Source organism: Scomber scombrus, chromosome 16, assembly GCF_963691925.1.
Source record: "Scomber scombrus chromosome 16, fScoSco1.1, whole genome shotgun sequence".
Taxonomy (NCBI): Eukaryota; Metazoa; Chordata; class Actinopteri; order Scombriformes; family Scombridae; genus Scomber; species Scomber scombrus.
In genome coordinates, this window is record NC_084985.1 from 12356977 (window position 1) to 12475471 (window position 118495).

A 118495-nucleotide genomic window follows, 5' to 3' on the forward strand; every position below is an offset into this window, starting at 1 on the left:
CAGCCTACTCATTTTAAAACATGCTAAGCAGTTATTATTGATGATATTGATGCTGATAATAATTTAAAAATCTAGTTAATGGCATAAGTAACCTAGCACATAATACAGCAAATGTCCATTGCCTGTTAGCAAATCTAAATCTTAGCTTTTCAATCAAAAGTCTCTTTCAGAAACAGTGGCAGAAAGTGGATCAGCTACTCCATTCTCCTCTACTGCAGACTTGAGTGGAGGTCATAATGACTATGAGTCATGTTTTGTTTTTGGATGTAGAATTTTTTTGCTGTTTATTGTTTATTAAGGATTCAGAGTTTAACATCATCACATCACAGCAATGTTAAGCCATGTGTGGCATTATGGAAACCTGTTTACATTTCTTTTGAAAGTAAAATCTGACTGACTGGTGAGTCTTGTGTGGTTGTATATTATTGTACAGTAGCCTTAGCAATTTTTTGAAGTAACCTAGGAAGTAAATTATAACAGGTGTGTTATAGTCTACTTTGTGATCTCCAATACTGTGAGCTCAAACTGAAAACAACACAATTCACAAACCACAGTAAAACAACTTAAGGCGGCGGGGGTGGGTCTAGGGTGGGGTGGGGGGCCCTTCAGGAGGCTTATGTATGGGGGCCCAGAATTTGGTGCTACACACCTGCCCATTAAGCACCAAAATCTAAGTTCAGGTGTCTTTCATGGATACTGACATGATTTATAAGGGAGATCATTTCTTATAAAGCAAGATTTATTTCTCATTTGAAAATGTATTTATTACTTCATGCAGATTTTGGAATATAAAATAAATATATTTTATGAAAAAATTCAAAAGTCTGACATGGCCTTAATTGGTACTGTGATACCATTTAAACCCATGTCATGATTTAATTACAAAATATATTTTTTTTAAAAATTGATTTAAAAAAGAGTTAAAAACAGTAATATATGTATTCAGTAACATGTTGAATATTAAAAAAGGAGGAAAAAACTCTCCTCTGAGCACAATCTTAAAGGTCTGATTCAGATGTAAGCCTCTTTGTAATCATTATCATTTTCATATTGTAACTGTATTTTAATTACACATTTTTCTCAGTAACAGTAACAGATTACAGTTACATTTATTTTGTAATTAAATTACTTAACACCATTACATGTAACCAGTTACTCCCCAACACTGGTTATCTCCAACATAAACTCACATAGGCAGAACTTATTTTTCCAGTTATTCTAGTAAAAACAACAGATCTATAAGAGCTCTGTTCCAATGAGATATTACTACATTTACCATATGTGATCACATATTGGATACATTTGTGGATGACATGGTGTGGAAGAAGGCCTGGCATCTACCAAATCCATACTAATCACCAATAAAGTTCAATCAATCAATTTCTTTAAACTCATTCATAAAGTATTATTATAATTAATTTACCTTTACTTAAATATGTCAATACCTCTCCCTCTGATCAGGTGATTCACCCAGTTATATTAAACTAATTTGCTGGCACATAGTAATAGTATCTGAGCCATACAATATCAGCAGTCTGTTATTACTGAAGCAATTAGCTCATGTCTTCTATGGAGAGGTGGTAAGAGTTAAATATAGAGGTGAGAGAGGCAGCCAGAGGAGGTGCATCTTTGTCAGCAGTGTTGGGATGAGCTTCTGCAGTTCAGGATGTCAGTCAGAGGACTATGGTATAGGTAAGAGTTGGGCTGGTTAACATGTGAGGAGAATTTACTGAAATACACTTCGTTTCTATGCATGTATCATAAATTAACATGTAGCAGTATTTGAGCCAACCTCACTCATGAGTTTGTTTTTAATACATACATTTTAATATTTAACAGTGCAGCAAAAGTAGTCATTCCAGGCTTATATTTATTTACTTATTTGCAACAATCACCTTTCTTTCATGAATTTGAGCCCCTCTGCGCGCCCCTGCAGGTGAATGACAACTTGCTTCATATTTTGCTCACTTTAACCGGACATTGTACTGCTTCAGTTGCAACTCAGCGTTAAGACGCGTGTGTTAAACCGGCAGTAGGTCGTCCTTACAACTGATTCACTTTCCCCGCCCCAATAGGTGGCCTCTGCACACTGACTGAATAATGTATTTTTGTCCCTGCGCCAGCCTCCTGGATACAGCCTAAGTTACAGTACACAAGAAAAGCCAACATTTCACCTGTGAAGAAACTTGAAGCCACAACACAACAACCTGCGTGCAATTGTTTGGAGACCATGAGGCGCAATTACGCACGAGACTAGAGGAATTTGTCGACCAGTCCGTCTTTTCTTTTTTTTCACTCCTTCAGGGATTTCGCTCCCCAAAGTTTTGAGTCCTCTCCATATATAGAGACGATACATATATATGCACGACGTCATCAGTGCAGCTGCAGCCTCTCCTCACCTCTTCACTCTGAAGATAAGCACCCAGTCCACTTTGCGCTCAGGGCAGGATGGGATGCTCCAGCAGTACCCAAACTTCAGCGATAGATACGACTAGACCCAGTGTTAAACCTGAGGAGAGCAACGGAGCCAGCAATACAGGTGAACTTAAAACAAACAAAAAAACTTATAAAACATGATATCACAATATGATTTAATGTTCATGAGATATGTGGAATATACAAATAAGCTGTGTGCTGCATCTGCAGAGAGGTGGCATTACCTCCATGCATTGTATTTTATATATAATTTATTATATATGAATTATTAACTGAAAATAACACAGTTTAAATAATGCTGCTTGTCAAAAGTGCATTGGAAAAACTGCTGCCTTATTCAAAAATTACTTTGACATGCTGTCGATAAATTTGCATGTAAAATACTTTTTTATAGCTTTTGCATAGTGAGTGAGAGCTGTCTGTCTAATCTTTCAAGCTGTAGGTTACTGACCTTTAACAGCTTCACTTTAGGGATGTTAATGTCTGTTAAACACATGTAAGTATCAATTAACTATATTAAAATCCCCTAGACTGTTACTTGATACTATAAATAGCCTCTTAACATGTTGGTGGGAATGGTGTCATCTTGAAGGTTCACTGCAGTCTCCAAACAGAGTTGCATCATCCATTTAAGTTTACATGAGTGAGCAATGTTCTGATAAGGTTGGCACAATCTACACTCAAATTACCATTATTTCTTTTGGTATCTTGTGTCTTTATATTTAGTAAGCCAGAGCTGCAGAGTGCAGCATGGGAAAGTTTATCATCATTATTTAACAGTGGTTCCTGGCTCTGTCATCCCTGAGTGAGACAGTGGCATGAAAGCAGATTTGGTAACAGTCTACGGTTTCAGTAAGAAATGGAGAAGCCACTTTGGACACTCCTTTGTTGTAGTGGGTCAGAGATGCCAGGACTATGGTACAAACTAGCACAAGTTTCGGGGGTAAAACACCAACACTGGATCTTGTGTTTGCATGTTTCGGCGTTGACAGCAGGAACTCTCATTTGTTTAACAGGACACCTCTTGGAGGAAATAACTCTCTCTTCTCTCATCACCTTTTAAATTGGTTTGCAGTACAGTGCTGTCAGTCTTAGTATTTATTTACTTAAAGAAGGTGGAAAAACTGGTGAAAGATTCACTTAGTGGGACCACCTCTGAGCAAGTTTGGTCTAATTCTCTTTTTGCAATCATTAAAGGGATTTACAAACCGAGCGACATCATGAAAAAAAGGGTATATACATGCAGGAAACGCTCACATAGCAACACATAAACAGACAAAGTAAGCTGAAATGTGCCTAATTGTTGTGGTGAAGTGGACTCAGAAAATGTCTTGTGTGTCTTTAAGCTCATTTCTTGTAGCTGACCCTGACCCTGACCTCTGACCTCTGACTTTTCTGTAGAAGGGACGAGCAAAAACATTTGCTTCCCCGATAACTCTCAATTAAGTATCAGATCACTGTTGACAGCTGATGATAGAAGAGCTTCAGACTTGTCTTAAAAGTCTTTATATCAGTTGAGGTTCACTGAGCAGTGAGCTGTTCCTGTTATCATCATCTTAGAGGTCAGATGGAAATTTGGCTTCTTATTTTTGCATGTGGCTTAAGTCCTTCATGTGTCACTCTCAGGAAAGAAAGATAACTTTATATAACCCGAGGGTTGTTCACTTACAGACATGTCAGTTTAATGCATCAGTCTGTAGTCAGCACCCTTTATCTCTTTTTATTGATTACAACACAAAATCACAAGTATTTAACACAGTGCTTTTAAACTTATTGAGAGTCTTAAAAGACAAATTTACCATGAACATTTATAGACTACAATAAAAAATGGTGACAAATTGCATGCAGTTTCCCCTTTTCATAAAAGATCTCAGGTTCCTTAAAGCCATTATCTCTGTTTTAAACATCATTTTATTGTTTATTAGCTGCAGTTCAATGAACTTCAAGAACACAGGTAGGCAATAGTTAAGATTTCTATAGTTCATGCAAATACTTGTGATGCAAATCTTCAGAAATAAAAAAATCTACAAGGAAGTGATACAAAATATCACTAAACAAACCATCCTGATCGTAGAGCAGTGAACTGTTAACGTAACAATCCACATAATCATTAACTTTTTGTGGTTTCAATTATATGTTTACAGCGGTCTCGTTATGTTATATTTCGCTTTCAAACTCCACATGATCTGTATCAATTAGCAGCAGTGTTTTTTATTCCTTTCATAGTTGGAGTAAAAGTGGATCAAATATATTTCTGTTGTCAGGAAGTTGCACATGTTCCTGATGCTTTTCTCCATTTGTCACTGCATGGTCCAGTGATCAGAGAGTGGAGTTTAATCTGTGGGTGTTGGAAGTCATTTTTCCTGTATAAGACTTTCCACACTAACTCCATTCTCAAAAGATGAAACATTTCCTCATTCAAGGGAATGGGAAGGTGTGTCCAAACCTTTAGCTGGTACAAGTATTTGCATTATTTTTCCATTTTTCTGATATGTGGTCGTGTCTTTGCCACATGCACACTGTACTCATCCTCACTGGCTCTAAAGTTATATAGTGTAATAAAGTATGCAGAACTTCAAAAGGTGCCTGAAAAGTGTACAAAAAAATAGTTGTATAATGTCTTCTGTGGCTCTGGAGGATCTGCTATCCAGGTGCATTATGTGAAATGTAGGATCCGGCCTTTTTGGAGCTTCAACCATACAAGAAACTTAATGTCAGGTTATATATTGTCATTTGCTGCATCACTTATTTTTCTCTTTTGAGTCCCCTAACTTTATGAAAGTGCAATAAATAGCTGGACTGCCCCTTTAAATAATGGCCATTTAAACTCAGGGATTATGTATTAAGAAAACTATCACACAGTTGGCAAAAATGAGGCAAACTAAAACACAGGAAACCCAAGAGCACAGAATTGATGCTCCAAACTGTCACACATGTATAGATAGTTAGATAATATCGTCAAAGTATTGCCACGTAACACAGGCGACCCTAGTTATTTGGTATGCAGTTTTAACACTAAACTTGACCCTTGACCCTTGACCTGAGCCTCAACTGCCTCTCTATTATAAACAAGGTAATGTTTGATTAATCTTAGCAGTATAAACAGCATTGCAGTGCTTACTTCATGTGTTTTTTATTCAACTGTTTCAAAATTGTGTACATTTTTGTCATGTGTCCTAGTTTTTAGTGAATTTACCAAATTGTCAAGAACTCTGACTTCATCTGTTCTTGTCAGGGGGGGCCAGTAAAAATGGTAAAGTAGCTGAGGACAGTGAAACTATTCCAGACCAGACACCTGCGCATGACGGCGATGCTAAACCTGCAGATGACTCTGATGTAGCTGCAACATCTGCAGACCAAACCGGTGCAGCTCCAGCAGCCACAGAGCCTGAAGCTCCTGCAGCCACAGAGCCTGAAGCTCCTGCAGCAGGAGAGGAGTCCAAGCCTGCTGCAGATAGTCCGCCTGCAGAGGAAGCTAAAGCAGAAGAGCCTGCAGCTGCAGAGAAAGGTAGGTTCAAGTTAAAAAAAAAAAAACAGGCACAGTGACAGGTCATTGACAAGTGTTTAATATCATTCCCACTATGTAAAATATTTGGACATTAAGAGATATTCATTCACAGTTTAAAACGTTTTTTAGTAGATTGTGAGCTGCAGACAGACATACTCATACTCAGCTTTGGGTTCAGTTTTCCATTATTTCTGCTGAGCATCCATATCTGACCAACTCCAACTTCTCTCTGCAAAATGACCAGCTTCAATCTTTCAGCTGATCCTGTGCAAGGCTCTGAGCAAATATTCACTTTCATAATGTGCTTTATTTTCAATGCAAACTATCCTGCGCACTATCTCCTAACACTGTGACCGGTGTCAGACTTGTGTCTGACTGAGCACTTACCAAAGCTGATGGATCTGCATACCTGTGTGTCTGCATCTGTTTCATCAACCACCAACTTGCATATGGAGGTATTTGAGCCTTCAGGATTAAAACACTGAGCAAGTTAGGGGACTTTTCTCTTCCTTATCCACATCTGTGAAACTGGTCATTTGACACTAGTAGCGCAGTTGGTAGAAAACAATAGTCTTAGTATTTGTGTGCCCCTGCGAGGGACAGGGAACTTATTAACCTTAGACAAAATGTACGATTGTTTCCATTAACCAGCAGTAACCTGAGCAGTGCTCCGCCTCCTGCATAGTGACCCAATGAACAGGGGCTGCTTCAGCGCCCAGGTACTGTACATATTGTCCCTTCCGTCTTTCCCTAGACCATCCCCAGTCCCACTGCAATGTCAGTAACCAGGCCGTATCCAACAACACACAGAAATTGCTTCAGCCTTTAATAAACACACCAGGGTGGCCACAGGAATGTGTTTATAAGTCACAATTCCAATTATTTAGTTAGTATTTAAGGATGTGTTATGACAGTTGAGGTATGGGTTGAGTTGAACTAATCAGGTTAAAATTAATGAATGATTTTATAAATATCAATATATTATAAATAATTTTTAATCTGTATGCTTGTTCAGATGGACAGAGTAGTGTTTTTTTATTGAGAGGGCTTCCACAGCAGTGATTAATTTAGGAAAGTTTGAAAACATATTCTGAATATGTTCTTCTTTCTGGCAGCATTTAAGATAAAGTATGCATGTATGAAGGTGGGGCAGACTCATGCCTGATCAGTCAGTTGATCAACAATTACTGTTTGTTGAGGCTTAAACTATTGTAAAGGATTGACTTGACATCACAGTTTTGCTGATGTAACATGAAACTCAAGCAAACGTGATGTATAATTGTTGAACAGCACACCCATGGTCAGCTCTTGATTTTGAGAAGTCGTGATAAAAACAATGAATTTCTTTTGGTTAACTCTGTGATTGACTCATAATCAACTATTGACTGGAAGCTATTACATTACAGTTTGTTTAGCAGCTCTGTTGTTAGGGAACGGCACAAACACTGAAAGGGTGAATAGAGGCCAAGCCGGGCTCCCATACTGAACATCTAATGTAGTCAGGACACTTATAAGATTAAAACATATGATACATATGAAGTTTTAAGCACTTTTGGCGTCTCTGCAGGAAATTGAACGTAAACCAGAGTAGTAACATCAAGAGACACTTCAGAGCGACTGCAGGTCATAGGTGATAATCTTTCGGCACACTTTACTCTAAATAATTATCTTTACAAGGAGGTTTTCTACTGAGAGCTGTGTGAGTTCAGTATTATATTCACTGCTATCAGTTCACTTATTGCTTTAAGATGCAAATGATTCGCAGCCATGAGGTCAGCTCTTCATTTTCCTCTTTGTCTGATGCAAAGTGTCTGCTACTGTAAATGAAAGGTAAATGGACTTCATTTATACAGCGCCTTTCTCGTCTTCCAACCACTCAAAGAGCTGTATGCTGCTCATCAGGATCTTACCTACTACCCTTTCACACACTGATGGCACAGCAATTTGGGGTTCAGTATCTTGCTTCGACTATCATGCTGTCATCACTGTGACATTTGCACTAGAGGAGCTGGGGTTCAAACCACCTATCTGATTAGGGGGTGACCTGCTCCTCCTCCTGATCCACAGCTGTCTATGTAGTGAAAATCACTAAAGTAAGACGAACAAGGTAGTGAAGCCATGGCACTGTACGTGTATTCAGTGGGAAAATGTCTTCCTCCTCATCCTGACCGTCGTCATGGTCACTTATACCTTACCCATTGATATTAATACCTGGTTGATTCTCCTCCCTTGAATCCTTGAGCTGTCACATTAAAAGGGAATTGTGTATTTGGTGCAGGTGTTACCCTTGCTTCATGATACATACTAAAGCACAGCAAGTTGTTTCTGACTGATAATTAGACACAGAATAATTGTGTTAAATTGATTGTAAATAAATGTGAAGATTTGTAGCTTTTAATAGGAGGAATTCAGAAAAAATATCCTGAAAAATGTACTCACAGCCCCCAAGAAAAGATTATTATGGCCCTAATACAATAATTTGTGCCTTTACAGTGTTCAGTAATCATCTATAGTGTGATGCAGACTCGAAACAGTCAGTAGTCTTCTTGACCTTCGTCTCCACTTGATCTTGACCCCCTTTGGTGTCCAGCTTGACTCACATTCAGTTAAAGCTTGACCACAGTCCTGTTTGGATGCCCTGCATACACTGTGTGTGTGTGTGTTTCCAACACATTGTTGTCACTGAGGTCTCATTAAGGTGCAATCCGAGTCCACAGAGAAACTAGAGCATGCCAACACATATAGGGCTTCCACTGGCGATGAACGATGTCAGGCCCGCTCAGCCTCCCTGCCTCTGTTTCACAGCCAATGGAGAGAAAAAGGATAGAGTGTCACAGTAACAGCGCTTGTCCTGCTGTGGAGCAGTCGGTGGTCAGAGATTGGAAGTGGCTTGGTGAAAATATTCGGCTATCACAAGTCTTTTCTGATAGAAAAGCAGTCATGATAAATGTGATTTAAATGGAAATCTGTGTATTTCCTTGTTCATCAGTGATGTGATTTTACACCTTTGCATTAAAATGTTTTAAATGCTAAATAATGAATGTTTCTGTTTGAGGGAACATTTAGTGCCCTTGATTTTCAGTGCAAGCTGAGTCCAAATCAACAACAACAACAAAAAACACATGTTCTAACTTATATCTTATGGCTGTGGCCATGAAGATATTTCTGCATACATTTAGTGGTTTTGTGGTGCTCACAGCATTGAAAAAAATGTATCTGAAGAAATGTATCTCTGCAGAAAAATGTCTCAGTTGCTCAGGATAATCCATACTGCTCACAGTTTCCATTGCAAATACTTTCCGCGGACCAAGTGGATTATCCATAGTAAGAAGGACACTGTTTCTGGAAAAAGATGTTGCTGTTGATTTTTCAGTACTGTGACCATTTGCCTCCTCTGAACTGAGGCAAAGACAGAACTTTTTCAAAACTTGGACAAATTTAATCAAAACGGTCTTCTAGATAGTCATAAAATACACTTTTCCCCCATAATTTGGATGAACTGACACTTAAAAGATTTTATTTGTTGTTTACATCTATACATCTTTTTTTTCCTTCTGACCAGAAAATGCAGAAGCCGATGCACAGCCCAAAACAGAGTAGGCAACAGGTGAGCAGTGCTGCAGCTTCAACATGATGTCACACGATTCACACTACAATATCTTTGTCATGCTAACAAGCCTTCTCTCTCTCTTTTTTTTTTTTTTTAGCTCCCAGTGAATTAATCCACAGATGAGTTCCCTGGAAGTGTCCAACCTGATTTGTAGGCATGAATGAAAGCATGTGAAGTGTGTGTGTGTGTGTGTGTGTGTGTGTGTGTGTGTGTGTGTGTGTGTGTGTGTGTGTGTGTGTGTGTGTGTGAATGATATCGCCTCGTTGCCAAGATACAGAACCTGTGATGACTACTTTCATTCGAGGTTTGTCAGTCAGTCATCGCTGTGCCTTCTTCCCCTCACAATAGTGTTTGTTTGCAATATCTGCTCACAAACTGTATATGGACAGAGCTCTACAGCACTTAGTGGGTGTGTTTGCTTTTTTTTTCTTCCAGATGTCATCACTAGAGAATAGATTAAATTATCCAGAAAAGTTTCTATTTATTGTCTGTATAGAAAGTTATAGTGGCAGATTTTGTGAAACATCATATATGTTTTAAATCTATTTGAATCCACAAGCCCATTCTCTACTTTTCTACAGAATCATAGTACAAAGAAAACCAAAGCCAAATTATATGATTTATGAAATTATATTCTTTTTGGGTGGCAGGCTTTGACTTTATGAGCATGTCTATTATGAATATGAAGAGCTGCTCCACTGCAGGTGTGTTTCTGTAAGCGTACACATACTGTACGGATTGTCCAACTGATTTAAACATGAATTTATACACGTGAGAGCTTTTTTTTGGTTTCTGTTGTGTCATTATTTCTCTCTGGGCAGAATACCCGAAAGTTCAATCTGTAATGAACTGTCATAAAAATTAAAAAGGCCATGTTAAAACAAAAATCACATTTAATACGGGAACTTTTATTGACATCTTAATAAGGGATGCAGAGTTATGTTTTAAGGTGAATAACCATTCAGGATTTATGGGGTTTAACCACATTTATTTGTTCGTGAAAGCTGCTTTTTTATCAAATTTTTGTTCATTTTCTCAGTAATAAAACAAAAGATGAGTTTCTAAACTAGAAACAGCACTGACAGGAAGTCTGTCTGACACTGAATCTTACCACTGTGGTGGGAAAGTTAGCCTGGTGATCGAGATACAATCTCACATTATCATCATCGTCTATATCATGTACATGTATGTATGTACTGTACATAGGGTGTGAAATTAAGTGCTGCTCTGTTATTTAGGGGTTTAATCTAAAGATCAGTGGTTTTCCAGAGGTTTATGGCTCAGCAGGGCATTCAGAGCAACAAATGTATACTAAAATCCATAACTATATGGAGAAAGAAAGTCTACAAGATCCTAGTTTGGTCTTTCATGTGTTGAAACTATACTATACGTACTATACTATACGGTCACTTGATGGGTTTGACTACAGCTTGTTCGTCATACCGCCGGTTAGTCAGGAGTCTGAGAGAGGGCCGACAACAGCGACTGCCTCAATTTCCACCAGTCCACCCTGAAGAAGGAGACAGAGAGACATTGAGGACATGGTGGATAAAAAAGAATATGGGTAATAAAAACACTACAATGCAATATCACCCAATAACAGACACACACATCATGCAGATTCTTGTGGTTTAGCTGACTGCATCTCAGTATTAACAACAATATTGATTTGTACAATTTACACTCCGCTCACAGTGAGAACAGCCACTCATGGATGATGGAAAACGTCTAATATGCATGAATGAGCACGCACCTCGCTATCATGAAATTCCACCTTAACCCCGTGTATCAAATATATGTATTACTACTGTGCTGCAGCTGTAAGGTAGTCTAAACGTTTTGAGTGCACTTACTCTGGGGAGTGCAGCCACTTGGTAGGCAGCTCTGGCGGGGAAGTTACTGCGGAAAACTGGAGAGAGAACAAATTACATTATATTTAACTTAGAGGAAAAGAAAACTCAAAGACAACCAGGTTATATTCATTTAAAGATGATTTATACATCACTAATTTACTTTGCTGATGCTTTATCTTGTGTTTAACGTCCTTTTTCCTGTTTATTTTGCTCTTTAAAAGGCCTCATTCATGTAATAATAGTCAAATCTGCGGTTGTTAATATTAATAAGTGACTGATAATGGGTAATGAGTTTCTAGTAAGCCATACAATACAAAGTTGTAAATGTTAATAAGTACAAATGCTTACAACTTTTTCCAAAAGTTGTTTTCCTGATTTTTTTTATGAGCTTATTAAAAAAGGGTTAGGGCTAAGGTTTTAGATTTAAAGGGTCATGTGTAAAGCGTCTGCTGGCACAGTGGGAAACATGAAACAAAGATTAGTCTCCTAATGTTTTTGTTTTTTAAAGCTACAAATACAAGTAGCCATATTTATTTAGATATGCTATAATTTCAACTAGTAGCTGACATTTCCTTTCTTTTAAAGGAGTTGTTTTGAGTCCCTTTCTTTGTTGGCTGAAACATGCCAGAAAACAGGAAATATGGGCAGAGAGAGGAGTATGACATGAAACAGAAGTCAAAATTCACATGACTTTCAATCACACTGGACTCGTGTCCTCCCCCTCCTCTCATCAGGGTCAGGGAAAGTTCCCCTCCTGTGGTTTAGGGTTGTGTAAAGTTGGGAGGAGGTTGGGAGTCAATGGCCTGCACAGCTATGCTGGCTGGTAGAGGTTGGGTTACATCTGTGCGCCTACACCCTGGTGTCCATTTACAGCTCAGTGGGCTCCGCAGCTTCCATTACCCCCTCCCCCCCCGTCTGTTATGATCCAAAAGGAAATGCCTCTGAACTTTCATACTGTCTGTGAGGGGACTGCCAAACCATCTTCTGAGTCAGTGAAATATGAGGCACTCATGACCACAAGGGGGCATGTAGAGTAAATACGACCACCAACCAAGACAATAAGAGAATATTTGCGATCAGGTTAATTTCTGGGAAACTGAAATTCAACTCCTCCCATGACAGATTGAAATCTAACTTTCACCCTTAACAAGGCAAGTGGTGAACTACAGATCAGCACTGCTAGAGTCTTTTGCTCAAATACACTTCCGCAGCCTACATACTCGTTCACACGGGGTTGGAATCAAGTTAAACAGTAAGTCTCCCTAATTATAATATACTACTGAAGAGGTAGAAAATTATGAGTGAAGAACATAGGGTACATTAAAGCAATTCCATTTAAGGAAATTGCCAATCTATTGTTTTCCAATGTCTTCTGTTTTCTAGCATCAAGTAAATATTTTTCTTATTGTCAACAAAACGTCAATAATGTATTTCATTTCTTAGTACTTTCTATCTTCCTTTCCCTGTCAGTGGCTCTCAGCCTTCTTTAAATCTTTAAAAACAGCTCCCAAATATGTAGTTTAATATTTTCAAGATGTTCAGTAATTTTCTAAAACAGCTGGGCATTGTAGTTTTTAGCAAACGTTACTCAAACAGGAGAAAATACTGCATTTGTTGAAGGCAATTTTTAACTGCAGATGAATACACAGTGGGTTCCCTAAAGACTATTATCTACAGCACGTCTGTATATTCAAAATGAAATGAAAATTAAGTACAGCACCCAAGTTTATGGAGTTTAAGGTGTGGGGGACAATGATATTTGTCTATGAAAATTGTCTCTCTGTAGACTGAGGTCTGCAGGGATAATTAGCTGTTTGGACAAGGCTTCCTGTGTCCTATGACAGCCGTGGTCAGGTGCAGACATGCTGTACTTTGTGCAGACGGTCAGACTGGTCTCCGCTTAGACCGGATTGCATGTGACCTGTGTGCAGACTACATGACTTCTTTTAATCAGCATTTTGTTTATATAAATAGAGTTAAAAGATGTCTGAAGAAGCTTATTATTATTACCTTATTCTGAGGTAGTAAGGGTGAAGATTTGGTGAACATGTCATCCAGTGTAACTGTGGCTAATCGATGTGTTTTTAATAGGTTTTTGAACGAAGGCAGAGAGGAATAAGCGATTAGATTTTGGCCACAGATGGGAAAAAGTGTGTAATATTACAAAGGAAAGGTTTGTGGAAAACACCCAGCGTTCTGGACCTTGAAAGACCCCACTGCATACTCTAGATTTGGTGTCCTCGCTACATAATCTTAACCTTGAGGGGGAGATGGGCACACAGCTGCACCTGCTTCTTGGGAAAATCAGTGCTGTAGCCTTGGTCTCTTGATGTCTGCCTGTTCACTCTACATGTCTCATATCTACTTCCATTCTGTTTTATCTACTTTTCTGCTGACCAAATGAAGGAAAGTATTTGAATTGTTATCGGTAAGTCAAGGGGAAAAAAACATACTCTATAAACCCCTTCCCATCCTGTGTTCTTTTTGTGATGCTATCTCTGATGCTCATGCTCATTTTCACCAGGCCTGTATTTAATGAATGACTGTTAACCTTTAAGTCTGCTCATTTATCTATGCTTCCTTTATGCCGCAGAAGGAGATCAAATTCAGTTTTTTAATCGATCAATCAGCTACACCGGTTTGTATTGCTATTTTTGGTCCTGTCATGTAATTTGTTGACAATAAGAAAATATCACCAGATATTCTTTAATGCATTAAATCAACAATTATTTTTCAACAATCAATAATTTCTTCTATAACGACATATTTTATATTATTATAACTGTGTTTTACCATACTGTGTCATTCATTATGTTTATATAATAGCATTTGCTTATGGATAAGTACAGCAGGGCGATACAGTAGAGGGTATTGTAGTTTTTAGAAGCTGTTACTAAGAGGCGAAATTAGTGCATTTGTTGGGGGCTATTTTGGTAATTAAAGAACATGTCATCCAGTGCAACAGTGTGGCTAATTGGTGTGTTTTAATAGTTTTTCAACGACAGCAGCACAGAGGAATACGCTATCAGACTTCTGCTACAGAGATAATACTTGTTAGCAGGATTTATTTTTTTTGCTGGTTTTGCTCTTTTTTTGGTTTGTTCACAATGAGAAAAATATAAAATATCAGCAGATCTATTTATAAAGTCATTGAGTTTAGAAATGAAAAAGAAAGTATTGACTCACATGTCTTGTAAACCTCATTGACGCTGTTAAAGTCATTTATATCTGCGAGTAGCACAGTCGTCTTCACCACTGAAACAGAAAAGTTCACTCTGTCAGAGAGTTTCGTTTTGAGCAGTCGAACCAAATAAAAACATGAAAGACGGAGCAGCCCGACTGAAGTGAAGATCTCACCATTAGTGTAGTCACAGCCGGCAGCTTTGAGGATCTCCCCCATGTTGACGAGAGCCTGAGGGACGAGAGAGGAGGCAGGAAAGACATTTGAAACATTTTAAATCTCGCTTTTGATATTTATATATATTTTTAATTTAATAATAACAATAAAAGGTAATAAAATAATTCCCAGATGTTAGAATAAATGTCCTGTCAGCCTTTATCAGCCGTCCCTGTGAGCCTCACCTGTTTGGCCTGAGCTTGCACTCCTCCATCCACCAGCTGTCCAGAGGCCACGTCCAGACCCAGCTGACCTGAGATGTACATGGTCCTGTCCACAACCACCGCCTGGCTGAGGACCAAACACACACACACACACGCACGCACACACACACACACACACACACACACACACACACACACACACACACACACACACACACACACACACACACACACACACACACACACACACACACACACACACACACACACACATTTTGATTCAGGGTTTCAGCAGAGTTCAAATTTAAGACCATTTTATTTTATTATTAACTCTGATAGTATGATGGAAAAGTACAAGATATATGACCAAGAATTATTTATGATTACTAGATCACTTTTTTCAGTACTTCCTAACAGAATATAATAATCCCTATAGATATAATTAATACAAATAATACAACTAGGACCCAGATAAGCAGCAGAAAAAAATGATGGATGGATTAACCAGATAAAAATGATTAATTCCTTTAAGTTTAGGCTAAATTTGGACAAAAAAAGTGTCCATCATGAGTGGACCCTGGTGATTACTTTTTATAAAGAAGTTTGGTAAGATATTTTAAAAAATGAACGCCATAAATCAGGTTAAATCTTAATAGTTGAGGGTTAACCTTCCCTTGAATATGAATGAAGGACATCAGCACACTACAAACTCCTGCTTAAACTCCACCCATTGACGTCCTATTGGTCAGTGCTGAGACACCCTTCAATTTGTGCTGCAGCACCGTTAATAATTGCACAGATTCAATGAAAGAAGATCATTATTTTACAATAGAAACTTAATAATTTAAGGGTAGTTTCTGTTATTTGTGGTCACTGTTTTAATCACCTAATAACACACATTCAACACTATGTTTCCCTTTGGTTTATCCCTATGCCTTCTATTATTGAAATAATGACAGGACATTAGTTCTTACCTGTATACTCCCTGCCTGATAGGAGCTTTTGGTGTGTAAGGGATTTGTCGACGAATAGCTGCCATTTTCAGTCTGCTGCCTGTCTGTCAGAGAGATTTCTGCTCTGCTGCTGCTGGTAATAGTTCAACTTTGGCACTTTTTATGGGTTCAAGTTAGGCAGGTGAGTTCATTGTACACTAAGGCCCGCCCCTGATCAAACAATAGACTGTCCCATTCATTCATTCATGAATGTAGCCTACTGCCTCCTGCACCCTGCCTACCACCTGCAACCACCGCATGTGCTGCTATAAATAGATTCACGCATGTTTCTGTGGTTAAAAAGTCTTCTTACCTGTACGGGCCGATCGCACCAGGAGCTGATGAGGTGCTCACAATCTTTCTGTTTAGTGCAGCCATGATTTCTTGATTATTTCCAACCTTTCTGGACCGCAGAGTGGATGCGAATGAAGTAGTTGTGCAACAACTTTTGGAGAGACAGCTGCTGCCGTAAAGTCTACCGTAATGTATGTTGACAGGAGCACGCTGCATTTTTAGAGGAGCCTTATCCAAAATAACCATGGACGTGTTTTTTTTTGTAAAAAAAAAAAAAAAGAATTGAAACAACACTGGAAAACACATTCAGGCACAACATCACGCATTCAGTCTATATAGTTCAGAAAATAGTTACATATATGAGGAAATAAGGAATATGACGTAATTAACTACATATAAAGATGATAAAAACATAATTGAAATATAAATAAATAACATTTTAAAAAGGTGGGGGGTTCATATACATATCTTAATCAAAGGTTTCAGGGAAGTGTTTCATAATAGTTTAGTGTTTTTAATAAAGGGTTCAATTCTTGGAGGAAAGGTGCACTTTTAGGTTGTTTTTGAACATTTCTGATTACGAATAAAAGGTTTGGCCTAAAAAAGGATAACATTAGAATAGCCATAGACGTATAAATATATACAACATAGCCACCATGATGACACCCAATGGCCTGAAGCCTCTGGAGTACGCATCACTGATGTTTTACAAGAACAGATCCGTGATTATAAATAAGAGCTTTTATCCATGGAGCCAGAAGTGACCATATTTGGTCAACACAAGCAGAAAACAGACTTTAAACCATTAAAACAAAATGTACTTACCAGAAAAAATGGGCTCTTTAGACATTTTAGGCAACCAAAATGTTGCAATTAACTTTCATGAACTGAAAACAGACTGAAATAGTGAAGGCTACACCTGTACTGTGAATCTGGGGTTAAGCCATAACCTACGTTGTCATCATGGTGGCAACTTCTCAATCACAACGTAGCCAAGCCCTGAAGCATACGCTGCTTTATTGTCCATTTCAATCTAAATGGGAGCATCATTTATAAAATGAACATCATGTTGTATTAAAGAAGACTTAAACTAGAGATTAAGTCATTAAACTCATTGGAAAAGCTTTTACTGAGGTAATAAATAAAGTGAGAATTAGTCATTTTCTCATAGACTTTCATACAATCAGACTTCTTTTTGGAGCCAGTGCAGGTTTAAGTCACTTCTACATTGGCTTCACATTTCAGACTTGGACCCAACCGCTTGGAAATGGCATGCAAAGGAAAAATTAATTGCACCCCTAGTTTAACAATTACGGTACAACAGGTGTCTTATCAAGTTAAAGTCTCAAGTTATGAAGTCAAAGATAAGATAAAAAGGCACTGCACTGCAGTTATGGTTAACTAGAAGTAACTTTTATTATTTCTTGCACCTTTTCAAAACTTTATAAAGTATCACAAACAAACAACAGATAATAAATTAAGTGGTTCAAACATAAATGCTTACATTCCACTCTACACCCTCAAGTAGAAGAAACAGTGAAAAGAAATTAAATCATAGAGCTATATATCAAAACGTGATTTTAGATTTCAGATAACTATACATAATATGGCAGATTCTCAACAATGTCACATTGCAAAAACAGAGCAGATAGTTTTGTTTTGTTTTCGTTAAAAGCTGCAATCATAAACATGCATAGTCTAAAACACGCAGAACTGAAGCCACACATATTTTTGACAGACGGCAAAAATATTAACAGCCATGTCAGCTTCTATATTTCAACCAGTGTCACAAAAAAAAGAAACGTTTAATAAATAAAAGTGTGAATGCTTGTATGTAAGTTGCCAATGCACCGCAAGACTTCAGCACAGAGCAAAAAAAAAAAAGAGTGACATTTAAATTCATTATGGTTCAGGAAAAAAACAAAAAAAACATTTGAAAGAACAAACAGACATGATTCATTCAAAAGCTGAGAAGAGTACTTGATTGAAATTTGGATCAAAAGGTTTTTAAAAAGTCAGCTCATTTTGGCCACATTGTCCATCAGATAGTGTAACAGATTTATGTGAGGTTACCATATTATTAAAATGAATATGCAGCGTGTGCGGGCTGATCCACACCACCAAGACTGCATACTAACATTCATATAGAACAGCAACCTGCAGACATACATGTATTTAATGTAAGGACAGTCTGAAATCATTCAAAGGGTCGTTATTAGCACGTGTGAAGAATAAAAAGACGTTATAATCAACAGAAACTATAATTTCCAGCCCTGACAGTTAGTTTCCTTCATGAAATACGTCATTATCTTGTCAGTGTGGATTTTCCAAAACCGTCGCCGCTGTTTAACCTTCAGTACAGCTCCAAAGTCTCACTAACCTTCACCTACATAAGCCAGAACTGATTTCACAACACACAGTTGAACTCGGATCTGGGCAGTTTTACGCAAGCACAGTTATTAACTCACAAATTTCCTCAAAGCCCACATCATCTTCCATCCTTCATTAATAACGTCACACCTCGTAAATCGCAACATTCTCACTCGTATCTGCTGAAGCGTACACGTAAGCTGCATGAACAAAAAAGTTACTAGTTTTTTCAAAAATGGGTCTGAAATTCAGACATTTAGACGTGTGGCTGATGCAGCGGCTATCTGATATCAGTCGGTCACTTGAGTGTGTCGTCTCAACCTGATGCTTTTCTCCTGAAGTGGAAAACAGCCGTACAACGTGACAACTCGTGCCTGATTGCTTTCTTCTCCGAGTCCTGAAGAGCTATCTTCCACATTCATGGTTTTTATGTAACTCTTATCAATCATAGTGTGGGACAATCAGAGAAAACAGGATAATTAGGACGTTTAAACAGACGTACATGGTGTTTAAAGACTCTTGAGAGATAAAAATAAGTCGCACAGGAATGATTTTGCTTGTATGGAAATAAAAGAAGTTTTAAATGTGTTATTACCTCGGAATGATTTGGTTTTTAACTTTGTTTTTTCATTAGAGTGAAAAGTCTGCTTTTAAATGAATTAAGAGCAGTGGATAAGACCGTATTCAGACCAAATCAGGCGGTGCTATGAGAACGCCAGTCCTCCCATTCATTTGAACAGTGGTAGTGCATTTAAGGCTGCAGGGGGTTGTTGTCACAGCTGCTCCAAACTGGCCTGCGGTAAGAAATTTTGTCCAGTCAACTACAGAGAAACACAACCTGACAACCGTTACTAGGAGGAAGGGAGGACATTCATCTCTTTGTTTGATGATGTTAAAAGTAGAGTCAGATTTTGAAGAGAGAGCAGCTGTGATCGAGTGAGATACAAAGTGAATGAAGAGAGAGAACGGTGGTAGTGAGAAAGCTAATAATAAAATGTTATTTTCTGATTATTTTGCAGCGGTTACATTCTCGAGCACAAACACCTTCACTCAACCCTGCTGATATCGTCTGAATATGGCCTGAGTCTGCACTCAGGAAGAGATGCAAAACTGGGACAGATGTGTTATGAGGCACTAAAATGCATGTAGTCTGTCAATAAAGACAGTGTCCTCAATGTACAAAGTAGCCCAGAACATCAGGATTAAAGAAGAAAAGATTAAATAAATGATGATAAAATATGAATAAAATAAGTCCTTTCTGGTCCACAAACAATTGAAAACATGCACAATTCTTTCTTAACCATCTGAATGATTTCCGTCCTTTCTTCTTTCCATCGTCCACTTCCAACTCATCTCCAAGTGAGGCTCTAAAGCTCAGGAAAACTTGGTTGTCTTTTTGACATTGCTTTTTTTCCTCCCCTCTTTTTGAAAACCAGCTTTCAAATATTTTAAGGCATTCTCAACTTCATTAACATCATCTTGATTGTCTTTGGTCATGGACAAACCTCCACAGCTTTTGTTGCAGGCATTTCCAAACTAGGCTCTATATTATTTTATTTACACTGAAAGTAAAAAGTCTGAGGACAAAAAGAAAAAGAAGACCACTGGTTACTGACCGCACTGCTTCTAAACTCACTGCTGACAGAGGATGGGTGACATGTTGGCCTGGATGTTGTAGCGGGGGAACTTGGTTTCCAGAGGCCGATCTGTGTGACGTAACGGGTAACTTCCTTGAAAAAGGGGGAAATTCATTTTGTGACCTCAAGAAAAAAACCCAACTTTACAGGAAGTTTAGAAACAAATGTGAGAAAATGGACGAATAGCATCCAGAAATAGTATCGAACAAGCCGAATAGATGTACGAGAGAGGAATTCAGGGGCCAAAATGGATGTCACCCAGGCGACGAAACCATTCAATTTCACAGACGACAACAAACTTTCCTTCTTTTCCTCCTCTGCTGACCGACTGCTCCTCCAGTCAGCAGCCGGTCAGACCAGCAGTGGGCTTCCAACAAGGTCATCATAGTTCTTCTGTCAACTTGACATAAATTTTGTAGTCATGGTGGCTTTGGGAAACCCAGACCAGAGGGTGAAGGCGACAGGGAAGAGAAGCACTCAGAAGTTCTGTTGCCGTCGCTTCTTGGCGTCCATGGCGTCCAGGATGGGCTGCCTCTTGGCGGTGTAGCGCTGCCTGAGCTCCTCGATCTCCCGCTCCATCATGGGATCCAAGGCACTCAGACGCATCTGCAGCTCTTCAAAGTCCAGGTTTTTCAACTAGATGGCGACACACGAACACAGACACAGACAAACAATGGAAAAGGGATGAGTCATAGTTAGTGTCTTGTGGCGAATCCTGATGGAAACTGTTTCTGTTAAGCAATTTTTAGCACTGAATCACTGCAGCTAGAGTGCAACAATTTCCACTATAAAAAAAACAAACAACATTTAGTACTCAGGTAAGATGTTACTCACAAAGTCAAAGTCTCCGTCCTGAGGCACCTTCCAGTTGTCAGGGAAGACGTTCTTGGACTGGATGTGGTAGCCGGGCTGCTCCTGCGGCTGGTTGTGGTTGTAGTTCTCCTGCTGCTGGGCTGCCTTGTTGGAGTCCTGCTTGTCAAAGTAGTCCATGAAGGACGGACGTATAGGCTGCTGGGGGGTGGCGTGCCCTGTGGATGAGGAAGAAGGTCTTTTAACAATCTTAAGGACATACTGATTACAAAGTTCTATTTCATACATTCATTAGATATTTAGTGATGCTAAACATCCAAAATAAGCTCTTTAAATTATTCAAGTCAATATTTTTTTCATTTTCAATTTAATCTGCCTGTTTTGTTTTTTTTAAGTAAGGGTTGCTAAGTGTGTTGCGTGTCTACAAAATGTCAGAACATAGTAAAAAATGCCTTTTAGACAAGCTTCTTAGAGCCCATGGTGACGTCCTCAAATGTTATATTTTGTCCAAAACCTAAAGATTTTACTATCATATACGGCACATTAAAGCTTTAAATTGTCAAATTTGATAAGCTGCAGCAAAGTTTTTTTTTTGACATTTTTCCTTTAAAAACTTTAACAACCCTTGGAAAATCCCTAAAATGATTATTCAATTATCAAAATAGTTGCAGTTTTTTTTTCTGTCAATAAACAAATCGATAAATTGACTAATCATCGCAGCTCTATGTTTAAGTGAAACTATTTTGGAGACAAACACCTTCTCAAGGATCACCTATGAAAGAAGGACTTTTTAAAATATATATTTAAGAGTCAACATCTTAATTCTGATCTCGTCTCTCCACAGGATTAAATTATCATTGAGTGTGTGCTTACTTCTCATGGATCCCTGATCTTCCTCCTCCTCTTCATCATCACTGTTAATGACCATAGTGCCGAGGTCCGACTCCAACATGGTGCTTCCGTGTTCGATCATCGTCTGTGCTCCATCGCTCATGGTGCTGGTGGCCCTCATGGTCCCTGCGCCCTCCGAGCCCGACTTCACCATAGTGTGAGAGTCCACCTCCGTCTCCTCCTCCTAGAGGACACAAGATTATCATATAGTCATCACATATATATATAAAGCTTTCTGCTGGTTGCTTTTACTTTAATCTCAGCATACTTACAGAGTTGTCCTCCTCCTCCTCCAGCTCTCTCTGCTGCTCCTGCTGCCGCTTGGCTTTCATCTCCATGGCCTCAGTTATTAGGTCTCTCAGGATTGAGACCGGCTTGGCCTGGCTGATGAACGGATGCTAGACAACGACAAGAGGGAAAACAACGTTGTGTGTACAATATCTTACCACCATTAATAAAATTGAATCTCCTCTCTTCTAAATGTGTGTGTGTGTGTGTGTGTGTGTGTGTGTGTGTGTGTGTGTGTGTGTGTGTGTGTGTGTGTGTGTGAGTGTGTCTCTATCTTTCCTCCAACCTGTAGGAGCTGTGTGGCGGTCGCTCTCTGCTCGGGATTCTTGACCAAACACTTCTTGACAAAGTCTGTGAACTCGTCCGTCCAAAGCTCCGGCTTCCTGAATGTTGGAGGAGGGTTGGTGGGGATCATGAAGATGGCCTGTAGGACGAAAGAAAGGATGGAAGAAAGGGGGGGAAAAAACGTGAGTGGTGGGTTCCTCAAATCCAAACTTGTCAAAAGTTATTAAATAAACTTTACACTCACTCTCATAGGATGGATGTCAGCGTAGGGAGGCTTTCCCTCGGCCATCTCTATGGACGTGATGCCTAGAGACCAGATGTCAGCCACACAGTTGTAGCCGATCTCTTGGATCACCTCTGGGGCCATCCAGAACGGAGTACCGATCACAGTGTTTCTCTTTGCCATAGTGTCCTGTAGAGAAAATAGATTATGTTAAATTGGTTCAAATGGATTCGCAAAATCAATGAATGATTATACAGTATTATTCCAAGTGTGAGTTTGATGACATTCACAAACATCTGCTGTCGATCCTCCTCAAATCCTTTAGTGCATGATAGAAACCTCTAATCTAAATATATTTAGAAGTAAAAGTAAACATATGATCAAGTAAATTACTTCCACTGGCTTTGTTGTGATAAACATCAGCAATTATGTTACCGTTAGTTGTCCGGCGACTCCAAAGTCAGCAAGTTTGGCGTGCCCCTCTGTGTTGAGGAGGATGTTTCCTGCCTTGATGTCCCGATGGATCTTCCTCATGAAGTGAAGATATTCAAGACCCTTCAGTGTTGACTTCAGGATGGTGGCGATCTCATCTTCTGTGAGCTGAGACGAGAAGGACAAAGAATAGAAGGGAATGTAGTGAGATTTAAGCATTGATGAAAAAAATTATTGTTATTCTTCATACAATGAGTTCAGGGCTGCAACCAGTGATTATTTTCATTTTTGCTTTATATTCTTCAAATGTCATGATTTTTTCCCTTCAGTCAAAAATCCGAAGAGATTGAGTTTAATGTCATGCATGACATAAAAATCTTAAAATCCTCAAATATGCCAAGCTCCAAAAAGCAAATATTTGGAATTTCTATTTTAAAAAAACACTCAAAATGATTAGTCCATTATCAAGATAGTTGCAGATTAATTTTCTTTTGATTTACTGATTGATTGATTAATTGATTGCCTAATTGTTGCATCTGTAAATGAGTCTTTTGGCCAGTCAAATTAAAAACATAGTCAACCAGGACATTTTCCTCCTCGATCAAAACATATATTTTATGAATTATAACATTTGCTAAGGTATTTATAACTAAGGACTGACTCAGCAATCTTTCTTCCTGTTGTGCATTGCTATGCAAACAACCAATCAGTCAGTGAGATGGTTACATAAAGTAGTTTGGTAAATACTGTGCAGACGCAAAGTGCACTGAGGCTTTATCACTATTTTAGTTACAAAAAACAATGCCTTGTTATCAATATTAAAATACTTCTGCATCTATTGGTATTTATATGTCTTGGTCTTCACATGTCAGAACTTCAGTAAATAAGTGAAACTTTCAAATTAAACTGTGCTATTTTAGTAAGTATTTCTATGTAGAAAATATTTTTAGAAATTGCTTTATCTGGTCACATCAAAGAAAATATGAACTCTGATCACAGAGCTGTTACTCTCTGTAAAACACCCACAGTTTTGTTACGCAGTCTGATGATGTCAGAGACGGAGCCGGCTCCACAGTACTCCATGACGATCCACAGGTCTGTGTTCTTGAAGTAGCTGCCATAGTACTTCACCACATAGGGACTAAGAGGAAATGCAAGACAGAGTGGTTTTTAAAGTTTCGCTTAGTACGTAAATAGCAGAAGTGAGAAAACTCTCGTAGATCAAGACATAGAGCCGTACGGGTAGCTAATTATACCTTTGAAAGCTGAGAATGATCTCAATTATGGAGGCAAATATGATGCTTGTGAGACAACACGGTTTTTATAATCTAATCAAAGCTGTGAACGTGGAGGACAAAGCTGCTCTCTCCTCTAACCTGTCACACTGTTGCATGATGGAGATCTCCTTGATGATCTCCTGCAGATCCGACTCCACGGGAACCTGCTTGATGGCGACAACTTGACCCGACTCCTTATGGATGGCCTTGAACACGCTGCCATAAGAGCTAAACACACACACACACACACAAGTTCAGGCTCAATTTGTCCTGAGTTAATTTAATAACAAACATTAACAAAATGAATGTTTCATGTGTAAAAAAGGAGAAATTTCAGAAGTGCTGACTATTGTTTTTGCTTTTATCTGATTGAAGGATGTTTTGAGTCATCACTACACAAGTAATCTAGTCACTGGTGGAAATAAAGGTTAGTCATAATGTGGAAAAAAACTTTTTAGAGCTGAACAATTTAGAAAAAATGTGATTATTTTGACTGATATTGCAACTGCCCTATGATTTGCAATGTTAGAGAGAATGATCATTTTTACACCATTATTCTCATTTTAATTGAAAGACATTGAAAGACAGAGATTTTTGCAGGAATCTATACCAAACAAAGATGTTTGTAGAAGTTTGTAGAATATGATGTGTAGGCCACGACATCCCTGCAGCATGACAATATTTAATTTAAAATGGTAAATTTTGACACATATTTTGCCTCCTGTGATTTGAAAAATTGCAGGAGGCCATATTAAGGTTTCATTAAAATGTAAATGTATTGTTCAGCCCCGTTTCTTACCCTTCACCAAGTTTCTCTAGGACATCAAACACTTCCTCTGGTTGTTTGGTCAAACTGTCCTCACTCAGCTTTTTCAGCTTGCTGTAAAAAAAAAAAGAAAGAAAAAAGAAACGGAACAAATAATGTGTAACTTCAGTGTGATAGTGTAACTAGAAACAAGTAGTGAAACAAAAAAAAACCATTGTGCCATGGCAGCGTCTGAAAACAAACTTACATTAGTGTCCTGTATGTTACATTGGTTACACACATATAAAGTTAGGAATACTTTACTCAAAGACAAAAAATTCAGTGTTAAAGATATATATAACCTAAATATTTGTGCATGTGTTCATTACAGGAAGTGATTGTATTAAATAATAATCATTTTCATTTATTTATTTAAATGTTCTTAACATTTTAATCATCCGTATTTTCTCTCGAATGTGTTGTTTCGAGTTTTATCTTTTAATTTGTTCTTTGCTTTTATTCTCCCATTGTTTTTATTCCTTTTCTTTATGTTATCACTTGTTCTGTCTTATTATCAGCTTGTATATCAACTGTAAAGCACTTTGAACTACACTAGCCTGTATGAAAGGTACTATATAAATAAAGTTAGACTAATTGACTAATTTTGACTCAATATCTTGTTATTATTCATTATTTTGTGATGATATTTGTGGGTAAATGGTAAGCAGGTAGAAGCATTATTTTGCTCAGACCAGCCTGATAAGTCATTAAATGTAAATCTCATATGGCGCCACGGCAATTAGTCAATAGAAAATTCATTGCCAACCATTTTGATCAGAGATTAATCAATTAAATCACTTAAGGAGCAACGTGTCAAACTTTTTTCTGGTTCCGGTTCCTATAATTTGAGGATTTATCGATGTCCTGAGTTAGATATCATTGCATATTACATAGTAATTCAATGTCTTTGCGTTTGGAACTGTTGGTCTGACAAAATGATGAAATTATGGAGGGTAATTTTCAACATTTTCAAATATTACATTTTTCAAATAACTTTTCTATTAATTGAACAAACAACTAACAACATTAATCTTTACTTACAGCTCTAATCTTATACCCTTTTCACCTAACCTGGCACCTTTATAACCAAAAAAACAACATTTAATTGAAGAATACATCTCTTTAGTGAAACCAGCTGCTGTCGTCTTTAGTTGCTAAGACACCCAGTGTGTCACCATGGCAGCGAGACCAATTAACTAAACAGTCACCAAGGATACCAATTAGTCTAACAGCGGAGGTGAGCGATTGTTTTAATGTACACGTTTATTTTTATATCTCATGTTCAAATCTGGATCATAATATGTGAAAATTAACAAACACAGAGTCATGTCAGGGAGCTGTTAGAAGCATGCATAAAAGCGGTGTTTGTGATTTAGGCTGAAAGTTAGGTTAATTTACTTTAGTTTAAAGAAATAAAAACTTTGAGAGCAAAACCGACAAAGCTAACTAGTGTTAGCAGTTAGCCTACCGCCTACGTTAGCCCGTTTAGCTCACAGCGCGTTTTTTTTTTTTTTTTTTTTTTTTTTACAGCCGCCGGATTTACACCAACCTTTTGGGCGCAGTGGGCTCCATGATTTACAGCGACCACGAATAAAAACTGGAACAGATTAATGGTGGGTAGTGGCAGTTTTCTGGCCAGGAGTCACCATGTGAACATTGTCGATTGAGTCGTTGTTGTCAAAAACTAGTGGAGGGCCAGCTGAGTCTCAGTCAGATGATGGACTGTTTCTGTGGGTTGTAGTTTCACCACAGCGCCTCCCGTCGGCCCGGAGCAGCAACACAGTCAGCTGTTTTTTTTATCAATAACTATTTTCTCATCAATAACCAGGGTTGGGAAGATTACTTTGCAAATGTAAAAGGTTACAGATGACTAGTTACCCTATTTGAAATGCAATTTAATGTGAAATACTCTGCAATTTTGGTATTTCATGTATACGGACAATACTAATAATTTCTATTGTGTGCATTATTCATATAATATACATATAGGCTATATTTATTTCACTTTAATCTGTGAAATAAGAATATCACCTCTGGTATATTACCACTCAATACAAATATTAGGCTACTCTTGTAAATAATGTCACGATTATTTTTATGACATATGTTTACTATTATTGTTCATAATTGTTTTTGTACTGTGTTGTATTGTTTTTGAAATGTATTATTTATTGTTCTTTCTTTTTTTCTTATTGCTGCTCTTATATTCTAATTTGCTGCCCACTACTGTTGTAACAATGCACATTTCCCCATTGTGGGACTCATTTATATATATTGCAGATTTATTTACATAGATATTTTTCCACTGTACTGCTTATCTCAATCCTAATTTCTCTCAAAGTGGATCAATAAAGATACATTTTATATCTTATATCAGGTAGAAAAAGCCTTGAAAGTCTTGGTGTTGGGTTTTAGGATGGATATGTACCCAGTGGCATGGGTGAGGCAATATGTTTCCAAATCTTTGCAATGCAAGAGCTGTAGGAAGTTTGGTCAACGTTTGTTTGTATGTTTTGCCACATGTGGTAAACGTGGGGAGAATGATTGTAAACAAAAAAAGACTTTGAGAAAGATGCAGAGTTTCTCAAAAGGAATAATTCACCATGGGAGGATAACTGTCCAAAGAGAGTAAGGAAGGCTAAAAAAAAAAAAAGTTTTAGATGTACAGTAAGAAGAGACTCAAGCATGAGGAAGTAGGTGAGACATGTTATGATGTGAGGAAGGAAGCTAAGAATGTCATATCAAAGAGGAAGCATACTAAAGTTTTGCTTATGTAGGGTTCAGGTCAAGTTTTGGTAATGGTAATTAACTATACTGCTGGAGTAAGATAAGATAAGATACTCCTTTATTAGTCCCACAGTGGGGAAATTTACATTATTGCAGCATAGTGGAGAGAACTATAAATAATAAATAAGAACGCAAACAATAAAATAAACAAACAATTGTAGTAAAAAATATAATAAAATAAGAATAATACTATGTACAAGAGTAATATTGGTGTCAAATGATAATATACCTGAGTATGTTTGATATTGTTATTGCACCGATGAAGTGAAATTAATAGTATACCTGAAATACTGATATTGCACAGTCATGTACATTGAAAAAGTGCATTTTGTGAAATTGTCCAGTTCTGGGGTGTGTGAGGTTTATTAGGAGCAGTGCTGATTTTACAGTCTGACAGCTGCAGGGAGGAAGGACCTGCGATATCACTCCTTCGCACACTTGAAGGAGTCTGTCGCTCAAGGAGCTCTCCAGTGCAGTCAGTGTCCCTCATGGGTTGGGAGTTGTTGTTTATCAGAGATGACAGCTTGGCAATCATTCTCCTTTCTACCACCACCTCCACCAGGTGGAGGGGGAATCCCAGGAGTATCTGAGAAGATTAACATAATTGATATTAATATATATATATAAATAGATAGATAGATAGATAGATAGATAGATAGATAGATAGATAGATAGATAGATAGATAGATAGATAGATAGATAGATAGATAGATAGATAGATAGATAGATAGACAGATAGATAGATAGATAGATAGATAGAAACTTTATTGATCCCCTAGGGGAAATTTAGGGTCCAGCAGCTCTATACACATAAAGACATCACACATAACATACACATAAAACATAAACAGGAATGTAAAAGGTAAAATCTGTATAAATACAAATTAAATGAGAATAAAAATATGAAGAACAGTATACTAAATACTAAATACTAAATAAAAAACCAAGGTCTGAGGCTGAGGCTGTGTGATACAGTGCAAAGATAAAATTATAGTGCAATAAACGGTTTAAAGTGTATATAGTCCAGGCTGTGGGGGTCCTTTTATTGCAAGATTGTACAGTTGTACGGCCCTGGGGACAAATTAATTACTCAGTCTGTCAGTTAAACTTTATTTTAGTTATAACTAGTTCGTTAAACGTCATTGTAGCAGCAGTAAAGATATTTCTAGTTGTCTGAGAGAAGCTTAAAACACCTGAAAATAGTTACAGTCACAGCAGAGTGGAAAATTGGTAAGGTGTTATTGTTTTATTTAGTCAGTGGAGTGTTTAGTTTATGTCCAGTAGATAGCGCTAATGCCAACCACCACTAAAAAATACGAAGAAGAAGAGGACCAATCAGAAGCCTCGTTGCTGTGTGGTAGAAGAAGACTGTACGCATGTGCGCAGACAGAGTGTGAGATGAAAAGAGAGGTAAACATCTAACTACAAGCGAAATAAAACGGTAAAGTGCCTTATTGTATCATCTTTCTTCCACATGTTTCATATTTACTGTGTTTATTCTGCGTTTTCTGACCGCTTAAAGTGTTTTTAATACAGCTAAGTGTCTGCTGCTCGCTGCTGTGTCTGTTAGCAGGCTGTAACGATGCAGATGGGATGGTGTTAACATGATGTCTTCTTTCATCATTTAGGGTCAAAAATGGATCCACAGAAAGATTTACAGCCACCCAAGCAGCAGCCCATGATCTACATATGTGGAGGTACAACACAAATATTAGTTATCTGTATTAATAACACGGCAACTACAGCTGGGGGTATTCCAGAAAGCGGGTTATGTGAAAACTCAGTAAGTTAACCCTGAGATGAGGGAAACTCCGTGTTATCCGTTCCAGAAAGTGAGGTAACTGAAACTCTGAGTCAGTCACCATGGTAACTGACTCTGTGAACATAAACCTGCTCGCTGGCAGGTTTTCTGTAAGAAACCCGGAGTTTCTACCTGTCTCCTCCCACCTGCCAGACAGCAAGCTGCCAGACATGGGTTGTCCGTTTCTTCGCAATCCGATAGATATAGAGGCAGAATTATTTTCGCAATGCCTTATGTCGGGAGATGTACTCAGGGCTCAATTGGATGTGCTTTCATTCCGAGATGAATATCTGTTAGAACGGTATCACTGTTCATTACACTCAATTCTTTCTTAACATTGTCCGGCCATATCTGCCTTCTTGTTAATCTAATTTTTAGGAAGTATTTTATTTAATATTCATGTAGGGCCTACACATCGTCACATGTTAGTCTTATAATCAATGACTCCAATATGTATTATATGTAAAATTGTGTTAAATAAAAGTGTTAAAATAGTGTAAAATGTTAATCTACTAAGCAGGATATTAGATGAGAGGACATATGTGTTAAGCAGCTTTCTGTTTGAGGTTTAAATTACTACATGTTGAAGTAGCCACTGAATTGATATTTACTTTGTTTAATACCCTACGTCAACTATGAATAAAATCAAAGCGAGGTACAATCATAGCCCAGCAAAATGTGCCTTACTTTTCTGAATTATGTTTTTTTATTTTATTTTTAGCTGCTTCCAAATACATTACACCACTTTTTCACCTGTATGCTACAATTTTAAGTGAGGTAAGTTAAGTCAGTGGAGTGGTGCATTATAACTGAAGCATTGACTCGGGCAGCAATTTTCTCCTTAGCGTCTGCAGCGGTGTTACTTTTTGTGAAATATATGATCATATTCGCCACAGGCCTGCAGGGGGAGCTCCAGTTACAGTGAGGTGACGTAACTCGAGCTTTTTTTCTCAGTAGTTGCCATGGTGAATCAAGGTATCGGGGCTCCATTGATGATGGCTTTGTATAGTGGTCGCGCACGCGCTATACTCAAGGTTAACATACTCAGAGTTGATTTACCTAATTCAGATCAGCTGTTCTGGAACCGGATACTCAGTTTCCCATCTCAGAGTAAGTCAACTCAGAGTTCTGGGTTAGACTCAGAGTTTGTTGAACCTCCTACCTGGAATACCCCCCTGTTAATCTTGGTAACGATACTCTCAGACCTACTTAATGCTCCAACTCTCCCTGCTGACAGATAGATAGATAGATAGAGTACTTTATTATTTATTTTTTATTATATGTTTTGTAGAATTAATTACATTTTTCCCACTGTCTTGAAGACTGTATTTTCTTGGTTATTCGATTAGTTGTGTGGTCGATACAATTATGAAAAATGTAGATCAGTGTTTCCAAGCTGACGTCCTCAAATGTCGTCTGTTGTCCAAAACGTAAAGATATTCTGGTTACTGTCATAGAAACCAAAGATTTTGGGCATTTTTTCTTGAAGAATGACTCCATAAAATTAATTGATTATCAAAATAGTTGGTGGTTAATTTAATGGCAGGCTACCAAACGATTAATTAACTAATTATTGCAGCTCTATATATGATACAGATCACACCGTTTATAGAAGCTATATTTGACCATTTGTGAATCTGCCATTGTACCTTCTAGATAAGCAAAATGTAACATAATGTAATATATGATTTAGGGTGATACTTTATTCATGTTTAATTCATTGATTGTTTCTCCATTGTGCAAATAAAGTAAACAGCAACAACTAACTAATACCAACAACGCATCAGCATGAATTAAATAACTACCAAGTTATGTTGTGCACAGTCTGTAATATTTGTTCTGTCATTATTTGCAGAGTGTCACACTGAAAATGAAATTAAGGCCCGTGATCCGATACGATGCAGAGAGTGCGGATACAGGATCATGTACAAGAAGAGAACAAAGAGATGTATCCTTCAAATGTGTCTGGGTGTGACAGAGAGATTTATGACTGATGGAAAACGTGTGCATAAAACACATCTGTATTTAATGTATAAAGAAAATATGTATTCTTTATCATAGTAGGTCATTTTATTTCATGTAGTGCTAAATGATTACTTAGTAGAAAACTTTGTTGGTTTCAGATTCTACAAATGGATGATTTAATGATTTTGTCTTTTATATATAATTGAAAATGATGTAACATTTTTAAATATCTTTGGGTTTCTTCCCTTTTCCTTGACTCATGGACTCCAGTGGTTGTTTTTGACGCCCGGTGAAGAACAGAAGAGCAGCAGATTTGATTGTTTTTGTTTTGTGCTATTTTTATAGTGTATGACAATGTAAATAAATAACTCAGTAACGTCTGACCACCAGGCCCGGCAGCAGATTCCATAATTCTGGTTAAAACTCACAATTTTCACATTCATTCAAACAGAACTGTGTATTTGCAGAAGAGCGATGGATGAAAGTTTTGGTTTATTAAACATGATTTTTCACTTATCTTGACTGTTTTCAATGGGTTCTCTTTTTCTTCATTCTCTGATTTAATTTACATGAGTTCATATACATATTATCATAAGTCAGTATTCTCTTTAAATGATACATTAATGAATTCAGTAATATACACAATTTAAGACATTTTTAAAAGCCCAATTTCTCAATTCTTGTACCTATTCCTCTATTAATCTGGAGTAAATACTATTATTAGGGCCCGAGCACTGACCAGTCAGTGAGGGACCTATTGCTTTTGCCAGGATTCTTATTATTCCCTATTTTTCACGTTCTTATGCCGCCAAATGAATCGCATTTTTGGCGGCCTGAACATGCATGAAAACTCATGCAATTCTGCACACACGTCGCAGCTGGTGAAAATTTATTTAATTTAACGTGATTTGACGCAAGCGTGGTATGGGGACTCGCTAGCGCCCCCACACGTCGGGTCATGTGACCACAAATCCTCTCAGATCTGCATGAAATTTCTATATGTCATAGGTCTCATCGGATCATTGGGAAATTAATTTTGTGGAATTTTTTTACCAAACAGGAAGTCGTCCACGCGGCGTGGCGTGCACCGATTTTCATTTTTCGAACACCGCTTTGAGGACTTTATGATGTTCACAGAATCATGAAACCTGCCACGTAGGTTTCAAATCATGAGCTCTTTCATCTGATACCACATTTGCCCAATATTTTGCCCCAACAGCTCAGTAGCGCCCCCTAATGCCTTTTCCCACTTAGGATGTACTGACAAACTATAAAACTCACCAAATTGGACACACTCGTCAAGTCTCACAAATATTATTTTTTGGTATAACCGCAACCTTTTAAGTGCCAAAATAACTCTACAGCGCCCCCTAGAACATTAAAAGTTGAAGCCCCGCCTTCTACATACACGTACATGAGTGAAATTTAGGATTCATATATATCATGACCAGACGCACAAAAAAGCCTCTTGGGTCAGGGTTATCATCAGGTCATGTGACCTCAAACTTTGTCTGATCTTAGTGAAATTTACAGGACTCATAGCACTCTTGGGTAAACCCCCAAATTTTTTTTTTTCAAAATTTTCACTCTAACAGGAAGTGAGTTATTGTTCATTTCTTGTGTCAATTTTCCGTTTTTCCCACATACTTTAGACGACTTTCCCGTCTTCACAGAATCACCAAATAGCCCACATAGGTTCACACTCAGGAGCACTTTCATTTGAGACCATAATTGCCCCTGGGCGTGGCACAACAGCTCAATAGCGCACCCTAATGCCTTTATCCATTTTGTACATTTTACCAAACTCCTACACTCACCAAATTGTACACATACTTCAACAGTCACACAGATTGACTACTGAAGTTTGGGATTTTTAAGTGAGAAGATGACTCCACAGCGCCCCCTGGAAGATTTAAAAGTTTAAGCCCCGCCTTCCACATTGACATAGAAAAATGAAATCGACAACGCCTATGTATTATGTCCAGACGCGCAAAAAAGCCTCTTGGACCCATACCATAAGTCCAACAGGAAGTCGGCCATCCAGGCAAAAATGCTCAATCTTGATAATTTTTTGGCCCTTCACTCACATTCCTTTGTGCTGAGAAGTCACCCAGACTCATTTTTGGTCTTAGTTTGCCATCTAGTGGAGACATTAACCGCATCACACAATGTTCAATTAAAGGCACAGGAGCAAAGACATCTACATGCCAGTTTTGACAGCCCTGCCACTGCCGCAAGCACCAACGTGCACGTACGGCGCGCGTTACAGTTGGGGGGAAAACTGGGGGGTGCGAGGGCCCTTCGACACTGCTTGCAGTTTTAATTATTATTATTATCATTTTAAATTGCTATATCATTGTTGAAGGGAAATAAATGAGTACAGTGGTTCCCAAGCTCTGGCTCGTGACCCCTTCGAACAGATGTTGGTGTTTTCAGTGGTTGCGTGTGTCTTGTTTAAAAAACTATACTGAAATATATGTCATTATGATGTCATTTTGTGAAGCAGAAACATGTTTTTCTGCTTTCTGAACCTTAGTCGCCTGGCGAAAGCCCTATTGAAATTGTAATGATTATTATTAGGGCCCGAGCGGCGACTGCAAGTCGCCTGGCGAAAGCCCTATTGAAATTGTAATGTTTATTATTATTAGGGCCCGAGCGGCGACTGCAAGTCGCCTGGCGAAAGCCCTATTGAAATTGTAATGTTTATTATTATTATTATTAGGGCCCGAGCGGCGACTGCAAGTCGCCTGGCGAAAGCCCTATTGAAATTGTAATGTTTATTAGGGCCCGAGCGGCGACTGCAAGTCGCCTGGCGAAAGCCCTATTGAAATTGTAATGTTTATTATTATTATTATTATTCTTCCGACATTTCGTGCCCCAATTTCGCCCCTTTCCCAAATGTGAAAATGCTTATACTTTTGCACGGACGTCCGGCCTCATCCGAAATTCTATATTTTTGGGTGGTCGCACATGGCCGACGCAGAATGGCGGAATAGCGCCCCCTACAAAGTCCAAAAATGCCCATAGGGAATTTTGCTAACTTTGTCCTATGCTCACAAAATTCGGTAAACATATGTATCATACCCACATATGCAAAAAAGCCTCTTGACCTCATGACCTCAACCCAACAGGAAGTCGGCCATTTTGGTTTTGATTTTTCTCGCCTAAAATTAACTCCTCCCTCAGCGTTCGCCCGATCAAGTTCAAATTAGGTACGCAACATCTCCAGACCTAGCTGAGCTTAAGTTGTGCTCTGCGCATCCGTAGGTCAAAGGGCGTGTCTGCCAGGGCTCAATTAACTTTGGCGTGCTCGCCATGTACATACGAGTAGCTCTCACGCCCACATACTTCATCCAATCAGCTTCAAACTTGCTGGACATGATGATGGCTCCACCCTGAACGTCCCGATATATTAACTTCCCACGTAACTCATAGCGCCCCCCGGTGGTAACAGTAAGTGAACTTAAATTCATGAAAAATACATAGTTGACCCCATCAACTTCATTCCACTTCTAAAACATGCAGAACCAGTTGGTGAAGCTACATTATGAACACTGTGAAGCTACGAGTAATGGCGTCCCTGTGGGGGCGTGGCTACCATCAATTCCTCGCCATGAAAATACGTTTGGCTTTTTGATGGCTTTATTGAACACGTATCATCATGAAAATTGATACACAGGTCCAGGGTGGAGACCTCTTCCATCTGATAGGGGTGTCGCTCATGTTGCCCCCTAGTGGAAACAGGAAGTGCCATTTTTTGCATCAACATTGTCCGATTTCCACGAAACTTCACATGTGTGATGAGGGACTGACCCTGAACACACCTGCATGCATCCCATTACTGCCCCCAGGTGGATGAACCATCAACTGCTCATAACTCCCTCATGCTTTGTCCCATTTCCACGAAACTTCACATGTGTGATGAGGGACTGACCCTGAACACACCTGCACGCATTCCATTACTGCCCCCTGGTGGATGAACCATCAAATGCTCATAACTCCCTCTTGCTTTGTCCGATTCACTCCAAACTTCACATGAGTGATGAGGGGCCGCCCCTGAACGCACCACACCACATGTGCTGACTGCCCCCTGGTGGATGAACCATTAACTGCTCATAACTCCCTCATGCTTTGTCCAATTCACTCCAAACTTCACATGAGTGATGAGGGGCCGCCCCTGAACGCACCACACCACATTTGGTGACTGCCCCCTGGTGGATGAACCATTAACTGCTCATAACTCCTTCATGCTTTGTCCAATTCACTCCAAACTTCACATGACTGATGAGTGGCCGCCCTGAACACACCAGACCACACCAGACCATATGTGTAACTACCTGTGACTGCCCCCTACTGGATGAACGAAACATTGCATTTTTGGCCTCCTTCCAGGTTTTTTCTCACTTTCTGCTTCACGCCACAGCCCCGCCATGCCTCAGGCCCCGCGGTGGCATGGGTGAGCGAGGGCCCGCCATCGCCGCTTGCGGCTTTAATTCATATTGTAACCCTTCAGATTCAACTAGCAACCCCTTGTGGCATTTTCAGCTCCTAGTTTGGCAATAACTGGTCTAATCGATTAATAATAATCATAATAATGAAAGTAAATTTTTTTCTCAAACTCAAGTTACCAAATCAAACTAGTGTAGTTGCTTTTAAAGCACAATCTATAGACATACACCTCTAAGTGATAAACAAGACTACATTTAATGATACATTTTATTATTGGGTAATTATTTTTTTACTTTACTCTAAAATGTTTTAAAAAATAATGCAAAATTTCCATCACAAGACTAAGCCTGAATCTATTTATTAACATTGTTCTCTTAATCTGCCTAACAGACATTTCCCCGGCAGTCATAGTGGTAGAAGCACGTGTGTTATAACATAATGATATAAATAAATAATGAACAATGGCTCTGCTCTGTTCAATCCAATAAGATGTAATTCAGCCATCATTCATTGTGTCAGTCACACTAGTGCTTTTATAGTGATATGTAAAAATATCCTCAATATCCCCCAAAAAAGTATGTAATCTTCAATAATTAAATTAAAAGTATTTGGTATTTTAGTTTGCATTCAGCTACTATAAATCTCTATCTGTCCATTTGTTCTCTTATTATTTTTTTTAATATTTCAGTCTGTCGTCCTTTTCCCCCTCAGTTGAGCCACCAAAGCCCTTTGCTCTAAAGTCTAAACTGAGGCTCTCCCATCAGAGCTGTCCTACTGCAGTACTGCATCGCTGTGGCACTTCCCCCCTCTGTGACGTCGTCTCTGACATCCCATCCAGGGGGCGGGTCCAGCAGAAATCCTCAGCCAGGCAGAGATGAAGCTGCATCTCTGAGAGGAGAGGCAGGGGAGGGAGGAAGAGTTCGTTCTCACTGCAGAGGGGAGTGCAGCTATGGGGAACGCACAGGAGAAACCCCCGGGCAGCGGAGGAGGGGGCCCTAGTCCCGATCAGGCCACAGCAGGGATGAGGAGACGGAGTGGAGGAAGCATGAGAAAGCCCCCGACAGAGAAGGGGGTGGCCAATGGTAGTCAGAAGGAAAGGAGTCCTGCTGGTGGACAGGAGGATCAGGACCGCCCTGCAGTGGACACAAGTTATCTGGACGCCCCTGCTGGGGCCCTTCCTCCTCATCTAGCCCGGTTTAAGAACGAGGGCAACCACCTCTTTAAACACGGGCAGTTTGGGGACGCCTTGGAGAAGTATTCACAGGCTATTGATGGCTGTGCTGAAGCAGGTGGGCAAGATTTAAAAAATGTTGTTCATTTTACTGTTGCCATCACATCCTAAACTGTATTTAATCAAAGGGGGGAAACACCTCTGTTGTCAAATTTATGTTGTAAGACACATTTTACACTCAGGCATTTTTCAGTTATGTATTAAAAAAGCAATTCTTCACTGTTAAACTGCTAAACTTGACACACAGTGTGCAGTGTCACCATGAATCCTTAAATAGCCTGGATCAACACTGTCAGTGTCATCAACAGTTGCATGCCACATGAGAGCTGATAAAAGATTACACTAGGGCTGATATTAATTCATTTTGCTCAATTAAAATATGGTTTGCTGTATAAAATGTTGGAGAATAGTGACAAATGTGCCTCAAAAGTGCAAAGTGATTCAGTTTACAATCATAGAAGACAAGGAAAACCATCAAAAAGCCATACTATATAGATATCATTATGTAACACAATTTTTCTTCTTGAGTAGTAAGTGTTATCCTCTCATTGCTTAGGCCTGAAAAGTGTAGAAAATGGCTGTTAATCTACTTCAAACTTTGATTGTGTGACCTGGACATTGATATTTGAAAATGTACCTATTTCCGGTGTGCAAACTGGTGAATTTGCACATTTACATTCAATAAAGTCAGAATACACAACACATGAATCAAAATGAACATGTATTTATACTAAAGTTATACATAATTGAACATAAAATATTTAGAAGTGAGTTGTTTATTGAGATTTACAATTATACTGTAAATCACTTTCATGAATCAGCCCTCAAATATAATCTTGCATCATCATATCCGGTGATTCATATGTTTTTTTTCTGACCACATATGAATGAAAATGTGTACATTTGCTCAGTTTCAACTTGGAAATACGTACATTTCAAAATATCACTGTCTTGAGAAGAAAAAGCAAAGACTGAAGGAAATAATAGACATTTTCTATATTGTTTAGGCATAAGCAATTTGGAAATAACACTGACTAGCCAGAAACAAAAAAGGAGTAGTCTGTGTATTCTGACTAGTTGTCTCAGCTCTAGTAAAGAGTCACACAGTCAAAACTAGCATTGTGATTTGACTTAACACTTAACCTCATACTTTATACATACATGTAGTGTGTGTACCTGTTTTGAAATCATCTTGACAGTCAGACATCATTGCTTGCAATCATGCTTTTTGATGAAGAAAAGTCTTCAGAGATAACATCGGATGGAGAAGGAGACACTAATGTTGATTCAACAACATATGGGAGACATACAGAAAGCCTCTTGCCCTTGTAAGGGTATCAGATACTTAAGAGCGTCATTTGGCTCCATAATCCAGAGTATCCCGTGTCAGTTATGAATGTATTACGCCCATGCTCATTAACAGGTAGCTTATTTTCAAATCCATCACCTGCCTGTGTAAAGAGCTGGTTCTCAAAAGTTTTTCTGGTTAAAAATCTATAAACCTTAGTGAAGACTTCATTGATTTGTGAATGCAGTGGCGTGTTGGCACAAGATAACATCACTGACCGTTCACTGAAGTCATGTGCTGGTGTGTATGAGGCTTTTAGGTAAGATTGAATGTCATGTTCACCTTTAAGAGCCAACTTTTACTCTCATAGCTGGCAGGAGTGATCACTTCTTCTGCTGCAATGGACACAAGACAGGACTAGACTTAATATCTTAGACTGAACTGCTGACTGGCTAACAATGTATGATGATGTATCTTTTTAATATTGTAAAACACCACAGGCACTGAAGCGGCGCATAACGACTGGCTGTGAAACTGCAGTAGAAGCTCAGAGGAGAAACAACAGAGTAGAAAATGACTCTACCAGAGGGACTGTTAGCACCACTCAGCCTGTCAGCACCTCTGGACAGTCTTCAATAAATACTTTAAACTGAACTGCTTATATCATCGGAATTTGTCTCTACGCACAAGCCCAAAAACCCAAAGCCCAAAGAGTCCAAATGGTTCAAAATAAAAAAACAAGCTGTTTTTAACATGTAAAACACCCATAGAATGTAATTAAAGATGACTGGAGTGTCCTGGTTTTTTCCCCCTGCAGGTATTGATAGTCCAGAAGATCTGTGTATTCTCTACTCCAACAGAGCTGCCTGTTACCTGAAGGATGGAAGCAGCGCAGAATGCATACAGGACTGCACCAAGTACGTCAGGAGCCTCATCTCTGTTTGTTTCTGTTTCATTTTTCCGGAAGAAAGTTGTGAGGAATGTATTTCCGTGCTTGTTTCATGTCACATGTTTATGAATGGAGAGCCACAGATCAACCCGGTTACGTCTGAGACACGGTGTGCAGGTGTAAAAAGGCTTGATCCTCTGTCCTTGTGTCTCTCTGATCCTCTTAGGGCTTTGGAGCTGCAGCCATACTCCTTGAAGGCCCTGCTGCGCAGAGCCATGGCCTATGAGTCACTGGAGCGCTACAGGAAGGCCTACGTGGATTATAAGACAGTCCTGCAGTTAGACACCGGGGTTCAGGCAGCACACGACAGCGTCCACAGGTAAGCTGGAAACTGAAACCAAGCTGCTTAATGTGGCTGCTATAACTTCTAGAAAGTGGAAGAGCTAAAAAGAAGTTTCAGTGTCAGAGTTCACTTCTATATCAGCTTATTTAAGCATTTTATTGAATCTAAATATAATTGTAGAAATACTAGGGTAATCAATAATGTTTATCAATCATGTACAATCAAGATCTTAGAGTATTCACATTTTAATCCAGCCAAACACTTGAAGAAGCAGATTTCCGCGATAGGTTCCTCGTGGAGCTGTTCTTGTGTTTGGTTAGGATGACGAGTCACGTTAGAAAACCACAGACAAGAAAAATGACTGATTCTGGTGCTGGGAGAACACAAGAAAGCTAAGCCTGCCCTTGGTTTAGGTAACACATTCAGCACCAAGGAGAGAGCACTAAGAGAGTGTCCCAATTTTTGGTCCATACTAACTGTTTATAGTATGTACTAAACACTAATCATTATGGTATTCTGGTTTTGTTGTTGGTATTTAAGAAGTCAACATACTTAATAATCTTGGGCAGCACAGTGGCTCAGTGGTCCTGTCTCAGGTCTCAGGTCCTGTCTATGTGGAGTATGCACGTTCTCCTTGTGTTTGCGTGGGTTTCTGCCAGTTGCTCTAGTTTCCTCCCACCATCAAAGACATGTATAATGGTGTTAATACTCCAGTCAGTACCCCTGACCAAGGCACCGGCAAAAGAACTGGGATGCAGCATGTGTGTTTATGTGAGTATAGGATGGGTCAAATGCAAAGCATCAATTTTTCCACAGGGATCAATAAAGTACTAAAGTACTCTTTTTCTTTTGAACCAACAGTAAATTATTCAAAACTTGGACGTCAAAATATGACTTCAGAATGATGCTGCTCATTGATCTTAATGAAGAGAGAACTGGATCTGTTTCTCACCATCCTGAAATAGTTTACATTTTTTCTGTACTTTTCCTACTTAAAAATGTCTGCTGTGAAAAAGACTCATTGATATCTGCTTGACTTGACCTGTACCTTTATGATTATTATATCTACATACATGATTTTATACATATACATATACAGCCGAAATTCAACCTGCAAAGAGGACTAACTCCGAATACAAATGTCACAGGGGAAATATTAGATATGTATTTTTGGGGAAATAGAAATATGATTATTTTAAATTGTCTTATCACTATAAATTTGTGACAAGATGGACATACTGCAAAAATTTAACCTGCTGTACACTTGAATTTCCATATAACATTGTTGAGCTTCCTCTCAGCTTTAATCTCCTCCTAGCAACAAGCAAAGTGGAGCCTACAAATCTTGCAGTGATCTCAGCATTGATATAACTAATACAAACACTAAACTTACAAAACCTTTTGTCATTTTCATGTTCCTCTGTTCATCTTTCTACCAGGATCACAAAGATGCTGATTGAGCAAGACGGGCCTGAGTGGAGAGAGAAGCTTCCAGGGATTCCCACGGTGCCACTGTCTGTCCAGCAGCAACACAGAGACAGGCCGGTCAGTGCCGAGGTGGCCCAGGCCCGAGCTGCCAGGGCTGTGCAGGAGGAAGGTCAGTAACATCACTTCCTCTTAGCTGTGTGAGCAGTTAAATAGCTCACATGGACGAGATATTACTGCTCTGACGCAAAGATATGTAGCAAATATATTGCCTTATGAATTGTGGGTAGTAAAATGTGAAATGAAACCCTTGAAGTGTGAAGCTGCAGCAGAAGTCGATCAATGAGAGAATCTGTGTGTGAGTGCTGAGCAGTGGTGAAGTGAAGGTGCTCCTGCTGATAGATAGTGACTGTGTGACTGTGTGTGTGTGTGTGTGTGTGTGTGTGTGTGTGTGTGTGTGTGTGTGTGTGTGTGTGTGTGTGGGAGGACCATCAATAATGCAGAGAGGAAGGCGATCCACAGACTGTAACGCTGCTGTAATGGAACAATTCAGGTCAGGTTTCCTGCTCAGACTAGAAGCCTCTACATGTGTCACATATTCAGATGTATTCAAATGCATCTGGTAAACAGTCATAAAAACACACACACCGTAGAAATAAATTCCTTTATTTGTATGCACCGCATACAATGACTGTACACAGGCTTTAGATCTCTATCAGATGAAGAACACATATATACACTAATGGTTGCAGCACAAAGACAGAACACTAATCTCAGAGTAGTACACGGCTGTTGCTGGGGTAACAGATGGGAAATTATTCAAGTCACTATCAGTGTTTAGCACTATGTGATACATACAAGAGCCAAAGCCTAATTTTTATTATTAAAATCCTATTTTACTACTGGAAATATGTAGCATTTGATGTTTTTATTTTATTTATAAGCATACAGTTGGGTTAAGAAGTGACCAATTTCTACCAGACTGTAAATCAGTGCAGCCACAGTCTGTGTTGTCGTGTTGCTGGTGTTGTTCAGGTGGAAACTCTTGCAGTTACAGTTATAATTAGCATTCTTTCATCACCACTCTCTCCTTTCTTTTTGTACATATAACTGACAGCTCAAATACATTGAGGTCATTTCTGCTCTCTGGGGGGATGCTGAAAGTCACTCTGGAAAACACAAATCATTATAACACAGCTTACTCACAAAATGACGTAAGCCATCAACACCAAGTTCAGGTTCTTCAGTACCACTGTGAAGCCTGTTTTGTTGTGTGGAGCAGAGACCTGGACCAGACATTTACCGATGCCTGCTTCAGAGTAATCTTACAAATTCACTGTTCAGATATTATAAGCAACAAAAAACGGAAGCAGAGAACAGGACAACAGGCTGCAAACGAATAAATCCTCTAAAGATGCTGGAGATGGATTGGTCACAGTCTTTGCAAGCCTGCATCCAGCACATAAGACCTCTTTTGGAATCCACAAGGAAAAAGGAAAAGGGGCAGTCGAAAAAAAAACCCAAACACCTGGTGCGGTGACCTGGAGGCAGACATGAAGAGAGCTGGACATACATGGGGTCAGCTGGAGAAACTGGCCCAGGATCAGGATCCCTGGAGGAGCCTTTGTTGGCAGACTATGCCCAAAGTGGAGCAGTCACAGACTTTAAACTAAACTAAACACAAAATGAATCCTGGAATGTGTTTAACAAAGATTAATGATATTTTCACTTTACTTAACAAACTATAAAACTATTAAATATTATTTCTGTGTATTTGAAAACATATAGATTTAACCCTTTCATGCATACTGGTCACTGCAGTGGACATTCATGAAAGGGTTAAAACAGTTGCAGTCATTTACGATTAAAGGTGCAGTGTGTAAGATTTAGTGGCATCTAATAGTGAGGTCGGATTGCAACTAACTGAATACTCCCCCACCCCTCTTCTGTCAAGAGTGTAGGAGAACCTTTGGTGGCCGAAACACAAGAAAAAATATAACAATTAAAAATGTGATAAAGCACTTATTAAAACATGCTTATGTATATGATATTCCATTTCTGCCAATAGATACCTCCAAATTTTGCACACTCGTCCTTTAAATCACAAAAAAGCCAATGTAGTTTATAAACTACACATTTTTTCTGAGGTTTCGTGAATATTTTTGACATTGAAATTCAAATAATTCAGAAAATGTGCTTGCTGGGCATTTATTATAGCACTTTTAATAACACATTTACAAAGTGCCTTACGATAAAAAACAGCACACAAATAAAAATACAGAGTTTGCAGCCCTGAAGTCCTCAGGCAAAGTCTAATTATTAGCAACAAATTTAAGCTCTTTGTTTTTTCGATTCACTCTGAATTATGCAAGAAACATTAAAAAAAAGAGAAAAGATTAATGGTGGATTAATCTCCTGCGTAAAGCTAACGTGAGAGAGCATTGTGCTTTAAATAGCCACAGGATAAGTTAGGTCAGCGCTGCACTTAGGTTGAGCTGCTGTTAATGTGGAAATAAAACAAATCTCTCCTGACGCTCGCAGCCAATTCTGCCTCCAAATATTTTACATCACACACAAACTAATGTTTTTTATTAATAATGTGTAAGACTTTTATTGTCTATAAACAGACAAACTTTGAAAAGATTAGACAGAGATTGATTTGTTGCTATTGTGCTACGCTGTATTGTGTCAGTTTTCTTTAGACTTTCTTTCAATAATTGGGTTATTCGATAAATGCCAGATCATAATTATCTCTTAAGGTGTTTGTGTGTGTGTTCATGACTCTGATGATGTGTTTAGGTGTGTGTGTGTGTGTGTGTGTGTTCCCCAAGTCATTAGACATAGTGGTTTTCTCAGCAATGCAGGGCGCTCAGTAAGCAGCGGTTGACTCATCCCCCTCTGGCCTGCTCAGACTGCTGCTGACAGGCTGATGGATTTTTATCGATCGCTCCTGGAAAAGTGTGCATGCTGAAGTGATGAGAGAGGCTTCTTCAAAAGACAAACACACTTCATAAAGTCTGCGCCGACGTGTGTCACATATCCATAAATCTCCACGGACACTGATTGAAGAATCATCGAAAGAATATGACATTTTCAGGAAGTCTAGTTAATAATTCAGACACTGATGACGCTGTTTCTTTTTTGTTGTGCTAAATTACGTTTTTCTGTCCACAGCCAGAAGAAAAGAGGCCCGCTTTACTCTACTGAAACAGGAAGGCAACGACCTGGTCAAGAAAAGCCAATTCCAGGCGGCTCTGGAGAAGTACAGTGAATGTCTCACCTTAAAACCTGAAGAATGTGCCGTCTACACCAACAGGTACAACCTCAGCATGAACACACAGAACACCTGTTGGATCATCTTTGATTGAAACAAAAATAACAGTAACAGAAAATTAGTTTTGTGTAGGTTATCTTGAGCTTGAAAACTGTAAGATATGTAACCATTTTTCATGCATTAAATCATAGAAATTATACTAATAACACTAACTTGTCATGCAAATGGCCACAGACATGAACAGTCTCTCTCACAGTTACAAAGCAGCTCCATATATTGCAAAAAGTGAAAAAAGGCAACAATGAATAAGAAGCTTCTGACTTTAGGCACTTTTTGCTCATGATTTCTCATCATCTCAGCCGCTGTGATCTGTACTAATGAAGAATGCTGGATCAGGTGTTTGCATGGGACAGTATCATGGTTTCTGTTGGAGTCTTCCAGGTAGCAAATCCAGGTTTCTGAAACCATGATAAGTTGTACAAAATCGAACCTTTTATTACCTACATATCTGGAACAAACCCCCAGAAAACTGCAAGTCTGCTGCAACCCTCAGTTCTTTAATGCTTTTCTGTGTTTTTTCCTCCTTTTCTAAAATCAAATTACAGGCTTTTATTTATAATCTCACACTGCACTGAAACTTTTACTCTCCTGTTTAATCTGTTTTATTTTATTTGAGCTTCTTTGTATTTCCAATTTAACACTTTTTAATTGTATTTAAATGTCATTTTTTATTGCCTTGTGTTGCTTTTACATTCTGTCTTTATACCTTTTATGTTTTATATGAAGCAGTTTAAGTTGCTTTGTTGTTAAAATGTGCTATTCAAATATACTCGCCTAACCAGGATACTCCTAAAACCAGATCTCAACCAAGATACTAGAGCACATGTAAGCACAGTCACTGTTATTTTTAAAACTGATGATCAGTATTATATGTAAAACGGTAGAGGGCACTATGTGATTATCCAGATGTCAACTCCAGTCTTAAATCTGTCATCACTGTGAGATCAAATATAATCTTGCGTGTCTGCGGCAGAAGTCAGTATCCGTTTTCCATAGATATTATAATCAGCCGACTCCTGAACAGTTGAACCTGATTAAATTTATTTTATGGCTTCGTCTGATTGAAACAGAGATCTAAATGTAGTCACAGATCTAACATTCAAACAGCAGGAAGTGAATCACTGTCCACCCTGTAGTTATTAAAGATCTCATTATATGGCCCCTAACCCAAACAGAGACTAGGCACAGCTTTAATTTGTGGAAAAATGAGAGACTAAATAATTGGTATCATGATCATAAAACCCTTAAGCAAGAATACAGATGTGACGGAAAGGAGAGATGCTCCGAGTGTGGCTGCCTTATACTAATTAATAAATACCAGCCCAAATCAAACCCACCCATCCATATTGTTTTTATTTCTGAGTAACATTAATGAACCATGTGGATAGTTTGGTCTGACAGGAACTGATGTGCTTCCCTCTTTGACTCTCTTCCAGAACTATTTGCCTCCTGAAGCTAAATCGCTTTGAAGAGGCCAAACACGACTGTGACTCTGCGCTGCAGCTGGATCCGGCCAATAAGAAAGCCTTCTACAGACGGGCCCTGGCTCATAAGGGTTTACAGGTGCCTGTCACACACATTCAGTCATTTCTCTGCAAGTAGTTAGGAGATGGTCTGTGAAATTTCTCCTTTCTTTTCATCTCCAGTGTTCACTCTTTGTGTGCATGTCAAATCAGGTCAAACTTTAATATCCCACTAGTGGAAATTTGGTTGCAGCCAAGTGAATAAAAGAACACAGTCACATAATGCAACAATCTAGACAGACCAGAGGGACAAAATGGAGACAAAACAGCAGAGATCACGTGCAAATTCAATTTACTAACTGCTGTGCTGTGTGTGTGAATGACCTCATCCTCAGGATTACCTGTCGGCCAGCAGCGACCTTCAGGAAGTTCTCCAGCTGGACCCAAATGTCCGGGAGGCCGAGCAGGAGCTTGAGGTGGTGACGAGCTTGCTGAGACAGAGCCTGATGGACAGCACTGCACACACACCGAGGGTGAGAGATGGTTTACACACTCACACACACACACACACACATTATTTCTGGCTGATTTTCATGTTGGATGTATTTATGTCATTCGGCTAGTTGCCCTCATCAGGGTCATCATAAAACAAATAAAAACAGCAATTAAACAGGGTAGTTAAAATGGAGAAACAAATTCAAGAAGGTAAAAAAATATATAAAAAATAACCATCCAGACATATATCTACTGAGATGGGCTGGGTATATGGTCATGTGACTTCAGGCCAATCATTATCCCAGACAGACAGGGAGGCAAGAGGAGTATCTAAAACGACATGGGTGACATCATATTTGGTCCATTAACCATTTGGTCTAACAATAAAGTTGTTCTGTATTCTACAAGTGTTGCTGGAGGTTTGACTTTTTAACCTTATTTTTCCCTTCTCCATGCAACTTGGAAGAAAGATTGTGATCAAGTTATGCCAGAAACCTCTACCATGCTTCTACATATTTATGTCATTGTAATTCACTCTAAATAATTCAACAAGAACAAAACAGACACAGGAAGGCTGACTTCTGTTCACTTTCCTTCAGGTTTGATGGTTCTTTGTGGACCAATGTGGAGGCGGAGGAATGACACAGGTGTGGACAAACACTGTATTGCAGCAGTTCTGGAGGAAAAGGACTTCTAAAGCCATCAACTGCAGTAAGTAAGACCAGTACGGCCAAGACCAAGACGCCCTCCTCCTCCTCGGACGAGCAGCTTTTCAGCTCTGCACCATCTGCAAAGAGTGCAAACCGCACCATAACTCCTGAGTACATGACATAACACAAACATAATGGGCAGCTTTATTTTAAAAAGGCTAATGTCAAGGACCTCGTGACTTGCTTGCACTATAAACCATTCACATTATGATGTAATGTACATGTACATACAGTTTCATGTGACAGGCCACACAGCGCTGTTATATAGGAAAGAGAGAGTGTATTATGTGTGCCTTATTGAGATTTCCACCACAGTTACGGTGAAATACGCCAAGAACAAGTTTTATTTAAATTTGTTTTAAACATGTTGTTTGGTTTTCAATATGATGTAAAAGAAATTGATTTAATTTGAATGCAGTATCTGTTTGAGATGCAGGTTATGTGTAAATGGATAAGAAAGGCCCAAAAAAGATCCTTATGTGTCCGTGGTTTGTCATTGTTTACATGTGTCATCACCACAGCTGCTACAAATTCAAAAAGAGAGGCGAACAGCTTACTTTAAACCTGTCATTTAGTGTTGGTTACTGCTTTAGGACAGATCTCTGCAGCTAATTCATGACAATCCTGCTGTTTTAGTCGAGATCCAGGAGCTTGACTTTAGTGAGGTTTTGTATCCTAAGTTAAATTTTAGATTATACGATAGTGATTTACCACAAAACCCTGAGCTCATAGTTAAAGTCGATAATTATAAGATCAAGTAAAATATCCTGCTGCTGAAATTAAGAGTTACAGGTTACGTTATCATGTACTGTAAGACTTGCTGTAAGTCTCAGGTTCAACTACTGAATGTAACCAAGATGACTGTGTGTGTTTTTGTGTGTGTATAAGTGTACAGAATATAAGTTTGATAGGTTTCTGATCAATACTATCACACTTCTCTTAATGCATCCATTATGACTACTGACCACATCTCTGCTCTTTTCCAGCTGCAGTAAGAAACTCATCACAGCTTCTTTTAGGAAATCATATTGAGTATTAAAACACAGCCTGGCAAAGCTAATCTCTCTTTGCCATAACAAAAATGATTTAGGATGCTGAGGTCGAGAACCTTCACTTTAAAAATGTATCTATGGCAATTATGTCCTAAATAAATTTTACACGGTTCGACCTGATTGTTCTCCCACATGTGAAAGGTTTAGCAAACATGTCTTTGAATATGTAGTGGAATATCAGCAAATGAGATTAATAATGTCAAATAAAGTCAATTAAGGTCCATCAATCTATTTTCTTTACTGCTTATCCTCTAGAGAATCCCAGCTGACATTGGATGAGACCCTTGACAGGTTACCAGTCAATCATAAGGCTCACATATGAAGACAGAAAACCATTCACACTCACTTTCACACCTACTGGTACTTTACAGTCACCAGTTAATATAACCTGCATTTTTTTGGCCTGCGGGAGGAAGCCAGTGTGCCCTGATTGAATCCATGCAGTTGTGCAAACTCCACACAGAGAGACCCCAGCCGGTTGTTGGGTTCAAGCCCAGGACCCTATTGCTGTGAGGTGATAGTGCTTAAACCACTGCACCACTGTGCCGCCCTATATGGTCCTATCCATGTCAACTAGCTTTTTTCACAGTCCGCCCACTCTCAGCCTGGATCTCCTTCCTGAACTCAGCAGCAACTTATTTCTAAAGAAAAGGCAAAAATCTGCAAACCTACAAACTAAGATAGATTTATCACAATTATCAGTAACCCAGAGGTTTAACAGAACGTCAGACATTTCAGAAAATTAAGAGCAACTCCCCGACACAGCCCTGGTCCACACACACAAACACAGGTGTTTTCACTTAGTTAACCTGATTAAAGCTCATCGCTGTGACTTTGTACAAACTGTGCTTGAGTGACGTCTCCCTGAATCATTTATGCTTTTTTATACCTGGTTTGTTGGGAAAAAAAGAAAAAGAAAACTTGTATCATTTTTATTAGTACACTTTTTAAGTTTGGTGACCTGTTTTTCCACAGCTCTGCCCAAAGTCAAGATAATTGACCAAAATGACTGAAAACACCCATTTTGGTGTGCATGGCCTTTCAATGTCTTAAAAGCTGATTCCCTTCTTGTTTTCGATGTCCTACTTTACACCTTTGAAGTCTCCCACATCAACACTACGACACACAATGTAAATCTTTGTATAGCACAACGTGCCACAGCTGTTCTTTCACTTGCTCTTTATAATCTTCACTTGGTTTGTTCAACCTTATAAAACACTCAATATGAAGCTTAATCGTTCCAAATTGAGTGTTGCTTTATGGAATGTAAACGCATGTAATGTATGTAAATAATCTGAATGCAAAATGTAAATAATAAACTGCAGTGTGAATGTTTTTATGAGCCTGTCTGTCTGTGATTTGATTATAAAACTAAACTGAATGTGTCGCCAGAGGGGAAAATACAGCCAAAGAAAAGGATGATTAAATTGATGTTTGTTTCTATGATGCTGATTATGATGTTGCATCTTGGCTCATTTTAATGAACTCAACACATATCTGTTGATCTACTCGCGCATCGTACAGTTAATCATCACTTGTATGGAGCAGCATAAGGTGTGAAAATGTCAAAACGCACATGCACACAAGCTTGATTGAGAATTTTATTGTTTAAGGATATGCATTTACATGCACATTACAAAGCAAATAATTAGGAAATATATACTTTTTCAAATAGCATAAGCTTCTTCTGACCAAGTTAGAAAATAGACCTGGTACCAGTCTTCAAATAATAATAATAATATAAAACTCAAAGGAGTTAAATGGGCATTTTTCAACAAAAAGAAACATCAACAGTGTGGGGATTTCCTGCCGCTGGAGGCTTTCCAGGTGCAACCACTGATGAGCGAGGCTGAAAACTCACTAAAGCTGAATTCAGATACTCTTGATGCTTTGGATAAAAAAGGTTTTTATTGCCAACAGGAGCTGACAAACAGCGCTTGGTGAAACTAATCTGAAAAGGTTAAATCAACTCTACTGTCTTCATCAGATTTTGGCTACTTCCGGAAACCATATTCAGAAAGTTTTCCCAAATTACAAACATTTTGGTTATTGTAATTTCAAAATACTGCCTCTAAAATCAGGTTGTCTCACTGTGGCTTTTCTGGTCTGAAAGCAAGATTTGACTTCATAAATTGAACTCTCCTCACTTATTAAAATATTCAGGTACCATCACGACTCCATTAATGTTTCTGTCAAGTGTTTCAGTCTGAACGTCGGCAGCCTGACAGTCTTTGGTAGTCTAAACCAGCTAGAGTCACATTAGCATCAGCTCTGTCTTCTAGCATTCAGGGGAGTATTTAGCATCAGATAAATAGAAATCCTTCTCTTGTGACTTATATATTCATAATCTGAAGACATACAGAATGGAGGGAAAAAAAAAACTTTTACAAAGCATTTTCCCCAAAAAGGCACTGAGGGTCCAACATCAAATATAAAATTATTTGCATTTCAGTCTTAACACATAGGTTAAATACACCAAAAGTGAGTCAAAAAAACTATAATTTGATTTGGATATTACTGAGGGAACATCAAAATGTAACAATAATAGCATCATTATACATTCACTACTGAATATTAAATCACTGAAAAGTGTTTTTCTCATTGCACAAGTTGATCAGAGCTTTTTCTTTTTTCTTTTTCTTGACTGAACAAATTCTTGAAAGCTGAGTTTTCTTATTGCAGATACATTGTTTGGTTGAATTTCTGGTTTTTAGTGACTGAGTATTAAAAGAAGCCCTATAATTTGTAAGAAATGCTGCAGTGTCTGATCTAAAAATCGGGCTTTGATTTTATTTTTGTATTATATTTTGAGGAATAATTTCCTTTCTTAAAAACAACTCTTTCAAAACATTTGCACAGGTGCAACCACGAACAGTTAAATATTTGTTTGCCAGTGCAGACCGGGGCTTGAGAAGTTAATGCACGATAGCATCTGTCTTTTACTCGAGCTCTCAAATCGCATCTGTTAAAATCCACAATGTCTAAAAAGATGCAAGGACTGCAGTTTGAGTCCTCGTCAACACGATTCCCGTCCGATTTATAATAAAAAGTTTGGACCCAACACAGGGCTGCGACATTAAAACCAACTTTCCCAAAATGGAAAATAAAAATAAGCAAACATGTAGCACAAATAGACAGAAGTCATTTGAAACGACAATAATCAATTTTTCTAATAAGGTGATTATGGAAAAATAAAATTTGCTACTGCACGCACGGACTGGTCCCTCTCAGGTTCAAACACTCCGCAGAAGAAGGTTCAACAATCCTGCAGCTGTGCTTTTTTCTTCTTTTTTTTCCTTCTTCTAGCATGCTGTTAAAAAGTCACAGAGAGCGAATCGGTGGCACAGGTGGTGGACCACAGTGATGACGTCTCCGTCCCTGATTCATGGAAACCCCCCGAAAAAAAAGAAAACAGGATTTTGCAGATGTGACAAAAGGAGAAGCGGTTTAGGCTTCATTATAGCAGCTTACTATTGAAAAGAATATCAGCCGTTTGCTCGCTCCGATCCAGCTTCATCTGTTCTGCTTTCTGTGAGCTTGATCGTTCAGCTAGAAATCAGATCATCATAACAGCTGGATGGGGCATTCTGGAGTATCTCCCCCACAATTAAAAAGCCTGCCTGACACCCATGCACGTACATTCAAACTCCACCTACTGAAACTTCTTGTTCGCGTCTGCATTTCCCGTCTCAGAGCAGAAACAACCTTTGACTTAACTGTGCTCCATTTACTTTATTCACCATCTCTCTCCATCTTAGACCCGACCCTCTCTGTAACTGTATAGACATTCACGTAATATTTCTGCGTCCACAGCAGATAAAAAAAAGTATAATTAGACTTCAGAGCCTTAATCCTCATCACCAGCCTCTCAAGATGAGTGAAGATAGCAGGTGATGAAGCTATCTGAGCGAGCAGTGGTCACACAGTTTCTTTTAGATATCTGTTTGTATGCAGCGCTTCCTCGTTGGGCTTACAGGCAGTACGGCAGTGTTGTTGTCGGTGGTTTCTTTTATGTTCTCGTCCTTTTCTGGCTCTGTGTCTGCTGTAACGCCTCTGCTCTCCTCTGTGATGTACAGAAACGTCCCGCTGCTTCCCTCTTTGGGAGAAGCAGGAGGGGACGAGGACAGCAGGCGGTGGGTGAAGGCTGCGAGGCCAGTCTGAGATGGGAAATTCTCGAGGCGGTCGTGCTCCACCTCTGGCATGGGCGTGATGGTGATCTCGTTGAAGGTGGTCGCAGAGTGATGGAGGGGGTCTGCCGGCCCGGAGCAGGGGGGGTGAGCTGGTCTTGAGGTTTCTGGGTCCGAGCAGCTGAGCTCTGATGAGAAGTGGCTACAGTGTGAGTCGGCCACTGAAGGCAGGCTGCCACTCAGGGACGGCGAGTCAAACTCAGAGGAGTTAATGCTGCGCTGCTCCAGCAGCTGAGCGTCCATGTCTCCTCGTGTCTCGTTAATTTTCGTCTCTCCTTTGCTGCTGCCTCTTTTCCACAGCTTTCCTTTGCTCTTCTTGCCCCCTGAAGTGGAGGGTTCTTTTGACCAAGGTGGCGAGGGGCACCGGTGGCCGTCATGCTGTGCACAGCAGCAGGTGGAGGGACATGAGCATGTGCATCCGCTGGCACCTTTGAGACCTGCAGTGCTGCTGCTGCAGCTGGCTTCATCCAAGCTGCTGCTGGCACTGCAGTGTCTCACCTTCTCCTGTTTGGATTCCACATCCGCCTGCACCTCCAGACTATGATCTCTGTAAAATAAAAAATAAAAACCCTCACATTTAACTATCAGTATGACAGTAAATTATTTTAGTGTAACAATTTGTATCTTTACATATTGATGAAGAATTAAAAACTCTAACTGCTGATTACAGAACAAACAATCCCATAAAAGACTAAACAAATCCTTAATTATTAATCCTTTGGTGCTTCCAGCTCTATTCCCTGCTGAGGAGATAAGATGCAGTAGAGTAAACACTTGTTGAACTGCTGACCTTTCCAGAGGCATGTAAGCATTGAGGATGGATCCCGCCATGGCCTTTGTGCTGGCGTTATCACTGATTGTCCCGAGGCTGACGGTAGCAGAGTCTCCGCTCAGACTGCACCGCTCCTTCTGGACGTCAGCCTGAACTTCCATCCTGGGAAGACGACGTAATGATACAAAATATAAATCTCAGGATGAAGTTGCTGAATTTTCAGCACAGATGAAGAAAACTACAAAGAAATGTAACCACAAATGTACTCTCGAAATGATTAATGTTCAAATAATCAACAGTGTGCAAATTCATTAACAATGAATGACATTAATTCTTTTTGCCAGTCAATAGTGACATTTGGGACACACATAATTCATATTCAGGGCTGTTCTCATAATAATCATCATTTTCTGTATAACAATGCAGAAACCAGCCAGGTTCAGTCTCTTACCTGTTATAGCAGCTGCCAGACAGGCTGCCAGTGATGCTGGTGCCAGCGAGGGCGGTGGTGCTGGCGTTGTCGCTCATGTTGTCCCGCTGAGTGGAGCTCATGCCACAGCGCTCCATGTGGCTGCCGCTCACGCTGAGGCTCAGGCCTGTCAGGCCGCCCACGCTCGCTCCGTCGCCAAGGCTGGGATTGTTGAGCCGCGTCTCCGCCACTGAGGTCGTGTCTGAGAGGAAAAGGGGGAATTTTATTAATTTATTAAACAAACAGGTAAAAAGGATAAAGAGACAAACTCAAGATAGATCAATGTCAAGCCCTAAAGTCTTCTTATGACTTTTATCAAGTTGGATCGATGACCTTACTGAATCCTGCAACAAGAGATTGGGTATTTCTTGGGTGTGTGAATAAGTGTCATCATGTCTCACACGTTTTTTTTGTTTCTAGAAAGGTCAAAGTCTCCGCTGTTATTTGGACTCAAAATTATCAGTCACACTGTTGACAGAAGCTGTGAGAAATACAATCCGTCTCCCTCGACACCTCCCCGGGGAAACCAAGCGGAGAGCCCGGGCCTCACGCAGCCGTCAGTCTGACAATGACAAACACACGCTGACAGCAAAAGAACCACTGACACCACGCCAGTGATTTCACACCATAACACACCTCCAACACTTCCACATCTCCCGTGAGCAGTCCTGGCACTTCACAGGCTATAAATAATAAGTATGTATACACAAAGACACAGACTTATGCATGAGGACTTCTGGAGGCCAAACAGAGCTGCATGCAAATTTGTGAGTATAAACACGGAGCGCTTGTGCTGCGGTGACTACAAATGAAGTTTTTTCCAAACACTTGGATCTCGTGATCGATCTTAATCAGAGGACTGCTCACTAAAAAAAAAAAGAAAAAAAAAAAAAGATTTAACTCAGTTAGAGACGCTCACCTGTAGCTGCAGCACCGCTACCTATGTTGTCATTTTCGTCGTCAAACTCAATCCGCACTCCTTTGCCGTTGCCAGCGGACACTCCGCAGCCGCCGCTCCTACACAGGGAGATCGGGACGACTCCATAGACGTAAGCCAGCATGATGGGAACACCGATACCTACACAACACAATGTAAAAAAAAAACATTTTATTACAGTTTCAACATACAAGCTTTTCAGTGAAAGCATCTCAGTGAAACTCCAGATTCACAGACTCGCCTCATAATACTCACCCACCACAGAAACACTTAAATATTTAACATGTTGTCAGGAGACAGATGGTGAAAGAGAGAGACAGACGAGGGAAAAGAGATAAAATGTTTCTTTCTTACCGACAGTGACAGCTGCAACCACGGGCGACACAATCACAGACAGCGTCACGCCACCAGCTATTACCAAGTTCCTCTTGTGTTTGGAGATGTCCTTCCCTTCGTAACGATTATGGATCTGAGGACGAAAAGTTTTATAAATAACCTCAAAAAAAAAAAATCATCAGCTCCGCAGAATTCTAAACAGTATTTTTAGTGCTGTGCAGAAGTCAGAAAGCATACTGGAGAAAACTCTCCATTTTACTCCAACTAAGCTAATATACCTATTTTTTTTTTGTTCTGCATACAGGATGATACATACAATATATTTTGTAGTTACAACAAGGGACTGTGCCTGTCTCATATTAAGAGAAAAGTAGTCTTTATTTTGTTCAGCCTGCCAAGCTATTTAAAGTCCTCCTCCACTCAAAAACACGTTTTTCTTCTTGTTCCTACAGATGAATATTTGAGCTTCACTGTGCAGAATGATGCATGTGCAGAGTTTAACTCCAGAAGTCTGTTTTCACATTAATCTGCTCAAAGTGGAAAGTTTCTGTGTTCACTGAAAATCTAATTTTAAGTAGCGGGCCCAACGAGCAGGATTTGTGAAACACAAATAATCTGGACGCCAATCTTGGTCCAATATGCAGATTACATAAGCGTGATGTGGAAACTTCCAGTGCACAAACACTGAGAATGGACTTTACAGTGAAGGAGGAGACATCTTGTATGCAGCAGTTACACTTTTAAAATTAACAGTATTTGCATATTCACAGGAACAATATCTCATTAGATGTAATTTGAAGGATTCTCACAAGATAACTGAACTTCTCTTGTGGTAAAATCATATAAGACACACTTTATCATTTTAAGTAGAGTACTTTATATACATCTCAAAACATGTCTTGGGGGATATTTAACTTTCAGTGGACTTTAATTAAAATGTGGACTCTGCACAGTTAACTGGATTATTTTGTTGAACAACTCCACAGTTGCTGACTATCTTCTCTTCCTTCTGTCTCTCTCTGAATAAGCTTTTAGTTTGGTACTGTATCATTCTTCGGCTGCCTGGTGGTGCCCTCACCTTTCTGCCCACGTAGACCGGGATGCCGATGATCATTGCGGGGATGGCGATGCCAGCAATGAGGGCGATACCCACAGGCGCACCCACCAATGTGCCTAGCTGCCACAGAATCTTCTTCTTTCTGCTCCAGGGCTTTTTACCCCAGAAGGTGCAGCCTGATGGACTGAAGGGGTGAGAGAGGAATGTCAGAGTAAGTGGAGAGAAATTGTGTGTGTGTGTGTGTGTGTGTGTGTGTAGTATGGTTACTATAACTACTGAATCTATGGATAAAGATATACACTTCATAATGTAAAAAAGTCTAGTTTTAGCTGATCCTTGCTTTTAAAAATTAGGACAAAAATAATGATGAAATTTCAGTTCTTTGACTATTTTCAGATCGTCGCCACACATACGTGACACACAGCTAGTAAAACATGTATAACTAATAAACAATTAAATCTCACAGCATTATAACTACCCAGTTTTTGCTTTTATTAAACAAATGATCACATTGCTCTCTCTGGGTGGATCTCTAAGACACCAAAATATTTATTGGCAACTTCAACAAAAATATTTAGGAATAACAAAATGAAAACTTTCCTAATGAACGCTACAGATAAAGATGAGTGGACTCAGTGTTAAGATAATTTTGTCAAAACTACTATTATATAAGGAATTAACTCTCACTTTAATTAAAAAACTACTCAACAAAACTGAAACTCAGCGCTTGTCCGTAGAAACTCATTGGTGCAGATGAGCATTTGTCGTCTCACCTCAGGTAGTGCAGGTCGGAGATCTCCTTCATGCAGAGCCAGCAGAACTCACAGCCGCAGACAGCACAAGTCATGTGATTACAGCTCCCGTCATTCATCTTGATGATGTAGGCAGCACAGCGAGGACAGGGCTTGATGTCATCACCTGGCAGAGGTTAATTAAGGTTGAATATTTGTTCTACTGCGGATCTGTGCATGAGTGAGCTGCTACAGAGAGGTGTGCGTGCTAAAAGTACAGATGTGTGTGAGATTGCTTTGATATGTGTGTGTGAATACCAAAAAACTGGTCAGGTCAGTCTGAGCACTTGGCATGTATTTGTATGTTACCTGCGGCTCCGCTCTCCTGGCTGTAACTGAGGGAAGAGGACCGGAAACTCCTCAGCCGAAAGTGCTGGGCCCTTTGTTGCCGCGCCGTGTCGCACGTCTGGTTGGGGTGCCACAGCTGTTTGCAGTGGTAGCAGAACTCTGTGCCACAGCCGTCACGCCCACAGGTGATCTTTGGGCAGCTGGCACAGCCAAATGCGATGACTGCATAACTGGGAGAGGAAGAATACAGAAAAATATGCTGTTGTTGAGTATTAAGAGTGGCAGGACAGCAGGGATGTAGTAACTCAGCACAACACTAGGGGGCAGCACGGCTAATCTGCAAAGTGTCAGAGCAATTGAGCAGATTGTAGAAGTGGAGGCAGTCAAACTGTGGATACATTTCTCATGTGTTTAACATACTTTAAATAAATAATCAAAGTATGTTCAGAGTTTGTTATATAAACACAGGAAATCAGCTGGCTGCCCATGATTTTAATCAATGAGCTCTGTTACAACAGTTTGATACTGGCACAATCCCCTCTGCATCAGTCGTTACACTGATCAATGTGGGAGCAGTTATTTAAAAGCACATGAACACGGCAGAAGCAAACTCCAATGACTGATTTTTTAATTAACATGCAAACATGATATGAAAGAGTCACTAATCTGAAAAACTTGATATGACACTAAACCTTCACTGTTGTCATTTACATCTTACTAAAATTACAAAAGTCTCTTCTCTGAAAATAATCAATGTTGCTAAACAGGAGCACATTTTTAGGTTTGCTGATTTATAAACCTACTTGTATTCATGTAGTATGCATGAGATGAGATATTAGTAGTTTTTAAATACTGTAAAAAGGAGTGCAGAGCCCCCCGGCCCTTGAGAAAGTGAATATTTCCCAGCTAAGCGCCGAGATTATTGCTGCCATCCGGCCTCTCATAGTACAGTTATCATGGAAACGTTAGAAACAGACGATAAGGAAGAGCAAACACTGACGTATAAACCGGACAGTGTGTGACAGCTCTACATGGAGATGTCTCTGTGTGAACAGGGATAAAAAAGGGCCCTGCGTGAGTTATCAACGTGAGAGCCTGCAGCTTGCAGGGAGGCCTTCAGCTGATGGACACGAATGTCAGCGACATCGTATCTACATTCATAAACAAAACTCTGTGGAGCAAAGCAGATCAGTCCTGCACAAACTCCCTGTAAATGATTTAAGTAGAAATTATGGCATCAGCTAATATACAGTTAAAATGAGTACATTTGCAAACATCAGCTGATACTAGACAAGCAACAGTGACTACAGATGTGCAGAAAATGCTAGTTATTTAAAAAGGACTCTCACATTTAAGTTTTAAGCAGAAAATGGACCAAAACATTAGAAAAAGTGAACTAGAATCGATTTACTGCTAGAGAGCAATGCTAGTGAAGTAAACTAGTTCCTGTGCTATGCATTATTCTGTGTAAACCGTTTCATCCAATAATGGTTTAAATTACTTCTTGAGAGATCAGCAAATATGAGATGTGAAATGTCTTTCTTTGCATGCTAATAGTAAAAAAAACTTGGACTTCTTTCTTTCCCCTGGGGCAAAGTTAATAGAAATTTCAAAATTAAAAATACATTTAAGCTCATAAAATGATACAATCAAAGATATTGTAAAACGTCTGTCACATTTTGTCATATTTTTCAGAAGTTTTTTTGTGACACAAAAACAAAAGTAGAGCTCAACTGATCAGACTCAACCAATCTCAATTTTACACCACTATTGTTTTTCACTACTAACTGACATACAAACAGACCATTTGTGCAGGTTTGGTGTGTGGACAGCCTATACATAGCTACAAAATATTCAGTCTAGACAGTTTCCAGACTGTCTCCACTAACACCTGAGTGAGGCAAACTGATGGGACACTTTCCAAAAATCCTTTCCATATATTTCTTTGCATAAAATATTAGTATATAAATAGTGTTGCAGTTAAGTCTAAACTCATAATCTGTAAAAATGAAAATACAAAACAGTGTTTATATATAAATAACCTGCAGCTCATGTGCACTGAACTACATACGACAGCACTTAAGAGCCTAAACTCTGCCCTACATCGCATAAAATTTATAAGGAGTTGTTAAATTAAATCTAACTCACTGAGCTGACCAACACGGCCAAAAACATGCAAGTGTGATTATCCAACAATAAGGAGCCAGAGCATTAAGTGGAGAGCATGGCAGCGAGCCAGAACTCAACTGTTTTAGAGGGACGAGAGCTGAAACTCATGAAAGAGCCATTATTCCAGCGGACAGGGTCAGCAGTGTTGACGCAACAAAGCCAAGAGCTCGTGAAGAGAAAAAAAAAAAACATTACTAGACGCAGCGATCACTCAACACTGAACTAATGGCGGTGACGGGGACTGAACACACTTTTGAGTGTGTTTCACTGCGTGCGCTGACGTGGACTAAAAAGGTGCACAGGGCGGCCGTTGAATCAGAGTGACCGAGTTAGCAGTGAAATCGTAACTGTTGAAATCCAACTCCAAACAAGCAAGACTCTGACCTGACCCTAACCTAATATGTCAGCACCATGAGGCGGGGGGCAACCAGGAAAATTAATTTTATTTCTCAGTTATATATTTTTTTGGAGAAGTGGCTATGGGAGGATTGCAAAACTAATAATTTGCTGCTTTCGTATTTATTACTGTCATTTTTTATATTCTCTTATATTTCTCTTTATTTTTCATTGTACGTTGTTTTATGTTTATTGTCTGTTGCCATTTTTATGTGTGTTAGTACAATAAAGGCATTAAATTAAATTACTAATAACTTAAAAACTATCACAATATACATAATAATGGACACACCTGGTAATCATTGAATTCAGGTGTTTCGTTCAGGGGGGGTTCTGAAGTGAAATCTTAATGCTTCAACATACTAAAGATAATTTGGGCAATTTAATGCCTCCAGCTTTGTGGGAACAGTTTTTAGGAGGGCACTTTTCTGGTCCAGCATGACTACTCCATTAAGACCTGGTTGGCTGAGTTTGGTGTGGAAGAACTTGACTGGCTCGACCCCCATCAAACACCTTGGGATGAACTAGAAGGGGGAGATTATGAGTCCAGCCTTGTCGTCCAACATCAGCACCTGAACTCACAAATCCTCTTCTGGATGAATGGACAAAAAAAAAAAAAAGAATCCCACAGACATTCCCCAAAATCTTGTGGAAAGCATCCCAGAAGAGTGAAAGCTGTTATAGCTGCAGAGGGGGGACTGAACCCATATGAATGCCTATAGATTTAGAGCTCATGTAAGTGAAATGGCGAGGTGTCCCAATACTTTAGTCAATGTGGTGAATTTTGAGTTTTCAGAACAGTATGTGATGGTGAATATAAATACATAAAATCTGTTAATGGATTTATGCATAGATGCATACAAATGATCAGATTAATTTAACTCCCTTGCAGCACAGAAACCAACAATCTTTTTGTTTTTATTAAATTCTTACCCACCATGTCTGAGGCCCTTTTCCTGCCCAGCCCTCTGGGTATATGTATTGTACGGCTTATGAACCATTATGTGGTTATATAAACACAGGTGGAGTCAGACGGCAATGGGCATCATAATAATCTTTTTGGGATGACTCATTAGTCTGACAGAAAAGAAAAAAAAAAACGGGTTTATCGCTGCCACGTGTTATTTATTGCTCAGGCATCGATGCAGACACTGCTGTGTTATTTTGGGACAACTTCAAGCACATCTCTGGAAACCGAAATAGATTCCAAAATATTAAAAGTGGTAGTCGGTGTGGAAACAATCCCACAGACCTGAAACTTAAGACAGCAAACTGGTTCACTTTCACTTCTAATGTGTTATTCAGTGAGTAGCCGGTTTGATCTCTAGGCTCTCTCTTACCCGCAGTCTGGGGCGGGGCACCAGCGGCAGTCGGGTTCAGCCACCAGCCACCTCCTCAGCATGAACTCCTCGTACTTCTCCATGAGGGCTCGGTCTCCCAGGATCATCTGGATGTCGTGGGGATTGAAGCGCTCAGAGCACTCGGGGCAGCTGATGTTGACTCGGGACTCGGAGATCTCGATGCGCAGGTACTGTCGCAGGCAGTCTGCGCAGGACCGGTGGTGACAGGTCATGATGTCTGGGAAGCGGTCGCGTGCATGGCGCAGCAGGCACAGGGGGCACTCGAGGAACTCCGATGTGGACACGGACACCGATGAAGTCGAGGCTACGCCTGGCAGGGAGTGGGCAGAGGTTTTATCGTGAAACGTCTCTGAATGGACACTTTCTGTGCTGACGATGCCGACCACTCCAGCTCCGGCCTGCATGGTCTTGGACTTTCGTTTGGGGTCGCGGTCGGGCCGACGTCGCCGACCAAACAGCGAGTGGAGCGACAGACGCCGCTTCTTAGGGGTCTTTCTAATAGAGGGGAGGCTGACAGTGGAAGCAGTTGAGTGAAGGTCTCGCTCTGAGCCTGTGCTGCCATGATGTTGCTGGCGCAGACTGCTCATCACGCCAAAAAATGTGCGCCGCTGGTGTCACAACCAGAAATCACCACATTGGGAGAGGAGACGAGGGACAGGAAGGGGGGGGGAAGGAGGAAGATACAGAGAGGGGCTGGGGTTGAAGGGACAGGAAAGTTGGGGGTAGGGAGCTGGACTAATGTGAGCTAGGACATGGTGGCTGGAAGCTGGTTTTGGAGTGGTGCGGTCTGTCCCCTGGTTTGAAACACAGCGAACAGGTGATACACCGAGATGTAGATCAGACGAAACCTAAGAGGGACAGAAAAAAAAAAAACAGCAAAAGATCAGGTACTGAACCAAAGCTGAAGACATTAACTATTAATGTTATGCAGCAAAGACAGAAACATGTGGAGGCTTGATGAGGTGATTTGTTCCTAAGGAAACACAAAAACCATTCAACTGCAGATCTGACACTAAACATTAAAAAAGACAAGACCACTACCAGCGAGGCGTACTGGTCTCTGTTTTAAAAGGCAAAAATCATCCCCTTTGATAATTAAGATTTCTCTGGCAGGCTTCAGGCATGTTTTCAGGCGTGTCTTCTGTTATGTGTGCATGTTACTCTGCTTACATAAACCACTGCAAAAATGTTTCCCTGGAGTGCGTATTAGTCGAAATGAGACAAAAAATTGTGTATTTTTCCATCACAGCTGTGTCAGTGTGCTTCCAGAGCAGCCGCACCTCGCCTCGAGTGCTTCCACATGCTCATCATAAACAAAATATGTAAAGGACAAAACTGAAACTGATGAAAAAAGACACAGTAATGACCTTGAAGCTGACATAAACCAACACACTTTTTTTGGAGAGGGTGGGTGTGGTGCTGCGTGAGCATCCAGAGAGTTGACTGATCACATCCCAGCTAATGAATTTACATGTTTTGGATTAACGTCTCTGCCCTAAAGAGACCGACTGAAGTAGGCACCAATACACACAGACTGCTAATGTCACACAGTTTAAATCTGAGTAAGAGACATAAACACAATCTTTAAGAGAATATAATGATAATATATAATGAGAACTACTATGTATGTATGGTTTTACCCTCACAGCTCAACCCAGAGCACTAAGGAAAGGCTTTGTGAGTCTTAAAGTGAGTTTTTTTAGTTTTAAAATCCTGACAGATGAAAAGAAGACCGACAACCAGACTCCAGCTGTAAAAAATCAAACATACTGGACAAATGACAGCTGTAAATGGAGACTCTGTTAGGGAAATTGGGCAAACTTGCAAAAAAAATTTGAATCCATAACTTTTGTACTTGTACTTGTGTTTTGCAGAGCAGCACAAACAGATGTTTAAAATCAACAACAACGGCCAAAATCTGGTTAAGACACAGCTTTAAATAATGATGGCGAGTTCCCAGCTTAAAGTGAAGAAACGGCATGTTTTATTTATGTCATCACATTTGTCTAAATCATCTGTCATTTGGAAAATGTAACACAGCACTAAAGACAAAAGACTGACGTCAGCAAACCGAGCTGCAGCTGAGGGCTCGTGAATGTGCATCCCCCTCGGAGCAAACCAAGTCGTTCTCACTATGAAGCACACGCACAATGTCAGTTAATTACTGCGTTTCACACAAAATTCCCACTAGTCCAAACAACACATGTGTACCCTTTTTAACCCTTAAACAGGCAGGAGTGGAAAATGATATATAAAAAAAATAATTTGATGTTACCAGTTCTCTCATTTGCTCAAATATTTTTAATATATTTTGGATTTTATGAGTTGTATCTCCACCAGGATAACTTGCCCCTATTAAGGTATAAAAATGGTCATAATGGTAAAAACATTTAATTATTTAATAAAGCGAAGCGATACATTCTTGTTTTCCCTGGTCATTAATATCACATATACTAGTTTCCAAAATGATTTTATCATTTCTATCAAAATATAGACCTACCACAAGCTTAAACTCTACCAATCTAGTCCTCCCAATTCAAGGCACATACAATTGAACAACCACCTTAACTAATCATGTTCATAACAGTGTGTTACAGAGTCTATATCTCCTGGTGCACGTTGCCCGTTTAACTTCTTGCTATGTTTAAACCACAGGAATTCAAAATTTTCAGTATTTCTGCGATACTGTGAGATCTCGCCTTCGCCGGTCTCGACATGTTCACCAAGCTCCAGCTGCAGACTCATGTCACAGCGAATAAACAATACGGAGGACAAAAGGATGATTTCCCTGAGCTTCCACTGTTTGTGCGAGTGTTTGTCATTAGGGACTAAGATCAGGAAAGTTCCCGCGGGAGCCCGAAAGGCAACTAATTAACGAACCCGCCCACTGCAAATCTCAACCAGGACAGCAATCCTGCAATAACCTACTAACCTGGGTCAGACTGGCTGCAGGGTTTTTTCCCCCCTTGTGATGACATGCAGACGGCAGTAAAGTTTTACTGCAGCTACTTTAGTTTTATAGGAGAGTTTGTTTTTCTTTTTACTGTGCGACGCTTTAAACTGCACAACCAGAAGCCGCCACACTCAGTCTTGCTGATAGGCTGCATATGTTTAGACGCTGACTGCTGCCTTTTCCTTAACAACCAAATATTATCAACTTAAATGACTTCACATTAACACGTAGCACTGGGTGATTCCTAGCGTTGGGGGATTCCTAGTGCTGCACCACAGTCCACGAAATGTCATCTCAAGTGGTAACTTGATGCATTTTTAAGTGTCCTTCTAATGCAAAGTGCAAGCTGCGATCCATCTTAACTGGCTCTAGACATATTTGAGATACAAGGTCTAAATATGGCCAACAGCCTGCAGCCAGAGTCTCACTATTCACTGCCCGACCTTCCTCATCACCACCACAGCTGCTGCTGCATGAGAGCTCTGCCAGTTTTTGAGGAGTGGATTGTAACAAAAATGAGAGGGAAGCTGGATTTGGCTTCCTTAGATCAGGTACTATACATCACTGTGCAAAGAAACTAAGGCTGCAGATGCCAGAAAACCACCAATCCCTCAAGTTTATACATGAAAAAGCCTAAAAAACTGTTGTAAAATAATCATTAATTAACTAAATATATTAATGTTTGGAGAACAAAAATACAAGTAAAAGGCTGAAAAGGACAACAGTCAACAGATTAGGTACTGTATGCTCACTGTGCAAAGATGCCAGAAAACTGCTGCTATACGCTTGTATCGACGCTCTGTGACTACCTCATTGCACTGATTTTTGTCTATTGAATTGCTGCTATTTATTTTTCACTCTTTTATCTGCTATTTATTTTTTTATTTTTTTTACCGAATGTACTGTACTGAGATGCCTTTGAAAATTTCATTATACATGGTATAATGACAATAAAGACTATTCTATTTTAAACCACCAATCCTTCAAGTTTATAAATGAACTGCATGAGAAAGCCTAACAACCTCTGCAAATATTCATTAATTGGCTAAATATATTAAAGTTTGGAGAACAAAAATACAAGTAAAAGGCTGAAAAGGACTAAAGTCAACAGAGAACAGGTCACTGACACAGTTTTACCAATTAATGATTAACCATTAATAGCTCAATGGCTTTTGTGGTTATGTTTTTTTAAGTCCTCTTTCCTTTACATAGTGAATGATTACTCAGTTTTTTTGGTCCTGAAATTAGAGCACAAATGGTTCGGCCCTGTTAAAGCGGTTAGATGCATATTTCTGCAATATTTTCTCTCCCTTAAGTGTTTATTTTTTCATCTGCTAAACACACCTTGACTTGTAATGAGAGTTGGCACTGCAAGTAAACATCTAGTCCTGTTCCCTCTGAAGGTCACATTCAAAGCACCAACACAGTTTGGGGTTTTCCATCGGCACTTTTGGCTGCTCGCCGAGTTAAAACCTACCACGTTGATTTGTGTTTCCGGCCCCAGGTTAAAAGGCGCTGAGTTGCGCCAGGTAATGCTTGAGATGGACGAGCTCTTTTTATGGTTTTGTTTAATTTTTTACTATGTTAACAACTTTGTGTAACATTACTATGAATGAAAAGTGCTACACAAATAAAGTCTGATTGATTGACCTGTCTCCAAGCACGCTGAGAGACTCAACTCACGTCTGTGCTGTCAACTAGAGAGAAAGACGTCTTTAAAGAGTCTGTGTGTTCAGCTCTCAGTACTGTTATGCTTCTATAGTATCTAAAAGAATCTCAGTGGTGTGACGTTTAGTCTCTCTCTTGTGTTTTTGTTTGTACCTTCAGATATCTGCTTTAGTCTACAGCAGGGGTCAACAACTAGGTTCAACAATGGGCCAGATTGTTTTCAGCACTGTTTATTTTGGGGGCCGATGTATGGTGAAATGCTTTTGTTTGTTTGTTCGTATGAAACAGTTCGAGGGTTGTTTGAGGGCAGACGTTATGGTTGAAGCTGAATTACTGTTATTGACACAAATCTGTTCTGGTGGGAATTGACACAATGTTAACTACCTGTAAAGGTGTATAAAAGGTTACTAGCCCATATTTGTTGGGATTTACATGTTTACAGACTCTATAATTGTGTTTTCTTGTTTTTAGAAATTGTATGTTTTAATGTTTCCAATTCTTACTGTTAAATGTTTGTTTTTATGTAAAGCACATTGAGTTGCCCCTGGGTATGAAATGCGCTATATAAATAAAGCTGCCTTGTATTTACATTGTTATCTACTGCAAATTTATTAAGGGAAAGCTTTTTTCAGGGGGCCAAATATTTTTGTAGGAGGGCCTGATCTGGCCCATGGGCCACTATTTGCCTACCACTGTTGTACAGCGTCCTGGACTTCAGCCATATCGGAGCTGCGTTAAGTTACTGCTGATCAAACGTTTCCTGCTGCTGCTGCTTATCATTGTGAAGAGTTTATAGGAAGTGAAACGAGTTTATCCTTTGACCACTCTTTACAGCCAGGATGTACACATCCTGCTGCTTTTACACCCAAGACGAGCACGTCATCAGCTAAAGACACACCTTTAGGCGGGTCGCCCTGTTGTTGTAATGCAGATGTAAATCCCTGCTGTGCCGTGCTACTGGGCTGAGTCAATCTGACTCAATCCGAGCCAGCACATGTGTGGAAAAGATCAGAGTGATCACTGCAATATCAGGGTGATAACAGAGCTGTTAAGACTTGGACACAACACTTGAATTAGTGGCACCACTCCCATAACAAGAAAACCATGGTTATAGTCTGACTGAAGGTGGGATAACAAACTCACAGGAATACCTCTCTTAGGGGAGGAGAGCAGGAGACGCTAAGAGCCGACTGCATGGCCATGGAATACTTGGAGTCCTCCTTCTTGCATATACAGTACATTTACAGGCTTAAAGCAATTATTGTCAAAACCAGAAAGACTTTAATCCTGTTATTGTTGGAGAAAACTGGATATTAATAAACTGACGGACAATAAAATCAACTGACCCAAAAAATAAAATAAACATGGGGTGTTGTAGAGGACAAGATGTTATTAAGCAGCTATATTTTGCTGCCTAAAAAACATAAGTAGATTAAAATGTTCACCTACATGTTTAATTGTAAAATGAAGATAAATGGGACGTCAAAGTCTGTCGCTGCATCACATCAAGTCATTAGTGCAGCAGCAGCAGCCAAGTTGTTAAAGATAATGTGTTTTAATTGGCAGTTCTGAAAGTCTGCGTATAATGTCTCAAATTTAAGCAGCGGGCGAGGCAGTGTGAGATGATGCGAAGCGACACGTCAGTCACGTTTTTACTGGCGCTCGTTCCGCTAAGCTAAGACTCAAGTGGATTTACTGTGAGAGGGAGAATCGCCTGTAAACCGGCACGGAGTAAAAAACTTCACCAAATCAAGCAACATCTGTATGCTTTCAATTTTATCAGCTCAGTGTCACCAAGTCACATTTAAATAATTAAAAGCATGTTTAATAAAGTAGATTGATCTTTTATTGGCAACTAACCTTAAGTATCTCGACCATGATTTGATATATGGATCAACAGAAGTAGAAAGTGCTTCTCCGTTGATTCAATTAGCGAGGTTTATCTTATTCTGGCCAACGTTACATTGTAATGCGATAACTGATCATAACGAGACTTGATGATGGTTTTAGGGTCAAGTATCCACGTCATGAGAGAAAGACGATTTTTTTTTTTTTTTTTAACAAGACAGAAGGAGCAATTTCAAGCAACCCACAAAGTCGGTGTAAAACTACAATCCCGAGGCATAATTAAACTGGAAAAGCCTGCCGTGGCACTGCACCGGGAGTGAGTGAGTGGGACTTTCCATGTGACTGCAGTCGGTGTGTATATATATATATATATGTGTGTATGTGTGTGTGTGTGTGTGTGTGTGTGTGTGCACATGCATGTATTCAAGCTCTGTTAGCTCGGAGGCAATCACATGCAGCCTCGGTTCACGCACACTGGGATGGTGTCCCAGTTCTGGAGAGACAACCCCAGGCTAGGAAGCCTCACTGTGGCTGAACAAATGTTTTCAACCTTGCATCACCTCTCTTAAAAGTGAAATCACTGAGTTTGTAAGATGATTTAAACCAGTGGGTTCCTACTGGTTAGTCTGGTCAACACAATGTTACTGAATTAAGGTTGTTGGATTTTTTGGGAGAGCCATGCCATAATTTATGTGTGAAAATTGAGGGGGGAAAGAACGCTAACTAACTATCCTGTGGCTGTAGTGGTACTGGTTTTAACATTTATGGCCTCTCAGACCACAGAACTTTAACACCTTGGCTCCTGCAACGCAATAAAGAAAATAAATTTAGGTTTCCAACTGCCCGTAATTTTTTGCAAAGAGACAATTAGGTGCATAATTGCAGTGGAACATTTAATGTTACAGGTTGTGACTGCGCACTCGCACGTCAAACCCTGTTTCATGGAGGACAATTTCTAATCTGGACTGTTAATAAGATAAAAAATAGAACAAGAAACATCCTTTCCTTAATATTCGTATTAACATTGTGTCAATGTACTTCTATTTCTAAAGTCAACAGAGGAACAGCAGCCCAAATAAAACAGTAAACATGTCCCCCGACTGCAGACACAATTCATCCTCTGGAGCAAATCAGAGGATGAATTGATGAATCATCAGCCAACAAGCCAGTTTCACTAACTTGTTGGTGCTGCTACAGGCTGGAAGTTTAGGTTACTTTCCCACCCTGAAGTGTTTTTTAATCATAATTCTAATTTGTCTTGAATTGTGTGTGTTTTTCTTCTGTGTAAAGCACTTTGGATCGACTGTGATGTCTTTAAAGTACTATATAAATAAAGTTAAAGTTGTAGTTAAATAGAGAGAGTGACCACAAATTGGTTAAAAAGCAAGTTTGTCTCTGGCAGTGAATCAATACAATTACAATAGGTTAGCGTCACCTTTGGGTGTTGGATTTACAGCTGCAGAGCGTTCGCTGTTCTCCTGCCACATCTGCCAAAACGCTCTCTTCTTTTTTTCTTCTCCTTTGAGTCTCCTTTACGATTAGTGTGAGACAATCCAGACGAAAACACATTTGTTTTAACACCGCTGGGATCGAGACAAACCTCAACACAGTCTTATAATTACATACATTTCCTGCACGTTGGCTTTATTTTTTATAGTGACGACACGATGGGCGACTGTCACTATCTGCTGACGACTATCTTCTGACGCATGTCGCAGAAACCCAACGCTACAATTCTTGACTGATAATATTCGTGCTATAAAAACAGCTCCTATTTAAATCTAGGTGGGTGATTTAAAAAAACAAAAAGGGGTGGGGGGTGAATCTGTGTTGCTCTCTTCTAACATAAAAATCTAGTTGGAGATGACGTAAGCTTCCTGGTTACCTACCTAACCCTACAATCGAAGAAATGCCTCGTACAGCGAACGTCTTCCAAACACTAGAGACCTACAGCTCAATGTGTGCATCACGTACGCTCGTTTCCGTTCACATTCCAGCCGGAGAACTGACTTCCTGATCATGACAATGCATTCAGTTATTACAGTTTTGAACGGAGGAACTTCTCCTCTTTTTACATAACTTTGTTTGCCTTCAATGATGAAAGGAAATATTTCAGATTTTTCTTTTTTCTTTGAAAGTGTTGCTGCTGTTTACACCACCAAAACATTCCTCTGAAGCAAATTCACACCAAGGGGGTTTAAAAAAAAAAAGTTATTGTTAGACTGCTCAGCGCTCGTCAGGTGAAGGCCAACTTTCTGTCAGCTGGACCATCGAAGTAACGCAGTAGCTTAAATGAATCTCTATTATTCTGCCAGCCACAGTTTAATAATAATGTCTGACGGTCAGAGTGAGGACAGGAGGTACTGGCGTGAATGTCTCTGTGGCTGCCTTCGGCACTATTTATTAAACAGACTGATTTACAGCCAACAGGGTAAGGTACTTTTCCATTGCATCTGGTGCCCTGTGCTGAAGCAACAACTGTAACTCAATGTCAGCGTCTAAAAAAAATAAGGACGCAATGATCCGCGTCTATTGTTTTCTTCTCTCCGTGCAGGTCCGTGGAGACATCAAATAACAAAATAAGCTCCTCTTTCCCCACTAAAACATCTAATCTCTCTCTTTTGGTTCTTTTTGCGCAATGTTTTGACAAGGACGTTACAGGAAAAGAGCCGCATCACAGATGTGTTTCTATCAATACAAAACACGCCCACACATTCACTGCAATGGAAGCTTGAAGTTATGAGGGGGTAAGTTTCATTTCTGGATGCACTGCAGGCATCAGTGTGAAAATATTGATTCTTGGTGGCTTCTAAATATAAACTGGACTTAATGGTTCAAATTGTAATTGTTTTTTAATGCCTGCAGTGGATGTTTTTGACTGTCTCAGATGCTTATTGAGCTGATAAATGATAATATAAATAAAGATAATATTATGTAATATTTTAAATACATTTTCTGGTTACTATAGTGATTTGTATTTTGAGTCCAAGTGCGAAGGAGGAGTTCACTCTGAGCCCCGAGGTGCAGCCTGTCACCACTAATGTTGATAATTGATCACTGTGAAACCTGCCTTTTGTATTTAAGATGTATATTTCCATTTGTCAGCATATATGTGAAGAAGGTCAGTGATCAAAATGTTGGATTTATTAAATCTTAATTCTCTTTTACCTTTTTAATGTTTGCTGTTTTTGCTCGCTTGTTTTGTTAGTATGTAATATTAATTAGGTTTATGATATTTATGTTATATTTTGTTTTACTTTCCATTTATAGTGATTTATCTCTTATAGATGAGGTTTTAAGATTAGCCCACAGTGGGTTTCTACCTCATCCACACGTTTTTTTTTAATGTACTATTTTTCTTTTTACAATTGTGCAAATAAACCAATAAACTTTTACATCGGATGTTTAAGATGAAGCTTTTGGGGGTCATGTGACCTACACTACGTTAAGATCATGACACAGTCCACTGCTGTCCCTCTCTGCTTGAGCTACAGCGGGCACCAAATCAATATTATATCGTTATTGTGACATTTTATAGATATCGTCTTAGGATACGTGTCTTTTCCTGCTTCTAAGGCTGCATTACAGTAAAAACATACTGAGCTTAACAGGCTGTTCTATTATCTGCTCACTATGTCCACATTACTGATGATTGTTTCTCAAAAATCTCATTGTGTAAATATTTTGTGAAAGCACCGATATTCATCTCTACAATATTGACGTATTTGGTCAAAAATATTTATAATTTGATTCTGCCCTTATTGCAGAGCTCTAGCTCTAAGAGCGCACCTGCTTCACTACAACTTCTTAACACCAGTAGTTTGTTTTTTTCTCTGTAGAGAGCCGTTGACAAGGAGGGGAATTCCTACACTCAAACCAAAACCGCCTTTCCCCTCCATCCTCAATGCCAGCTGGAACGTCTTTCAGCCGATGACCACTCGACAGAAAAGTCGTCCTGCTGGTCTGACTCGTTCAGCCAGAGAGTTTACGGTCTACAAACAGAGACAGGGTTGTGTTGCCCCTCTCTATCTTTGGCTGTGTACCTGTGCCTCTCTGTTAACAAGCAGCCCCCCCGTGTCCCTTCGAAACAATGCGGTGAAGAAGCCGTGCTGAATAATAAACGCTACACCTGACTTTATTATTGTAAAGAAAAACAGGGCCGGATGTAAACCACTCTCTGTGGTATAATCCACAATGTGACCCATTTAGATTTTTTTGTTTTTACCTATGATTATGATTCTTTTTTTTACTTCCTGAAAAAATTGTACAAACTTTCTTAACGTATGAGTCAATTTCACATGATAGCAACTCAAAGTGAAAGCACTCCATCAGCCCTCGACATTGTGATTCTTCTGATTACTACATACCACAAGAGACTCCTCACTGTCTGGCTTCTTTTTCGGCTAAAGAAAAAAAAAAGAAAGAAAAGAGAGAAGGAAGCACAGATGGGTGGTGTGTGATTGGGGGGGGGGGGGGGGGGGCGGCCCCGTTCCTTTCTATGTGGCACAATGAAGGAGGAAAAAGAGACAATGAAAACCTTCTCTCGAGCCTTGCTGTTCAGTCAAAAGCCACGGATGCACAGATTTAAATTTATGTCAGATAGAAAATGTGAAGAGATGCGTGAGAAACTAGTGAAGACAATGGAAGCTCTGTGTATCCTTATTTAGACCACATACTGTAGAAAACATATCAAATACTGTTCATATTAACTTATGAAGTAAATATCAATTTTAAGTCGCAAAACTACCTGAAATACATTTTGGAATCAGCCTAAGACTGAAACAGGCTCTCACAAACCAGAATTACAAATTTTAAAAGATGTTTATTACCCGTAGGACTAGATGATATATTTATTTTTAGATTTAAATCTCTACTGGAAGGCTTCATCTTTACGTCTTATGTTTATCAGCTCCACACGGTCGTTGACGAGGCATTAAGTGGTTGAAATCTTTGGATTAAACATTTAACAATTCAAGTAACAGGAATTTCCAAGATAAAAGCCTTCAGAGTGTGATAATGCCACTCGTTTTTTTAAAAAAAACAATCAAAAGTAGAAAAGCCATTCCTCTCTGCTGAATACAATGTTCGCTATCTGTCCCCCGGTGGACAAATGTTTGCAAACTCATTCATCAAGCCAAGGCGGAAATCAAGATAACGTCTCCGATGCTTGAGAGATAGCAGACATGATTTAAAAGTATGCAAATGTTTGCTACGATCCACAGCCGATGGATCCCGTCTGTCTCTGTCACACCAGCGATAAAGATGCTTAAAATAACATGTTTTTATTGGATGTATGCAAAGAGAACATCTCAATCCGTCCGTCAAGAGAAGCGTCACGTCTGCCGGTACGTGCACAGAAACGAGGCACCACAATCATATCGCATTAATTTGTGACATAATTTAAAAGTCGTTTTTGTCGAAAAGAGTGAAACAGGAGGTTCATGAAGCACATCTAATGCATTTCCAACATAAGAAATCAACATAAAATAGCAAAACTGATCAGCCAATTTAGGTCAGTTAACCATAAAGTAGTTCAGATTGGAGAGTTTTTCCCTAGTTGAGGTTTTTCTTACAAATTTGAGGTGTTGAGGGTTATTGGAAGCCCTGTGTGTGAAGAAAACGACAAACTACCTTCATCACAGGTTACATAAAATGTAAAAAATGAGGTAAAAAAATCGCAGTGCTAGGAAGACTGGAGACTGTGTGAGTTTAACTGTAAAACAGCCACCAGGACAAAGCAAAGCGCCGTGATTATCTGACAGAGAGTGCAGGTCAGGATATATTTGGATATATTTAACATGCTGGCTGTAAACGTCACACTGTAAATAAGGAAGGACTGTGGCCTGAAACTGATGTGTTATCTATTCAGGAAAAGATTGTTGACTAAACTGTAAAAAGACAACAGAGAGAGAGACAGCATAGGAGAGAAGAGCTGCAGCGATTAGTCAATTTATTGTCAACTTTTAAATTAATCACCATCTATTTTGATAATCAACTAGTTTCATAAATGTGAATATTTTCTGGTTTCTTTGGTCCTCTATGGGAAATAAACTAACTATCTTTGGATGTCACTTTGAGCTATGAGAAACACACATTTTTCACCATTTCATGAACCAAACAACTAAACGATTAATCGAGAAAAATAAGGAACAGACTACATAAATATAGAAAATAACTACTGGGAACTATAGCATTTCCCCATTTTCCACTAAATGTCTGATAGCACATAGTTTGACTCAGACATAAATGTCAACGTTTGATTAAGCTCTACACATCTTCAATACAACATGGACAAAAAAAATGATTTGATATCTAAACTATGGCCCTAAATAACCAATTATTATTGGTGCATAAAACATGTTAAATATAAAAAATAAAATATGACTGTTTTTGTGACTTTGTAAGGCAGTCACAGAAAAACGATATTTCAGCAAAGATATAACAAATATACAGTAAATTAAAAAGGTAACTATTAAGTTCAAAAGAATAACACGTTTGTGTAAATACGATCAAATTGTAAGGATATTGACAAGAAAATAATAAGTAACAAAGCTTACACACGGTTTATCAAGTAATGACAAACTTAAGATTAGTTTAATCACTTATAAGAAGGTAAAAAAGAGGAGAGAGTAACATTTGTTTACACTTTACGCCCGGGCTAACCAGCGTTAGCCTGCTAGCTACCGAGGTCAGATTTTGCTAGCAGTAACTTTAATCGCCCCAAGAGTTGCCGACGAGCTAAACTAAAGTGTTTGATCAGTTAATCGACAAAATGGTGCATCTAAGTTAACCTCAAGGCTCATATATAACTCTAGCTGAAGACAAGAGGAGGCTTTTGTTCGATCCGGACATCAAAAAGGGATAATTTACGAGCTAAAACTGCTAGCTTCTCAACAGCCTCGAAGAGAAGGAAGTTGTGATCTGTTTAGATATTAACCATCGTCTGTAAAGCTCATTATTATCAAAACTCACCGTTCAATTTGTGCTGGTTCGCTTTGACTTCAGAGAACAAGTGTCGCTATACTCCTGACTCCATGTACCAGGGCTCCGTAGTTGATGTATTGTTGTAGAAAAGTTCCCAGAGACCGAGTCGAGGTAGATATTCCCCGAGTGAGTCTCAGCCGAGTCGAGTCTGAGAAGATAAGAGAAACACAGGCGACACTTCCGGCATAACATGGCACCCTTTCACAATAAAACACCAGCTTTAAAGGACCGGTTCACAATTTCTTTTTTTATAAGTGTTTTAAAACAGGGGTGTAAAACTCATTTTAGCTCAAGGGCCACATACAGCCCAATTTGATCTCAAGTAGGCCGGACCAGTAAAACCATTGCAAAATAACCTACAACTATATGTATGTATATCCAGTGGGCCAGATTGGACACCTTAGTGATTCGGTTTTGGCCCGCGAGCCATATATTTGACACCCCTGTTTTAAAACAACAGTCAGGTGCCCACATCAACACTGACAGCCTTCAGGAGCCCGAGTTAATCATATCAAGTGAATATCTACCACATCTACAGTCTTTTTAGCATTAAATACCCTCTTTGTGTGTCCTCGGACAGTGTCTCCCTGTTTGGCTACGGTGGAAGTATATTAACAAAACTAAGATTTCTCACTTTTATAAAGCACTGTAAAAATACTCACTTTATATATAACATTGTACTGTGTATACTGTAAAACTGTATAATACTGTGTATAATATTATTACAATTTAGTGTTGTAGCTGGTCGCTGTGAAACTAATTTTAACTGCTTTATATTATATTGGGTAGTTTATTCACTGACAATGAATAATTAAAAAGCTAGCCATAGAAATAATTGGAATTGTAAATTATATCTATAATGGTAGATAAATGTAGTGGAAAATAAAGTCCAATATTTCTATTTGAAATATGGTGGAGTACAAGTATAAAGTATAAAATGAAAACTGCAACCATTGAATATATTTCACATTTTTTGCAAGACAAAAAAAGAAAAAGAAAAAAGGCTCAAACAATCATCAAAATAGTTGCCAATTTAGTTTGACTGATTGTTGCAGATCTATTTTCCTGGATAGCAATCTATCAACACTAACATTTTCACAAATACTTGTCTCTCACGCGTTTATAATTAAACATCGTCTATGCTTATATTTGTGAACCAAATCGCTCAACAGGAACTTCTTATTCTGCTATAGCTGCTGACTTGACACGTTGTCAGTCTGTTGTTTATGTTTAAGTAGATGTGATGGAATACTGCCACCTTGCGGCCACAGTGGTGTATCCCCCACCCCCCCCCCCCCCCCCCCCATTGCCATTAAACCTAACCCTTACTTCGACCTTAACCACTGACCCAAAAATCAGCCCTTTACTAAATTTAGACACAGCTTGGGACAAACTGTTCTCAATTAACTTGTCCCAAGTCTGAAATTTGTCCCCAAAAGTAGCCTATTACACACACACACACACACACACACACACACACACACACACACACACACACACACACACACACACACACACACACACACACACACACTGACCTAGGTCACCTTTGGGGACATTACATAGACTTACATTCAATTCCTTTCCCTAACCATAACCACTGACAAATTGGGAATATGGCATTTTCCTCTACTGGACAAACCATTCCCAATGAACTGGTCTTCAATCTGAAATTTCTCCCCAAAAGTAGCCATTGACACACACACACACACACACACACACACACACACACACACACACACATACACACACACACACACACACACACACACACACACACACACACACACACACACACACACACACACACACCGCAGTCGTGTTTCCATTACATCAGAGGACATTATATTGATTTAATTTCCTGGAAACTTAAATACTGACATTTTTGGTAGTACATGCTAATTAATTCTAGAGAGTTCCAGCTTCCCTTGCTGTCAACACAGTCGTTATAAACATTTGTTTGTCTCACTAGTTACATCTATTAATTGGAAATCCCCAGACGATAGACACAAGGGTTTGTTTGTGATCGTGTCTGTTGGTTTTATAATGTATTTACTAAGGTGTTTATGCTTTGAGATGTTTGAGTAAGAATTTTTTGTACTAATTTGCTTGGTTATTTTTTTAATCTCAGGCTTGTGTTCTCGTTCAATGTGATTTCATTGTGATGTTTGATGTTGCAGTAATTCCCTTAATTTCCTTCTTTGTGAGACAATCAAATCTATCTTGAACCTTGAACCATAACACAAACCTTATTAACCCTAACCTTGCTTTATGTGTTCACCCTAAAATTTAATGATTTACATTATGGGGAATTCGTTTTCGTCCACGATAAGCACAAAAGTCCACACAACATAAGTAAGGATGCTTGTTTTGGCTACATTCATTCCCTAGAGACTTACCTACAATATATTTAATAACAAATAGCACTACATTTTAACCCTTTACTTTGTGGAGACCAGCTTTTTATCTCCAAATGGGAGATGAGTCACCATAATGTGACTGTGCAAACACATTTTTATCCTCACAACTTAAGACAAGTACACAGAGACATACTGCTCTCCCCCCATAGTCTCACATTACTTGCCTGCAGGCTCCTTGCAGATCTAATTAATACTAAAAATACCCTTAATTTGGTAATAATATAAAAAATAAATGTCCAGTGGGCTTGAACAGTCATTGTCCATACAGGGTTGTTATATGCTGGTTGTCAATCTAGAGTACATCCTTGTGTCTGTTTCTATGTGTCAAATGTGTTCAAACCTGTTCACAATTTAACCAAGCAAACAATTTCCTGAGGGGGTTTTCGTAACTGTGTCTTAGTAACCTGGGTCAAAAAGGGAAGTAAATAGAAGAAAGATAATAGATCAATCAGTGGAACTAGCAGCTGTGAAAAGGGAAATGCACAGCAGCCCTGTAACATTAGAAATGTTGCTTTTGACCCCTTTGTTCACCAGTAATCAGTCTAATTCGAATCAGATTACTGGAGTGTACTTTGTCCTGCACGACGAGCATCACATTTCTCAGCTCTTAAAGGACGGTTTTCACAATTTTTCCAAATCTGTCTGAGAACAATAGTCAGGTGACCAAACAAACACTGAAATAGGTTTTTCTTGCTGTGGTTTGGAAGCTAATGGTGGCCCATAATTAATCTTACACAAGGTTGATGCACATACACTGGGCTTCACAGTAAAGTGGACAACATTTTGTGTCCAGTAGTTATACTATTGAAATGAAAAATATTTGCTTAATTCATATATCATGGAATTGGAACTGGGAGAAGGAGTAGATGTAATTTTAAAGATTTTAATGAGGTAACTGAATTTCTTTTTTGTGGAAAATCATATTATACACAAATTATTATTCAAAGCAAGTCCAGTAAGTTTTTGAACATCTTAAAACATGTTTGGAGCAGGGTTATTATAGTTAAACAAACACTCAGACTAAAACTAAAACTAGCAGTGAAAAATTAATTTCACAAACTAAAACGAAACAGAATTGCAGATAAAATCAGTTTTGTTTTCGTTGCTGCAGACCATTTAAAGTTTTACTTTTGATTTAGCTCCAGGTGATAATTACTTAGCTCTTCTGTGGGTTTTGAGTAATGCTAATGGTTAAATAATAAGAAATAATAAAATCGCTTTACACATTATGGTAAAAAAAAAAATGTAGTGGGTGTGCACAACCAAAAAATGAATAACGCAGGTGCTGGATCAAACAACGAATATGGTACACAATATGGTACCTTTAATAAACAATGACTTGGTAGACCATATTTGGTGTTGTGCATTCTTTCATTTTCAGCTTCTACAAATCAAGGCTTTTCTCCTAATACCCAGAAAAACTCCAACTAAGACTAAAACTGAAAAACCCCAACTAAAACTATTCAATTCCTCAAAATAGTTAAGTTACACTAACTTAAACTAAACTGAAATAAAAAGCAACCTCAAAAACTAAATGAAAAAAAACAAACAACTAATGAAAATTTAAAAACTATAATAACCCTGGTTTAGAGAAGCTATTTAACCCTTACATACTGTTCAGGGACCAATTTGAACCATTTATTAGATTTGCTGTAAAAACACTGTAAAAGCTGAATTTTGTGCAGCTGATACACATTTTTATATATTCAAACAAATATACAAGTTTTACCATTGTTTATTAAAAAAAAAAACAAACAACATGTTGGATTCATCATGTTCTATAAAATATTCTCCTGGACCATAAAATAGTGATTGTGAATGTCTTTTTTCAATTCTTTCACAAGATTGATTAAACATTTATTTATGACTGACTGTTAATTGGTGTAGAGACTAATTATGAGTCAGAATATGAACAGTATGTGAGAGTTAATACTATTAATATACAGTATTTTTTTCTTTATTAAACATAAACAATATATACAAACATATCTGTTTCTGCCAGGGAAACAATCACATGAAGTATTTTTCAAAAAGACAGTTTGTTTTCATTTACTTACTGTTTTAATGTCCTTAACTGTGGTGCCATATTGATTTAGTTCTTGAGCAAAGTGTCCAAAGTTTGGCTTGGAGTCAGTCCATTTCTTATTATGTATATGGAATTTTCCCAGCAACAAAATTAAATGTACAAGATAAGAAAGTGTAAAAAAAAACATATCTGTCTCTGAGATGAAATGTGTTATTAGTTTTTCTCATTGTCAAATTTTGTACATCTACCCAAAATATTTTACTGTATACACAGTGAAAAAATAAATAATATTACTGTAAAGTAGTTATGTGTTTTTTCAGTGTAGTTGCACATCTCGTCCTCCATTGAAGATCTTGAACCTGTTTGCTTTGACAGCTACCGGAGGGCCTCTGTCGGCGCATGCGCAGAGGACGCCTTTTTTTTTTTTTTTAGATGTCAACTGCTCGGGAGATAACGGACAAACAGCTAACGAAAGCTCCGCGGCGCAGGGAAGTAACTCCTCCTCGATAAAAAGCTCTCTGTAGCATCAATAAAGTAATGAGGTAGATAGTCTGACAGCTAGTTACACTAACCCTTGATGTACCAGACTGGCGTTGCCTCAGTGAAAATGGACCAGGACTTTGAAGGCATAGACTCCGAGGGCCGGTGGCAAAAACTCTACCTAGTAAGTCTGTTAGCATTGGTTAGCATGAAGCTAACACAGATCATAGTACTTTTAAGCGCGCATTTAATTTAGTAAACTAATTTTTCAGCCAGCTCAACAAGTATCCGATGTTAAGTTTGATCTTTTATCGCTGTTTTTTCTTTTAGATTTATGTCTTAAATCGCCTTAAAGTGTTCCCATTTGTTTAAAAAAACAACACAGGGGCACTTTAGTTTCATATGTAAATGTAAATATGACAAAGGTGCCGCTTTGCTAGGTTGATTTATTGTAATATATTTGGTGTTATTTAGTGTATCCACTCTTACGATAAAAGTCTAATATGATTGTAAAACGTTGTTTATGTCTGACAGTAAACGGCTGACACATTTCAGACACATTATTAGACACATTTTAGTTAGGATGTGACTGGTTTCCTGCTTTTCTCTCCCGTGATGATCATTTATTATCATATTAAAGGATAGGTTCACATCTTTTTAAGTCTTAAAGTTTTAGTCAGGTACCCAGCACTGAAACAGGTTTTTCTTGCTGTAATCATTCCTCCTGCTCATACTGGCCATTACAAGATCACTTTATAATGCACTTTTAATTTAAGTGTTGAACAAAATGTACAAGCTTCCTTCTTAAAAATGTGGTTAAAAGTTGACCTGAAGCTAATATGAAGCTTGTGCCGCCCAAACGATTCAAATCAAGTAGATATCTTGTTCAATGTTACAGTCTTTTTAGTGTTAAAGTCCCTCTTTTTGTTACTATACTTTAACCACAGCAGGTCAACAGGGGAAAACACTTTCACTTTCACTGAAGATACATTTCAAATGGATCTTAACTGTCAGTATGAACAGGAGGATTGATTACAGTGAAGAAAACCACTTTAATTTTTAATATGGACACCTGACTGTATATCATCATAATTTGTCACTATGTCACTTTGATTTGTTGATATACTTTTGTGCATGTGGTGATTTCTCATTTCTAAATGATCTTTTCTGTCGTCTTCAGGAAATCAGGAATCAGTCCCACGAGTGCGCCTACAAAGTGGCAAAATATCCAGAGAATCGCAACCGCAACAGATACAGAGATGTCAGTCCGTGTAAGTATACATTTTAGTTTGTAACTATTTAATTTATTGTAAAAGAAATAGGATTTATATTGGTGGCGGTTACTAATTATGTTTCTCACACTCTCCCTGCAGTTGATCACAGTCGGGTGAAGCTGGAAAGTACAGAAAATGACTACATCAACGCAAGTCTGGTAGTGATGGAAGAAGCCCAGAGAAGTTACATATTGACTCAGGCAAGTCCAAGTCTTTTTTTGCACACGCAGGAATACATGCAAGCAGTTTTGTGACGGTAAAAGTGTGACGCTATCAAAGCAAACTTACAGAGCAGGCTAGTTCTGTTTCTCCAGATTTGATATTAGATTATGTGTGTTTATATTGAGTCATTTGGCGGTTTTAGGTAAACCACTTAATAAGTCATGCACCTGCATCAGTGTGTTCTATTAACTGTAGAGCTGAAATGTGAATAATCATGTTTGTGCCTGTGTGGCTACAAAGAAAAAAAGGGCTGGCCACTAAGTATTTGAAATATTGGATTATTACTGAATAATAGCGAATTTAAACAAAATCAGTAAAACCTGATTCTGATTATCGCCTAAAATAATCAAATGATTGTTGAATTATCTTTATTTCTAAACATTTTTGAATAATTTACGCAGTATTTTATACTTTGCTTATTCCTTTTTTTTAATTAAATATTTATTTATTTTTTACTATTTATATTATTTCTTTTTATTATTATATACGTATAAATCAATCTACACATGTTTATTTTGTTGCATCAGTTACATGCAATAGAGATTAAAAATAAGAGTATACTAACAATCTTTGGCTTCTTATACATTACTGCCTACGGACAGTGTTGCTTGTGTGCAGCAGTATACGTTACATGACGTAGATAATTCACCTGGCTCTCATGAATGAGGTTAAACTGACCCTTTAATTAAGAAACCCCACTCAAGGGTGCAGAGTCTGTTTCTGGATGACCCCTCAGTGAATGCATTTTCTATTCAGCTGGTTACCTCATGACTAAAAAGGAGATCTCAGGTCGTGAGGCTGGTTGGTCTCAGTCAGCTGCTGTATAGACTCTGACGTGTGCGCTCGTAAACGTTTCGGAAGCACCCACCTGTACTTTTCAAAGATAACTGCTATCTGAAAATCAAACGCCACCACCAGTCACACTGGCAGTTGGATGAAAACATTTCCTTGTTTAACTTGGTTGCTGAGGTTTGTATAATGTTTGCATTTTCAGTCTTCCATTACAGATTTTAGACATAACATCACCACTGATTGTATGTAATTACATAGACACAGAAATATTTTTTCTCTCTTTTTTTTTTAAACGCTGCTAGACGATAAAAGCTTATGTGAGATCAGAAGCTCTGAAATTTGGGTTTTATTCAGAAAAAGGGACACCAGTTTTTTGGCTTTATATTGGTGATGAGTGAGATTTTCTTTTTCACAGCTCTCCCACTAAAAACCTCCAGTAATTATACATTGAGGGCACATACAGAGTGTGAGATTTAAATACTATTATTATTATTAATATTAATATTAATAATACAATTTCATCGTTTATGTTTGGAGGAGTTAATCAGGTTATCTGTGAAGTCGTCCACACTGATTAAGACGTGGAACCTATTACCATCGTCATCATCACCATAATAAATTACATTTATGTACAGCTATATGGTTTTTAATGTTATTATTATATTATTATTTTATTGTTTTTGTTGTTCTGTCCGCGTCTTTCAGACCTTCTGTTCTGTTTATCAGTCCAAATTTTAAGTTTATGCTCCCCCCCCCCCCCCCCCCCCCCGTTTTTGTCACAATAAACAAAAAACAGGAAACCACTGATTAAGAAACCGATACCACTGAACATTTTCATGCCTTCAGGAAATTAAAGGACAAATAAAACCTTAATTTATTCATGTGATATTTTTGACTACAGACTTTTGCCCTTTTGAAATTAGTCAAAGCAGAGATGTGGTCTGTGGTCTGAAATGACTCACCTACAGTGCTGCTTGAATTTGCTTTATTTCAGCATAAATATGACCTAAAATTTGAGCCCTGGATTTCTTTTATACTTGTTAGTTTATTTAATGAGGAAAATGATCCAATGTTACATTTTTCTGTCTGAGACAAAAGACATTTGAAAGGGAAATTAAAGTTGGGTGTTTTTTAATTAATGTGTTTTGTTTGTCGATAAGCAAACACTGCATTCACATAAGGAACCTCATCTTATCTTTGAAACATGGTGGTGGTAGGGTCATGGTTTGGGTCTGCTTTGCTGCCTCTGGACCAATCATTGACGGAGGTGAGTTATACCAGCAAATCTACAAATCTAAGATCGTCAAGGAAATCTGTCCGTGACCTAAAGCTCAACAGAAAGTTGGTCATGCAGCAAGACAACGACCCTAAACATACAAGGTGTCAAAGTCCTGACGTAAATTAAAACTTGAAGAGTACGGTTTAGAACCTGCTCTATGTGTAAAGTGCCTTGAGATAACTTTGTTGTGATTTGGCGCTATACAAATAAAGATTGATTGATTGATTGACGTCAATCTTATATAAATGCTTGAAAGGACCTGAAGCGGGGCGGATTTATACAAAGAAACCCACCAACATCCCTGAGATTAAACTGTTCTGTGTGGAACGATGGGCTAAAATTCCTTGAAGTTGAGCTCATAAACAATTACCGAAAACATTTGGTTTATTATTTTTTTAGGAAGGTTCACAGCAGTTACAGAAAGAAGGAGTTTACACATACATTTTGCCTCACTTAAAACTGTAAGATTGGTTCATTTCCATTAATAAATAAATTAATAAGTTAGATTTTTCTGTCTAATGTAATTCCAGATGTGCCGAGTTGTGTGGGTGTTTTTTTGTGTTTCTTTTTGATTTAATCTCACAGTGCTTCAAATTATTATCCTAATGAGCTTTGTGTACCTTAACTATTGTCTAGTATTTGAGAGACATTTGACATTTAAAATATGTTGACTCAACCACGCCGTAACCTTTACTAGTCTTGACCTTTTAAGTACACACTGGTTATCCTTCTGCAAATCTCTGCTGCATGTGTTGGTGTCTCATCAATAAAGACAAGTCTCATCCTGTCGCTCACCCCTAATGTATTCAGCTGATATTTAATATTGTTATTACTCATGTGTGAGTAATAACATAATACATTTGAATAAATATAAATGTAAATGACTTCCTACTGATTTGGTCCCGATGTGTGTGTATATATACATAGATCTCATGAAAGTAGTGTGTTTGTCGCCCACAGGGTCCCCTCAGGAACACCTGTGGCCACTTTTGGCTCATGATCTGGGAGCAGAAGACCAAAGCAGTCATCATGCTCAACAGGGTAATCGAGAAAGGCTCGGTAAGCGTGTACAGTAAACACAAAATAACATCATATCGTCTCGTTTTAATGACTGTGCGGCTCGCACACACACCTACACACTTGTCTGCAGACATGCTGAACTGACCACAGAAACACACGCACAGTCATACACAGACCACTCTATCCACAATAACGCGCTCTTTGTTCGATTCTGCAGCTTGCTGACAGCGTGAAATACTTTTTTTTTTTCTTAAAGTTCGTTGAAACGGTCGACCTCGAAGCTTCAGTCTCCTGTCAGCAGGATAACTGGAATCTAGTGTTTTGACAGCATGTTCACAGTTCTTTTTAATATGAATATCTGGAATGCTGCCAACCTCTCAATTCCTAAGATTCCCGTGATCCTTTGATGTGCTGATTAACCCTACACACACACACACACACACACACACACACACACACACACACACACACAAAAACACTGTCTCTTTCACGCAGGGCAGCTGTGATCTCCGTCTTTTCTCAGTAAAGCAGCTGGAGTGGATCTTGCCTGGTCATGAGATTCACTCGCTGACTGTTTACTAGGGAACTGAAGATAAAGAGCACCTAGTCCACAGATATTATTAACCTCACGAAGATCTTTTTATTTAAGGCCAAGCTTGTCAATCCCGCACGGAGAAGCTTACATAATAGACTTAACCTCACCTGCCCCGGCCATTGTCTGTTTACTAGGAAAATACAGGTGACAGTGTAATTAGTCTGTTAAAGTACTTCAAATATTTGACCACAGTACTGACACATAACTTTCTTTTCTCTCAAAATGATTTTACTTTAAGCTCTCAATTCAAGCAGGATTTGTAATGGAGTTGAGCTGGATTTCTCATCTCAGCTCTGTCTGAGGTAGATTTTTCCACTACAAGAGCATCAAATAACAAAATGGGATTTTAAGAATGGCTGTGCATATTTAAAGACGGAACCCTGTTACTCTAATTATTCATTAATCTGATGGTTATTTCTTCAATTAATCGTTTGGTCCCAAAAAAAAGGGGAAAAAAGTCAGAAAATAGTGGAAAAGGACCATTTCTCTGAGTCGAAGGTGAAGTCTTTAGATGTATTAGATGTCAGTCTAACACCCCCAAAGATGTTCAATTTGTTATCATGTATGACAAAGGAAAGCATTAAATCCTCATATTTGAGAAGTTGAAAACGGCAAATTTTAGCTTAAAAAAATTATTTAATAACTGATTCATTTTCTGACTATTGACTAATCAACTTTAATCAACTAAACTAATTAGTTAATCAACTAATTGCTTTTAAATCACAGTGTTCTGTTAGGACTGTTGTCTGAAAATACCCACAAAATAACACGAGAAAAACAAAATGCATGTGCAAATATAATATAATATAATATAATAATTTAGACTAGTTTTAACCATCACTCAATTTTTATGGTCATTTAAAAAAAAAAAATGTAATAATGAAAATTGCTTAAAATTACAGATTAATTTTCTGACTATTGACTCATAAGTTAATCAACAAATCACAGAGCGCTGTTAGGACTGTTATCTAAAAATACCCCAAAAATACATATAAGAAATACTAGTTTTAACCATTGTTTGAATTCTATGGTCATTCTCTTCTTTTTTTAATAATGAAATAACATAAAAGCAGATGACATAAATCAGTTTGTCATAGGTGCAAAAAATGTATGAGCAATCAGACAAAACAGGTTGTGGTTGGATTTGGTTTAGAGGTTTAGTTGTTTTTAAAAATGTGTTGATATATGGTATTTGTAAATGTTACTGAGCTTGTATGAAAGTATGTTATCTACTTTCAGGTCACTTTTGCCCTCTTTTTATTTCCTCATTCAGTTTCTCTTCGCGTTCGTAGCATTAAACTGTCCTCCTGTCAGCCGTCACCTCAACTCTCAGCTGGCATCCGCTTTGCATTCGGACGGATTTCTTCATCTGACATTTAACTTTCGGTATCTCTCACCACGTTTCTTCTTCTTCTTCTTCTTCTTCTTCTTCTTCTTCTTCTTCTTCTTCTTCTTCTTCTTCTGTGCCAGGAAAAGTGTGCCCAGTACTGGCCCACGTCTGAGGAGCGAGAGATGGCCTTCAGAGACACACGTTTCTTGGTCACGCTGTTGTCAGAAGATGCCAAGTCCTACTACACCACCAGAGTGTTGGAGCTGCAGAATATTAACGTAGGTTCAGTATTATTTACTACAGTGTCGGAGGGGTTCCCGGTGATTCCCGGGGGTTCCCGGGGAAGGTGGCACCCGGTGAAAGGTGGCAATGCAGAACTGAATATTTGAAGACTCATCACAGAGATCTGTTGTCCAAAGTTTCTTAGAACACCGCCTGAGCTTGTTGTTTTCTGTTCCTACAGACTTGATAAGAAATTAATAAACAGTGTTTGAGTTTCATCTTCCCACATATTCAAAGTTCTTCTAAGGTGTAGGTGGGGAGAAATGCAAATGGGATGCACACTGAGCAGCTAGAGTAATCACAGTGAAAAACAACAGTTTAAATGATCATGTTTGAGCTGTAAATTACATTACGAGATTTTCACCCAAACATCATTAAACTTTTGTTATTGACTTCTCTAATCCATCGTTCTCTCATTTTTAATACTTAGCAAACACAGATTTTTTAATATAAACCAAAAACAGTTAGTTGAAAAAATGAAATACCACAGTTATCACAAAAACAAACTTGAAAAATAAGTGTACACATATTCAGATTTGCTGCTATGATGTGTTTTGAGAAGCTGGTTTACTGCAGGTATTGAAGTGTTGGAAATGTTTACTAAATTCAGCTGTCAAAACCACCAAAGTAACCAGTGACCTCGACCAGAACTGATAAACATCAGCACCCAAAGGCTCACTGCAAATAAACAGGATCGCTCTGTACCTGACAATGAGGCCTCATTGTTTGTCTCCTCTCACAGACCGGGGAGAAGAGAGAGCTCTACCACTTTCATTACACCACGTGGCCTGATTTCGGCGTCCCAGAATCCCCGGCGTCCTTCCTAAACTTCCTCTTCAAGGTGCGGGAGTCGGGTGCGTTGGGACCAGATCAGGGGCCAGCTGTGGTGCACTGCAGTGCCGGGATCGGACGCTCAGGGACGTTTTCGTTAGTGGACACATGTCTGGTCCTGGTGAGATCTCACTGTTCTTTGTTTTTATGTTTTGCAGACTGATCGCGGAGAGATTAAGATTAGATACATTTCCATAATATAAAAATGTTTTATCAGGACGAGCGATGAATGCAAATGATGGAAAAATGATACTTGCAGATATGGTTAACTGTTTGGTTTGAAATACAGCATTAACCCTTAAAAAGGCAACATGCACCAGGAGACACATGTTTTATACCTTAATAGGAGCAATCTATCCTGGTGGAGATACAACTCATAAAATCCAAAATATACAAAATATTTTTAAATTTATTTGTGTGTGGTTTATTTAGGTGCCAATGAGATAACTAGTAACATCAAAGTAAATAAAAACAACAATTTTCACATCTCATTTTCCAGTCCTGCCTGTTTAAGGGTTAAGATGTGGGTTAAGTCATCTGAAGTCACTTTTAGAGATGATTTTTTTTATTTCTGACTCACAAGGAAGATTTTACTTTTCAGACTTTTAGACTCAGTTTATCGTGTGCTGTCATGTCTACAGAGCAGCATCAGGTGCAGCAGCCAAAAGAGACCTTTTCTGTAATAATGTTCATTGTTCTGTTTTTTTTTTTTATAATTAAAAACAACAGTAATAGTGTACTTTTGGTTAACATCTTTATATATTCCAAAATTGTGATTTTTCTTATGAAACTATAAATTAAGCTGATGAGAAGCTGGGTTTGCTCGGTAATTTTTGTGCCCGATGATCATCAGATTGAATGTTTTCAGTAAACATAGGTTCTTATTCGTCAGAAAAACATTTCTGTGGTTGCTTGGATTTATTCTGGTAAACGTATGAAAACATGACGCTGAAGGCGTAGATAAGCCAAGAAAAACCTGGTACAACTAAAAGGTCACGGACGACATGTAAGAATGTTAGGCTTGAATCGTCCTACCACAGAAATGAATGAGTTCATCCGAGCTGAAACAAACCGTTGTTCTGTCCCGTCCCAGATGGACAAGAGGAAAGAGCCCTCATCAGTGGACATCAAAGGCATTCTTTTGGACATGAGGAAGTACCGCATGGGCCTGATCCAGACTCCTGACCAGCTGCGCTTCTCCTACATGGCTGTCCTCGAAGGAGCCAAGTACATCATGGGAGACTCGTCTGTACAGGTAACTGCACCACGTACACCAGGACCAGTTCTGTCACTCATTCTGAACACATACTCGACTTTTTCCCCCTTTGAAGCTTTAGAGACTTGGTTTAGTCCCAATTTTTCAGCTGGAGTTTGTCCTCAGGAAAGAAAGAGTCAGTGAATTGATAAATGGTGTTTTCTTTCAGTGGATATCAGCGTACCTACTCCCAACCCTTAAAGAAAGATCACAGGCAGAGACTCAAACGGTTTCCTGACGCATCGAGTCCAAAAAGACGTTCATTGTTTTATTAAATGGAACAATGTTATGATTAAATGTTGCTTTGTCAGATTCTTTATAAGCAGCCTCATCTTCTTCTTTTTTTCTTTTTTTTTTTGTGGGCCTCTGTTTCAGGCTCTGGGCCAAATTTATGCTAGTAAACATATTTGTTCGACAGATGTCAGACCGTTTCACAACACGATTTAACACGTTTAATAGCTGTTCTCAACGTCAGTCGGGAGACGTGATAATAATTTAAACATGGGGATAGCTGCGCACATTTCCAGCCTGTCCTGGAAAGCTTTCATAGTGTTTTTCAAATCCAAATTTACTCCAGGAGCGCTCACTTGGCTGCATGAATTACAGTCAGTTTTATTTCTCTTGTGTCTGAGAGATTCTAATCTTTCAACACATCTTGGTCAAACCACGGCCGCATGATGAGACTGAAACCTTTTTTTTTTTTTTAACCCCCATATTCACTTTCTGTCTTCCATTCTTGTACTTTGGGGCCTTTTTCGTGGCTTGCAGTGGTTTATTTGCGTCAAGCCACAAGCGGATGTTTTTTCAGTAGGGTGATCTCGCCACATGACTTGGCTTAAATCCTTTTTTTTTTAATCCCACGCAACATTATCAGTACATCATTAAATTTTACAAATACCCTGACCAAATTCACACCAAATTCCAAAATTTTATTTATTGTATCAGTATTAAAACTCTCCGGGTCTTTTCTCTCTTGTACAGAATCAGTGGCGGGAGTTGTCCAGGGAAGACCAGGAGCCGGCGACTGACTCTCCGCCCTCAGCTCAGCCTCAGGCCAGGTGTACGACAGAGCGGTACAACGGCAACCAGCGAGGAGGACAGCTAGACGAGGGAGGAGACTACAGGCAGGACAGCAAAATACCCTCACAGTCTCCCTGCAAGGAACAGGAGCTGGACGGCAGCTCAGCACAGTCAGTATACCGTCACTCTGCAGCCACGAGCTGCTTATAAAACGCACCAATTATTGTCCGTTGATCATCATCGCCCTTTAGGTTTGTTGAGTAGGTTAAACAGATATAATTATGATCTCAACACAACTTGAGAGCTTAAAGGAACGGAGGTCATGCTCTCTGATACATCTTAAAATTTGGGATTACATGACACCAAAAGAAGTGTTGGATTTTTAACAAGTGATACCAACATTTTCACTCTTAAATCGTTTTGAATTTGACAGTTTCAGGCAAAAAAAACCCTGATAAATGTCGAGCAACAACATTTAGACCAAAGTGTTGGGAGATAACATTTAGAGACAAGATTAAGATATCATTTAAAAGTTGAGTAAATAAATAAAATGTGGAAGTTTAATAGTCTTTTGGTCTCTATTTCAAGTTTTTATGGGAGAGGTTATGTTGGGGTCGAAAATATTATCAATATATTGCCCAGTTCTACTAAAAATAATACAAAATAATAATAACAGAAGAATTATTGACATAAATCATTACAATCTGCTTTCTCAATTTAAGTCTTTAGACTGTTTAATTGAAAACACACGATGATGTCCCTTTTTTAAAACCTTTTTTTAGTTTGGTTTGTTTTTTTTTCCACACAGCAAGCGACGCAGAGAAGACAGCATCTCCAAATCAGGCACACCTAAGACACCCCAAAGCAAGCCCAGGACGAACGACTCAGAGAAAAAGAGAAAAAGGTGATTTAAAACCTTGTGTTTCCACACAGAAGGTCATCGGTTGTTTTTTTTGGTCACATTTCTTCCTCTGTGTGTATAGTTACATTTCCTTTTAATACAGAAATGACGACTTCTGTGATGTTGAAGAGACGTCAGAAGAGGGGAGAGTCATTTTTTCAAAGCTTCATTAACTTTAAACCCTGTAGAGAGAGAATCCAGGCAAGCGTGACTCACCCCCCCCCCCCCCAAAAAAAAAAAAAGCATCAATTACGCAGCACTAAAGTTTATTTTCCTAATCAGTGTTTCTCAATCTCACTCATTTACTGCAAAGCTGACATCTACTTCAAGTTCTCATAAAGACGAGACAGATAGACCTGATGAAGCATTTTATTTCTGATGACTGTGCTCCTTCACTAAAGTCATTTCTGAGAAGTCTTCCTCTGGTTTGGGTGGGTGGGTGGGTGTGTGTGCGTGCGTGCGTGTGTGTGTGACATGTCTCAGTGTGTGTTGTTCCAGTCAGCCTCCTGTTTGACCCGTCCCTCTTTTTAATCTCCTGTTGTGGTTCTTCTCGGACAGTTTGGGCTGCATTTGCTGCACATGACGAGAGCTGGCCTGTCCAGCGGGGGGCGGTGTACCTTCACCCCCCCCTCTCTGCGACAGAATCGACACCCGTGAAGAGCACATTTTATTTGAGGAGGAAGTTAACCCGCAGCTTTTTATAAACGACTCCCACTCTCGTACGTGGAGGTGTGTGTGTGTGTGTGTGTGTGTGTGTGTGTGTGTGTGTGTGTGTGTGTGTGTGTGTGTGTGTGTGTTTGTGTGTGTGTGCTGTGTTGTTTTCTTTTCTTTTTTTCTTTTCTTTTTTGTGAGTTGCTTGGCTGTGGTTTGGAGTTGTGTTCATTCTGGCTGCACTCTAGCATGGTGTGAGTGTGTGTGTGTGTGTGTGTGTGCGCGCGTGTGTGTGTACTTGCGGTTAATTGTTGACACTTTCAGGTGCAGTTGGAATAATGCAAAGTGCTAATTCAAACCCGTGCATCGTGGATTTAAACTCAGCTGCATCTTTTTATCAGCTCTACCCGATCAAATGTCAACTTGAGTGCACTTCACTTGCTATGCGCATCAAAGCGTTGCTGTTTGTTTTTTGTTTTTTTTTGCAACTAAGGAAGTGAGGACAGAGAATACAGAAACATCCGAAACAAGCAAATACTGCAGAATTACACCAATAAAGGAGAGAAATAAAGTAAATTCTCGTCCTGGTTGAAGCTGTCGGTTTGATGCATGATTCTGTGTTTTTTGTTTTTTGCTGGTTGTTCCTAACTTTCAGTTTTGTTTTTCCAGGGGTGTTCATGTTTCTCATCATAATCGGTTTGTGGGTTTTAAATTGCATTAGTTGTATTTTTGGTTGTATTTTTTTAAAAGTTTGAATGGAATTGGCGCACATGAACATTTGGGTGTGAGAAATGAAACAACAAGCATTTTATTTCCATATTAATGGGCTGGTTCTTGGAGGACGTTTGTAGATTAAATTGACTAAAGGACTACAGCCGTTAAATATTCATCCTGTAAAATGTAATTTCTTTTTTATAAGTTTTATGTTATATTTATTTTTGCATTAATGCAAATAAAAAAAACATGCAAAGCCAAACAGCTGGGCAGCATTAGCAGAACATTTAGGGCCTGATTTACTAAGATCCCAAATAGTGGGTACTTAATTGCGTGCACAGTGCAATAGATTGCGCGTTTCGTTTGCGTGCGTTTTGCGGGTGATCTACTAAGAATAACTGCGTGAATGAAAACAGGTGCAACAGGGTGGAGACAGCAGTATTTAAATGAGGGTTTTGCGTGTCTGAATGGAGAGTTTGGACGAGCAGAAAGCCGCAAGCGCAAAATGAAATGTGATCAGGTTCTAGTGGAAGAGTTTAACAAATATATTGAGTTATAACAAAAACAAATATTACCAGAGAAACCGACATATGGGAGAGTTTTTGTGACAAAGTCAATACTGTTAACACAAGTGGAAAAACGCCGTCCTGTGCGTATTCTGTCATTGTGCCTCCGTCTCCTCCTCTCTACAGTAACAGAAGTCATCTGTGCGCAGTGCGCAGCCGGTTAATACTTGCCCTTCAAAGGTATTATTAATAGATGCAGTTAGCGTCAGAAATAATACCTTCAGGTTTGGTAAATCACAATGCGCGTGCTAAATAACATATTTGCATTTTCTCCTCCCTGTATTTTGCACACTGGGGTTGAAACGCCCCATATTACATATTCATTATGGCAAACGTACTAAATGGACAGCACGTACTATCTTGCACAGTTGAAAGACGCAAACCTCAGTGCGCTGCGTTAGTAGATCAGCTTGCACATTTTTTGCGGGTGATGTCAAGTTTGCACACGTTTTTACACACGCAAACCTTTAGTAAATCAGGCCCTTAGTCAGCTAATTACCTTTTTCCTCGCTGGTTTTGAACATTGCAGCACAGCAAGTCACATTTATCACTCCTATGTAAAGCTTAAACGTTATTGTTGTGTCAGTAAAACGAAAGAAAACTGTGAAAAATGCGGCTTCCTGAGCTCAAGGTGACATCTTCAAACGTCTTGTTTTTTTTATGACAAACACAACATAAAAATAATTAATGTTAAAATATCAATGAAAACAAGCAAATCGACACATTTGAGGAGCTAGAAACTGAACATTTTTGTCATTTTTTGCTCAATAATTGACTCAAACAATTTCCAACCAGTTTTCTTTTGATCGACTAATCTATTCATCAATTATTGTTTCAGCTTTTATCTTCACAGCCCTTCTTCATCATCTGGAGGCGAGTTCGCTCTCAGATCGTCACATCTAAATGATGCGTTCAAATGCTCCAAATTTGTGTGTAAAAGAAGTGGAAATTTCCATCAAAGTTTTTACATTTATAGCTGCAGTAAGAACATCTGAAGAGAGTGTGACATGCCGCTTATTAAACACGACGGCTGCTTTCGCTGCATTGATAATCAATCCAACGTCGATAAAATGCTGCAGATATCTGTCTTTCTCTCTGTGGGAAAAGTTGAAATCTGCAAACTTGGCTTAATCTGAACACATTTATTACATTTTCTTTGGCACACCTTTTTTCCCGTGATCACTTTGTGAGCTGCACTGACATTTTGACAGATAAGAATTTTGATTTCAACCCTTTGTACTGTTTTTGTGTCGACAGGGCGAAAACCAGTGACTGCTAACCACCTCCACCTGCAGCCACGTGTGACTACAGCTCTGGCAGCAACGCCAACATCGGCAGGGATCTCCAGCTCTCTCTCCCAACCTCTCTGTGTCCTTCTTCCTCAACTCCAAACCACTCTTCCTCACCTCTACACTGCGACAGCCAGCTAACCCCCCCCTTCCTCTCTTCTTCATGTTTTTTTGTTGTTGTTATATATTTTGTTCCAGCTTGATAGCATTATCCAGCTGCTGCACACGCCCTCTTCTTCCTCTCATTAGCAGCATGTCACTCCCGCGTCCTTGCTCTCCTCATTTCTCGTCATCCTCTCTAAACTGTTTACAGCAGACACTTCGACATTCTTTGAAGAGAGCACATTTGAAAAGACAAACACACCAGCGCTTTAACACACCCACCCCTTGGCTACACCTCCACCATCGCCTGCGCTGCTTCTGGAGTCAGCAAATCTGTTTTTTTGATTTTAACATTATTATTTTGCTTCTTTGCATTCATGAAATCGAGACTGAAAATAGTGGCTATGCATTGCCAATTTGTAATGCTCATATGTTCATATGTGTATTTTTAGAAAAAAAAACTTTTTTCAGAGGCGAAAAATAAAAATGTTCTATTTTTTATAAGAGATTACTTGAAGTTTTTCACCGTGATACGGGCGGCTGGGTCAAATGAAAAGCACTGCCCCCTTCCCACATGAGAAATTCAGTGGCACGTAATATTTCCATGATGTAAATAGTGTTTCTTTTTTTTTTTTTAAACAAAAAGGTGTGTAAAAAGACATATTTTTTGCTTGTAAAAAACCAAACAAATGACGAAAGAGAGAAAATGTTACAGATTTGATTTAAAAAAAAAAAAAGCTGACCTGTTCTTTTGAAATGAAGTTTCTCTTCTCTTAGAGTGTAATCTACAAATAAAACTGGTATCATCTAGTTTACTTAACAACACGTCTTTGCCCTTTTTCTGCCTACTGCACAACATCTGTGACGAAAGTATTTAATGCTAATTTAAAGCATCAGTTTGACATTTTGGGAAATATGTTCATTTTCTTGCAGAGTGAAAATGTGCTACCTTTAGATCAGTGGTGTCAAACTGGCCCACTGGATATCTTTGCAAAGTATGTAAATTGCAGAAAAGTCATTATGTTTGTGCTGCTTCTGAGGTTTTTCAACCCTAACCAGAATACAACTCTCTGAAAAAACATATATATATATTATTAATATATATATATATATTAAATACATATTTTTATATTGAACATTATGCAAAATGTCATCAGCAGCTTCTGTGCAAAATAACATTAAAAAAACTGACATTAAAATTGCAAAACTTTCCTTAAAACAACTTAGCATGTTCATCTGTTTTGTAGATAGACGGTTTATTATAGTAAAGTTATAATATATATTATTTGTAGATTATTATGTGATGGTTTTACTGGTCATGAGATCAAACTGGGCTGTATGTGTTCCTAAAATGAGTGTGACACCCCTGCTTTAGATAGAGCTCTTCACCAGAAAGCAAATGAGCGAAATGTTATTTCACATTTTATACTCAAGTAAACTTGCTTTTAGGGGAGAAAATACCCTGTGAATCCCCCTTGACTGTTTTAAACAAATATTTATTTTAATATATGACATTATTATTGAAAAATTATTATAATATTTACTTTTAGGGGCCAGAAATAATATTCAAAGATGAATGTCTGATTTTTAGAGCCATCTGTTTTGGTTCCCTTTTGACTTTTCCTGAAAAACTGGCAGGACTCTCATTTCCCACAAGCAGTCCACACAGAAACCTCCCAAAACTGTGACGCAGCCCGAGAGGAAGAACCACAAACTGCGCAAAGCAGCGCAACAAGGTCAAAGTATGAATGTGAGTGCAACCTTGTTGTTCCCACTATGTTGGTTGTAGTGAGTTTTAGAAAAGAATCAAATTACAGAGGCGGGACTGCCAGGAAAACTGTGGCGCTACGCCAACCACTTTCAGTTAGACAGGCGGAGGCTGGGATCCCGCCATGAGTATAACACAATCAAAGCCTTTATCAGTCTAGATAAATCCACACTGATGTCACAATCTTTAATTAAAAAAAAAAACACAACATTCACAATGTTGTATTACTGGGAAGTGCACGTGTGGGGCAATTCCTGTACATGATGTAATATTTATACAACTAGAGGTTCAAAATAAAGACGGTTGTCTAAAGGGTCAGTTTACAACCGTGTCTCAGGAACAGACTTGTAATCGAGACAGTTAAACTAAACATACTGCATTACTGTCGGCTTATGAGCTTCGGTAAACAAAGCAAAGCTGTTGTTAAACTGACAAGATGTAAGTCACAGTCACACCTTCACAACGGCCTCAAACAACAACGACATGGGAAAAATGCAAAGTGTGAAAGGAAACTCTTTATTTTACAGGTCCCTTAGTTTAAAACTAATTTCCTGGATGCTTTCTGAGTAATGTGTGGGTGGTGCAAAGAAAAAAAAGAAAGAAAAAAGTCTTAAGTTGGTTTATTTGTACCCACTCAATATATTTGGATTGGAATGTAGTTGTGAATTTGCAAATCATCTTAACTGTTCGTAAATATTTAGTTTTATGTGTCAAATTTAGCATATCAGGTTTTTTTCTCAATCATTTCCTAAAAAAAACCTAAAATGTAAGTTTAACCATTTAACACCTACAAATTACTCAAAACATTTCCAGGAAAGTAATATAAAAAGGAAAGCACCTGTAAAATAAAGCAGACATTTCAGAGCTTTGACCCAACAAGCCAATTATAAACTGAAAATGGAAAAAACTACAAATGTGAGATTCAGAAGAGGGCTGGAGGGATGCCGCTCCCGAATAGAAGACTCCAGGAAGTCGGGATCTTCCATTTGTTAGGTTGTTGGCTCTGAAATGAGAAAATTGGGCAAACGGTGATTGGACATTTATTATTTTAAATCACACACTGTACTCTAATATAAAGTGATTTGTGCTGAATCAGATTAAACATGGTGTTGATTAAGATGGAGTAACTCTGCTCAGGTTTATCACTTACAGGACTGTCCAGCAGGTGAAGCCAGTCGTTCAGGTGATTGACGAGGGCGAAGGCGTCTGGGATGTTGTCGCCCTCTGAACAGAAGATCAACAGCACAGCCAGCGGGACGTCCTCCGTACAACTAAACACAACAAAAAGCACATATAGTCAGTCAGTTACTATGTTTAGCATCACACTGCATCCTGAAAGTTTTAAAGCTACATTTAAGTAGACATCTAGTCACAGATATTTACTATATACTATGTAACATGGCATTAAGGTAAAATGAAATCATATAAAGTAGTGTGATCTTTGAGAAACATCAGCATTTAAGTTAGAGCATTAATGATTGTATTGTACAAAAGAACAACACATTCACTACCAATGCTTTCTTTAAATGAAGGTTCCAATATCTCTGTATTGTAATTATAACATTTGTATTTCGTAATCAAGACAAAGGTTTTGTATAAGAAAACACAACAGTACTGCTGCTAATTACTGCATTAATTATGTGAAATATCTCATAATAGTACATCAGTATCATTTGTGGCTGTAACTGGTTAAAGGTATACTACACAGGATAGACTTGTACAAAAATAATCCCTCTAAATCATCACTTATGAGTCACTAGAAGTGTGTGGCGGTGTGTTTATGTGCAGAAACCATCTGACTGTATTTTATCATTATTTGCTGTGTTTGTGCTTTACAATGTAACTGCTGTAAAACTATCAGAATATAACATTTTATTGATCAGAATCACTGTTTCGTTCTCACCAGCACCGCTTGCTCTCTTCATTCATTCTAAAGCTCTCTCCACCGCTGCTGTCTCTCTCTCTCTCTCTCTCTCTCTCTCTCTCTCTCAAACTTCGGTTTATCAGAAGTAGCCTCACTTTGAAACCTTCAAATATAAAAATGACTCTTTCTTTGACTCCAGTGGTAAGTTTAGGTTTCCATGAAGTGTCACGTTGCTCGTTCACCGTACCTGTCTGTGTAGAGTCCTTTGGTGATGCCTCCTCCGGGGATGTAGAGTCGTGGCTCGGTGTTGCCGTCTGTTATTCCCGGGAAGGCTGACACTCGCTCCATCTCCCTCCAGCCGAGCTCCTTCAGCGCATCTTCGCTCACCTTCTGCAGAGCCGGCGTCACCAGGTACCTCAGAGGGGTGCTATAACACACACACACACACACACACACACACACACAGTTCACTTGTTAACAGCAGAGTCACAGAGATGCACCGTTAACGAGGTGCTCTCATGTGCATCGTTACGTACCCTTGCAGCTGTTGGTCATCCCTCTGGTAGGCGTGACTGCTGGACAGAACGACGGTCCTGGAGAACCCGCTGGATTTGACCCAGGAAACGATCAGCTGACGGAACTTTTTGGATTTAGTCTGCAATTAAAATAATGAATGCTGCTCTCATTTCTCAAGATCTTTAGAGAAAACATGCTCTCTCAAAACATTCTTGCTCAAATCTAGATTATGTAAGTATAAAGTTAACAAAATAAGCAAAGATATATTTTAATTTATGCAATGTGTGTGTGTCTGTGTTCCTCTCTATAATGAGACTATTTTTATAAAAGAGCTTAAAAGATTGACAGCTACAAAAAGTCATTGTAATATAAAGCTGTAAAAAAATGCAGTGATACAGGATTTGATCTGAATTCCCTACAAGAAGCCTTTTCAATTCTTGGTAACACAATCAGGGACATCAACACCAAGTTTATTCAAACTGTTGCGTTCACACCGTTGCCATGGCAAGACACAAACACACGAGTCAACTGATGATGGTGCATCAGTCTTTACCTGAAGAATCGGCGCCCTGATCTGAAGAACTGCCAGTTTCAGCTCTGCTGACGAGTAAACTGTTAAGGAAACAAGATTTTATCTGTTATTTGAAAGAAAAAGTGTTTTTCAAAACATACTCACTTTTTTTGTGAGTATGTTTTTACTCAGTGTTCACAGGGTTAAACTGGTGATGATCAAACCCATAAGTCAGTGCTAAAACTGTGCCAAGAGTTGTTTTTAGTCCTTTACAACAGCTGCCTTGGATGAAATGTAGACTCACAGCTGGAGGACACAAGACAGTTTGACCCAAATCAACTAACAGGAAGAATGGCCTGTTTATCAAAGCTTACAGCAAATTGAACTCCAATATAGATCCAAGCTTTTATGCCGGCTAATCTTAAGTAGAAGATAAAGAGATTTTTTTTCTTCAAACAGGCCCTTAGTGCTAGTTTAATGAAGGCAGCAGAGTTTATGTGTTACCTTCTGCAGCAGTGTGCAGCTCCTCAGCGTCTTCTTTGCAGGTGGGGTACGGGTTGTTCCCAGCCATGGGGATGAGACAGTCTGTGTGCAGGTAGCCCACTCTGCTCATGTTGAGAGTGGACACGACGAGGTCCACCGCCAGTTGGCCCACGTTACCGACAGCCACCGCCGGCTGGAGGAAGAATAAACGATGAAAAGTGTGAAATGTGGAGTGAATTGTGAAGGTGAAGTGGATGATATTGTAGCATATAAATAGTAGTTTCTCTTTGGTTGTGTCATAAAGGGGGTCCTACACCAGTTTTTTTTGGCACTGGCTCTTCCGAACAGATTAAATCAAATTGTTTTGTATCTATAATTATTTCGTATTTGATCCAAGTCCAAACTCATTGGTATATATTGGCTCTCTTTGAAAAATGAATATCTCATAACAACATTAGAGGACGTTAACTTGGGCTTTGGGAAACAGTGATCGACATTTTCCACATTTCCTGACATTTCACTGACCAAAAACATTAATCAAGAAAATAATTGACAGATTAATCAATAATGGAAATAATGGTTAGTTGCAATCTTAACCCAAACCATCTGCTAAAAACATATCAACATCTTCATACAACATACCAATCTGGTTTTCAGAATACAACTTGTTGCACAATAACATTTCATTTCAATATACTGCTGCTGCTACTACTACTACTACTACTACTACTACTAATAATAATAATAATAATAATAATAATAATAATAATAATAATAACAACAACAACAACAACAACAATAATTTCTTGATTGCATTGAATTTATTCTGATTTGTAATTGCTGTGTTATATCTGTTTTTTTTCATGTCTGTGAAGCACTTAGTAAACTTTAAAAAGTGCTGTATGAATAAAAAGCAGTCTTATTTTCTGTGGTCCTACATACTCAGTATAAAAAAGCCAGAATAAACCAGTACACTGATATGACAGAAAAAACCACAGAGCATCATAATCCTGAGTTTTTATACAGTACTTTTTCTTCTTATCTTTTACAGCCACAAACTACCTACTTTAATTTTAGCAGGACTGAATATGTGACTCTGTATGATCCACGGATGTGTTAAGAAGAATATAAAGACATGAATAATAAATATATATATTATAATAATGCAGACTTACTGTTGCAGTAAACTTACCATGACGAGGGTGAAACCTTTGAAGACAGGCGGAGAGTTTTCTGAAGAGATAAACATGTTTCTGTTTGTTTTATAGACCCACGGAGACAAACAGCTGCTGAATAATATGTTTAAATATTATATATAAATACTAAAAGTTATATTAAAGTTATAGTCTACCAGCTACTTTCACTTGTGTTTTCATGCCCAGTGCTGTGGACCTGATGAAGCTAAACGTCGCTCATTGATGACGACATAAGCCTTTTAGTATCCTCTCCTGATGCCTGAGTTTAATGGTCTAAATTAATAAAATAGTGTTTGGGTTTTAAGCTTCGTTATTTTAAGCAGGCATATCAGAGGTCTACTGCAGCTCTGCAAAGATGTACTGCGATTTAGAGATCTGCAACTCACTTTCCAACACGTAGACTATAACTTAACTTCTACTTATACTACTACTACTAGTAGTAATAATAATAATAATCACTATTATCATTATGATAGCTTTATTTGTGTAGCCCTTTTCATACAATAAATGCAACTCAAAGTGATTTACAACAAAAAGAAATTACATACTCAAGTGCTTCACATAAAAGGAACATAAAAGGAGCATAGAGCAATGTTTAACCCTCACATTCTGATCATATTCGGACTCATAATTAGTCTTTACACCAATTCACATTCATAAATTCTCCATCAGTCATTAATACATGTTTGATTAATCCTTAATAAAGCTGCCAGAGAGCAAACAGAGTGTATTCTATTTATTTATGGAAAAAAATAGATATTCACAATCACTATTTTATGGTCTTTTTTTTCTTCAAATAAACATAGGTCAATTTATTTTACATTTGCATATACAACAATGTGTATCAGTTGCACACACACACACACACACACACACACAAAAGATGCATTTTATTTCCATTTGTGTATACTGTAGGTCAATCTGACTAAAAGAAATGTGTATAGGGGGATTTTACAGCTCTCAAATGTAAGAATGGGTCAACTTTGATCCTGAACAATATGGGTTAAAAAAAAAAGAACAGAAAAGAAAGAGGAAAGAAATAAAAACATTAATGTTATATAAGATGGACTTAATAACAATAACAATTGTACATAGTAAAATAGCTAGGAATAGAATAAAGCTAATATATAAAATCAAGTAAAAATAGAATTATTAAAATAAGTACAGTAGTGACTGATAGAAAAGCTAATTAAAAGCTAAAGTAAAGAGATGAGTTTTTTTTTTTTTTATCTTAAAAATAATTAGTGAACTGCCTTGTATAAAAAAAAACCCTAACACACACACACACACACACACACATACACACACACACACACACACACACACACACACACACACACACACACACACACACACACACACACACACACACACACGTTCTTTATATGGATTTCCTAACTCTGTAACCAAACTTTATACTGTCACAACTAAATACCCAATTCTAACCGTAACCTCAAAGCCAAGTCTTAACCCTCAAATTGTCCTTTGAAGTTGTGAGGAGCGGACAAAAATAAGTCTTGAAAGGAAAAGGACTGTAATAATAACACATGCTATATTACTATTCAACATTTATTGGATTTTATATATTGATTAACCACAAAAGTTTGCATTAGAAAATACTATATTCTTGAAGATTAGAAGAGGATGTGCACACAAGTAAAAATAGTCTTGTTGGAAAATATTATGGATCCATTTAAAACCTTTTCCGCTTGACTTTGTTTCCTTTGTGAGTGAATTAGATGTAGAAGCAGAATCTGAGAGGTGACATCATTTCTTTATTTTCTGTTGTAGAGATTTTAGATGTTAGATTTTAAAGGGCTGTTTTCACTCTGTGACGTAGAGAGGAGGTGAGAGGAGGTGAGAGGAGGAATATATTGTGCTACTTTTATTAGTTACTAAATAATTTAAAGAGAGGAATGGAACCTTTCAAGCTCCAGCGGCCCACCAATATATTTTCAGCTAATGATACTGAGAACTTGTTGAGAGTGATGTTGTGGGGCGGACAAGTCATCTGAGATTCTTCTGTATTACTGCTGAAGAAAGTCAAAGTATCATGGTATTAAGGTGAAAAAGTTTTATTATTTTTCTCTTTTTTTGCTGTATATAAACTTTACATTTTAACGTAACAGTCATTAAATCAAAATAAAGTTGCTTCAAAGGCTTCACACATTGGGTTGCCACTGTGTATGAAATGCGCTATATAAATAAAACTGCCTTGCCTTGCCTTGCCTTTCACTTAAAAATCATATTCCAAGATATTGATGATTGTCTACATTAGATACATTAGTTGTCTTAATGTAATGTTATCACAGTGATTACAACAGGTCACTAAACAAGAAACTGTGCCACCAAACAGGAAAAGATCAAATATTTCTACTAATGCCGACAGTTCAACACGTCTCACTGAAAACAGACGAGGTTCTGTGACTTTCGTCACTTGGGTTTGACTTCATTGGGGATCGACTGGCCGTTCACTGCTGCCAGAGCGTTGTCCACCATCGTCTGCACCATCCTCCTCGTTGTGGTGTACGTGTTGGTCCCGACATGGGGGGTGATGATCACGTTGGGAAGGCGGAGGAGAGGATGATCCCTGCAACATGAACATTTTTAGTTTAGTTTATTTTATTTTATAGTTAAAAATTACATAAAAAGACAAAGAACAGATAATATACAGTGCAAGGAGAGTCAGAAAAACCAAAGTAAGCTTATTTAAAGAAAGAAAAATGTTAAAATTCCGCAATATTACAGAAAATAATGAAGCAGAGGTGTGACTGAACATATCACGAGTGTTTGGTAATCAATTGATACAATAAGCAGTGAGACTGTTCAGGCTATATTTTCTCTACTGACATCAGGCTTTGTGGAAAGATTGTTGGCTTATTTTAAAACAATTCATACATGTAGTAGAAATACATAGTACAACATTGGTTTCCACCCCATGTTCAGAACAACTGTCTCACATAATAACTCAATGAATAATACAGATTTTTTTTTTCTTTTGTTAAAGCTTTGCTCTGTCCTTTTACACTGGTGAGGTCTCCGAATACTTTGTGTATCAGTGTTCGTGCATAAACTGTTGATGTTTCGAGGTTATATCGAGCGCAGTTCAAGACTGAGTGCAGAGAGAATGAAATGCTGGTTGAGAAGTGTGGGTGTTTTTTTTTTTTCTCAGAGAGATTAGACCTTGGTAAAGGTTCAGGATGAGTCACGTCCAGTGCGGCTGCTCGAATCGTTCCAGACTGGAGAGCTTCGACTAAAGCATCCTGGTCCACGACGAGACCTGAGACATAAAAAGAGCAAAATTAGGCTACAGACGCATCTTAGAATAACAGTTAATAAGTCTATGAAACACATTCTTCTCACCTCTGCTGACATTGACGAGTGTTGCTGTGGGTTTCATGAGGCTCAGCTCTCTGCGGCTGATGAGGCCGGTGGTTTCAGGGGTCAGGTTGACCGCCAGCATCACGAAGTCCGACCTCCTCAGCAGGTCATCCATGCTTTCACAGTAAGTCGCCCCCACGGCCTCTTCATCCTCAACACTCCTGAGCAGCACCAAGATGAGGATGAAGTTGACCATAAACATTGTTGTATCTTAATATTTTAATTTTTTAGATAAATGGGTACAGTAGTTACATATCTACATTTAAGTAAGGCTTTTTTTAGTCCATTACTGGATTTTGACTTGATTTTTGTCATCCAAAACCCGTCAAAATTCATGTTCTTCACTATTATTTAATTTATTTTTGGGGTAGTTTCAGGTATTTTTGCTTGTGTTAAATGCACCATTACTGGTTTTGGTATTTTAATGATTAACTGCTAATATCTAGACAGATCTTCACCTTTGTTCATCTATTAGAAAAGTTCTTGAATATTATTAGTTTTTAAAATCAACATGATTAATTTACTTATTTTTACATTTTAAACATATTCTTAACCAAGACACATCATTTCAGAGGATAAAGGTGAAAAATCTAAATGTTGATGGTTTTGGATGACAGAAGTCCTAATCTAAAATCCTTAATGGACTAAAAAAAGCCTTGCTTAATTGGACATTTAAATAGTTGTTAAACAAATCACTTCTCCTTGTTCCATTTGATTGTTGTGGATCATATATTTCTTTGTTTTATCACCTTAATGAAAATAGTCCTCATAGTCTTCACAGTTTTACCTTTTCCTCCTGTTGTGATACAAGATCTTCATGTCAAATCCTTTGCTTCTTCGAGCGATTTTGTGTCCGATGTCTCCCATCCCGATGATGCCCAGAGTGGAGCCTGTGACTTCATATCCCATCAGGCATTGTGGTATGTGGGTGGTCTTTGGGTCCACAGAGACTTGATGACCTTTTGAAGGGGAAGAAAAAAACAAAACATTTCAGTCAGTTAAACTTTTTAAAACCATCAGTGATCGCTGCGGAGGTCTCTACAATTGAAGCTGTGCATTTCATACAGAGGCTGTAGGGTGCCTTTAAATGAAGATCATTTAATTACACATTTATTTAATAAATTTAATCTAAAAATGCATTTAAATTTTACTTTCATGTTATGACACATTAAAGTAGTCTGTTTTGTTCTTCTACTTTGAATAAAACAACAGTGACAATTACAGGATAATAAGGTTCAAGCTGAAATGCGACACAGGTAAATAAAGTCAGTGAATTGACAGAATAATGTTTCACAGCAGAATTGATCTTAAGTTTGCTGTTACATATTATAGCCGCTATAAGCTTCTTTTTGGTTTATTGCTCATGAAGAATGTTGCTCATGAAGAATGTTGCTCATGAAGTGTGTAAATACCCTGGCTTTATGTTTTTTTATGTATATTTAAAACAATTGGACAGTCTCTAACATTTATGTACAAATATTAAAATAACCACAGCTGAAGGTTGTGACTGATGCAAAATCTTCATAATCTGACTGCGTCTTGGGGACATTTAAAAAAAAATCTCTGTAATTGTAAGCAGTGAGTTGACCTTTGACCTCACCTTCAACAATCTTCCGTGCCGATGCCAGAAGCAGACCCATGGCCATATCTGCGGTGGCATCGCTGACCACACCAGGCGTGTTGGTCACCTTCACCCCGAGACTGCTGATGTACGGCACATCCAGGTGGTCGATGCCCACCCCTCCGTTGGCGACCACCTTCAGGGCTGGAAGAGAAGTGAGCAGCGAGGGCTCAGTAGGGGGGCAGGCGTTCCACACCAATATGGCCTGGATTTTTGGGGCGTGCAGCGGGGGGTTTTGCAGGAAGTCTCTGTGAGAGATGATCCTGAAGTGTTGTGTCATTATGTCGGTGACATCTTCAATGTAACCTTGCTCGCCCACCTCTGAGATCAGAGCCCACGGGTTGTCCTCCATCACCTGTGAGGAAGAGACAGACTTAAACACCTGGAAACACAACAAAGTTTTCATCAGTGGTGGAAAGTAAATAAGCACATCAAGCACTGTGCTTAATAATAGTTTTGAGGTACTTGTATTTTATTTCCATTTGATGCAACTTTATATTTCCACTCCACTACATTTATTTGACAACTTTAATTACTTTCCATATGAAGATTTGACACACTGGATAACATAACCAGCTTTTAAAATACAACACATATTAAAGATGAAAACAGTGGCTTCTAATCTTTTTGTCTTTTGACGTCTTTACAAAAAGCAGTGTGTGCTTTATTATAATTGTTTTTAATTGTCCTGTTTTTATGCCTCAGGGAGTGTTATCTAAATGTCGTTATATTGTTGTCTGACCCTCAATATAATGACATTATAGCTACTACCAATAATGATATATTAATAATTTAAACTGCTGTAGAATTGAGTTGTATTTGTATCACAGTTACAGTACTTGACATGTATATACCCATATGTATGTTTTTTATAGGTGTTTGTTTGTGTATGTTATGTAAGAGCTGTGTATGCGGGTATCAAAATCAAATGACCACTTGTCCTTTTTCAGAATTTTTAGATAGATTTATTTTGGATTCATACAAATTGTAGATATCTTGAAATACACATAATACTAGTATAATTTCTATTGAGGATATCATTTATTAAATTTCTAACTAGTGAAAGTACAAGTTTGACTATAGGAGAAATGCTACGAAGGATATCTAAAATGTAATCACAGATAGGAGTGTGGTTTGATTAAATGTTACAGCTTGCCACAAATCCTCTCTGCCTGCTGACAAACATTCACACACTAATGAATGAGAACAGAGATCAGAGAGCATTTACAGGACACATACAAAGAAAGACTAAATGAAAAGTGACTAAAAAAGTGAAAGAAACCAATAAATGACACGACCGCACTCACTAGTGTCACTTGTCCTGGTTTCCTGTTGCTCTTGACCCAGGAAGTGTTACGGGCATTTGGAGGATTTCAAAATAAGAGCTTTTTAAAACTAGAGATACAACAATCCTGCTGTTACTCACCTCTCAAAAAGAACACCATTGTCTTTTTATTTATTTATAAAGCCATCATAAATAAGCTACCATTTTATTTATGATCACTTTTTAGACTTTTAGACCGTTCACAAGGATGAATTAGCTCGTAAATCCCTGATATGAATACAGAACAGCTATGATTCTCAGTGGTGGAATAAACTTCAGGACTTCCTTGAATTAGAAAATGTTTTAACCCTAGAAAAAGAAGAAGAACAACAACAACTACTACTACTACTACTACTACTACTACTGCTGCTGCTGCTGCTGCTACCACTACTGCTACTACTACTACTACTACTACTACTAATAATAATAATAATAATAATAACAACAACAACAAAATGCAGCTCAAAGTGCCAAAAGAAATTATGAAACATCCATATACAGTATTTGTCAGACAGATCACTGTTCTGCTTCATGAACATCTAACCAGAGTTTGACATTTATGGTCAAACCAAACTGCACAAGTTGAGACACTGGACTTTGACCCAGACTTCAGTTTAGACATCTCACAGACTATTTATAATATAAACAATGGAAGAAAACCTTAAGAAAAAGGCCAATGCAAGATTAAATTTTAACCTGAAATCCTGTACTCATGTGGTATTTATTTTACACTTATTGTTTAACTTGCAGCCCCACTGTACATGATGAAGAAATTAGGTCTAGGTTCAGGTTTAGAGTTTCAAAAGTTCTTTATAGAGCTGGAACATAAAGATTATGCAGGAGATTCTGACTGTAGAGCAAAGATAATTTGATAATTTTAGGTGTCATATAGCAGACGTGTCTCTTTATATAGCAAGAACATTGTAAGTAATCATGTTCATATATGTCAGTGCACAGATTGAATTCAGTATGACTATTAAAACTCTCCTCTAGGGTACATATAATGAGATTATATTAATTCAGTGTTTGTACATTAAAATCAAACAGTAATATACAGTAGTACAGTCATAGATCTAGTAGGTTAAGTATCATTTAGTAGTTTCTATAAAATTTGAATTAACTCATACTGATAATACATTTTAGGGCAGAGGATAATCAAGATGTTCAAATATGCTTTACACAAGAAGATGAAAAAGATTCTAGATAATAAAAAATGCACTAAAGGCACATAGAAGCATACAATGTTAAATCTAACATTAAAAACTGCTCTGAAATGTTAAGTGAGTGATTTCTTGGACACAGGCACACATTTAACAGATCAAGTTGCATTTGGTTATTTAAAAAATCATCAAAATTTTGTGAACGCATCCCATAAACAGTTTGTTATGATACAAAAAGCAGGTGTTAGAAGAACAACAACCTGTACCAATCACCTCATTATTGTAACTACGAACTACGTTCACGTCACTCCTCTGCACCCCCAATAACAGTATAATCATCACACCTCTGTTAAAACATCTTGACCCCTGACCTCCAGTCCTCTGTCTTACCCCAACCAAAGTTTGCATGTAACGGCATCTGCTAAATGCCTAATCTATAAGCACAATACCTGTTTTTGTTGCAGCTGGTATGCAGATCTGTGCAGGTTTTTCACTTGTGCTGGACTCCAAAGTCTCCTCACACACTGGACGTAGCGGAGACTTTGCATTCTGTTGGTCAAGTTAATGAAATTGTCGATAAAGACTTTTATAATCTCTTATAATGTTACAGAAAAAGTATAAATATATTAAAAGCAGCAGTAAAACCACATGCAAAGTACTCAACAGGCGGACAACACTTACTGCTGATGTGCAAATAATCTACAAGAGACACCACATATTATACAAAGTTTGCACTCTGCACAGCTATATATTTCATATAAGTGAAAATGTGCATGCAGTGAAAGTCCAGAGGTCAACCTGCTGTAAATAAATGATTAACATGTAAATGTGGGTCAACGAAACAATCACAAACTTATGGGAGCTAAGAGAGAATAATCAGATGCATTTAAGTGGTGAAATACTTGATAAAAATGTCTTTTCACTGAGAGTTGGTTAAGCTTTCACCTATTTCAGCTGAAACTTGTTGAGTTTTTCTCAGCTAGTAAGACTCTGAAGTATTAGGGGGCAGCAGATGACATTTAGCTGTTCTGTGACGAAATCTCACCTCTAATTTGGTTTAGATGAAGACACAGATTAAAACTTGAGAGGCACTGAAAGCAGCACACGGGGCCATCGACACCCTGTGGCATGGAGAAAAGGAGGAGGGGTGGAGACTGGAGAGGAATTCATTTAGCACAGTGGCTGGGCAGGCAGGGGCTCCAGGGTGGAGATTGCACAAGACTGAGCAGAGCGTCCAATGGCCAGAAAGCAGCACACCACCACCACCATACATAAAGAGACAGTACACAAGAAAAGCCTGCTCGGGGTCTGAAAGGATGAAAAGAAGTCCAGCTTGCTATTCGTGTTTGCATCCCTTACTTTCTGCAGATGAATCTTCTCCCCAAACTTAGTGGAAACATCCTTGAGGGGAAGTCAAGCAACTGTAACAGCATATAATAATACTTAGTATATATTTTACATATATTTTATTATAAGTTATTTTCTTGGATGACTTAATTTTGTGTATATTTTTGACTGCAACACAAAACCACAAATGCACATTACTTGTATGTGCAAACCTACTTAAGTAAACCTGATTCTGATAACTGGAAGAGCAGAATATTAAAAAAGGGGCAAAAATTGTGGTTAATAAAGCACAGATTTACACCAATAGAATATATGAATGAGCAGGTACAAGTTTGGATTCTATTAGATTTGTACATTTTAAAAGGGAGGGAAAAAAACATTATTTACAAAAATATACATGCAAATCATATTAAAAAGAGAATGATGGGAGTGAGAAATTGGGTTACGGTTAGATTGCACTCAGAGTCCCATATTTGCTTTAGAGAAACAAATGCTGCATAAATTTGCCTTTATCTTTTTCATCCAAGCTCACAAAGCCACAATGAGAAAATATTTTCACAACCATATGTCAGTGAGGAAGGAAACTTTATTCATTTAGCAGCTCCTAAAATAGAGATTACATGTGCACAGAGTCATGCAAAAACCACAAAATATAAAATCGTCATCACCACATTGAGAAGCAGTAAAAGGATACAGGTTTTAGATGTGTTTTGCAGGAGGGTCTGCCAAAAACTAAACCAACAACACTGAATGAGTCACTCTGCCTGCTGACGCTGATGTCTGATTGTTTGGGAATCTGTGATTGCAATAAACTCAACTAAAGCGTTGATAACCAGCATTAAATGTCTTCTTCTCTTCAAGATCTTCAAGGTAATCCCAACTTGAATGAAAAAAATTACAGTAAGAGTCCATTAACCCTGAGGTATTTTAATCTACATCAGGACACAAATGCTATTTAAACATTCCACCACTAGTTGGTAGTATTACAGTAAACTGTGACTCTGTCGCAGCTCTGTGAGGACTAGAGCACATGTGTTTGAATGAGTTTATCACTGCTGGCACTTCTCAATGCTGCTGCTCTGCTCTGCTGTATGTTGGTGTGTCATCGCTGCATGACCTGCCTGCATTGATGCTGCTTCCTCTGCAGGATGCATGACACCAGCCACCTTTTGTTGTTCTATTTGCAGCTGCATATCAATACTGTTAATCAGCAGACAGCTGCAGCACTGTTTAAGACGGTGGTTCTCAGTCTATATGGCTTCTGATCTTGTGACCTTAAAAAGGAAGATGGTGTGTGTGTGTGTGTGTGTGTGTGTGTGTGTGTGTGTGTGTGTGTGTGTGTGTGTGTGTGTGTGTGTGTGTGTGTGTGTGTGTGTGTAGGTGAGTCCTCACCACATATTTTGGTCCTATATTGTTTCAGTGGAAGGATTTTTACGCACCCGAAGAGCTAGACGTTTTGAGCGTTTTAACAAAAAAAACAAAATGATAGAAAACACACCTTTGTACAACAGAAATCAATTCATTTTTCTCTTTCTAATCCCTCTTGTGATCCCTCAGATTGATTTAGGGATCCCTTTTGAGGCTCCAGACTTGGACAATGTACTATGTAATAAGCCACAAAGATTAAAGTCGCTTCTTAACACATAGCTTTATTTTAACTATTTTAAATCAGCTCATTTTAACATTTCATTTATTATTGTGTTTAATGCATTGTCATTATGTATGTTCATGTTGTAAACATTGCAGAAACCGTTTTTTTCTTTTTAAATATTTTTTGTGTGTTTAAGGCAATCTATTATATTTTTGAATGTGCCATTATTAACTGGATTAAGGGTTTCCCTAACTTCATAAACTTTACTTTTCTGCGAAATATCTTATTTTAACTTTACATTTTTTTCAGGGAACCTTTGCTAGCATGAAAGGTCTTTAACACCAGTGTAAAACTCTTCTCACTCATATAGTTTCACACATTTTATTAAAATGAATATAAGACATGAGGTCACAAGCTCACCACTTTATGCTGATGTGCATTTTTTAAATGTGGCTAAATCTGGCATAAATGATCTCTTCTCATTGTGAGATTAATGTTTGTTCTGCATGGTCTTTGTTTAATAAGATTTTCGCCTTTAACTGTGTGTGTGTGTGTGTGTGTGTGTGTGTGCGTGTGTGTGTGTGTGTGTGTGTGTGTGTGTGTGTGTGTGTGTGTGTGTGTGTGTGTGTGTGTGTGTCCCTGCACCAAGCCAAAGTATCAGGGAAGGCCATGTGTGCAAAGCAGCTGCAGATCAGTAGTTTACCTGCTCTCTTTCTATTACATAATCCGACCATATTGAACCACAAGGTGTCCGCTCCTGCTCCTTCTCCTCCTCCTCCTCCACATGGTCAAACTCGCTCGCCCAAACCTTTTTCTCATCCACCTTTCTTGACCTCCCTGCATGTTCCTCCCTGCTCTTTCCAGATCTCCACCAGCTCCTCCCATCCAGATTTACCCCGTTCCTGATGTGCAATGTGGCTGCAACCCTCTCCTTCCCTCGATCTCCTCTATTGCCCAGGAGTCATTGAGGCTTTTAATTAAGCCAGTTCAGATCTCCAGCCAACCTCCAGTTCAATCTGCTGCCACGTCCGACAGCAGGTGGCTTTTAAACAAAGTACTGACTCACGTGGTAGACACAGCAATTATCATCTCCGCTACATAACACAGCATTTTGAAATCTTGTTGACAACACTCCTCTCTGATCAATACACAAATATGAAGGTGTGATGCATGGCACACCAAGAGGTCGAAGGGGAGTTTATTGTGTTTTAAGGAAAATGCACCACACGTTTAATTTAAGATATTTGCTCGAGTATCATGTTCAGTGCCACCTCTCTTCATTAACACTTCACACAGTGTCAGTTTATTACAGAATTAGAGTCACACCCTCATGTTTGCAGGCAGGTGAGGACTTATACCTGATCTATGGTGTTGGTCACGGTACAGAGGAGATGCTGAGTGAAAAAGTCCTTAAGTAAACTCCCTGTAATAGATTGCTGACGTGAGTCCACAGGCCAATCCTGACTCAGCTTATCGGCGCCAGAGAGCTCTTTGAAGTCAAGGTGTAGCTGCTTTCACTCAGCCTCTTCTGAGCAGATAAAAATAAAACTCCAAAAACAATACAGATGACTTTCCTGTAGGATTTATAAATGGTGTTTGGGCTGACGTGTCATATCTACCGCTTTGTGTTGTATGGCAGCAATAAACTGCAGTAAAACAAGACCTGAAAAATTCAATTTACCCTCACTTTTATATTTACTCTCCAGCTCTTCAACTCTTCAACTCACATTCAGAGACAAAATAATAAAAGTGATCTAATGAATCAGAAACAAGATCTACAGTCAATGTACTGCGTATGAACATTAGGAGATGGAAAGGTTAATTTAATCAATCAATCAAACTTTATTCATATAGCACCTTTCATGCAAAATAGCATGCTTAACAATACAATGAAAATAAACAGTAATGAATGATCTGTAGCTTATTTATAGGTTTCCAGAATCGAGAGCATTGCAGTAATCAAGCCTGCTAGTGATGTGTGTGATGTGGTGTGCATACAATAAAACTCTCATCTGCCAGGGAGAGAAATGACTGTGCTTTATCAATATATCAGCTTTATCGTCTTCAAATATGGTGATAAAAGGCAGTTTTAGTCAGATTACTGAGATTCAAGATTTGAATCAGGGTCTAGATGCATGCCAAGATTTTTTTGCCATGGGCTTTGCGTTTTGTGCCCAGGATTTTAAATTGGTGGACAGCATCAATTTTTTCAATTGCAAGAAATTATGTGACATCCACAAGTTGATAGGATCATTGCATTGAACCAGTTTATCAATTGGGCTGATGTCATTGGGTGATATGACCATTGTGTATAATATTATGTAAATACAGTTGTGCATCATCAGCGTAGCTATGTAAATATATCATGTGTTCTCAGATTATATTTCTCAGTGGCAGCATATAGACACTGAACAACACAGGTCCCAGTATGGAGCGTTAAGAAACCATGTGTTATGCTAGTGTTGACTGACAAGTGGTCACCAAGGGAGACAAAGTAGTTTCTGGTGGACAGATATGTCCTAAAACCAATCAAAAACTGACCCAGAGAGGCCAACACACATCAGTGGTCTATTAATATGGATGTCATGATCAACTGTATGAAAAGTAGCCCTAGAGTCTAAAAGTACTAATATTGAGACTTTCTTGTCATCCATGTTCATCCTTGTATCATTTATAACTTTAATAGTGCTGCAGTGCTGTGGTGATGATAACAGCCAGATTGAAACTACTCAAATACAGCTGAAATTTAGGTAATCTTTTCACTGTTTTAATACTAATTTCTCAAAAATTGTATTTACAAAAGAAGTAATTGGCCTGAATTATAACTGAATTATCATTCATCTGAAGCAGAAGTATTGAGATCATTTTCTTTGCAGAATGTTACTTGAATAAAGGTACACACATATAAGTACTTAAAGTATCAAAAGGTCAGTAGTCATTACACAGAGTGGCCCATGCCAGTTTTATTATATTTTCTGGATCATTATTATTGATGCATGAGCTTTAATGTTATAGCTGGCTGAGGTGGAGCTCATTTTAACTGCTTTATATACTGGTGGGAAGTTTCATCTTGCAGCATGTTTCATTAACTGATTGTATGTTTTATATGTAACTTTTAAGTAAAATAACTATAACCATTAAATAAATGCAGTCAAATTAAAAAGTACAATACTTCCTTCTGAAAGTCAAAGAAGTAGAAGTATAAAGAAATATCAAATGGAAATGAGTGCCTCAAAATTGTACTAAAAGCACAGTGCTAATGTATCATGCATTTGAAAAATAAGGAATAATGATTACATTTATCTTTTTTTTAATATGAATTTCCTTAAAATGTTTGCTTCTATTAAAACATTGTTTTACATTGATGGGGACAGCTTTTTAGCACATGATTGCAATGTTGCATAGGCTAATTTCAAATATTTTCGTCCCTTTTATTGATAACTGCCAGTCATCTTAGCATTCAACAGGTTCCTGGTATCAATATATAGTGAATATATAGTTAAACTGCATGTCTAGTTGTTGAAATTGTGGGTCTAATGAAAACAACAATCATCTAATTTTAACATTTTAGTCCATGTGTAATTGCAGAACAGAGAAAATAGGGGTTTGCATGTGTGTACATTTGGGTTTGCTGTCAGTTAACTCATTAGCAGCCTTTTAAGCCTTTTCAGTGTTCATGCTCTCTTTTCAGTGGTCATGCTCTCATCTGCCTGCATTTCCTTCTCAATGTGCATCTCTTGGCTCACATTTTTCAGCACGCAGACATTCTTCATAGGACACATGCAGGACATTCTTCTGACTGATGAAAGGTAAAGATATTGTAGTTCATGTATTCAGTGACTCAGCTTTCCCTGAGCTCATGGGCTGTTCCTGATTTCCCCTCCTGCAGGTGCTGATGTCTTGCGGGAATGCAACAGAGACCACACACACACACACACACACACACACACACACACACACACACACACACACACACACACACACACACACACACACACACACACACACACACACACACACACACACACACACACACACACACACACACACACACACACACACATGTAAGCACACACACAAACAGAGTCTCTCTAACGGTTCTGAAGAAGCTCAACACGCAATTCTCAGCATGTTCTGGTTCAGAATAAATTCACCTGCTGGGTAATCCAGTCAGCCTGAGCATTAGTCTGCTGCTGATGACGCACAGAGAGGTAGAGCTGGCCTTGTTCTCTGACTGCTGGAGGATCACCTGCTCCTCTCCAGTGTCCAGTGACCCATGCTTTTGTCTGCTGATACAGGGGACACCCACATCACACTACTACCAATAAAGCTCTTTTACACAGGCTCATAATATCACATAATATTTTGATTTGCAGCAGAGTCACTATCAACTTTCTTTGTTAGAAAAGCAGGAAAGCAATGCTGTCATTAGGCAGTGTATTAAAAAGTAAGAAATGGATTTCACATGGTGTTGCAGAATGTTTCACTTTTATGGATTTTTTCCTCAGTGAGATCACAGTCTTAACAGCCTTAGCTCACCTAAAAACTTTTGGACACACTCCACAGCAGGCTCAAGGCAGCACAAGGTTAGCTCTGTGTGTTAGGTAACAGATAATCAGTGAGAAGATGTTGTTGGTACTGCGCAGATCAGTGGCTTCTCCATCCAGCACCCAGCTACTTATCCTTGTCTCTAAAGCAGCTGTTACCTAATGACAGAGCCCGTGTAGAGCCATGGGCCGGCCGATTTAGAAGGTGGCCCTCCAATTCAAAGCCTCTTGGCGGTTGAGCTGTGGCAGACCGGGTCTCACTAGTGTGCGTGCGTGTGTGCGTCTATGTATATTGATGAGTGCGAAGTTGGGGATTGCTCTTCAGTGGACAGCCAGTCAGATCAATGTTATTCAAACCTATTAGTCAGAGGTTGCAGTGTTAGCTCTACAGTACTCAGGGACTCTCCCTCAGGGTCAAATTCACTGATGAGCCCTCACTTCTGTTAAGGATGAATAATAATGTTGTCTGCTGGTTAAAGGTCACAACGGAGAGGCACAACTTTACTGTGTTGAACAATGCAAGCATAACACTGATCTGAACTCCCTCCGGAAATGCATTGACACAGTCATTACTGCATTTTGACAGTGCAAGCATTGAGGCTTGGTTATATTATCTTGAATTTGCACTCTACAAAACTTTGACATTATCTTTGCTCAGTCCCAAAAAAATGATTTGTTGATGTTTTTTCTGCTTCTGCATGAAGTTCACCACATGTACACATACAATGTTTTCATTATTTTCATAATGATCACATAATACTGTTGATTTTTTGTTTTGTTTTTCGTGATCTCTGTCCAGGACAATGTCTGCACCTGTACTCTACTTAATTAGGAGCAAAAATCTCTGCAAACAGACATCAAAACCTTAACCCATCTCATCTTGTTGTTGCATATATCACCACTGTTGTATTTAAACATATTATTTGTCCATCGTGAATGTATTTCTGTTGACCAAACCTTGGTGTATGGCAATGTCCAAGCTTGTGAGATGAGACTTATGAGCATTTACCACTAAAATTCAATAAAACTTTAAGAAGGAACATAAATTGCTCTGAGTGGCTCTTCTTTTGAGTGATGGCTTATATTGTACATACATTGCTTTGTTTTACAGCATTGCAAAGAGAGGCCACTGAAGCTAAGATGATGTCTATGGTTATACATTTATGCGCCATTGAAGGATATGTTCACAAGTTTTCAAGTCCATTCTAAAACAACAGTCAGGTGACTACTGACCATTAGGAGATCCCCTCCAAATGTGCGTCCCGGTGTGCTTTATAAGGCCGTTAACGAAATGCTCCCTGGAACACCACCTGAATAAGCCCCATGCCTTTGACTTCCACTAATCATCTTAGGCAAAGCGTGGCTCTCAATGTGCCTGCATGGGAACACCTGTACCAGGCTATGTGAATGCATGGTGTTTATCATCATAACCTTCCTTATTATCATCGTCATCATCATCATGCAATGCTCAGAAATGAACTAGTTAGGCTTATTATGTTGTCACTCCAACATAAAGTCTCAGTTTAAGGAAAAGCTAAGGAATGCAACACATGTACAGAAAGTATTAAAAAGGAAGGTTTATCTTTGGCCAGTATGGAAAAAATAACTAGACACATAAAACACGCAATGCATGCAAAACCATCTTTGGCATCAAATTACAATTGCACGAAATTGCTCCCATCTTTGCATTGAAGATGAGAGCAGGAAGGCTGTGGACACTGCAGGCTTGTAAAAACAACCAATACATGTGATTCTCTTTTATTAAAAGGCTGTTATGAGCTTTGAAGGTCCACTTGGGTTTTTCTATTTTAAAAAAAAAAGCAACAAATATCAAATCTCAGCAACTTCTCGCCCTATGAATTTGTTGAATAAATGATATAAAAAACAATCTCCATCCTCTGAGGACACTGTGTGGTTGAAAGCTTGTAAGGAAGCTTCAAAAAACTAGTCAGTGGGCTGTCCAGTGGTGGAAAGTAACTACGTGCATTTACTCAATTACTGTATTTGGGTACAATTTAAGGTACTTGTGCTTTACTTTAGTATTTCCATTTTATGCTACTTAATACTTCTACTCCACTGCAGTTCAGAGACAAATATTGTTCATTTATTTAACAGCTGTGGTTACTTTTAAGATCAAAAACTTACATGAGATAATATATGTTGAGTGCATGTATTACACTAAATTTAGAGCACTACATAAAGATTAAATCAATGAAAATCTATATAAAGTAGTTCAAACTAGCTCCACCTTGAACAGCTGCAACAGTAACATGCTGCTTACACATTGATGGTGCAACATTAACTTTTTGACAAACAAACAAACAAACAAACAAACAAACAAACAAACAGACAAACAAACAAACAGACAAACAAACAAACAAACACCCAATAAGGAAACGCTATCATAACTCTCTTGGATCTACAGTGAGGAAACACCAGGGGCAAGATAAACATGTAAAAATTAAGAGTACCCAAATAAATTAAAAGGCAATAAAAGATTAATGAAATATATAATAAATAAATAATAAAAATAAAGTGGGTAAAACCAGAAGTGTGAGGAGGGGCACTGAAAGGAAAACAAAGATAAGAAGGAAGAAAATAAAATAATAAAACAACTAAGATTAAATGTGATTAAGTACAACCTATTTTATCAGGAGATAAAACAGAATAAAGGGATAGTCTAAGTAATAAAACAGGCTGAAACAAAAAATAGAAGATAGATTAATAAAAATATATACATTTCTTTGACACTGTGGTGGCATCAGCCATCTTTTATGGGGTGGTGTGCTGGGGTAGCAGTATCTCGGCTGCAGACAGGAAGAGACTGGACAAACTGATCAAGAAGGCCAGCTCTGTCCTGGGATTCCCCCTCAACCTGGTGGAGGTGGTGGTAGAAAGGAGAATGATGGCCAAGCTGTCATCTCTAATAAACAACGACTCCCACCCCATGAGGGACACTGACTGCACTGGAAAGCTCCTTCAGCAACCAACTCCTTCACCCAAAATGTATGAAGGAGCGATATCGCAGGTCCTTCGTCCCTGCAGCTGACAGACTGTAAAATCAGCACTGCTCCCAATAAACCTCACACACCCCCGAACTGGACAATTTCACACACTGCACTTTTTCAATGTGCAATATATATATATGTGCAATATCAGTATTTTGGATATACTACTTCTTCAATTCAACTGTGCAATATAAATATATTTAAAAAAATATTTTTTTCCTACTTTAAAATCCATGCAAACTCAGGTATTTCATTATTTGACACCAATATTACTTTTGCATAATGCATAATGCATAATAACATAATTGCATAATGTTACTATTTTTTTTTACTATATTTTTTACTGCCTGTTTGTTTGTTTTATTGTTTGTGTACTAATTTATTATTTAGTGTTCTTTATTCTCTCCAT

General features: G+C 38.6%; 8 protein-coding genes across 11 annotated transcripts; 3 read left to right on the forward strand and 5 right to left on the reverse strand.

Moving 5' to 3' along the window:
- Positions 1-10441: 10441 nt before the first annotated feature.
- On the reverse strand, positions 10442-16405 carry rida (reactive intermediate imine deaminase A homolog). Of its 2 annotated transcripts, none has more exons than XM_062436213.1 (6): positions 16274-16405; positions 14990-15095; positions 14765-14819; positions 14594-14662; positions 11408-11463; positions 10442-11064 (listed from the first exon to the last, which is right to left on the reverse strand). In XM_062436213.1, exons 1-6 carry the CDS (start codon positions 16336-16338, stop codon positions 11008-11010), a joined length of 408 nt encoding a protein of 135 aa, XP_062292197.1. In that variant the 5' UTR covers positions 16339-16405; the 3' UTR covers positions 10442-11007. The 2 variants fall into 2 exon arrangements, with proteins under 2 accessions (XP_062292197.1, XP_062292196.1); XM_062436212.1 differs by lacking the exon at positions 16274-16405 and adding an exon at positions 15943-16092.
- Positions 16406-17645: 1240 nt separating this feature from the next.
- On the reverse strand, positions 17646-26957 carry stk3 (serine/threonine kinase 3 (STE20 homolog, yeast)). The gene is made up of 11 exons (XM_062435729.1): positions 26822-26957; positions 25267-25347; positions 24567-24695; positions 24217-24331; positions 23194-23358; positions 22780-22947; positions 22537-22674; positions 22235-22360; positions 21945-22146; positions 21096-21289; positions 17646-20897 (listed from the first exon to the last, which is right to left on the reverse strand). Exons 1-11 carry the CDS (start codon positions 26842-26844, stop codon positions 20739-20741), a joined length of 1500 nt encoding a protein of 499 aa, XP_062291713.1. The 5' UTR covers positions 26845-26957; the 3' UTR covers positions 17646-20738.
- Positions 26958-29416: 2459 nt separating this feature from the next.
- On the forward strand, positions 29417-32341 carry polr2k (RNA polymerase II, I and III subunit K). Its single transcript, XM_062436147.1, has 4 exons — positions 29417-29500; positions 29688-29756; positions 31716-31808; positions 32096-32341. Exons 2-4 carry the CDS (start codon positions 29696-29698, stop codon positions 32116-32118), a joined length of 177 nt encoding a protein of 58 aa, XP_062292131.1. The 5' UTR covers positions 29417-29500; positions 29688-29695; the 3' UTR covers positions 32119-32341.
- A 4882-nt stretch (positions 32342-37223) lies between these two features.
- Positions 37224-47421, forward strand: spag1a (sperm associated antigen 1a). The gene is made up of 8 exons (XM_062436214.1): positions 37224-37563; positions 39611-39710; positions 39909-40061; positions 41465-41622; positions 44625-44766; positions 46221-46347; positions 46643-46780; positions 47342-47421. Exons 1-8 carry the CDS (start codon positions 37224-37226, stop codon positions 47345-47347), a joined length of 1164 nt encoding a protein of 387 aa, XP_062292198.1. The 3' UTR covers positions 47348-47421.
- Positions 47422-50091: 2670 nt separating this feature from the next.
- Positions 50092-74855, reverse strand: LOC133997068 (E3 ubiquitin-protein ligase RNF19A-like). The gene is made up of 10 exons (XM_062436624.1): positions 74709-74855; positions 61247-62115; positions 57363-57571; positions 57036-57180; positions 56284-56446; positions 55224-55338; positions 54852-55010; positions 53915-54134; positions 53482-53625; positions 50092-53238 (listed from the first exon to the last, which is right to left on the reverse strand). Exons 2-10 carry the CDS (start codon positions 61852-61854, stop codon positions 52437-52439), a joined length of 2565 nt encoding a protein of 854 aa, XP_062292608.1. The 5' UTR covers positions 61855-62115; positions 74709-74855; the 3' UTR covers positions 50092-52436.
- Positions 74856-79616: 4761 nt separating this feature from the next.
- Positions 79617-94738, forward strand: ptpn2b (protein tyrosine phosphatase non-receptor type 2b). The gene is made up of 10 exons (XM_062436625.1): positions 79617-79830; positions 80827-80917; positions 81020-81120; positions 84174-84272; positions 86299-86436; positions 87183-87392; positions 88365-88526; positions 89508-89716; positions 90355-90450; positions 93636-94738. The coding sequence occupies exons 1-10, from the start codon at positions 79744-79746 to the stop codon at positions 93655-93657; spliced, it is 1215 nt and encodes a 404-aa protein (XP_062292609.1). The 5' UTR covers positions 79617-79743; the 3' UTR covers positions 93658-94738.
- Positions 94739-95613: 875 nt separating this feature from the next.
- psmg2 (proteasome (prosome, macropain) assembly chaperone 2) lies at positions 95614-100311 on the reverse strand. The gene is made up of 7 exons (XM_062435977.1): positions 100104-100311; positions 98933-99104; positions 98471-98529; positions 97938-98056; positions 97649-97828; positions 96688-96808; positions 95614-96540 (listed from the first exon to the last, which is right to left on the reverse strand). The coding sequence occupies exons 1-7, from the start codon at positions 100158-100160 to the stop codon at positions 96460-96462; spliced, it is 789 nt and encodes a 262-aa protein (XP_062291961.1). The 5' UTR covers positions 100161-100311; the 3' UTR covers positions 95614-96459.
- A 1855-nt stretch (positions 100312-102166) lies between these two features.
- zgc:136493 (uncharacterized protein LOC692276 homolog) lies at positions 102167-108747 on the reverse strand. 3 transcript variants are annotated; one of them, XM_062436489.1, is made up of 7 exons: positions 108639-108747; positions 108043-108142; positions 105089-105464; positions 104276-104447; positions 103471-103649; positions 103291-103387; positions 102167-102697 (listed from the first exon to the last, which is right to left on the reverse strand). In XM_062436489.1, exons 2-7 carry the CDS (start codon positions 108139-108141, stop codon positions 102541-102543), a joined length of 1080 nt encoding a protein of 359 aa, XP_062292473.1. In that variant the 5' UTR covers position 108142; positions 108639-108747; the 3' UTR covers positions 102167-102540. The 3 variants fall into 3 exon arrangements, with proteins under 3 accessions (XP_062292473.1, XP_062292472.1, XP_062292474.1); XM_062436488.1 differs by having other exon boundaries at positions 105089-105491; XM_062436490.1 differs by lacking the exons at positions 108043-108142; positions 108639-108747 and adding an exon at positions 106417-106435.
- Positions 108748-118495: the final 9748 nt, after the last annotated feature.

Bases quoted from the DNA above. Each gene is read 5' to 3' on its own strand.
- rida (XM_062436213.1), bottom strand. From the start codon at position 16,338: ATGGCTGCACTAAACAGAAAGATTGTGAGCACCTCATCAGCTCCTGGT. The intron at 14,663-14,764 runs GTGAGATCTTCA...TTTCTGTTTCAG, and splicing joins CGGCTGTGACTACACTAATG to TGGTGAAGACGACTGTGCTA. The intron at 11,065-11,407 runs GTAAGTGCACTC...CTCCTTCTTCAG, and splicing joins AAGTGGCTGCACTCCCCAGA to GGTGGACTGGTGGAAATTGA.
- stk3 (XM_062435729.1), bottom strand. From the start codon at position 26,844: ATGGAGCCCACTGCGCCCAAAAG. The intron at 24,332-24,566 runs GTTAGAGGAGAG...ATTTCCTCTTAG, and splicing joins ATCATGCAACAGTGTGACAG to TCCCTATGTGGTGAAGTACT. The intron at 21,290-21,944 runs GTAAGCACACAC...CCTCATCCACAG, and splicing joins AGATCAGGGATCCATGAGAA to GGCACGCCACCCCCCAGCAG.
- polr2k (XM_062436147.1), top strand. From the start codon at position 29,696: ATGGATCCACAGAAAGATTTACAGCCACCCAAGCAGCAGCCCATGATC. The intron at 29,757-31,715 runs GTACAACACAAA...CATTATTTGCAG, and splicing joins CATGATCTACATATGTGGAG to AGTGTCACACTGAAAATGAA. The intron at 31,809-32,095 runs GTATCCTTCAAA...CATGGACTCCAG, and splicing joins CAAGAAGAGAACAAAGAGAT to TGGTTGTTTTTGACGCCCGG.
- spag1a (XM_062436214.1), top strand. From the start codon at position 37,224: ATGGGGAACGCACAGGAGAAACCCCCGGGCAGCGGAGGAGGGGGCCCT. The intron at 41,623-44,624 runs GTCAGTAACATC...TTCTGTCCACAG, and splicing joins CAGGGCTGTGCAGGAGGAAG to CCAGAAGAAAAGAGGCCCGC. The intron at 46,348-46,642 runs GTGCCTGTCACA...CCTCATCCTCAG, and splicing joins TGGCTCATAAGGGTTTACAG to GATTACCTGTCGGCCAGCAG.
- LOC133997068 (XM_062436624.1), bottom strand. From the start codon at position 61,854: ATGAGCAGTCTGCGCCAGCAACATCATGGCAGCACAGGCTCAGAGCGA. The intron at 57,181-57,362 runs GTAACATACAAA...AACCTCTGCCAG, and splicing joins CCAGGAGAGCGGAGCCGCAG to GTGATGACATCAAGCCCTGT. The intron at 55,339-56,283 runs GTGAGGGCACCA...TTTCGTCCTCAG, and splicing joins CGGTCTACGTGGGCAGAAAG to ATCCATAATCGTTACGAAGG.
- ptpn2b (XM_062436625.1), top strand. From the start codon at position 79,744: ATGTACCAGACTGGCGTTGCCTCAGTGAAAATGGACCAGGACTTTGAA. The intron at 81,121-84,173 runs GCAAGTCCAAGT...TGTCGCCCACAG, and splicing joins GAAGTTACATATTGACTCAG to GGTCCCCTCAGGAACACCTG. The intron at 86,437-87,182 runs GTAGGTTCAGTA...CTCCTCTCACAG, and splicing joins TGGAGCTGCAGAATATTAAC to ACCGGGGAGAAGAGAGAGCT.
- psmg2 (XM_062435977.1), bottom strand. From the start codon at position 100,160: ATGTTTATCTCTTCAGAAAACTCTCCGCCTGTCTTCAAAGGTTTCACC. The intron at 99,105-100,103 runs GTAAGTTTACTG...TTCTTCCTCCAG, and splicing joins AAGGTTTCACCCTCGTCATG to CCGGCGGTGGCTGTCGGTAA. The intron at 98,057-98,470 runs GTAAAGACTGAT...TTTTAATTGCAG, and splicing joins TCAGGGCGCCGATTCTTCAG to ACTAAATCCAAAAAGTTCCG.
- zgc:136493 (XM_062436488.1), bottom strand. From the start codon at position 108,141: ATGCAAAGTCTCCGCTACGTCCAGTGTGTGAGGAGACTTTGGAGTCCA. The intron at 103,388-103,470 runs GTGAGAAGAATG...TTTATGTCTCAG, and splicing joins ACTCGTCAATGTCAGCAGAG to GTCTCGTCGTGGACCAGGAT. The intron at 102,698-103,290 runs GTCTAATCTCTC...TTCATGTTGCAG, and splicing joins CATCCTGAACCTTTACCAAG to GGATCATCCTCTCCTCCGCC.